This window comes from Salvelinus alpinus, chromosome 11 (genome assembly GCF_045679555.1).
Source record: "Salvelinus alpinus chromosome 11, SLU_Salpinus.1, whole genome shotgun sequence".
Lineage (NCBI taxonomy): Eukaryota > Metazoa > Chordata > Actinopteri > Salmoniformes > Salmonidae > Salvelinus > Salvelinus alpinus.
Window position 1 is genome coordinate 2,102,063 of NC_092096.1, and position 138,777 is coordinate 2,240,839.

The 138,777-nt window shown below is 46.9% G+C and overlaps 2 protein-coding genes across 7 annotated transcripts in view; both read right to left on the reverse strand.

The window, feature by feature from the left end:
• Positions 1–54,870: 54,870 nt before the first annotated feature.
• braf (B-Raf proto-oncogene, serine/threonine kinase) lies at positions 54,871–117,646 on the reverse strand. 5 transcript variants are annotated; one of them, XR_011666758.1, is made up of 20 exons: positions 117,447–117,646; positions 110,445–110,546; positions 108,570–108,848; positions 100,098–100,201; positions 98,338–98,440; positions 96,523–96,671; positions 92,468–92,587; positions 92,004–92,163; positions 83,273–83,312; positions 82,538–82,666; positions 77,827–77,963; positions 77,292–77,494; positions 76,770–76,946; positions 68,528–68,574; positions 64,345–64,463; positions 63,033–63,164; positions 60,319–60,453; positions 59,405–59,555; positions 57,119–58,448; positions 54,871–56,758 (listed from the first exon to the last, which is right to left on the reverse strand). XR_011666758.1 is itself a non-coding variant. In XM_071331512.1 (19 exons), exons 1-19 carry the CDS (start codon positions 117,600–117,602, stop codon positions 58,426–58,428), a joined length of 2,466 nt encoding a protein of 821 aa, XP_071187613.1. In that variant the 5' UTR covers positions 117,603–117,646; the 3' UTR covers positions 54,871–58,425. The 5 variants fall into 5 exon arrangements, 4 of the variants coding, with proteins under 4 accessions (XP_071187613.1, XP_071187614.1, XP_071187616.1 ...); XM_071331512.1 differs by having other exon boundaries at positions 54,871–58,448; XM_071331513.1 differs by lacking the exon at positions 82,538–82,666 and having other exon boundaries at positions 54,871–58,448; positions 117,447–117,645.
• Positions 117,647–123,382: 5,736 nt separating this feature from the next.
• Positions 123,383–138,777, reverse strand: part of mrps33 (mitochondrial ribosomal protein S33) — a 16,482-nt gene continuing 1,087 nt past the window's right edge. For both annotated transcript variants that reach the window (XM_071331491.1, XM_071331492.1), the window contains exons 2-3: positions 126,914–127,134; positions 123,383–124,253 (exon numbers count right to left, since the gene is read on the reverse strand). In XM_071331491.1, the coding sequence (XP_071187592.1) occupies positions 124,148–124,253; positions 126,914–127,128 (321 nt within the window). In that variant the 5' untranslated portion in view covers positions 127,129–127,134 and the 3' untranslated portion in view covers positions 123,383–124,147. The remainder of the gene's footprint in view (positions 124,254–126,913; positions 127,135–138,777) is intronic.

Below are 138,777 nucleotides of genomic sequence, written 5' to 3' on the forward strand. Positions count from 1 at the left end.
AATGCACTTCAGCCCAGTTTAAACATGAAAGAGGGAATCAGTTGAAGTATCCTGGGGTTAAGGAAGGTTCTCTGGATATCTCTAGTAATCTCTAGTTCATGGCAAGTGGGAAACAGGGGGAGATACCGTCACGTCAACTACACATATTAACAGTAATCTGACAGGGATACCGTCACGTCAACTACACATATTAACAGTAATCTGACAGGGATACCGTCACGTCAACTACACATATTAACAGTAATCTGACAGGGATACTGTCACATCAACTACACATATTAACAGTAATCTGACAGGGATACCGTCACGTCATGTCACCTTGTCGTAATATAACAGCCCCCTCTACTGGTCACATGTAGACATGACAACCAGTTCACAGTGTTCCCACCTGAGGGTCTCCTAGTATTAGAGTGGTCAGCTTCGTTTACGGACTTTAACCATACGAAGAGCATTACTTGTGAAACGACCGAGGAATGAGAATCAACAGCTGAATCCAGGAAGAATCATAAGTGTTTGTGTCAGTGTGGAAAAGGATATTGATTACCGTGGACATGAGGACTTCTAGGAATGTGACGTTGTACCAACCTGTCACTTCAGTTGTCCGTTGTTCCCCCTGTGTTCCCATTCATCATTATAGCTTCATCTGTTCTCCGGACATTAGGAGTCTGTGACAGTCAACTCCTTCTATCTCTCAACCAAACACACTGACAGGAAGAGGCGCCACTGTAGCAGTAAGCACTTTCTCCCGTACAAGACACAGAGACTGGCCTGTCATACCAAACTCTGATACACAGAGACTGGCTTGTCATACCAGACTCTGATACACAGAGACTGGCTTGTCATACCAGACACTGATACACAGAGACTGGCCTGTCATACCAGACACAGAGACTGGCCTGACATACCAGACTCTGATACACAGAGACTGGCCAGTCATACCAGACTCTGATACACAGAGACTGGCTTGTCATACCAGACTCTGATACACAGAGACTGGCCTGACATACCAGACACTGATACACAGAGACTGGCCTGTCATACCAGACACAGAGACTGGCCTGACATACCAGACTCTGATACACAGAGACTGGCCAGTCATACCAGACTCTGATACACAGAGACTAGCCTGTCATACCAGACTATGATACACAGAGACTGGCCAGTCATACCAGACTCTGATACACAGAGACTGGCTTGTCATACCAGACTCTGATACACAGAGACTGGCCAGTCATACCAGACTCTGATACACAGAGACTGGCCTGTCATACCAGACTATGATACACAGAGACTGGCCAGTCATACCAGACTCTGATACACAGAGACTGGCTTGTCATACCAGACGCTGATACACAGAGACTGGCCTGTCATACCAGACACTGATACACAGAGACTGGCCAGTCATACCAGACACTGATACACAGAGACTGGCCTGTCATACCAGACACTGATACACAGAGACTGGCTTGTCATACCAGACACTGATACACAGAGACTGGCCTGTCATACCAGACACTGATACACAGAGACTGGCCTGTCATACCAGACACTGATACACAGAGACTGGCCTGTCATACCAGACACAGAGACTAGCCAGTCATACCAGACTCTGATACACAGAGACTGGCCTGTCATACCAGACAGAGACTGGCCTGTCATACCAGACACAGAGACTGGCCTGTCATACCAGACAGAGACTGGCCTGTCATACCAGACACAGAGACTGGCCTGTCATACCAGACACAGAGACTGGCCTGACATACCAGACACAGAGACTGGCCTGACATACCAGACACAGAGACTGGCCTGACATACCAGACACAGAGACTGGCCTGACATTCCAGACACAGAGCCTGGCCAGTCATACCAGACTCTGATACACAGAGACTGGCCAGTCATACCAGACTCTGATACACAGAGACTGGCTTGCCATACCAGACTCTGATACACAGAGACCGGCTTGTCATACCAGACTCTGATACACAGAGACTGGCCTGTCATACCAGACTCTGATACACAGAGACTGGCCTGTCATACCAGACTATGATACACAGAGACTGGCCAGTCATACCAGACTCTGATACACAGAGACTGGCTTGTCATACCAGACTCTGATACACAGAGACTGGCCTGTCATACCAGACACTGATACACAGAGACTGGCCTGTCATACCAGACTATGATACACAGAGACTGGCCAGTCATACCAGACTCTGATACACAGAGACTGGCTTGTCATACCAGACTCTGATACACAGAGACTGGCCTGTCATACCAGACACTGATACACAGAGACTGGCCTGTCATACCAGACACTGATACACAGAGACTGGCCTGACATACCAGACAGAGACGGCCTGACATACCAGACACAGAGACTGGCCTGACATACCAGACACAGAGACTGGCCTGTCATACCAGACAGAGACTGGCCTGTCATACCAGACACAGAGACTGGCCTGTCATACCAGACACAGAGACTGGCCTGACATACCAGACACAGAGACTGGCCTGACATACCAGACACAGAGACTGGCCTGACATACCAGACACAGAGACTGGCCTGACATTCCAGACACAGAGCCTGGCCAGTCATACCAGACTCTGATACACAGAGACTGGCCAGTCATACCAGACTCTGATACACAGAGACTGGCTTGTCATACCAGACTCTGATACACAGAGACTGGCCTGTCATACCAGACACTGATACACAGAGACTGGCCTGTCATACCAGACTATGATACACAGAGACTGGCTTGTCATACCAGACTCTGATACACAGAGACTGGCTTGTCATACCAGACTCTGATACACAGAGACTGGCCTGTCATACCAGACACTGATACACAGAGACTGGCCTGTCATACCAGACACTGATACACAGAGACTGGCCTGACATACCAGACAGAGACGGCCTGACATACCAGACACAGAGACTGGCCTGACATACCAGACACAGAGACTGGCCTGTCATACCAGACAGAGACTGGCCTGTCATACCAGACACAGAGACTGGCCTGTCATACCAGACACAGAGACTGGCCTGACATACCAGACACAGAGACTGGCCTGACATACCAGACACAGAGACTGGCCTGACATACCAGACACAGAGACTGGCCTGACATTCCAGACACAGAGCCTGGCCAGTCATACCAGACTCTGATACACAGAGACTGGCCAGTCATACCAGACTCTGATACACAGAGACTGGCCAGTCATACCAGACTCTGATACACAGAGACTGGCTTGTCATACCAGACTCTGATACACAGAGACTGGCCAGTCATACCAGACTCTGATACACAGAGACTGGCTTGTCATACCAGACTCTGATACACAGAGACTGGCTTGTCATACCAGACACTGATACACAGAGACTGGCCTGTCATACCAGACACAGAGACTGGCTTGTCATACCAGACTCTGATACACAGAGACTGGCCAGTCATACCAGACTCTGATACACAGAGACTAGCCTGTCATACAGACACAGTGAACCGGAGAGGACAGAGAGAGTGGCCTGGGAGAGCAGATCAGGGCTGTCTCCTCCATGGTGGATTGATCTGAGGAGAACAGACCTGCCTTCTCCATGGTGGATTGATCTGAGGAGAACAGACCTGCCTTCTCCATGGTGGATTGATCTGAGGAGAGCTGCCTTCTCCATGGTGGATTGATCTGAGGAGAGCTGCCTTCTCCATGGTGGATTGATCTGAGGAGAGCTGCCTTCTCCATGGTGGATTGATCTGAGGAGAACAGACCTGACTTTTCCATGGTGGATTGAGCTGAGGAGAGGAGAGCTGCTTTCTCCATGGTGGATTGATTTGAGGAGAGGAGAGCTGCCTTCTCCATGGTGGATTGATCTGAGGAGAGGAGAGCTGCCTTCTCCATGGTGGATTGATCTGAGGAGAACAGACCTGCCTTCTCCATGGTGGATTGATCTGAGGAGAGGAGAGCTGCCTTCTCCATGGTGGATTGATCTGAGGAGAACAGACCTGCCTTCTCCATGGTGGATTGATCTGAGGAGAGCTGCCTTCTCCATGGTGGATTGATCTGAGGAGAACAGACCTGACTTTTCCATGGTGGATTGAGCTGAGGAGAGGAGAGCTGCTTTCTCCATGGTGGATTGATCTGAGGAGAGGAGAGCTGCCTTCTCCATGGTGGATTGATCTGAGGAGGAGAGCTGCCTTCTCCATGGTGGATTGATCTGAGGAGAGGAGAGCTGCCTTCTCCATGGTGGATTGATCTGAGGAGAGGAGAGCTGCCTTCTCCATGGTGGATTGATCTGAGGAGAGGAGAGCTGCCTTCTCCATGGTGGATTGATCTGAGGAGAACAGAGCTGCCTTCTCCATTTGATACCCTCCCCAACCTGACTTGATACCCTCCCCAAGCTGACTTGATACCCTCCCCAACCTGACTTGATACCCTCCCCAAACTGACTTGATACCCTCCCCAACCTGACTTGATACCCTCCCCAGCCTGACTTGATACCCTCCCCAAACTGACTTGATACCCTCCCCAACCTGACTTGATACCCTCCCCAACCTGACTTGATACCCTCCCCAAGCTGACTTGATACCCTCCCCAAGCTGACTTGATACCCTCCCCAAGCTGACTTGATACCCTCCCCCAACCTGACTTGATACCCTCCCCAACCTGACTTGATACCCTCCCCAAGCTGACTTGATACCCTCCCCAACCTGACTTGATACCCTCCCCAACCTGACTTGATACCCTCCCCAACCTGACTAGATACCCTCCCCAAGCTGACTTGATACCCTCCCCAAACTGACTTGATACCCTCCCCAAACTGACTTGATACCCTCCCCAACCTGACTTGATACCCTCCCCAAACTGACTTGATACCCTCCCCAACCTGACTTGATACCCTCCCCAAACTGACTTGATACCCTCCCCAAGCCCAAATATAAAGTGTGCAGCGCATCAACTCTTCATTTAATGGATTACAGTTTGAATCGGACAGCAGCCAATCAAATTGATTGGAACGTCGGTGGGTGAATTTAGATGGAGCCCTTGGAAAGATGATACCCCAAATTATTATTTTCGGATATAAAGACGACGCTGTATCAACAAACAAAAAAACGGATTGCAACTTGCAAAACATGGGGGAAGAAAATTACAGACGGAGGCGCAACAATTTCCAACTTTGTTTGACATTTTGAAGCTGCCCAAAGAATGGTAAGTCGTGGCTAATATAGCCGACCGCTATCCGTCACACGAGCTTGTGTGTTTACGAGTGTGTGTGTGTAACTTGTTTCATGAGTTTCTTTTTGCCTGGCTTGTGATGTCTGGAGCCTGTATTGTTATGAGCGCTCCTCACTGCTTGCCGAGATTAGACTTGCAGATTGACTCGCCGCAGCGCTGCTTGGATCTGGAAAATATCAAATGAGCACATTTGTGGCAGAGCGCCTCCGAGAATGGTTGCGTACTCTTCCTAACCTGTTGATTACGGCGGGTGCTTGAACCTCTGATTGTGTTTATGCTTCACACGAATCCCACCCTCCCCCCTCTCTCTGCTGTCCTCCGCAGTTTCTCCGTTGATAATGAAGGAAGAACGGCGGCTTATTTCATCTGAGGCACCGCATTCAGATACAGTTTTCCCAAGATAGAAATACAATATATAGATCTGTTGTCACGCTCGTCGTAAAGATGAGACCAAGGCGCAGCGTGCATAGAGTTCCACATACTTTTAATAAACAAAAACAATAAAGAACAACGAAACGAAACGTGAAGCTATACGAATAGTGCAGACAGGCAATAAATAAACATAGAACAAGAGCCTCACACACTGACAATGGGGAAAATGGCTACCTAAATATGATCCCCAATCAGAGACAACGATAAACAGCTGTCTCTGATTGGGAACCATATCAGGCCAACATAAACATACAAAAAACCCTAAACATACAAAAACGAGAGTACCCACACTAGTCACACCCTGACCACACCAAAATATATAGAAAAACAGAGATATCTACAGTGAGGGAAAAAAGTATTTGATCCCCTGCTGATTTTGTACGTTTGCCCACTGACAAAGAAATGATCAGTCTATAATTTTAATGGTAGGTTTATTTGAACAGTGAGAGACAGAATATCAACAAAAAAATCCAGAAAAACGCATGTCAAAAATGTTATGAATTGATTTGCATTTTAATGAGGGAAATAAGTATTTGACCCCTCTGCAAAACATGACTTAGTACTTGGTGGCAAAACCCTTGTTGGCAATCACAGAGGTCAGACGTTTCTTGTAGTTGGCCACCAGGTTTGCACACATCTCAGGAGGGATTTTGTCCCACTCCTCTTTGCAGATCTTCTTCAAGTCATTAAGGTTTCGAGGCTGACGTTTGGCAACTCGAACCTTCAGCTCCCTCCACAGATTTTCTATGGGATTAAGGTCTGGAGACTGGCTAGGCCACTCCAGGACCTTAATGTGCTTCTTCTTGAGCCACTCCTTTGTTGCCTTGGCCGTGTGTTTTGGGTCATTGTCATGCTGGAATACCCATCCACGACCCATTTTCAATACCCTGGCTGAGGGAAGGAGGTTTTCACCCAAGATTTGACGGTACATGGCCCCGTCCATCGTCCCTTTGATGCGGTGAAGTTGTCCTGTCCCTTTAGCAGAAAAACACCCCCAAAGCATAATGTTTGACGGTGGGGATGGTTTCTTGGGGTCATAGGCAGCATTCCTCCTCCTCCAAACACGGCAAGTTGGGTTGATGCCAAAGAACTCCATTTTGGTCTCATCTGACCACAACACGTTCACCCAGTTGTCCTCTGAATCATTCAGATGTTCATTGGCAAACTTCAGACGGGCATGTATATGTGCTTTCTTGAGCAGGGGGACCTTGCGGGCGCTGCAGGATTTCAGTCCTTCACGGCATAGTGTGTTACCAATTGTTTTCTTGATGACTATGGTCCCAGCTGCCTTGAGATCATTGACAAGATCCTCCTGTGTAGTTCTGGGCTGATTCCTCACCGTTCTCATGATCATTGCAACTCCACGAGGTGAGATCTTGCATGGAGCCCCAGGCTGAGGGAGATTGACAGTTCTTTTGTGTTTCTTCCATTTGCGAATAATCACAGAAACTGTTGTCACCTTCTCACCAAGCTGCTTGGCGATGGTCTTGTAGCCCATTCCAGCCTTGTGTAGATCTACAATCTTGTCCCTGACATCCTTGGAGAGCTCTTTGGTCTTGGCCATGGTGGATAGTTTGGAATCTGATTGATTGATTGCTTCTGTGGACAGGTATCTTTTATACAGGTAAGAAACTGAGATTAGGAGCACTCCCTTTAAGAGTGTGCTCCTAATCTCCGTTCGTTACCTGTATGAAAGACACCTGGGAGCCAGAAATCTTTTTGATTGAGAAGGGGTCAAATACTTATTTCCCTCATTAAAATGCAAATCAATTTATAACATTTTTGACATGCATTTTTCTGGATATTTTTGTTGTTATTCTGTCTCTCACTGTTCAAATAAACCTACCATTAAAATTATAGACTGATAATTTCTTTGTCAGTGGGCAAACGTACAAAATCAGCAGGGGATCAAATACTTTTTTCCCTCACTGTAAGGTCAGGGCGTGATATCTGTACTCGATTCTCTATTCTACACGGCAAAGGCTGTTGTAGGTGATGTATTTCTATGCAACCACCCCACACGACCCGACCCAGCCTACCAGGCCTCTCCCGCTGTCACAGAGAGAGAGAGAGGGGGGTTGGTCTTTCTCATGGATACCCATGTATTTCCATTGAAATATAACGTATATTTGGAAAGTAATAAATATATAGATATTTTTTAAAAGCATTCATGATTTACGTAAATGTAATATACTAACTATTACTCTTGTTAAAAATATTAAATGGTATTACATTTGGTGAAGACCACATTATGACTTGTTTAGGACTCGAAACTCAAAGTTTAGGACTTGAGACTTGACTTGATATTTGCCTGTCTTGACTTGAGACTTGCCTCGGACTTGCCTGTCTTGACTTGGGACTTGAGTGCTAAGACTTGAGACTACCTTGTGACTTGTAAAACAGTGGCTTGGTCCTACCTCTGTGATTAACTGTTCAGCAGTCTAATGGCTTGGGGGTAGAAGCTGTTCAGGTGCCTTTTGGTCACAGACTTGGCACTCCGGTACCGCTTGCCTAGATGGACCTGGAGGACTGAAGAGTGAGTGGTTTGGTTCTGAACCCCCTCTGTTCTGTTCTCTCTATCTATCTGTATGGTTCTGAACCCCCTCTGTTCTGTTCTCTCTATCTGTATGGTTCTAAACCCCCTCTGTTCTGTTCTCTCTATCTGTATGGTTCTGAACCCCCTCTGTTCTGTTCTCTATCTATCTGTATAGTTCTGAACCCCCTCTGTTCTGTTCTCTATCTATCTGTATGGTTCTGAACCCCCTCTGTTCTGTTCTCTCTCTCTATCTGTATGGTTCTGAACCCCCTCTGTTCTGTTCTCTCTATCTGTATGGTTCTGAACCCCCTCTGTTCTGTTCTCTCTATCTATCTGTATGGTTCTGAACCCCCTCTGTTCTGTTCTCTCTATCTATCTGTATGGTTCTGAACCCCCTCTGTTCTGTTCTCTCTATCTGTATGGTTCTGAACCCCCTCTGTTCTGTTCTATCTATCTGTATGGTTCTGAACCCCCTCTGTTCTGTTCTATCTATCTGTATGGTTCTGAACCCCCTCTGTTCTGTTCTCTCTATCTGTATGGTTCTAAACCCCCTCTGTTCTGTTCTCTATCTATCTGTATAGTTCTGAACCCCCTCTGTTCTGTTCTATCTATCTGTATGGTTCTGAACCCCCTCTGTTCTGTTCTCTCTATCTGTATGGTTCTAAACCCCCTCTGTTCTGTTCTCTATCTATCTGTATGGTTCTGAACCCCCTCTGTTCTGTTCTCTCTCTCTATCTGTATGGTTCTGAACCCCCTCTGTTCTGTTCTCTCTATCTGTATGGTTCTGAACCCCCTCTGTTCTGTTCTCTCTATCTATCTGTATGGTTCTGAACCCCCTCTGTTCTGTTCTCTCTATCTATCTGTATGGTTCTGAACCTCCTCTGTTCTGTTCTCTATCTATCTGTATGGTTCTGAACCCCCTCTGTTCTGTTCTCTATCTATCTGTATGGTTCTGAACCCCCTCTGTTCTGTTCTATCTATCTGTATGGTTCTGAACCCCCTCTGTTCTGTTCTCTCTATCTGTATGGTTCTGAACCCCCTCTGTTCTGTTCTGTATCTATCTGTATGGTTCTGAACCCCCTCTGTTCTGTTCTCTATCTATCTGTATGGTTCTGAACCCCCTCTGTTCTGTTCTCTCTATCTATCTGTATGGTTCTGAACCCCCTCTGTTCTGTTCTCTATCTATCTGTATGGTTCTGAACCCCCTCTGTTCTGTTCTCTCTATCTATCTGTATGGTTCTGAACCCCCTCTGTTCTGTTCTATATCTATCTGTATGGTTCTGAACCCCCTCTGTTCTGTTCTCTCTATCTGTATGGTTCTGAACCTCCTCTGTTCTGTTCTCTCTATCTATCTGTATGGTTCTGAACCCCCTCTGTTCTGTTCTCTCTATCTGTATGGTTCTGAACCCCCTCTGTTCTGTTCTCTCTCTATCTGTATGGTTCTGAACCCCCTCTGTTCTGTTCTCTATCTATCTGTATAGTTCTGAACCCCCTCTGTTCTGTTCTCTCTATCTGTGTGGTTCTGAACCCCCTCTACTCTGTTCTCTCTATCTGTATGGTTCTGAACCCCTCTGTTCTGTTCTCTCTATCTGTATGGTTCTGAACCCCCTCTGTTCTGTTCTCTCTATCTGTATGGTTCTGAACCCCTCTGTTCTGTTCTCTATCTATCTGTATAGTTCTGAACCCCCTCTGTTCTGTTCTTTCTATCTGTATGGTTCTGAACCTCCTCTGTTCTGTTCTCTATCTCTATCTGTATGGTTCTGAACCCACTCTGTTCTGTTCTCTATCTATCTGTATGGTTCTGAACCCCCTCTGTTCTGTTCTGTTCTCTCTATCTGTATGGTTCTGAACCCCCTCTGTTCTGTTCTCTCTATCTGTATGGTTCTGAACCCCCTCTGTTCTGTTCTCTCTATCTATCTGTATGGTTCTGAACCCCCTCTGTTCTGTTCTCTCTATCTGTATGGTTCTGAACCCCCTCTGTTCTGTTCTCTATCTATCTGTATGGTTCTGAATCCCCTCTGTTCTGTTCTCTATCTATCTGTATAGTTCTGAACTCCCTCTGTTCTGTTCTGTATCTATCTGTATGGTTCTGAACCCCCTCTGTTCTGTTCTCTCTATCTGTATGGTTCTGAACCCCCTCTGTTCTGTTCTCTATCTATCTGTATGGTTCTGAACCCCCTCTGTTCTGTTCTATCTATCTGTATGGTTCTGAACCCCCTCTGTTCTGTTCTCTCTATCTGTATGGTTCTGAACCCCCTCTGTTCTGTTCTCTATCTATCTGTATGGTTCTGAACCCCCTCTGTTCTGTTCTCTCTATCTGTATGGTTCTGAACCCCCTCTGTTCTGTTCTCTCTATCTGTATGGTTCTGAACCCCCTCTGTTCTGTTCTGTATCTATCTGTATGGTTCTGAACCCCCTCTGTTCTGTTCTCTCTATCTGTATGGTTCTGAACCCCCTCTGTTCTGTTCTCTATCTATCTGTATGGTTCTGAACCCCCTCTGTTCTGTTCTCTCTATCTGTATGGTTCTGAACCCCCTCTGTTCTGTTCTCTCTATCTGTATGGCTCTGAACCCCCTCTGTTCTGTTCTCTATCTATCTGTATGGTTCTGAACCCCCTCTGTTCTGTTCTCTATCTATCTGTATGGTTCTGAACCCCCTCTGTTCTGTTCTCTATCTATCTGTATGGTTCTGAACTCCCTCTGTTCTGTTCTCTATCTATCTGTATGGTTCTGAACCCCCTCTGTTCTGTTCTCTATCTATCTGTATGGTTCTGAACCCCCTCTGTTCTGTTCTCTATCTATCTGTATGGTTCTGAACCCCCTCTGTTCTGTTCTCTCTATCTGACTGTATAGTTCTGAACCCCCTCTGTTCTGTTCTCTCTATCTATCTGTATGGTTCTGAACCCCCTCTGTTCTGTTCTCTCTATCTGTATGGTTCTGAACCCCCTCTGTTCTGTTCTCTATCTATCTGTATGGTTCTGAACCCCCTCTGTTCTGTTCTCTCTATCTATCTGTATGGTTCTGAACCCCCTCTGTTCTGTTCTCTCTATCTATATGGTTCTGAACCCCCTCTGTTCTCTCTATCTATCTGTATGGTTCTGAACCCCCTCTGTTCTGTTCTCTCTATCTGTATGGTTCTGAACCCCCTCTGTTCTGTTCTCTATCTGTATGGTTCTGAACCCCCTCTGTTCTGTTCTCTATCTATCTGTATGGTTCTGAACCCCCTCTGTTCTGTTCTCTCTATCTGTATGGTTCTGAACCCCCTCTGTTCTGTTCTCTCTATCTGTATGGTTCTGAACCCCCTCTGTTCTGTTCTCTCTATCTGTATGGTTCTGAACCCCCTCTGTTCTGTTCTCTCTATCTATCTGTATGGTTCTAAACCCCCTCTGTTCTGCTCTCTCTATCTATCTGTATGGTTCTAAACCCCCTCTGTTCTGTTCTCTCTATCTATCTGTATGGTTCTGAACCCCCTCTGTTCTGTTCTCTATCTATCTGTATGGTTCTGAACCCCCTCTGTTCTGTTCTCTATCTATCTGTATGGTTCTGAACCTCCTCTGTTCTGTTCTCTCTATCTGTATGGTTCTGAACCTCCTCTGTTCTGTTCTCTATCTATCTGTATGGTTCTGAACCCCCTCTGTTCTGTTCTCTCTATCTGTATGGTTCTGAACCCCCTCTGTTCTGTTCTCTCTATCTGTATGGTTCTGAACCCCCTCTGTTCTGTTCTATCTATCTGTATGGTTCTGAACCCCCTCTGTTCTGTTCTATCTATCTGTATGGTTCTGAACCCCCTCTGTTCTGTTCTCTCTATCTGTATGGTCCTGAACCTCCTCTGTTCTGTTCTCTATCTATTTGTATGGTTCTGAACTCCCTCTGTTCTGTATCTATCTGTATGGTTCTGAACCTCCTCTGTTCTGTTCTCTATCTATCTGTATGGTTCTGAACCCCCTCTGTTCTGTTCTCTCTATCTGTATGGTTCTGAACTCCCTCTGTTCTGTTCTCTCTATCTATCTGTATGGTTCTGAACTCCCTCTGTTCTGTTCTCTCTATCTGTATGGTTCTGAACCTCCTCTGTTCTGTTCTCTATCTATCTGTATGGTTCTGAACCCCCTCTGTTCTGTTCTCTCTATCTGTATGGTTCTGAACCTCCTCTGTTCTGTTCTCTCTATCTGTATGGTTCTGAACCTCCTCTGTTCTGTTCTCTATCTATCTGTATGGTTCTAAACTCCCTCTGTTCTGTTCTCTATCTGTATGGTTCTAAACCCCCTCTGTTCTCTCTCTATCTGTATGGTTCTGAACCCCCTCTGTTCTGTTCTCTCTATCTGTATGGTTCTGAACCCCCTCTGTTCTGTTCTCTCTCTATCTGTATGGTTCTGAACCCCCTCTGTTCTGTTCTCTCTATCTGTATGGTTCTGAACCCCCTCTGTTCTGTTCTCTCTATCTGTATGGTTCTGAACCCCCTCTGTTCTGTTCTCTCTATCTGTATGGTTCTGAACCCCCTCTGTTCTGTTCTCTCTATCTGTATGGTTCTGAACCCCCTCTGTTCTGTTCTCTCTATCTGTATGGTTCTGAACCCCCTCTGTTCTGTTCTCTCTCTATCTGTATGGTTCTGAACCCCCTCTGTTCTGTTCTCTCTATCTATCTGTATGGTTCTGAACCCCCTCTGTTCTGTTCTCTATCTATCTGTATGGTTCTGAACCTCCTCTGTTCTGTTCTCTCTATCTGTATGGTTCTGAACCCCCTCTGTTCTGTTCTCTCTCTATCTGTATGGTTCTAAACCCCCTCTGTTCTGTTCTCTATCTATCTGTATGGTTCTGAACTCCCTCTGTTCTGTTCTCTATCTATCTGTATGGTTCTGAACCCCCTCTGTTCTGTTCTCTCTATCTGTATGGTTCTGAACCCCCTCTGTTCTGTTCTCTCTCTATCTGTATGGTTCTGAACCCCCTCTGTTCTGTTCTCTATCTATCTGTATGGTTCTGAACCTCCTCTGTTCTGTTCTCTATCTATCTGTATGGTTCTGAACCCCCTCTGTTCTGTTCTCTATCTATCTGTATGGTTCTGAACCCCCTCTGTTCTGTTCTCTATCTATCTGTATGGTTCTGAACCCCCTCTGTTCTGTTCTCTATCTATCTGTATGGTTCTGAACCCCCTCTGTTCTGTTCTCTATCTATCTGTATGGTTCTGAACCCCCTCTGTTCTGTTCTCTATCTATCTGTATGGTTCTGAACCCCCTCTGTTCTGTTCTCTATCTATCTGTATGGTTCTGAACCCCCTCTGTTCTGTTCTCTCTATCTATCTGTATGGTTCTGAACCCCCTCTGTTCTGTTCTCTCTATCTGTATGGTTCTGAACCCCCTCTGTTCTGTTCTCTATCTATCTGTATGGTTCTGAACCCCCTCTGTTCTGTTCTCTATCTATCTGTATGGTTCTGAACCTCCTCTGTTCTGTTCTCTATCTATCTGTATGGTTCTGAACTCCCTCTTTTCTGTTCTCTATCTATCTGTATGGTTCTGAACCCCCTCTGTTCTGTTCTCTATCTATCTGTATGGTTCTGAACCCCCTCTGTTCTGTTCTCTATCTATCTGTATGGTTCTGAACCTCCTCTGTTCTGTTCTCTCTATCTGTATGGTTCTGAACCTCCTCTGTTCTGTTCTCTCTATCTGTATGGTTCTGAACTCCCTCTGTTCTGTTCTCTATCTATCTGTATGGTTCTGAACCTCCTCTGTTCTGTTCTCTCTATCTGTATGGTTCTGAACCTCCCCTGTTCTGTTCTCTCTATCTGTATGGTTCTGAACCTCCTCTGTTCTGTTCTCTATCTATCTGTATGGTTCTGAACCTCCTCTGTTCTGTTCTCTCTATCTGTATGGTTCTGAACCTCCTCTGTCCTGTTCTCTCTATCTGTATGGTTCTGAACCTCTGTTCTGTTCTCTATCTATCTGTATGGTTCTGAACCTCCTCTGTTCTGTTCTCTATCTATCTGTATGGTTCTGAACCCCCTCTGTTCTGTTCTCTATCTATCTGTATGGTTCTGAACCCCCTCTGTTCTGTTCTCTCTATCTGTATGGTTCTGAACCTCCTCTGTTCTCTCTATCTATCTGTATGGTTCTGAACCCCCTCTGTTCTGTTCTCTCTATCTGTATGGTTCTGAACCCCCTCTGTTCTGTTCTCTATCTATCTGTATGGTTCTGAACCCCCTCTGTTCTGTTCTCTATCTATCTGTATGGTTCTGAACCCCCTCTGTTGTGTTATCTATCTATCTGTATGGTTCTGAACCCCTCTCTGTTCTGTTCTCTATCTATCTGTATGGTTCTGAACCCCCTCTGTTCTGTTCTCTCTATCTATCTGTATGGTTCTGAACCCCCTCTGTTCTGTTCTCTCTCTCTATCTGTATGGTTCTGAACCCCCTCTGTTCTGTTCTCTCTATCTGTATGGTTCTGAACCCCCTCTGTTCTGTTCTCTCTATCAATCTGTATAGTTCTGAACCCCCTCTGTTCTGTTCTCTATCTATCTGTATGGTTCTGAACCCCCTCTGTTCTCTATCAATCTGTATGGTTCTGAACCCCCTCTGTTCTGTTCTCTATCTATCTGTATGGTTCTGAACCCCCTCTGTTCTGTTCTCTCTATCTGTATGGTTCTGAACCTCCTCTGTTCTCTCTATCTATCTGTATGGTTCTGAACCCCCTCTGTTCTGTTCTCTCTATCTGTATGGTTCTGAACCCCCTCTGTTCTGTTCTCTATCTATCTGTATGGTTCTGAACCCCCTCTGTTCTGTTCTCTATCTATCTGTATGGTTCTGAACCCCCTCTGTTGTGTTATCTATCTATCTGTATGGTTCTGAACCCCTCTCTGTTCTGTTCTCTATCTATCTGTATGGTTCTGAACCCCCTCTGTTCTGTTCTCTCTATCTATCTGTATGGTTCTGAACCCCCTCTGTTCTGTTCTCTCTCTCTATCTGTATGGTTCTGAACCCCCTCTGTTCTGTTCTCTCTATCTGTATGGTTCTGAACCCCCTCTGTTCTGTTCTCTCTATCAATCTGTATAGTTCTGAACCCCCTCTGTTCTGTTCTCTATCTATCTGTATGGTTCTGAACCCCCTCTGTTCTCTATCAATCTGTATGGTTCTGAACCCCCTCTGTTCTGTTCTCTATCTATCTGTATAGTTCTGAACCCCCTCTGTTCTGTTCTCTCTATCTATCTGTATGGTTCTGAACCTCCTCTGTTCTGTTCTCTCTATCTGTATGGTTCTGAACCCCCTCTGTTCTGTTCTCTATCTATCTGTATGGTTCTGAACCCCCTCTGTTCTGTTCTCTCTATCTATCTGTATGGTTCTGAACCTCCTCTGTTCTGTTCTCTCTATCTATCTGTATGGTTCTGAACCCCCTCTGTTCTGTTCTCTCTATCTGTATGGTTCTGAACCCCCTCTGTTCTGTTCTATCTATCTGTATGGTTCTGAACCCCCTCTGTTCTGTTCTCTCTATCAATCTGTATAGTTCTGAACCCCCTCTGTTCTGTTCTCTATCAATCTGTATAGTTCTGAACCCCCTCTGTTCTGTTTTCTCTATCTGTATGGTTCAGAACCCCCTCTATTCTGTTCTCTATCTATCTGTATGGTTCTGAACCTCCTCTGTTCTGTTCTCTATCTATCTGTATGGTTCTGAACCCCCTCTGTTCTGTTCTGTATCTATCTGTATGGTTCTGAACCCCCTCTGTTCTGTTCTCTATCTATCTGTATGGTTCTGAACCTCCTCTGTTCTGCTCTCTCTATCTATCTGTATGGTTCTGAACCCCCTCTGTTCTGTTCTCTCTATCTATCTGTATGGTTCTGAACCCCCTCTGTTCTGTTCTCTCTATCTGTATGGTTCTGAACCCCCTCTGTTCTGTTCTCTCTATCTATCTGTATGGTTCTGAACCCCCTCTGTTCTGTTCTCTCTATCTATCTGTATGGTTCTGAACCCCCTCTGTTCTGTTCTCTCTATCTGTATGGTTCTGAACCCCCTCTGTTCTGTTCTCTCTATCTGTATGGTTCTGAACCTCCTCTGTTCTGTTCTCTCTATCTATCTGTATGGTTCTGAACCCCCTCTGTTCTGTTCTCTCTATCTATCTGTATGGTTCTGAACCCCCTCTGTTCTGTTCTCTCTATCTATCTGTATGGTCCTGAACCCCCTCTGTTCTGTTCTCTCTATCTATCTGTATGGTTCTGAACCCCCTCTGTTCTGTTCTCTCTATCTATCTGTATGGTTCTGAACCCCCTCTGTTCTGTTCTCTCTATCTATCTGTATGGTTCTGAACCCCCTCTGTTCTGTTCTCTCTATCTGTATGGTTCTGAACCTCCTCTGTTCTGTTCTATCTATCAATCTGTATGGTTCTGAACCCCCTCTGTTCTGTTCTCTCTATCTGTATGGTTCTGAACCTCCTCTGTTCTGTTCTATCTATCAATCTGTATGGTTCTGAACCCCCTCTGTTCTGTTCTCTCTATCTGTATGGTTCTGAACCTCCTCTCTTCTAGTCTCTCTCTATCTGTATGGTTCTGAACCTCCTCTGTTCTGTTCTCTCTATCTATCTGTATGGTTCTGAACCTCCTCTGTTCTAGTCTCTCTCAATCTGTATGGTTCTGAACCCCCTCTGTTCTGTTCTCTATCTATCTGTATGGTTCTGAACCCCCTCTGTTCTGTTCTCTCTATCTATCTGTATGGTTCTGAACCCCCTCTGTTCTGTTCTCTATCTATCTGTATGGTTCTGAACCCCCTCTGTTCTGTTCTCTCTATCTATCTGTATGGTTCTGAACCCCCTCTGTTCTGTTCTCTCTATCTGTATGGTTCTGAACCTCCTCTGTTCTGTTCTATCTATCTGTATGGTTCTGAACCTCCTCTGTTCTGTTCTCTATCTATCTGTATGGTTCTGAACCCCCTCTGTTCTGTTCTCTCTATCTATCTGTATGGTTCTAAACCCCCTCTGTTCTGTTCTCTCTATCTATCTGTATGGTTCTGAACCTCCTCTGTTCTGTTCTCTCTATCTGTATGGTTCTGAACCTCCTCTGTTCTGTTCTCTCTATCTGTATGGTTCTGAACCTCCTCTGTTCTGTTCTATCTATCTGTATAGTTCTGAACCCCCTCTGTTCTGTTCTCTCTCTCTATCTGTATGGTTCTGAACCCCCTCTGTTCTGTTCTCTATCTATCTGTATGGTTCTGAACCCCCTCTGTTCTGTTCTCTATCTATCTGTATGGTTCTGAACCCCCTCTGTTCTGTTCTCTCTATCTATCTGTATGGTTCTGAACCCCCTCTGTTCTGTTCTCTCTATCTATCTGTATGGTTCTGAACCCCCTCTGTTCTGTTCTCTCTATCTATCTGTATAGTTCTGAACCCCCTCTGTTCTGTTCTCTCTATCTATCTGTATAGTTCTGAACCCCCTCTGCTCTGTTCTCTCTATCTATCTGTAAAAGCGGTTATGGGAAGTAATTCATATCAGTCTTCAGGGTAACTGAGGGGTTTAGGAAAGTTAAACAGATTGATTATGTGCATAATGTAATGTAATGTAGCATAGAGGATGAGGGTCCGGGGAGACAAGCAGACAGAGGAGAATAGGATGAAGGGCAGACAGACAGACAGACAGAGGAGAATAGGGTGGAGGGCAGCAGACAGACAGACAGACAGATGAGAATAGGGTGGAGGGCAGCAGGCAGATAGACAGACAGACAGACAGAGGAGAATAGGGTGGAGGGCAGCAGACAGACAGACAGACAGATGAGAATAGGGTGGAGGGCAGCAGGCAGATAGACAGACAGACAGACAGACAGACAGACAGACAGACAGACAGACAGACAGACAGAGGAGAATAGGGTGGAGGGCAGCAGACAGACAGACAGACAGATGAGAATAGGGTGGAGGGCAGCAGACAGACAGACAGACAGATGAGAATAGGGTGGAGGGCAGCAGGCAGGAAGGAAGGCAGCTATCATCTAGACCACTAGACTGAGTTCCTAGTGGCACCCTTTCCCTTTACAGTGCACTACTATTGACCAGAGTCCATGTACAGTAGTGCACTATAAAGGGAATAGGGTGCCATTTGTTATACAGTGGGGAGAACAAGTATTTGATACACTGCTGATTTTGCAGGTTTTCCTACTTACAAAGCATGTAGAGGTCTGTCATTTTTATCATAGGTACACTTCAACTGTGAGAGACGGAATCTAAAACAAAAATCCAGAAAATCACATTGTATGATTTTTAAGTAATTAATTAGCATTTTATTGCATGACATAAGTATTTGATACATCAGAAAAGCAGAACTTAATATTTAGTACAGAAACCTTTGTTTGCAATTACAGAGATCATACGTTTCCTGTAGTTCTTGACCAGGTTTGCACACACTGCAGCAGGGATTTTGGCCCACTCCTCCATACAGACCTTCTCCAGATCCTTCAGGTTTCGGGGCTGTCGCTGGGCAATACGGACTTTCAGCTCCCTCCAAAGATTTTCTATTGGGTTCAGGTCTGGAGACTGGCTAGGCCACTCCGGGACCTTGAGATGCTTCTTACGGAGCCACTCCTTAGTTGCCCTGGCTGTGTGTTGCGGGTCGTTGTCATGCTGGAAGACCCAGCCACGACCCATCTTCAATGCTCTTACTGAGGGAAGGAGGTTGTTGGCCAAGATCTCGCGATACATGGCCCCATCCATCCTCCCCTCAATACGGTGCAGTCGTCCTGTCCCCTTTGCAGAAAAGCATCCCCAAAGAATGATGTTTCCACCTCCATGCTTCACGATTGGGATGGTGTTCTTGGGGCTGTACTCATCCTTCTTCTTCCTCCAAACACGGCAAGTGGAGTTTAGACCAAAAAGCTCTATTTTTGTCTCATCAGACCACATGACCTTCTCCCATTCCTCCTCTGGATCATCCAGATGGTCATTGGCAAACTTCAGACGGGCCTGGACATGCGCTGGCTTGAGCAGGGGGACCTTGCGTGCGCTGCAGTATTTTAATCCATGACGGCGTAATGTGTTACTAATGGTTTTCTTTGAGACTGTGGTCCCAGCTCTCTTCAGGTCATTGACCAGGTCCTGTCGTGTAGTTCTGGGCTGATCCCTCACGTTCCTCATGATCATTGATGCCCCACGAGGTGAGATCTTGCATGGAGCCCCAGACCGAGGGTGATTGACCGTCATCTTGAACTTCTTCCATTTTCTAATAATTGCGCCAACAGTTGTTGCCTTCTCACCAAGCTGCTTGCCTATTGTCCTGTAGCCCATCCCAGCCTTGTGCAGGTCTACAATTTTATCCCTGATGTCCTTACACAGCTTTCTGGTCTTGGCCATTGTGGAGAGGTTGGAGTCTGTTTGATTGAGTGTGTGGACAGGTGTCTTTTATACAGGTAATGAGTTCAAACAGGTGCAGTTAATACAGGTAATGAGTGGAGAACAGGAGGGCTTCTTAAAGTAAAACTAACAGGTCTGTGAGAGCCGGAATTCTTACTGGTTGGTAGGTGATCAAATACTTATGTCATGCAATAAAATGCAAATTAATTACTTAAAAATCATACAATGTGATTTTCTGGATTTTTGTTTTAGATTCCGCCTCTCACAGTTGAAGTGTACCTATGATAAAAATTACAGACCTCTACATGCTTTGTAAGTAGGAAAACCTGCAAAATCGGCAGTGTATCAAATACTTGTTCTCCCCACTGTATATAATATATATACAGTGGGGAGAACAAGTATTTGATACACTGCCGATTTTGCAGGTTTTCCTACTTACAAAGCATGTAGAGGTCTGTAATTTTTATCATAGGTACACTTCAACTGTGAGAGACGGAATCTAAAACAAAAATCCAGAAAATCACATTGTATGATTTTTAAGTAATTAATTTGCATTTTATTGCATGACATTTTTAAGAGGCATTGCTTTAGTTCTAGGATTTAACACCATGTCTATGAAACCGCTCTTAGTGTAGTCATTGTTCAGTCGTCTTCCGTCTCCCTTCCTTCTTCTGTTATGTTGGACGTATTAGATTACACTTAAACAAGGGCACAAACCCTTAATAGAAGCGTTTAAACCCGTATTGCTGTAATGAATTTAGTGGCTGTTGCGTGTGTCGCTCCAGTCACTTCTGTTTGCTGGTCGCGACACATGTTGAGTGATTTTTTTTTTTTGTCTAATCATTTGCTTTTTTATAAAACCCCACGTAGGTTGTACTGAAAACCCTCTGAGCCAGTATCAATGACACAACATCAACTGTACAGTTGCATTACTATTCCAGTCTGCACACTATTCCCAGATGGGAACACCAGTCGTCCCACCTGTGCACAGCAGCACAGAGGCCTAGCAGCAGTGGCATAAACCGAGAACTACGGTATGTTCTAATAGCTATACCACATATCAACATCGTTTGGTTATAATCACATCGTAGTGCTAATAAATGATTTAATGAAAGCTTTAAATCGTCTCATGATTAGATTTAGAATAGTGACCTTGTACTGTCTTTTTACAGGGTCTGCAACCTGGGCCCAGAGGCAAAACGACCATCACCAAGTCCACCAAAAAGCACATGGCAGAAGGAGGGATTAGGTGAGTATTCCCTAATAGTATTCCCTAATACTATTCCCTAATAGTATTCCCTAACAGTATTCCCTAATAGTATTCCCTAATAGGATTCCCTAATAATATTCCCTAATAGTATTCCCTAATAGTATTCCGTAATAGTATTCCCTAATAGTATTCCCTAATAATATTCCCTAATAGTATTCCGTAATAGTATTCCCTAATAGTATTCCGTAATAGTATTCCCTAATAGTATTCCGTAATAGTATTCCCTAATAGTATTCCGTAATAGTATTCCCTAATAGTATTCCCTAATAGTATTCCCTAATAATATTCCGTAATAGTATTCCGTAATAGTATTCCCTAATAGGATTCCCTAATAATATTCCCTAATAGTATTCCGTAATAGTATTCCCTAATAGTATTCCCTAATAGGATTCCCTAATAATATTCCCTAATAGTATTCCGTAATAGTATTCCCTAATAGTATTCCGTAATAGTATTCCCTAATAGGATTCCCTAATAATATTCCCTAATAGTATTCCGTAATAGTATTCCGTAATAGTATTCCCTAATAGGATTCCCTAATAATATTCCCTAATAGTATTCCGTAATAGTATTCCGTAATAGGATTCCCTAATAGGATTCCCTAACAGTATTCCCTAATAGTATTCCCTAACAGTATTCCCTAATAGCCAGTATAGTAGAGTAGTAGCTGGTCAAGTCCTATTACACTTTAATTATACAAAAATGATTTAATTTCAGGTGGTTTCAAGTACATTGTTTAGATTGGCTAACCACAGCGGCTGCTCTGCTTTGCAGAAGTACACTCTCCAGCGCCCTTCTTGGACCTGTCAGTCCTCCAGATAGAAGAGAGAAGCAGACAAGAACTCTGGCCCTCTATCCAAGCCATTGATATGCAGCATGGGGATGTTTGCTGAAAAAGCTTTTAGTCGACTCCCCTCTTTGGTAAAGGTGGGGAACCTCCTGTCTTACCAGCAGCCTCCAATCACAAACGAGACACATTGTTCACCATAAGGAGATTCACCACCATTCCCTTCACAGCCCCTGGATGGCTACAGACTGGAGAGCAACTTTCAAGGCTGCACATTAGTGCTCGGTGAAGAAGTCCAGCTTCACATAGTCTCTTCAGGTGAGAGAATACATAGAGACCCAGGTGGTGTTCTCCCTAATTAGAGAGAAGGGTGACTGGTACTATTTATATATGTGTACATGCACAAGTTCTTAGGCAGGAAAGACTTAATAACTACGGACAGGCTCCTTTTAATCTTTCAATTCATGAACGAGAAACAAACCAACAAATCTGTCTGTGCAATTAATTTAATAAATCATAAAAAAAAATAATGAAGTTACATTATTTTCTGTTCTCTGGTCACTGTAAATAAAAAACTCTTTACAACATGTTGTGTTTGGAGTATAAAGCTGTGGTGTTTTAATGATCAATAAATGGACTACAGGGTGTTAGACAATGTGGATGATCACAGCAACAACCAACAACCAAAAAGGAAAGATTGCATTGCAGTAGTAGCTCATTGCTCATTGGCCCATGTCTTCACAAGAGGTTCCACACTGGTCGATTCTTTGTGAGAAGGCAACAGCCACAGCCCAGATTCAGTTGACGCTTCGCATCAGTGACATGAGGGTCTCTTGGACATGGTAGTTACTCCACTGGAATAGCAAAGGAACTGCTCCCTTCTTCAAACGTCGAAGGTCGAAGGTTGAATCAATCAAATGTATTTATATAGCCCTTCCTTACATCAGCTGATATCTCAAAGAGCTGTACAGAAACCCAGCCTAAAACCCCCCAAACAGCAAGCAATACAGGTGTAGAAGCATGGTGGCTAGGAAAAACTCCCTAGAAAGGCCAGAACCTAGGAAGAAACCTAGAGAGGAACCAGGCTATGAGGGGTGGCCAGTCCTCTTCTGGCTGTGCCGGGTGGAGATTATAACAGATCAATTACATCTTATTAATTTCCTAACTTTCAAATAATAACGTTAACGTCGTTAGCGCTAACATTAGCTACGTACTGGTAGCTAACAATTGCTAGCTAAAGAGATAAAGACAACACAATAATCAAATTACTAAAAATCACTAACTGAACAGATAAACAGAATTTTCAACAAGAATGATAAAAAAAAACGCTATAGAAATATGATTATATTAATATACTTAGTTAATGACAATCAAGGCGACTTCAAGGCTAGTATAGCTACAATCAGGATGACAGGACGTGATTGGAACAGGAAGCTATGTATCGGGTAGGAAGTTGAGCGGAAGTGGGCGTTGCTACGTTGTGCAAAAGGGCCATTGAGCCTGCTCTGTAAATCAGAGGATACGTGTCTGGAGAGCAGTGTGTTATTGAGCCTGCTCTGTAAATCAGAGGATACGTGTCTGGAGAGCAGTGTGTTATTGAGCCTGCTCTGTAAATCAGAGGATACGTGTCTGGAGAGCAGTGTGTTATTGAGCCTGCTCTGTAAATCAGAGGATACGTGTCTGGAGAGCAGTGTGTTATTGAGCCTGCTCTGTAAATCAGAGGATACGAGTCTGGAGAGCAGTGTGTTATTGAGCCTGCTCTGTAAATCAGAGGATACGTGTCTGGAGAGCAGTGTGTTATTGAGCCTGCTCTGTAAATCAGAGGATACGTGTCTGGAGAGCAGTGTGTTATTGAGCCTGCTCTGTAAATCAGAGGATACATGTCTGGAGAGCAGTGTGTTATTGAGCCTGCTCTGTAAATCAGAGGATACATGTCTGGAGAGCAGTGTGTTATTGAGCCTGCTCTGTAAATCAGAGGATACGTGTCTGGAGAGCAGTGTGTTATTGAGCCTGCTCTGTAAATCAGAGGATAAGAGTCTGGAGAGCAGTGTGTTATTGAGCCTGCTCTGTAAATCAGAGGATACATGTCTGGAGAGCAGTGTGTTATTGAGCCTGCTCTGTAAATCAGAGGATAAGAGTCTGGAGAGCAGTGTGTTATTGAGCCTGCTCTGTAAATCAGAGGATACGTGTCTGGAGAGCAGTGTGTCATTGAGCCTGCTCTGTAAATCAGAGGATACGTGTCTGGAGAGCAGTGTGTTATTGAGCCTGCTCTGTAAATCAGAGGATACGTGTCTGGAGAGCAGTGTGTCATTGAGCCTGCTCTGTAAATCAGAGGATACGTGTCTGGAGAGCAGTGTGTTATTGAGCCTGCTCTGTAAATCAGAGGATACGTGTCTGGAGAGCAGTGTGTTATTGAGCCTGCTCTGTAAATCAGAGGATACATGTCTGGAGAGCAGTGTGTTATTGAGCCTGCTCTGTAAATCAGAGGATACGTGTCTGGAGAGCAGTGTGTTATTGAGCCTGCTCTGTAAATCAGAGGATACGTGTCTGGAGAGCAGTGTGTTATTGAGCCTGCTCTGTAAATCTGAGGATACGTGTCTGGAGAGCAGTGTGTTATTGAGCCTGCTCTGTAAATCAGAGGATACGTGTCTGGAGAGCAGTGTGTTATTGAGCCTGCTCTGTAAATCAGAGGATAAGAGTCTGGAGAGCAGTGTGTTATTGAGCCTGCTCTGTAAATCTGAGGATACGTGTCTGGAGAGCAGTGTGTTATTGAGCCTGCTCTGTAAATCAGAGGATAAGAGTCTGGAGAGCAGTGTGTCATTGAGCCTGCTCTGTAAATCAGAGGATAAGAGTCTGGAGAGCAGTGTGTCATTGAGCCTGCTCTGTAAATCAGAGGATAAGAGTCTGGAGAGCAGTGTGTTATTGAGCCTGCTCTGTAAATCAGAGGATACGTGTCTGGAGAGCAGTGTGTTATTGAGCCTGCTCTGTAAATCAGAGGATACATGTCTGGAGAGCAGTGTGTCATTGAGCCTGCTCTGTAAATCAGAGGATACGTGTCTGGAGAGCAGTGTGTTATTGAGCCTGCTCTGTAAATCAGAGGATACGTGTCTGGAGAGCAGTGTGTTATTGAGCCTGCTCTGTAAATCAGAGGATAAGAGTCTGGAGAGCAGTGTGTTATTGAGCCTGCTCTGTAAATCTGAGGATACGTGTCTGGAGAGCAGTGTGTCATTGAGCCTGCTCTGTAAATCAGAGGATACGTGTCTGGAGAGCAGTGTGTTATTGAGCCTGCTCTGTAAATCAGAGGATAAGAGTCTGGAGAGCAGTGTGTTATTGAGCCTGCTCTGTAAATCTGAGGATACGTGTCTGGAGAGCAGTGTGTTATTGAGCCTGCTCTGTAAATCAGAGGATAAGAGTCTGGAGAGCAGTGTGTCATTGAGCCTGCTCTGTAAATCAGAGGATAAGAGTCTGGAGAGCAGTGTGTTATTGAGCCTGCTCTGTAAATCTGAGGATACGTGTCTGGAGAGCAGTGTGTTATTGAGCCTGCTCTGTAAATCAGAGGATACGTGTCTGGAGAGCAGTGTGTTATTGAGCCTGCTCTGTAAATCAGAGGATAAGAGTCTGGAGAGCAGTGTGTTATTGAGCCTGCTCTGTAAATCTGAGGATACGTGTCTGGAGAGCAGTGTGTTATTGATCCTGCTCTGTAAATCAGAGGATACGTGTCTGGAGAGCAGTGTGTTATTGAGCCTTCTGTCTCCTCTCTGTCTCCTCTCCTCTCTCTTGGTAGTGGCACCTGACTGATCCTGTCTAGAGTCCAACAGAACAAACCAGTCCAGTGATTCAGCCTAGTGCAACACTCCAGCTGCTCTCCAAGGCTCTTCTTTTCGGTGTGTTTCTGATCCATGTGTCAAGCCACAGAGAAAGAGACATTAAAAGGGCCTGCAATCTCTCTCCGGATAGACAGTTTGCTGTTTTACAGAACCAAAGTGGTCATGTCCAGGCAGCTCCATCCACAGTCAGACAGCTCCATCCACAGTCAGACAGCTCCATCCACAGTCAGATAGCTCCATCCACAGTCAGACAGCTCCATCCACAGTCAGACAGCTCCATCCACAGTCAGACAGCTCCATCCACAGTCAGACAGCTCCATCCACTGTCAGGCAGCTCCATCCACTGTCAGACAGCTCCATCCACTGTCAGATAGCTCCATCCACAGTCAGACAGCTCCATCCACAGTCAGACAGCTCCATCCACAGTCAGACAGCTCCATCCACTGTCAGACAGCTCCATCCACTGTCAGGCAGCTCCATCCACTATCAGGCAGCTCCATCCACTGTCAGATAGCTCCATCCACAGTCAGACAGCTCCATCCACTGTCAGGCAGCTCCATCCACAGTCAGATAGCTCCATCCACTGTCAGACAGCTCCATCCACTATCAGGCAGCTCCATCCACAGTCAGATAGCTCCATCCACAGTCAGGCAGCTCCATCCACAGTCAGACAGCTCCATCCACAGTCAGACAGCTCCATCCAGTCAGACAGCTCCATCCACAGTCAGACAGCTCCATCCACAGTCAGACAGCTCCATCCACAGTCAGACAGCTCCATCCACAGTCAGACAGCTCCATCCACAGTCAGACAGCTCCATCCACTGTCAGACAGCTCCATCCACAGTCAGACAGCTCCATCCACAGTCAGACAGCTCCATCCACTGTCAGACAGCTCCATCCACTAGTCAGACAGCTCCATCCACAGTCAGACAGCTCCATCCACTATCAGGCAGCTCCATCCACTGTCAGATAGCTCCATCCACAGTCAGACAGCTCCATCCACAGTCAGACAGCTCCATCCACTGTCAGACAGCTCCATCCACTGTCAGGCAGCTCCATCCACTGTCAGATAGCTCCATCCACAGTCAGACAGCTCCATCCACTGTCAGGCAGCTCCATCCACAGTCAGATAGCTCCATCCACAGTTAGACAGCTCCATCCACTGTCAGACAGCTCCATCCAGTCAGGCAGCTGCATCCACAGTCAGACAGCTCCATCCAGTCAGACAGATTGAAATGGAGACATGGTCCTCTCCCTGCATTCAGTGAATCTATTCCCCATAGTTTGGTCATCACATCACCAGATGACGGCTTGTCTCTAACAGACTCCCTGACAGAACAGAGACAGACGGACCTGATGTTTATTTTCTGTAGCGTATAGACAGTTTCCTGAATAATAATGTTTCTGGATGAGACTGCTGATACTGTAACTGAGCTAGTTGACACATGACAAGTTTAGAAAGTGGCTTGATACAATAGTGAGCTCTCTTCAAGTCTATCAGATAACTCTCTTTCCATCAGTAGTCAGAGTTTCTAATGTGTGTCTGTTTCTCCTCCCCCTCCTCCCCTCCTCCCCCATTCCTCTTCTCCCTCCTTCCCCCTCTCCTCTCCTCCCCCTCCGTTCCCCCACTCCTCTCCCTCTCCTCCCCTGCCCCTCCTTCCCCCTCTCCTCTCCTCCCCCTACCTCTGCCCCTCCTCTTCTCCCTCCTTCCCCCTCTCATTTCCTCCCCCCTCCAGGTTTCTGGTGCTGCTGATACAGATGAATGATGACACACTTACACTCACACAAACGCACTCCCCCCCCCACCCCCCCCCTCCCTACACACACACACACACACCACACTATAGTTCTGACCTTCAGTATCAGTGAATATATTGCAGGTTAGCGTTTTTTGGTAATGAATATTGTTCTGGAGGCATCTCTAAAGAGTGGTCACTAGCTGGTTTTAACCATAACCTTATCCACACTGCTAACCCTAATGCCTAACCTTATCCACACTGCTAACCCTAATGCCTAACCTTAACCACACTGCTAAACCTAATGACTAACCTTAACCACACTGCTAACCCTAACCTTAACCACACTGCTATCCCTAATGCCTAACCTTAACCTTATCCACACTGCTAACCCTAATGCCTAACCTTATCCACACTGCTAACCCTAATGCCTAACCTTAACCACACTGCTAAACCTAATGACTAACCTTAACCACACTGCTAACCCTAACCTTAACCACACTGCTATCCCTAATGCCTAACCTTAACCTTAACCACACTGCTATCCCTAATGCCTAACCTTAACCTTATCCACACTGCTAACCCTAATGCCTAACCTTAACCTTAACCACACTGCTATCCCTAATGCCTAACCTTAACCTTATCCACACTGCTAACCATAATGCCTAACCTTATCCACACTGCTAACCCTAATGCCTAACCTTAACCACACTGCTACCCTAATGCCTAACCTTAAAATTAACCACACTGCTTACCCTAATGCCTAACCTTAACCACACTGCTACCCTAATGCCTAACCTTAAAATTAACCACACTGCTTACCCTAATGCCTAACCTTAACCACACTGCTAACCCTAATGCCTAACCTTAACCTTATCCACACTGCTAACCCTAATGCCTAACCTTAACCTTATCCACACTGCTAAACCTAATGCCTAACCTTAACCACACTGCTAACCCTAATGCCTAACCTTAACCACACTGCTAACCCTAATGCCTAACCTTAACCTTAAATTAAGACCAAAAAGCAATTTTTTGTTTTTGTGAATTTTTACAATAGAGGCCAATTTTGACTTTGTAGCTGACCCATCTAGCGGAAATCTTTCAGTTCTGCCTTCAGTACAAGACTCATCCCAATAAACATCCCCCTCCGAATACATTACCAGTGGCGGAGGGGAACAACGATTAATCTCCTTACCCTTTAATGCCACCCTGTAGATAGGAGATAAAACTCCAAATGAATCAGATCTGTCTTAGGAGAGTATTGAGCTCTGGGGGTATTGAGTACCTTAGTTTCACACACCCCTTTACTCTTAAGATGGTAGTCCCCTGAAAGGACATATTACATAGGTGGAGAAAAAACCCACTTACACTATATACTATACTGACATCCCAAGTCATTGAGCCAGGTGCTGTGAAGTCTGTGAGGTGATCTATAGCATCAGTCAATATCATCAGTCTTCTACAGCACATTGATCTATAGCACGTTGCTCTCAGGTTCAACGCTCCCATTACAGACCAATACATCACATTGTTAGTGGGGTGTCGGCCTGGAGACAGAGGAGGAACCTGTGAGGGTGAACAGGCATCACACCGAGCCTCTGTAATTAAAATGGCGTTGGATGAAATATGATGAGGGGTCCACCTATAAACTGTGAGAGGGTGGTGGGGGAATCCAGGTCCCAGGTGTCCACGTACCTACAATGGGGGTTCATAAATCTCACAGGACCCCCCATACCTTCTCTATCATCTCATCTCTCGCTTTCTCTTTCATACCACCTCTCTCTCTCTGTCTCTCGCTCTCTCTATCCTCCCCCTTCTTTCTCTTTCATCCCACCTCTCTCTCTCTTTCTCTATCACCTCTCTCTCTGCTGAAGTATGACCCACTTACAGCCCAGCTAATCTTCTTCCTATGTGTGTGAAGTTGTGTGCAATTAAGTGTCAGGCAATAGTAGACACGCAGGCCTGCAAGGAGCAGAGTTGTCTATCCCTGGATTACAAGAGTGTCACCCAAGTCTCATGATGACAGAGGATCGCCTTGTCCTTCCTAGTCTATGCTGCTGTCTGAGTGGGTGTCTGAGTGGGTGGGTGTCTGAGTGGGTGACTGTCTGAGTGGGTGACTGTCTGAGTGGGTGGGTGTCTGAGTGGGTGGGTGTCTGAGTGGGTGACTGTCTGAGTGGGTGGGTGTCTGAGTGAGTGGCTAAGTGGAGTGGTTGGGTGTCTGAGTTGGTGTCTGAGTGGGTGTCTGATGTATTACTGGGGTAATGATGATCGGAGCCTGATGGGAGCTTGGTATAAACTTGGTCATAACTTCAGGTCACAGTGAAGTAAAGTTCAGCTGACATGTTGACTTTGTGACTTCATCTGATACTAATTTGTTTTTTCTCTCGTCATCTCTCCGTCGATCTCTTTATCTCTCTCTCTCTCTCTCTCCATCTATAAATATCTCTCCCCTTTTCTCTCTCTTCCTCTACCCATCACTCTCTCATTCCCTCTCCCTCTCTCTCTCCTCTCAATTTCGATTTCTGTCTCTCCCTCTCTCCTCCTCATCCCCTATTCCGTACACGTAGCGCTCTGTTTGCTGATACTGCCCTAGGCGTTGCCTCTCTTGAGTGATTAATTGTCTTTCAAGGCTGCTTCTGCTCTCTCTGCACTCCTGTCCCAACTCACACCCTCCTCCTGCTGATTAATGTGAGAGAGGAGAACTTCCACTGGGACAGACAGCGTTACAGTTTGAGAGGAGAACTTTCAGTGGGACAGACAACATTACAGTTTGAGAGGAGAACTTCCAGTGGGACAGACAACATTACAGTTTGAGAGGAGAACTTCCACTGGGACAGACAGCGTTACAGTTTGAGAGGAGAACTTTCAGTGGGACAGACAACATTACAGTTTGAGAGGAGAACTTCCAGTGGGACAGACAACATTACAGTTTGAGAGGAGAACTTCCAGTGGGACAGACAGCATTACAGTTTGAGAGGAGAACTTTCAGTGGGACAGACAACATTACAGTTTGAGAGGAGAACTTCCAGTGGGACAGACAACATTACAGTTTGAGAGGAAAACTTCCAGTGGGACAGACAGCATTACAGTTTGAGAGGAGAACTTCTAGTGGGACAGACACCATTACAGTTTGAGAGGAGAACTTCCAGTGGGACAGACACCATTACAGTTTCAGAGGAAAACTTCCAGTGGGACAGACAACATTAGTCTGAGAGGAGAACTTCCAGTGGGACAGACAGCATTACAGTTTGAGAGGAGAACTTCCAGTGGGACAGACAGCATTACAGTTTGAGAGGAGAACTTCCAGTGGGACAGACACCATTACAGTTTCAGAGGAGAACTTCCAGTGGGACAGACAGCATTACAGTTTGAGAGGAGAACTTCCAGTGGAACAGACAGCATTACAGTTTGATAGGAGAACTTCTAGTGGGACAGACAGCATTACAGTTTGAGAGGAGAACTTCCAGTGGGACAGACAGCATTACAGTTTGAGAGGAGAACTTCCAGTGGGACAGACAGCATTACAGTTTGAGAGGAGAACTTCCAGTGGGACAGACAGCATTACAGTTTGATAGGAGAACTTCTAGTGGGACAGACAACATTACAGTTTGAGAGGAGAACTTCCACTGGGACAGACAGCATTACAGTTTGATAGGAGAACTTCTAGTGGGACAGACAACATTACAGTTTGAGAGGAGAACTTCCACTGGGACAGACAGCATTACACAGTTTGCAGAGTTACTGGAAGATAAACAGGACATAACGTTCAACATTCCTTTTAGCCATTTTAAATTAAAATCTATTTTGCACAGATTTTGTCTCATAACAACCCAATTAGGAGAGGAGCGTACCAACAAGACACCAGAGAGACGCCTATAACCATGGAGGAAAATGGAGCCTCAGAATGCATCGCAAATAGCCCTCTGTTTCCCATTATAAGGGCTCAGGACCTAAGGGTTCTGGTCAACAGTAGTGGACTAAGAAGGTAATAAGTTGCCATTTGAGACCAAACTCAGAGATGCTAAATACAGAAATTCCCAGTGCCGACTGCAACCTTGGATGCGTTCCTTGTCACACGTTGGAACACTTTGCTCAGCAACTCACATCGTTAAAAAAATCAACATCAATTTATGTGATATGCCCGTTAGCAACATGCTGGCTAGTGTCTCAAGAGAGAGATAGTCTGTCTATTATCATGCTAACCGTGGCTAGCATTAGCAGCACAGGGGGACTCTGAACTCAGAAAGTCAAAGTCAAAAACAATGTAATTATAATATGAAGTACTAGCTGGTAGGACCTACCGTATATATGCAGTGAAAAACCTGGGGAATTGACTAAAGTCAAAAACAATGTCATTATAATATGTCATGCTATGTTGTTGTCTTAGGTCTCTCTTTGTGTAGTGTTGTGTTGTCTCTCTTGTCATGATGTGTGTTTTGTCCTATATTTTTATTTAATTATTTTTATTTTTAATTACAGGCCCGATCTCCGCAGGAGACCTTTTGCCTTCTGGTAGGCCGTCATTGTAAATAAGAATTTGTTCTTAGCTGACTTGCCTAGTTAAAATTAAGGTTAAATAAAAATCAAAAAGTACTAGCTGGTAGCCTTATATATGATGCAGTGATACACCTGGGGATTTGATTAAAGTAAAAAACAGAAACTCACGTGGTAACAGTATCCATATTAGGACAGCCTCAGTCAGACTTCCCTCAGTCTCGGATACCTGACAGAGCCACAGAAATATACACTTTGACTTATTCACAGGCCGAGTTTGGGAAACCCTGCCGATAGAGGACAGACAGAATGCCAATAGAGGCAGTCAGTCTTTCCACGCCGTGACTCTGTCCAATTATAAGTCGTGGTGTTGGAAAACAGAGAGTTTCTTTTGTAATCACACGGTCCACCATAACACTAGTCCTCGACCCCCTTGTACACAAACACAGAGGCTCGTGTGAGAATGGATTCTCCTGTTAATTCCTCATTCTGTGGCTCAAAGGGAACTACACAACATATAAAGGGCACTACTTTAGACCAGGGCCCATAGGGACCAGGGAGACATTTGGGCCTCGCCTTGTGTCATCTCCCTGGCAAAGAAAGCCCCCCTGTCTTACCTGAACACTAAACACTCCCTGTGTCATCTCCCTGGCAAAGAAAGCCCCCCTGTCTTACCTGAACACTAAACACTCACTGTGTCATCTCCCTGGCAAAGAAAGCCCCCCTGTCTTAACTGAACACTAAACACTCCCTGTGTCATCTCCCTGGCAACGAAAGCCCCCCTGTCTTAACTGAACACTCTCTGTGTCATCTCCCTGGCAACGAAAGCCCCCCTGTCTTACCTGAACACTAAACACTCCCTGTGTCATCTTCCTGGCAACGAAAGCCCCCCTGTCTTACCTGAACACTAAACACTCTCTGTGTCATCTCCCTGGCAACGAAAGCCCCCCTGTCTTACCTGAACACTAAACACTCCCTGTGTCATCTCCCTGGCAAAGAAAGCCCCCCTGTCTTACCTGAACACTAAACACTCCCTGTGTCATCTCCCTGGCAAAGAAAGCCCCCCTGTCTTACCTGAACACTAAACACTCACTGTGTCATCTCCCTGGCAACGAAAGCCCCCCTGTCTTACCTGAACACTAAACACTCTCTGTGTCATCTCCCTGGCAACGAAAGCCCCCCTGTCTTACCTGAACACTAAACACTCCCTGTGTCATCTCCCTGGCAACGAAAGCCCCCCTATCTTAACTGAACACTAAACACTCCGTGTGTCATCTCCCTGGCAACGAAAGCCCCCCTGTCTTACCTGAACACTAAACACTCCCTGTGTCATCTCCCTGGCAACGAAAGCCCCCCTATCTTAACTGAACACTAAACACTCTCTGTGTCATCTCCCTGGCAACGAAAGCCCCCCTGTCTTACCTGAACACTAAACACTCCCTGTGTCATCTCCCTGGCAACGAAAGCCCCCCTGTCTTAACTGAACACTAAACACTCTCTGTGTCATCTCCCTGGCAACGAAAGCCCCCCTGTCTTAACTGAACACTAAACACTCCCTGTGTCATCTCCCTGGCAACGAAAGCCCCCCTGTCTTACCTGAACACTAAACACTCCCTGTGTCATCTCCCTGGCAACGAAAGCCCCCCTGTCTTACCTGAACACTAAACACTCCCTGTGTCATCTCCCTGGCAACGAAAGCCCCCCTGTCTTAACTGAACACTAAACACTCTCTGTGTCATCTCCCTGGCAACGAAAGCCCCCCTGTCTTAACTGAACACTAAACACTCCCTGTGTCATCTCCCTGGCAACGAAAGCCCCCCTGTCTTACCTGAACACTAAACACTCCCTGTGTCATCTCCCTGGCAACGAAAGCCCCCCTGTCTTAACTGAACACTAAACACTCCCTGTGTCATCTCCCTGGCAAAGAAAGCCCCCCTGTCTTACCTGAACACTAAACACTCCGTGTGTCATCTCCCTGGCAACGAAAGCCCCCCTGTCTTAACTGAACACTAAACACTCCCTGTGTCATCTCCCTGGCAAAGAAAGCCCCCCTATCTTAACTGAACACTAAACACTCCGTGTGTCATCTCCCTGGCAACGAAAGCCCCCCTGTCTTAACTGAACACTAAACACTCCCTGTGTCATCTCCCTGGCAACGAAAGCCCCCCTGTCTTAACTGAACACTAAACACTCCCTGTGTCATCTCCCTGGCAAAGAAAGCCCCCCTGTCTTACCTGAACACTAAACACTCTGTGTGTCATCTCCCTGGCAACGAAAGCCCCCCTGTCTTAACTGAACACTAAACACTCCCTGTGTCATCTCCCTGGCAAAGAAAGCCCCCCTATCTTAACTGAACACTAAACACTCCGTGTGTCATCTCCCTGGCAACGAAAGCCCCCCTGTCTTAACTGAACACTAAACACTCTCTGTGTCATCTCCCTGGCAACGAAAGCCCCCCTGTCTTAACTGAACACTAAACACTCCCTGTGTCATCTCCCTGGCAAAGAAAGCACCCCTGTCTTAACTGAACACTAAACACTCCGTGTCATCTCCCTGGCAAAGAAAGCACCCCTGTCTTAACTGAACACTAAACACTCCCTGTGTCATCTCCCTGGCAAAGAAAGCCCCCCTATCTTAACTGAACACTAAACACTCCGTGTGTCATCTCCCTGGCAACGAAAGCCCCCCTGTCTTAACTGAACACTAAACACTCCCTGTGTCATCTCCCTGGCAAAGAAAGCACCCCTGTCTTAACTGAACACTAAACACTCCGTGTCATCTCCCTGGCAAAGAAAGCACCCCTGTCTTAACTGAACACTAAACACTCCGTGTCATCTCCCTGGCAAAGAAAGCCCCCCTGTCTTAACTGAACACTAAACACTCCCTGTGTCATCTCCCTGGCAACGAAAGCCCCCCTGTCTTAACTGAACACTAAACACTCCGTGTCAAGGCTCAGGAAGAGACCCAGATGAAGACAGTTTCGAAGTAACAAAAGTTTATTACAAAAACAAGGGGGACAGGCAAACGACAGGTCAAGGACAGGCAGAGGTCAGTAATCCAGAGCAGAGTCCAAAACGTACAGAACGGCAGGCAGGCTCAGGGTCAGGGCAGGCAGGCTCAGGGTCAGGGCAGGCAGGCTCAGGGTCAGGGCAGGCAGGCTCAGGGTCAGGGCAGGCAGTGGTGTAAAGTAAAAATACTTTAAAGTACTATTTAAGTAGTTTTTGGGGTATCTGTACTTTACTTTACTATATATCACTTTTACTTTTACTTCACTACATTCCTAAATAAAATACTGTACATTTTACTCCATACATTTTCCCTGGCACCCAAAAGTACTCGTTACATTTTGACAGGAAAATGGTCCAATTCACACACTCATCAAGAGAACATCCCTGGTCATCCCTACTGCCTCTGATCTGGTGGACTCACTAAACAGAGAACATCCCTGGTCATCCCTACTGCCTCTGATCTGGTGGACTCACTAAACAGAGAACATCCCTGGTCATCCCTACTGCCTCTGATCTGGAGGACTCAGTAAACAGAGAACATCCCTGGTCATCCCTACTGCCTCTGATCTGGAGGACTCAGTAAACAGAGAACATCCCTGGTCATCCCTACTAACTCTGATCTGGTGGACTCACTAAACAGAGAACATCCCTGGTCATCCCTACTGCCTCTGATCTGGAGGACTCAGTAAACAGAGAACATCCCTGGTCATCCCTACTGCCTCTGATCTGGCAGACTCATTAAACACAAAATGATTTGTTTGTAAATTATGTCTGAGTGTTGTAGTGTGCCCCTGGCTGTTTGTAAATTATGTCTGAGTGTTGGAGTGTGCCCCTGGCTATCTGTAATGATGTCTGAGTGTTGGAGTGTGCCCCTGACTATCTGTAAATGATGTCTGAGTGTTGTAGTGTGCCCCTGGCTATCTGTAATGATGTCTGAGTGTTGGAGTGTGCCCCTGGCTATCTGTAATGATGTCTGAGTGTTGGAGTGTGCCCCTGGCTATCTGTAATGATGTCTGAGTGTTGGAGTGTGCCCCTGGCTATCTGTAAATGATGTCTGAGTGTTGGAGTGTTGGAGTGTGCCCCTGACTATCTGTAAATGATGTCTGAGTGTTGTAGTGTGCCCCTGGCTATCTGTAATGATGTCTGAGTGTTGGAGTGTTCCCCTGGCTATCTGTAATGATGTCTGAGTGTTGGAGTGTGCCCCTGGCTATCTGTAATGATGTCTGAGTGTTGGAGTGTGCCCCTGGCTATCTGTAATGATGTCTGAGTGTTGGAGTGTGCCCCTGGCTATCTGTAATGATGTCTGAGTGTTGGAGTGTGCCCCTGGCTATCTGTAATGATGTCTGAGTGTTGGAGTGTGCCCCTGGCTATCTGTAAATGATGTCTGAGTGTTGGAGTGTTCCCCTGGCTATCTGTAATGATGTCTGAGTGTTGGAGTGTGCCCCTGGCTATCTGTAATGATGTCTGAGTGTTGGAGTGTGCCCCTGGCTATCTGTAATGATGTCTGAGTGTTGGAGTGTGCCCCTGGCTATCTGTAATGATGTCTGAGTGTTGGAGTGTGCCCCTGGCTATCTGTAAATGATGTCTGAGTGTTGGAGTGTTCCCCTGGCTATCTGTAATGATGTCTGAGTGTTGGAGTGTGCCCCTGGCTATCTGTAATGATGTCTGAGTGTTGGAGTGTGCCCCTGGCTATCTGTAATGATGTCTGAGTGTTGGAGTGTGCCCCTGGCTATCTGTAATGATGTCTGAGTGTTGGAGTGTGCCCCTGGCTATCTGTAATGATGTCTGAGTGTTGGAGTGTTCCCCTGGCTATCTGTAATGATGTCTGAGTGTTGGAGTGTGCCCCTGGCTATCTGTAATGATGTCTGAGTGTTGGAGTGTTCCCCTGGCTATCTGTAATGATGTCTGAGTGTTGGAGTGTGCCCCTGGCTATCTGTAATGATGTCTGAGTGTTGGAGTGTGCCCCTGGCTATCTGTAATGATGTCTGAGTGTTGGAGTGTTGGAGTGTCTGAGTGTTGGAGTGTTGGAGTGTTCCCCTGGCTATCTGTAATGATGTCTGAGTGTTGGAGTGTTGGAGTGTTCCCCTGGCTATCTGTAATGATGTCTGAGTGTTGGAGTGTTGGAGTGTTCCCCTGGCTATCTGTAATGATGTCTGAGTGTTGGAGTGTGCCCCTGGCTATCTGTAATGATGTCTGAGTGTTGGAGTGTTCCCCTGGCTATCTGTAATGATGTCTGAGTGTTGGAGTGTGCCCCTGGCTATCTGTAATGATGTCTGAGTGTTGGAGTGTTCCCCTGGCTATCTGTAATGATGTCTGAGTGTTGGAGTGTGCCCCTGGCTATCTGTAATGATGTCTGAGTGTTGGAGTGTGCCCCTGGCTATCTGTAAATGATGTCTGAGTGTTGTAGTGTACCCCTGGCTATCTGTAAAGAAAAAAGAAACAAAATGGTGCCGTCTGCTTTGCTTAATATAAGGATTTTGAAATGATTCATACTTTTACTTTTGATACTTAAAGTATATTTAAAAGCAAATACCTTTTGACTTTTACTCAAGTAGTAATTTACTGAATAACTTTCACTTTTACTTGAGTCATTTTCTATTAATTTATCTTTACTTTTACTCAAGTATAACAATTGGGTACTTTTTCCACCACTGAAAACTGGGAAAACAGGAAATAGAGAAAGACAGGAGCATGGGGAAAAAACGCAGGTAGGCTTGACGGAACAAAACGAACTGGAAACAGACCAAACAGAGAACACTGGTATAAATACACCGGGGATAATGGGGAAGATGGCCGACACCTGAAGGGGGGTGGAGACAAGCACAAAGACAGACAACACAGATCAAGGTGACACTGTTAACTGCCCTGGCTAGGGAAAACACTTATGATAATGTCTCGAATGGGTCCCTACTCCCTATATAATGCACTACTTTAGACCAGAGCCCTATTCCCTATATAGTACACTACTTTAGACCAGGGCCCTATTCCCTATACAGTGCACTACTTTAGACCAGAGCCCTATTCCCTATATAGTGCACTACTTTAGACCAGAGCCCTATTCCCTATATAGTGCACTACTTTAGACCAGAGCCCTATTCCCTATATAGTGCACTACTTTATACCAGAGCCCTACTCCCTATGTAGTGCACTACTTTATACCAGAGCCCTACTCCCTATATAGTGCACTACTTTAGACCTATAGGGAATGCCATTTGGGATGTGAGCTAAACGTTGTTTAATCTGCCAACCCGAGGGAAACGTTCGTGTCAGACAGAGAGGAGCTCCAATCCTCCTTAATTTCCTCATTAAAATAACAACAGAGGATATTGACAGTGTTGCGTTAACCGCCCTGCAGCACAGTTTTCAATCCACACATTGATTACTTCATTAATCTTTGGCTCCCGTGAATAGCTTTCCACTCCGGTTTAAGAGTCGCTTTAATTTTGTGTATTTGTCTCTGTCTGCGTGTGTCTCTCGTTGTGCGTGTGTGTGTGTCTGTTTGTGTGTGTCTGCGTGTGTGAGTGTGTCTATGTGTGTGTGTATCTGTGTGTGTGTGTGTCTGCGTGTGTGTGTGTCTGCGTGTGTGAGTGTGTGTCTGTTGTGATGACAACACTGCACCTCAAAGCAAAATAACTTGATATCAATAAATCAATAGGTGGATGAAGACATTGTAACAACGTTGTGGTATGTCATCAATCAGACCAAGATGTGTGTGCCTCTTTATGCCCCAACATCCACTATATATACAGCAGTATGAGGACACCCCTTCATCCACTATATATACAGCAGTATGAGGACACCCCTTATTACACTATATATACAGCAGTATGAGGACACCCCTTCATCCACTATATATACAGCAGTATGTGGACACCCCTTATTATACTATATATACAGCAGTATGAGGACACCCCTTATTATACTATATATACAGCAGTATGAGGACACCCCTTATTACACTATATATACAGCAGTATGTGGACACCCCTTATTATACTATATATACAGCAGTATGTGGACACCCCTTATTATACTATATATACAGCAGTATGAGGACACCCCTTCATCCACTATATATACAGCAGTATGTGGACACCCCTTATTATACTATATATACAGCAGTATGAGGACACCCCTTCATACACTATATATACAGCAGTATGAGGACACCCCTTATTATACTATATATACAGCAGTATGAGGACACCCCTTATTATACTATATATACAGCAGTATGTGGACACCCCTTATTATACTATATATACAGCAGTATGAGGACACCCCTTCATCCACTATATATACAGCAGTATGTGGACACCCCTTATTATACTATATATACAGCAGTATGAGGACACCCCTTCATACACTATATATACAGCAGTATGAGGACACCCCTTATTATACTATATATACAGCAGTATGAGGACACCCCTTATTACACTATATATACAGCAGTATGAGGACACCCCTTCATACACTATATATACAGCAGTATGAGGACACCCCTTATTACACTATATATACAGCAGTATGAGGACACCCCTTATTATACTATATATACAGCAGTATGAGGACACCCCTTATTACACTATATATACAGCAGTATGAGGACACCCCTTCATACACTATATATACAGCAGTATGAGGACACCCCTTATTATACTATATATACAGCAGTATGAGGACACCCCTTATTACACTATATATACAGCAGTATGAGGACACCCCTTATTACACTATATATACAGCAGTATGAGGACACCCCTTATTACACTATATATACAGCAGTATGTGGACACCCCTTATTACACTATATATACAGCAGTATGAGGACACCCCTTCATACACTATATATACAGCAGTATGAGGACACCCCTTATTATACTATATATACAGCAGTAAGAGGACACCCCTTATTACACTATATATACAGCAGTATGAGGACACCCCTTATTACACTATATATACAGCAGTATGAGGACACCCCTTATTACACTATATATACAGCAGTATGTGGACACCCCTTATTACACTATATATACAGCAGTATGAGGACACCCCTTCATCCACTATATATACAGCAGTATGAGGACACCCCTTCATCCACTATATATACAGCAGTATGAGGACACCCCTTCATCCACTATATATACAGCAGTATGAGGACACCCCTTCATACACTATATATACAGCAGTATGAGGACACCCCTTATTATACTATATATACAGCAGTATGAGGACACCCCTTATTACACTATATATACAGCAGTATGAGGACACCCCTTATTACACTATATATACAGCAGTATGAGGACACCCCTTCATACACTATATATACAGCAGTATGAGGACACCCCTTATTATACTATATATACAGCAGTATGAGGACACCCCTTATTACACTATATATACAGCAGTATGAGGACACCCCTTATTACACTATATATACAGCAGTATGAGGACACCCCTTATTACACTATATATACAGCAGTATGTGGACACCCCTTATTACACTATATATACAGCAGTATGAGGACACCCCTTCATACACTATATATACAGCAGTATGAGGACACCCCTTCATACACTATATATACAGCAGTATGAGGACACCCCTTATTACACTATATATACAGCAGTATGAGGACACCCCTTATTACACTATATATACAGCAGTATGAGGACACCCCTTATTACACTATATATACAGCAGTATGAGGACACCCCTTCATACACTATATATACAGCAGTATGAGGACACCCCTTCATACACTATATATACAGCAGTATGAGGACACCCCTTATTACACTATATATACAGCAGTATGAGGACACCCCTTATTACACTATATATACAGCAGTATGAGGACACCCCTTATTACACTATATATACAGCAGTATGAGGACACCCCTTATTACACTATATATACAGCAGTATGAGGACACCCCTTATTACACTATATATACAGCAGTATGAGGACACCCCTTATTACACTATATATACAGCAGTATGAGGACACCCCTTATTACACTATATATACAGCAGTATGAGGACACCCCTTCATACACTATATATACAGCAGTATGAGGACACCCCTTCATACACTATATATACAGCAGTATGTGGACACCCCTTATTACACTATATACACAGCAGTATGAGGACACCCCTTCATACACTATATATACAGCAGTATGTGGACACCCCTTATTATACTATATATACAGCAGTATGAGGACACCCCTTCATACACTATATATACAGCAGTATGAGGACACCCCTTCATATACTATATATACAGCAGTATGAGGACACCCCTTATTATACTATATATACAGCAGTATGTGGACACCCCTTATTACACTATATATACAGCAGTATGTGGACACCCCTTCATACACTATATATACAGCAGTATGAGGACACCCCTTATTACACTATATATACAGCAGTATGTGGACACCCCTTCATACACTATATATACAGCAGTATGTGGACACCCCTTCAAATTAGTGGATTCTGCTGTTTCAGCCACTCCCTTTGCTGACAGGTGTATAAAACCGAGCACACCGCCATGCAATCTCCATAGACAAACATTGGCAGTAGAATGGCCTTACTGAAGAGCTCAGTGACTTTCAACGTGGCACCGTCATAGGATGCCACCTTTCCAACAAGTTAGTTTGTCACATTTCTGCCCTGCTTGAGCTGCCACGGTAAACTGTAAGTGCTGTTATTGTGAAGTGGACACATCCCTAAGAGCAACAAAGGCTCAGCTGTGAAGTGGTAGGCCACACAAGCTCACAGAACGGGACCACAGAGTGCTGAAGCGTGTAAAGAAATGGTATGTCACACTCATTACCGAGTTCCCAACTGCCTCTGGAAGAAACGTCAGCACCAGAACTGTTCGTTGGGAGCTTCATGAAATGGGTTTCCATGGCCCAGCAGCCGCACACAAGCCCAAGATCACCATGCGCATTGCCAAGCGTCAGCTGGAGTGGGGTAAAGGTCGCCGCCATTGGACTCTGGAGCAGTGGAAACGCGTTCTCTGGAGTGATGAATCACGCTTCACCATCTGGCATTCGGATGAACGAATCTAGGTTTGGCGGATACCAGGAGAGCGCTACCTGCCTCAATGCATAGTGCCAACTGTAAAGGTGGAGGAGGAATAATGGTGTGGGCCTGTTTTTCATGGTTCGGGCCCCTTAGTTCCAGTGAAGGGAAATCTTAACGCTACAGAATACAATGACATTCTAGACAATTCTGTGCTTCCAACTTTGTGGCTACAGTTTGGGGAAGGCCCTTTCCTGTTTTAACATGACAATGCCCCCAGTGCACAAAACGAGGTCCATACAGAAATTGTTTGTCCAGATCGGTGTGGAAGAACTTGACTGGCCTGCACAGAGCCCTGACCTCAACCCCATCGAACACCTTTGGGACGAATTGGAACGCCAACTGAGAGCCAGGCCCAAATGTACTAAAGCCATATCATCATCAAACACATGGCCTGGGGCCATCTGTCTCTCTGTGTACCCTGAACTGCTTCAGAAAACAGCAGAACCCGTTTTAGGAGATAGCAGGGATGCAAACTGGTGAGGGCCCAAAAAAGGTGACACTGAAACATGCAACAACAAAAATCCCTGTTCGGGGGAAAATGCAGGTTTTAACTAATTAAACAAAGAATATGATCTATATGATCAGGCTCTGTGTGTAAAATAAAAAAGTGGTTCATGTGAACCTAATTCACAGTGTAACGGCTTTCGTTGGTGGAAGGAGAGGAGGACCAAAATGCAGCGTGGTACGTATCCATAATATCATTTAATCGAGAATGAATACAAAATAACAAGAGAACAAGAGAATAAATGAAAACCGAAACAGTCCCGTATGGTACTAACACAGGAAACAATCACCCACAAAACACAAAGGAAAACAGGCTACCTAAATATGGCTCCCAATCAGAGACAACGACTGACACCTGCCTCTGATTGAGAACCATACTAGGCCAAACACCATAGAAATATAAATACAGAACAAAACATAGAAAAACAACATAGAATGCCCACCCCAACTCACGCCCTGACCAACTAAAATAAAGACATAAAAAAGGAACTAAGGTCAGAACATGACACACAGCTAACAATATGTAAAGAAAGTAATCCAATGTTATTTGTTGCCTAGACTTTACAGTAAATGACACTCAAGTCTTGAGACAAAACAATACACTAATATTGCAGTTAGCCATGACAGCCTTTATAATAGAATGCTTGTTACCATGACAGCCTTTATAATAGAACGCTTGTTACCATGACAGCCTTTACAATAGAATGCTTGTTACCATGACAGCCTTTACAATAGAATGCTTGTTACCATGACAGCCTTTATAATAGAACGCTTGTTACCATGACAGCCTTTATAATAGAATGCTTGTTACCATGACAGCCTTTATAATAGAACGCTTGTTACCATGACAGCCTTTATAATAGAATGCTTGTGACCATGACAGCCTTTATAATAGAACGCTTGTTACCATGACAGCCTTTATAATAGAACGCTTGTTACCACGACAACCTTTATAATAGAGCGCTTGTTACCACGACAGCCTTTATAATAGAATGCTTGTGAGCATGACAGCCTTTATAATAGAACGCGTGTTACCATGACAGCCTTTATAATAGAACGCTTGTTACCATGACAGCCTTTATAATAGAATGCTTGTTACCATGACAGCCTTTATAATAGAACGCTTGTGACCATGACAGCCTTTATAATAGAACGCTTGTGACCATGACAGCCTTTATAATAGAACGCTTGTTACCATGACAGCCTTTATAATAGAACGCTTGTTACCATGACAGCCTTTATAATAGAACGCTTGTGACCATGACAGCCTTTATAATAGAACGCTTGTTACCATGACAGCCTTTATAATAGAATGCTTGTTACCATGACAGCCTTTATAATAGAAGGCTTGTGACCACACACACACCTAAATATTGCACTTGGGAGAAAAACATCTTAAAAGTAGAAATAGAATGAAACAAACAGGCATTCTATTTTTGCTCTATTATAGTGGCCAATATACTAAACATTACCTAGTCAAATAAAATACCATCTAATTTTATTTGGTCACATACACATGGTTAGCAGATGTTATTGGTCACATACACATGGTTAGCAGATGTTAATGCGAGAGTAGTGAAATGCTTGTGCTTCTAGTTCCGACCATGCAGTAATATCTAACAAGTTATCTAACAATTTCACAACAACTACCTTATACACACAAGTGTAAAGGAATGAATAAGAATATGTACATATAAATATATGGATGAGCGATGGCCGAACGGCATAGGCAAGATGCAGTAGATGATATAGAGTACAGTATATACATATGAGATGACTAATGTAGGGTATGTAAACATTATATAAAATGGCATTGTTTAAAGTGGCTAGTGATACATTTATTACATCCAATTTTAATTATTAAAGTGGCTAGAGCTTTGAGTCAGTATGTTGGCAGCAGCCACTCAATGTTAGTGATGGCTGTTTAACAGTCTGATGGCCTTGAGATAGAAGCTGTTTTTCAGTCTCTCGGTCCCTGCTTTGATGCACCTGTACTGACCTCGCCTTCTGGATGATAGCGGGGTGAACAGGTTGTTGTCCTTGATGATTTTTTTGGCCTTCCTGTAACATCGGGTGGTGTAGGTGTCCTGGAGGGCAGGTAGTTTGCCCCCGATGATGCGTTGCACAAGGCTACATGTGTGGAAAAATAACATTCACTGAGTAAAACATGTAATAATCCCCCCTCACTCACACACAAGTGTTAGTGTCAAGTTCAACACAACAAAAGCAATATCTTTGGGCTACACTGCACATTATCACATTGTACACTTTCTTCCTGTGGACATCTGTTCTATAATGTGCCAGCAGAGCATGATACCCTTTGTTGGCATAATTGATCTCTTTCAGGCAGAGAGTACACCTGACATACCTCTTTGTATCCACTGTATTGAAAAAGTGAGAAAGAGGGACAGTGTGTGGTGTTCCTTTCACCTCTATAGCGGCATCTAGCTTAAACCAGGCCCAGCTCCAGCTACACTTGATCCCTGAATCCACTTGTTTAACAAGCAACGCCTCATTTTCACTTAATTCTCTCATTCTGAAAATTAAAACCACATAACGTTACTATAGAGGGAAAACATCAGTTCCCAGATAGTAGTTAAGTTAGCTAGTTAGCTAGTTAACATTTCACACAGATTGTCAGGGTCCAGTAAGCAAATAACACGTTATAACTTGAGGAACGTCAAGGAGTTGTATACCAGTTAATACTAACGTTATAGCGAATTGGTTAGGTTACTAATGTTCGATCCAGCTAGCAACCTAACAATACTTGTTCCCCCACACTTTCTCTCTCACCTCAAACTTTCCAAATGCCAGTTGTTTTTTGTTTACAGCTCACGATGTAATGTACGTTTCATCACCTTCTCACCCCCGGTCTCCGTGGTCAGGCTTCTCACCTACCTCTCCGTTACCGTTCAGGAGACTCGCTGCTGTGAGTTAACTGGTAAACTGCCTTTCCATTCTCCCGCTCTTTCCAGAGCGCGCGATGATGCTGTAACTAGAACATTGGCTGTCTCTTCTCTCTTCCGTCGCGTGCTGCGTTCTGTTGTTATGTGAACGATTGGCTGAGCCTTGGATACAGACAGTATTGTGCTGCGTTCTGTTGTTATGTGAACGATTGGCTGAGCCTTGGATACAGACAGTATTGTGCTGCGTTCTGTTGTTATGTGAACGATTGGCTGAGCCTTGAATACAGACAGTATTGTGCTGCGTTCTGTTGTTATGTGAACGATTGGCTGAGCCTTGGATACAGACAGTATTGTGCTGCGTTCTGTTGTTATGTGAACGATTGGCTGAGCCTTGGATACAGACAGTATTGTGCTGCGTTCTGTTGTTATGTGAACGATTGGCTGAGCCTTGGATACAGACAGTATTGTGCTGCGTTCTGTTGTTATGTGAACGATTGGCTGAGCCTTGGATACAGACAGTATTGTGCTGCGTTCTGTTGTTATGGGAACGATTGGCTGAGCCTTGGATACAGACAGTATTGTGCTGCGTTCTGTTGTTATGTGAACGATTGGCTGAGCCTTGGATACAGACAGTATTGTGCTGCGTTCTGTTGTCGTGTGAACGATTGGCTGAGCCTTGGATACAGACAGTATTGTGCCGCGTTCTGTTGTCGTGTGAACGATTGGCTGAGCCTTGGATACAGACAGTATTGTGCCGCGTTCTGTTGTCGTGTGAACGATTGGCTGAGCCTTGGATACAGACAGTATTGTGTTGCGTTCTGTTGTCGTGTGAACGATTGGCTGAGCCTTGGATACAGACAGTATTGTGTTGCGTTCTGTTGTCGTGTGAACGATTGGCTGAGCCTTGGATACAGACAGTATTGTGCCGCGTTCTGTTGTCGTGTGAACGATTGCCTGAGCCTTGGATACAGACAGTATTGTGCCGCGTTCTGTTGTCGTGTGAACGATTGGCTGAGCCTTGGATACAGACAGTATTGTGCCGCGTTCTGTTGTCGTGTGAACGATTGGCTGAGCCTTGGATACAGACAGTATTGTGCCGCGTTCTGTTGTCGTGTGAACGATTGGCTGAGCCTTGGATACAGACAGTATTGTGCTGCGTTCTGTTGTTATGGGAACGATTGGCTGAGCCTTGGATACAGACAGTATTGTGTTGCGTTCTGTTGTTATGGGAACGATTGGCTGAGCCTTGGATACAGACAGTATTGTGCTGTGTTCTGTTGTTATGTGAACGATTGGCTGAGCCTTGGATACAGACAGTATTGGTCCAAACACGCATCACTCGTTCGTTTACAGCCAGTAGTGATCCAAAGCCCCCCTCCCCAACACCGTCCAAACCTTTCTCATAGGATCTACACCAATCACGTAGGTCACCTATTTTGGAATCAAAACAGGTGAATTTCGCAGGAAAGTTGACTAGTTTGTATCCCTGAGATAGACAAGCGGGGCTCACTAGACAGACAGACAGGTCTACAGCTGCTAGACAGCTAATACTGGTGGGCAGGCTCTACTCTCTGAGGGGTTCACGTTCAGTTAACCCCTCTGTCTGTCTCTCAGTGACAGGGTCATGGCAGGCGGTTGCAGGGGGAGGGAGAGGAGGGAAGTAGGGAGACACACAGCCTTTCTGCTGACAGGTTCCATAGCAACGCAGGCAAACTTAAATTAGTTTTATCTCATTTCTACCAGCATGTCACATGTGCAACCAGAGGGGGGGAAAAACTCCAGACCACCTTTACTCCACACACAGAGATGAATACAAAGCTCTCCCTCACCCTCCATGTGGCAAATCTGACCATAATTTTATCCTCCTGATTTCTGCTTAAAAGTAAAAATTAAAGCAGGAAGCACCAGTGACTCGGTCTATAAAAAAGTTGGTCAGATGAAGCAGATGCTAAACTACAGGACTGTTTTGCTATCACAGAATGGAACGTGTTCCGGGATTCTTCCGATGGCATCGAGGAGTACATCACATCAGTCACTGGCTTTATCAATAAGTGCTTCGAGGACGTCGTCCCCACAGTGACTGTACGTACATACTCCAACCAGAAGCCATGGATTACAGGCAACATTCGCACTGAGCTAAAGGGTAGAGCTGCCGCTTTCAAGGTGCGGGACTCTAACCCGGAAGCTTATAAGAAATCCAGCTATGCCCTGCGACGAACCATCAAACAGACAAAGCGTCAATACAGGGCTAAGATTGAGTCGTACTACACCGGCTCCGACGCTCGTCTTATGTGGCAGGGCCTGCAAACCATTACAGACTACAAAGGGAAGCACAGTTGCGAGCTGCCCAGTGACACGAGCCTACCAGACGAGCTAAATCACTTTAATGCTCGCTTCGAGGCAAGTAACACTGAGGCACTGGGCCAGACGGATTACCAGGACGTGTGCTTCGGGCATGTGCTGACTAACTGGCAAGTGTCTTCACTGACATTTTCAACATGTCCCTGTCTTAGTCTGTAATACCAACATGTTTCAAGCAGACCACCATAGTCCCTGTGCCCAAGAACACAAAGGCAACCTGCCTAAATGACTACAGACCCGTAGCACTCACGTCCGTAGCCATGAAGTGCTTTGAAAGGCTGATAATGGCTCACATCAACACCATTATCCCAGAAACCCTAGACCCACTCCAATATGCATACCGCCCAAACAGATCCACAGATGATGCAATCTCTATTGCACTCCACACTGCCCTTTCCCACCTGGACTAAAGGAACACCTATGTGAGAATGCTATTCATTGACTACAGCTCAGCGTTCAACACTATAGTGCCCTCAAAGCTCATCACTAAGCTAAGGATCCTGGGACTAAACACCTCCCTCTGCAACTGGATCCTGGACTTCCTGACGGGCCGCCCCCAGGTGGTGAGGGTAGGTAGCAACACATCTGCAACGCTGATCCTCAACACTGGAGCCCCTCAGGGGTGCGTGCTCAGTCCCCTCCTGTACTCCCTGTTCACCCACGACTGCATGGCCAGGCACGACTCCAACACCATCATTAAGTTTGCAGACGACACAACAGTGGTAGGCCTGATCACCGACAACGACGAGACAGCCTAAAGGGAGGAGGTCAGAGACCTGGCCGTGTGGTGCCAGAATAACAACCTCTCCCTCAACGTAACCAAGACTAAGGAGATGATTGTGGACTACAGGAAAAGGAGGACCGAGCACGCCCCCATTCTCATCGACGGGGCTGTAGGGGAGCAGGTTGAGAGCTTCAAGTTCCTTGATGTCCACATCAACAACAAACTACAATGGTCCAAACACACCAAGACAGTCGTGAAGAGGGCACGACAAAGGCTTTTCCCCCTCAGGAAACTAAAAAGATTTGGCATGGGTCCTCAGATCCTCAAAAGGTTCTACAGCTGCAACATCGAGAGCATCCTGACTGGTTGCATCACCGCCTGGTATGGCAATTGCTCGGCCTCCGACCGCAAGGCACTACAGAGGGTAGTGCGTATGGCCTAGTACATCACTGGGGCTAAGCTGCCTGCCATCCAGGACCTCTACACCAGGTGGTGTCACAGGAAGGCCCTAAAAATTGTCAAAGACCCCAGCCACCCCAGTCATAGACTGTTCTCTCTACTACCACATGGCAAGCAGTACCGGAGTGCCAAGTCTAGGACAAAAAGGCCTCTCAACAGTTTTTACCCCCAAGACATAAGAGTCCTGAACAGGTAACCAAATGGTTACCCAGACTATTTGCAGTGTGTCCCGCCACCCGCCAACCCATTTTACACTACTGCTACTCTCTGTTCATCATATATGCATAGTCACTTTAACCATATCTACATGTACATACTACCTCAATCAGCCTGACTAACCGGTGTCTGTATGTATGTAGCCTCGCTACTGTTATTTTTTACAGTATTTTTACTGTTGTTTTTATTTCTTTACCTACCTATTGTTCACCTAATACCTTTTTTGCACTGTTGGTTAGAGCCTGTAAGTAAGCATTTCACTGTAAGGTTGTATGGGCCCTGGTCACCTGTTGTATTCAGCACACATGACAAATAAACTTTGATTTGATCCCTTGTATGACACTCTTAAAACAATTCCACACGTTAGCTTAGTAGAACCCCATCCCCCATTTGAGAATGATACAATATGATGCTGAATAGCCATTATATTCTCACTAAAAGATCACACAACAACCCTGGATCGTTTTCATGCACTTCTTTAATATATCTGTTTTTCATATTCACAACAAATACATTAAGCTCTTTCATCTTTTTTTTAATATAATACAGTTCTTAAATTATTTTAATTTTTTTACACAACATTTTTTTCTCAGAATGTCATTCTATCAAAATGTATTTTTAACCCTTTATTTCTTCATTTTAATCATTTTATATATCTCATTCCATGTTGAGAGTCACCATGCCTCCTATTTAAAACGGCCAGTATCTCCTTTATACAGCTATATACAGATGACAACAATCACCTCCCAGAAGGATGAAGGTCTCAGTTGGAGGGGGCTTGTGGGATACGTCGGCTTAAGGTGCAGGCAAGGACAGATGGGGGGGTTAAAGCAAATAAAAAGAACAGCGAGAAGGTTAGAAACATCTTACAGTAAAGTGATAAAAATAGAAGTAAACCATAACACGGAACAAAGCTTTGATGGAGAGAGGACAACTCAACAGGTTATCAGTAGAGTCCCATAGCTTTGATGGAGAGAGGACAACTCAACAGGTTATCAGTAGAGTCCCATAGCTTTGATGGAGAGAGGACAACTCAACAGGTTATCAGTAGAGTCCCATAGCTTTGATGGACAGAGGACAACTCAACAGGTTATCAGTAGAAGACAACTCAACAGGTTATCAGTAGAAGACAACTCAACAGGTTATCAGTAGAAGACAACTCAACAGGTTATCAGTAGAGTCCCATAGCTTTGATGGACAGAGGACAACTCAACAGGTTATCAGTAGAAGACAACTCAACAGGTTATCAGTAGAAGACAACTCAACAGGTTATCAGTAGAGTCCCATAGCTTTGATGGAGAGAGGACAACTCAACAGGTTATCAGTAGAAGACAACTCAACAGGTTATCAGTAGAGTCCCATAGCTTTGATGGAGAGAGGACAACTCAACAGGTTATCAGTAGAGTCCCATAGCTTTGATGGAGAGAGGACAACTCAACCGGTTATCAGTAGAGGACAACTCAACCGGTTGTCAGTAGAGGACAACTCAACCGGTTGTCAGTAGAGGACAACTCAACCGGTTGTCAGTAGAGGACAACTCAACAGGTTATCAGTAGAGTCCCATAGCTTTGATGAGGAGAGGACAACTCAACCGGTTATCAGTAGAGTCCCATAGCTTTGATGGAGAGAGGACAACTCAACCGGTTATCAGTAGAGTCCCATAGCTTTGATGGAGAGAGGACAACTCAACCGGTTATCAGTAGAGTCCCATAGCTTTGATGGAGAGAGGACAACTCAACCGGTTATCAGTAGAGTCCCATAGCTTTGATGGAGAGAGGACAACTCAACCGGTTATCAGTAGAGTCCCATAGCTTTGATGGAGAGAGGACAACTCAACAGGTTATCAGTAGAGTCCCATAGCTTTGATGGAGAGAGGACAACTCAACAGGTTATCAGTAGAGTCCCATAGCTTTGATGGAGAGAGGACAACTCAACAGGTTATCAGTAGAGTCCCATAGCTTTGATGGAGAGAGGACAACTCAACAGGTTATCAGTAGAGTCCCATAGCTTTGATGGAGAGAGGACAACTCAACAGGTTATCAGTAGAGTCCCATAGCTTTGATGGAGAGAGGACAACTCAACCGGTTATCAGTAGAGTCCCATAGCTTTGATGGACAGAGGACAACTCAACCGGTTGTCAGTAGAGGACAACTCAACAGGTTATCAGTAGAGTCCCATAGCTTTGATGAGGAGAGGACAACTCAACAGGTTATCAGTAGAGTCCCATAGCTTTGATGGACAGAGGACAACTCAACAGGTTATCAGTAGAGTCCCATAGCTTTGATGGACAGAGGACAACTCAACAGGTTATCAGTAGAGTCCCATAGCTTTGATGGAGAGAGGACAACTCAACAGGTTATCAGTAGAGTCCCATAGCTTTGATGGACAGAGGACAACTCAACAGGTTATCAGTAGAGTCCCATAGCTTTGATGAGGAGAGGACAACTCAACAGGTTATCAGTAGAGTCCCATAGCTTTGATGGACAGAGGACAACTCAACAGGTTATCAGTAGAGTCCCATAGCTTTGATGGACAGAGGACAACTCAACAGGTTATCAGTAGAGTCCCATAGCTTTGATGGAGAGAGGACAACTCAACAGGTTATCAGTAGAGTCCCATAGCTTTGATGGAGAGAGGACAACTCAACAGGTTATCAGTAGAGTCCCATAGCTTTGATGGACAGAGGACAACTCAACAGGTTATCAGTAGAGTCCCATAGCTTTGATGGAGAGAGGACAACTCAACAGGTTATCAGTAGAGTCCCATAGCTTTGATGGAGAGAGGACAACTCAACAGGTTATCAGTAGAGTCTCATAGATTTGATGGAGAGAGGACAACTCAACCGGTTATCAGTAGAGTCCCATAGCTTTGATGAGGAGAGGACAACTCAACCGGTTATCAGTAGAGTCCCATAGCTTTGATGGAGAGAGGACAACTCAACAGGATGTCCCATAGCTTTGACAGACCAATGCTTGTGAAGACATCCACCTTTTGCTGCAACAGTATATATATATATCGTAACATAAAGAACATGGCTGTGTGCGTTCCAAATGGCACCCTATTCCCTACATAGAGCCCTGTGGGCCCTGGTCAAAGGGGGGGAACCCTATTCCCTACATAGAGCCCTGTGGGCCCTGGTCAAAGGGGGGGGGAACCCTATTCCCTACATAGAGCCCTGTGGGCCCTGGTCAAAGGGGGGGGGAACCCTATTCCCTACATAGAGCCCTGTGGGCCCTGGTCAAAGGGGGGGAACCCTATTCCCTACATAGAGCCCTGTGGGCCCTGGTCAAAGGGGGGGGAACCCTATTCCCTACATAGAGCCCTGTGGGCCCTGGTCAAAGGGGGGGAACCCTATTCCCTACATAGAGCCCTGTGGGCCCTGGTCAAAGGGGGGGGAACCCTATTCCCTACATAGAGCCCTGTGGGCCCTGGTCAAAGGGGGGGCACCCTATTCCCTACATAGAGCCCTGTGGGCCCTGGTCAAAGGGGGGGCACCCTATTCCCTACATAGAGCCCTGTGGGCCCTGGTCAAAGGGGGGGCACCCTATTCCCTACATAGAGCCCTGTGGGCCCTGGTCAAAGGGGGGGGAACCCTATTCCCTACATAGAGCCCTGTGGGCCCTGGTCAAAGGGGGGGCACCCTATTCCCTACATAGAGCCCTGTGGGCCCTGGTCAAAGGGGGGGCACCCTATTCCCTACATAGAGCCCTGTGGGCCCTGGTCAAAAGGGGGGGCACCCTATTCCCTACATAGAGCCCTGTGGGCCCTGGTCAAAAGGGGGGGGCACCCTATTCCCTACATAGAGCCCTGTGGGCCCTGGTCAAAGGGGGGGCACCCTATTCCCTACATAGAGCCCTGTGGGCCCTGGTCAAAAGGGGGGGCACCCTATTCCCTACATAGAGCCCTGTGGGCCCTGGTCAAAGGGGGGGGGAGGGGGGGCACTATAAAGGGAATAGGGTGCCATTTTGGGATGCCTGTCAATCTGTAAAATAATAAAGGGCACTCGTAACAACTCCTTCCTGCCGTTAGCTCCCCGGGGTCATATTGATTTAATCCTTTATTTAAAATGAGGCAAGTTAGTTAAGGACAAATTCTTATTTACAAATGATGGCCTACCTCGGCCCAAACCCGGACGACGCTGGGCCAATTGTGCGCCGTCCCTATGGGACTCCCAATCACGGACGGTTGTGATACAGCCTGGAATCGAACCAGGGTCTGTAATGATGCCTCTAGCACTGAGAAGCAGTGCCTTAGACTGCTGCGCCACTCGGGAAACCCCTTTATTTGACAGATTTCTGCTGTTTAGTTCCTCGGGGGGGTCATATCCGCTGTTAGTTCCTCGGGGGGGGTCATATCCGCTGTTAGTTCCTCGGGGGGGGGGGGGTCATATCCGCTGTTAGTTCCTCGGGGGGGTCATATCCGCTGTTAGTTCCTCGGGGGGGGGGGTCATATCCGCTGTTAGTTCCCCGGGGGGGGGGGTCATATCCGCTGTTAGTTCCTCGGGGGGGGGGGGGTCATATCCACTGTTAGTTCCTCGGGGGGGGGGGGGGGGGTCATATCCGCTGTTAGTTCCTCGGGGGGGGGGGGGGGGGGGGGTCATATCCGCTGTTAGTTCCTCGGGGGGGGGGGGGGGGGGGGTCATATCCGCTGTTAGTTCCTCGGGGGGGGGGGGGGTCATATCCGCTGTTAGTTCCTCGGGGGGAGGGGGTCATATACGCTGTTAGTTCCTCGGGGGGGGTCATATCCGCTGTTAGTTCCTCGGGGGGGGTCATATCCGCTGTTAGTTCCTCGGGGGGGGGTCATATCCGCTGTTAGTTCCTCGGGGGGGGTCATATCCGCTGTTAGTTCCTCGGGGGGGGTCATATCCGCTGTTAGTTCCTCGGGGGGGGTCATATCCGCTGTTAGTTCCTCGGGGGGGGGGTCATATCCGCTGTTGGTTCCTCGGGGGGGGGGGGGGGGGGGTCATATCCGCTGTTAGTTCCTCGGGGGGGGGGGTCATATCCGCTGTTAGTTCCTCGGGGGGGGGGGGTCATATCCGCTGTTAGTTCCCTATGGGACTCCCAATCACGGCCGGTTGTGATACAGCTTGGAATCGAACCAGGGTCTGTAATGATGCCTCTAGTACTGAGAAGCAGTGCCTTAGACTGCTGCGCCACTCGGAAAACCCCTTAATTTGACAGATTTCTGCTGTTTAGTTCCTCGGGGGGGTCATATCCGCTGTTAGTTCCTCGGGGGGGGTCATACCCGCTGTTAGTTCCTCGGGGGGGTCATATCCGCTGTTAGTTCCTCGGGGGGGGGTCATATCCGCTGTTAGTTCCTCGGGGGGGGGTCATATCCGCTGTTAGTTCCTCGGGGGGGTCATATCCGCTGTTAGTTCCTCGGGGGGGGGGTCATATCCGCTGTTAGTTCCTCGGGGGGGGTCATATCCACTGTTAGTTCCTCGGGGGGGGGGGGGGGGGGGGGGGGGTCATATCCGCTGTTAGTTCCTCGGGGGGGGGGGGGGGGGGGTCATATCCGCTGTTAGTTCCTCGGGGGGGGGGGGGGGGTCATCTCTAATCCGCTGTTAGTTCCTCGGGGGGGGGGGGGGGTCATATCCGCTGTTAGTTCCTCGGGGGGGGGTCATATTCGCTGTTAGTTCCTCGGGGGGGGGGGGGGTCATATCCGCTGTTAGTTCCTCGGGGGGGGGGGGGGGTCATATCCGCTGTTAGTTCCTCGGGGGGGGGGGGGGGGGGGGGGTCATATCCGCTGTTAGTTCCTCGGGGGGGGGGGGGGGGTCATATTCGCTGTTAGTTCCTCGGGGGGGGGGGGGGGGGTCATATCCGCTGTTAGTTCCTCGGGGGGGGGGGGGGGGGTCATATCCGCTGTTAGTTCCTCGGGGGGGTCATATCCGCTGTTAGTTCCTCGGGGGGGTCATATCCGCTGTTAGTTCCTCGGGGGGGTCATATCCGCTGTTAGTTCCTCGGGGGGGGGGGGGGGGTCATATCCGCTGTTAGTTCCTCGGGGGGGGTCATATCCGCTGTTAGTTCCTCGGGGGGGTCATATCCCCTGTTAGTTCCTCGGGGGGGTCATATCCCCTGTTAGGTCCTCGGGGGGGGTCATATCTTGGGTTGTGTCACAGTGAACTGAAGACAATGACCCAGTGTAATGGGAACGATTTCCTTCAGTCAAATCCATGACATTATGCATCTCATGGCAGAAGTCTACGTCTCTAATCTGGTTCATCTCCAGTATTAGGATTTGCTCTCCTGGGCCTAATCTATGGGCCAGTTTCCCAGACACAGTTTAAGCATAGTCTTGAACTAATAAATGTCAAATGGTAGATTCTCCATTGAAAGTTCTTCTACAGCTGAGAAACCATATCCAAATGGTAGATTCTCCATTGAAAGTTCTTCTACAGCTGAGAAACCATATCCGTTCAGCGGTTCATAGGAGGTCCTTATCAAGTGTTTAATTCTTCACGTGACGACCGTGTCTTCGTCCCAAATGGAGCCCCTATTCCTTTTCCGGAACACTACCCGAGCCCCAAGTGCACCGTAAAAGGGAATAGGGAACCGTTTGGGACGTAGCCAATGCCCATCTTACACAGCTTGTGGCTTCCCCAGGAGAACATCAACTCTGTTCCTTACAGATGGAACATGATGCGTTTGGAAATTGAGTTTAGGGTGTTAAGTCATCAACTTAACAGTCATGTTGTGACGGGATTTATTGGTTAATAAACAAATTTTAAAAATAAAAAATAAATGAAAAGGGAAGTCGCTATTTTTGCTTCTTGGAAACATCTCTCTCAAAGACACAAGGAGTTAAAACAAGACAGATGGCTTTAAAATAAAATAAAAAGCTCTCTCCCGGTCTCAATAAAGACAATTCATAAAATGTCATTAACAAATCAGTCAATATTTTTGCAGGCCTGCCTGTCAACAAAATAAAAAAAATGCAAAACGACATCAATAAAAGATAAGTAAAAACAGCTCCTTCGACCTTTCGACAAACTGGAATGACAAATACAGCTGCATGACGATAGAAAGGACAGGCATAAAAATCAGACACAGATTCCATTTCAATCCCCCACTCAAAAACACAGCTTCGGAGTGAAGTCTCCCCTTGGTACAGGTCTAGGATCAGCTTCCCCTACACCAATCAGAACCTTAACCAATGGTGAGGGAAATTCAAAAGTGACCCAGGAACACCGTCCAGGGGCAACTTTACCCAACACCCCCCCTCCCCCCCAAAAACACATCTATTAAAATCACACTAGTCTCTCAGCAGGCAGGTAGGTGATAGCAGCCATCTTGTTTACAGGTGCAACAGGTGAATTGAGCTTCTGCGTCCTCGGTCTGTGATAAAAGCAATAATTTAAAAAGTCCACGACAAGAAGAGAGAAAGTCTCATTGGTAGGTCATCACATGCACTGCCCAGATAGCGATTCACCAATAGAATCAGAGATGTGTGTGGGAGGGGAGGGGGTTTGATTGGACAGTGTTCTGTGAATATAGCCAAGCTGAGAGGAGAAGCCGTGTCTCGTTGAGGGAGAACAGCCAAACTTGTAACAACAACACAATGCAAATGTAAAACCTCAAGACTATAGCAGTTTTCTATCCAACATATAGACTAAAGCAGAACCCTATTCAATCATTTACTTCTGACCGGGAATATTGGGACGTCTGGTTCTCCCTTCCTGTAGAGACTTCACTCTGACCTTCAGCTAGGAGGGAGTACCATTGTACGGTTGTTCTTGTAGCTTCCATCTTTCCTCGTACAAACTCACTAGAAAAAGTCCCCCCCCTCCTCCAAAATAAAATGGTGAAACGTGTGGCGTGTCGGTCAGAGAGACTCTCCGTCCTCCACACCTCTGTAGACTCTCCGTCCTCCACACCTCTGTAGACTCTCCGTCCTCCACACCTCTGTAGACTCTCCGTCCTCCACACCTCTGTAGACTCTCCGTCCTTCACCCCTGTAGACTCTCCGTCCTCCACACCCCTGTAGACTCTCCGTCCTCCACACCCCTGTAGACTCTCCGTCCTCCACACCCCTGTAGACTCTCCGTCCTCCACACCTCTGTAGACTCTCCGTCCTTCACCCCTGTAGACTCTCCGTCCTCCACACCCCTGTAGACTCTCCGTCCTCCACACCCCTGTAGACTCTCCGTCCTCCACACCCCTGTAGACTCTCCGTCCTCCACACCCCTGTAGACTCTCCGTCCTCCACACCCCTGTAGACTCCGTAATAGAGGATTGTGATCGGGCTCTTTTTTCCCCCTCAAACACCAAGTCTGAAGAGGCACTGGCAGCCATCTTAGATTCACAGTTTCTTTCTAACAGACCTGTTGATTAAAAAAACGGTGTGCCATCCTCTTCAAAACAACAATCCTCGACTGATTTAAAAAAACAAAAGTTTTTTATGACGCTAACGTAGCGAGCGGAGTTCCCCACTTCTGGTGGAAGTTAGGTTGAACATACTGTATCCCTGGAAAGCGGATGTTAGCGTTTTTTCCGGTCGACTACCACATAAGCTATCAAATGACCCAAACAGGGGTTAACGTGGAGTTTTGCTGAGGCAAATGACAAGGCGAGATCCCGGAGTCTGGCAAAATGTGGAGAAGCATCCTTCATTGGAAAATGGACAGATGTGTGAGAGCGCTGAGGGAAAGTCTCAGAATCGCTGTCCTTTCAGTGAAGCGTGAGTCGAGTGTATTCGTGTGTGTGGCCTATCACCGGGTAGGAATGCTTTGTAGCGACAGTAAAAACATGAACGATCTCGTCAAAAAGAAAAGCTCAGAACAGCACCCCCCCACATATCCTTAAAATCCCAAAACAAACAAGAACTGGGGATTTTTTTTCTTCAATAAATGAATCTTTCAAGTCCTCTTCCCACAGGGTCGACTCCACCCCCGTGAGATCCAGCTTATCAGCGATTGGCTTAGACCTGGCCCCTTCATCTCAGGTAACCAATGAGCAGCCAGGAAAGAACGTGTGGTTTCCTGTGCCTGTAGCTCCGCCCTCTTCGCCAGGGAGGGGAGTGAGAAAGGGGGTGTGCTGCCCAAACCCCCGACCTCTAACCTCTCTCGACCCCTAACCCCAATCCTGTCCTTGTGCTCTCAACAGTTACACTCCTCCTTCATCAGTCCTACAATCAAGAAGTGCTGTTCTCTCCATTTACAGTATTTCCCTTCTTCCTCTGGTTTGGTTGAACATTTCTTCAGTGTGTCTTCCTTCATTTGTGTATCTGGTTGTGTGTCATTCAACTTGACCTTTTTATTTAAATCAGATTTTGGTCGTGTTTTTCTTCCGATGTGGTGATTCCCCAGCGGAGACGTCACCTGTAGAACTCCTGAGACGCGGAGCAGAGAGAGGAAGAGGCCGTCTCGTCTCTTCACGGTGTGGAAAGTAGAAAACAGCACGTTCTTTTGAGACTAGCATGTTGGTTTTTGGTTAATGGATGAAGTAAATCCACCGCAGGAACACAAGACTTGTTGAAGAGTGACGAGGGATGGACTGGCGGGATCTGGATCAGCTGCTTATTTAAATGCTGAAAACTCCCCTGGAATGAAGAGATGAGAAATATGATCAGTGTGGAAGGGAGAGAGACAGCAGTACAGAGTGGAAGGGAGAGAGAAGAGAGACAGCAGTACAGAGTGGAAGGGAGAGAGGAGAGAGGAGAGAGACAGCAGTACAGAGTGGAAGGGGAGAGGAGAGAGAGAGACAGCAGTACAGAGTGGAAGGGAGAGAGAAGAGAGACAGCAGTACAGAGTGGAAGGGAGAGAGGAGAGAGGAGAGAGGAGAGAGACAGCAGTACAGAGTGGAAGGGAGAGAGGAGAGAGGAGAGAGACAGCAGTACAGAGTGGAAGGGAGAGAGGAGAGACAGCAGTACAGAGTGGAAGGGAGAGAGGAGAGAGACAGCAGTACAGAGTGGAAGGGAGAGAGAAGAGAGACAGCAGTACAGAGTGGAAGGGAGAGAGGAGAGAGACAGCAGTACAGAGTGGAAGGGAGAGAGGAGAGAGACAGCAGTACAGAGTGGAAGGGAGAGAGGAGAGACAGCAGTACAGTGTGGAAGGGAGAGAGGAGAGACAGCAGTACAGAGTGGAAGGGAGAGAGGAGAGACAGCAGTACAGAGTGGAAGGGAGAGAGGAGAGACAGCAGTACAGAGTGGAAGGGAGAGAGGAGAGACAGCAGTACAGAGTGGAAGGGAGAGAGGAGAGAGACAGCAGTACAGAGTGGAAGGGAGAGAGGAGAGAGACAGCAGTACAGAGTGGAAGGGAGAGAGGAGAGAGACAGCAGTACAGAGTGGAAGGGAGAGAGGAGAGAGACAGCAGTACAGTTCTGTTCTGATGTGATAAACGAGCCTTATTCATTGTGTCGATGTTACAATCTTATCTATTATTTCAACAGGCCAAATCATTGATCACATAATGTCATGTGAGCACATTTAAAAATGGCAGTGACACTCTGTACATGGAGAACTGACGGGACCCCCAGCGTGTGTGTGTGGCCCCTCACCGTATCCCCCCTGGATAGGGGTTTTGGGGGAGGCACAGGCGTACAGGCTGAAGTCCTCCGTCTGGAACCCGGCTCGGTTCAGTGAGGGTTCCGACGCGGAGCGGTGGATCTTGGGTAAAGAACGCGCCAGAAGCTCAATGGACGCCAGGATCTGACAGAGGAGGTCAGAGGTTAAACAAAATCAGGAGAAAACACAGGAGGTTAAATAGGTCATCACTAGCCAATCACCTATCTCGAATCACTCGTCTCAAATAGGGACAAAGCTGACAGCAAGTCAGAGAATCTCTGATTCAGGCTGTCGGCAGAACCTCCGCTGGGCTTTCCAGCAGCTTTAAAAACACAGTGAGACGTTAGTGTGAATTTATAGTACTCTGAGGCCACCTAGTGGTGGATATAACACATTCTCCTTCACACATACAAGTAAAACAACTCCAAAGAGCGCTGGCTCAGTCCCCACACAGGTTACCAGCCTTAACCACATGAGCAGGAAGAGGTTTCTGGTGAGGTGAATATCTTGGTGAGGTGAATATCTTGGTCATTTTAAACATTCAGCTCAACCCCTGGCATGTACAGTAAAGAGGTCTCCGGCGTTACCCGAGGGAACAGGGTCCCGTCTCCGGCGTTACCCGAGGGAACAGGGTCCCGTCTCCGGCGTTACCCGAGGGAACAGGGTCCCGTCTCCAGGGTTACCCGAGGGAACAGGGTCCCGTCTCCAGCGTTACCCGAGGGAACAGGGTCCCGTCTCCAGCGTTACCCGAGGGAACAGGGTCCCGTCTCCAGCGTTACCCGAGGGAACAGGGTCCCGTTTCCAGCGTTACCCGAGGGAACAGGGTCCCGTCTCCAGCGTTACCCGAGGGAACAGGGTCCCGTCTCCAGCGTTACCTGAGGGAACAGGGTCCCATCTCCAGCGTTACCTGAGGGAATAGGGGTCGTTCCTCTCTCTTCTTCTTCATACAGTCAGCCATCAGCCTCCTCATGGCTTTAGGACAGTTGGAGCGCACCTTACTGAGGTCAGGATACAGGTAGCCCCGACCCACCATGAAGATTATCTAGAGGAGAGAGGTAGAGGGTCAGAGGTCAGGTAGCCCCGACCCACCATGAAGATTATCTAGAGGAGAGAGGTAGAGGGTCAGGAGACAGGTAGCCCCGACCCACCATGAAGATTATCTAGAGGAGAGAGGTAGAGGGTCAGGGGTCAGGTAGCCCCGACCCACCATGAAGATTATCTAGAGGAGAGAGGTAGAGGGTCAGAGGTCAGGAGACAGGTAGCCCCGACCCACCATGAAGATTATCTAGAGGAGAGAGGTAGAGGGTCAGAGGTCAGGGGTCAGGAGACAGGTAGCCCCGACCCACCATGAAGATTATCTAAAGGAGAGAGGTAGAGGGTCAGAGGTCAGGTAGCCCCGACCCACCATGAAAATTATCTAGAGGAGAGAGGTAGAGGGTCAGAGGTCAGGTAGCCCCGACCCACCATGAAGATTATCTAGAGGAGAGAGGTAGAGGGTCAGGGGTCAGGAGACAGGAAGCCCCGACCCACCATGAAGATTATCTAGAGGAGAGAGGTAGAGGGTCAGAGGTCAGGTAGCCCCGACCCACCATGAAGATTATCTAGAGGAGAGAGGTAGAGGGTCAGAGGTCAGGTAGCCCCGACCCACCATGAAGATTATCTAGAGGAGAGAGGTAGAGGGTCAGAGGTCAGGGGTCAGGAGACAGGAAGCCCCGACCCACCATGAAGATTATCTAGAGGAGAGAGGTAGAGGGTCAGAGGTCAGGTAGCCCCGACCCACCATGAGGATTATCTAGAGGAGAGAGGTAGAGGGTCAGGGGTCAGGAGACAGGAAGCCCTGACCCACCATGAAGATTATCTAGAGGAGAGAGGTAGAGGGTCAGAGGTCAGGAGACAGGAAGCCCTGACCCACCATGAAGATTATCTAGAGGAGAGAGGTAGAGGGTCAGGGGTCAGGAGACAGGTAGCCCCGACCCACCATGAAGATTATCTAGAGGAGAGAGGTAGAGGGTCAGAGGTCAGGGGTCAGGAGACAGGAAGCCCTGACCCACCATGAAGATTATCTAGAGGAGAGAGGTAGAGGGTCAGGGGTCAGGAGACAGGAAGCCCTGACCCACCATGAAGATTATCTAGAGGAGAGAGGTAGAGGGTCAGGGGTCAGGAGACAGGTAGCCCCGACCCACCATGAAGATTATCTAGAGGAGAGAGGTAGAGGGTCAGGGGTCAGGAAGCCCCGACCCACCATGAAGATTATCTAGAGGAGAGAGGTAGAGGGTCAGAGGTCAGGTAGCCCCGACCCACCATGAAGATTATCTAGAGGAGAGAGGTAGAGGGTTAGAGGTCAGGTAGCCCCGACCCACCATGAAGATTATCTAGAGGAGAGAGGTAGAGGGTCAGGGGTCAGGAGACAGGTAGCCCCGACCCACCATGAAGATTATCTAGAGGAGAGAGGTAGAGGGTTAGAGGTCAGGGGTCAGGTAGCCCCGACCCACCATGAAAATTATCTAGAGGAGAGAGGTAGAGGGTCAGGGGTCAGGAGACAGGAAGCCCCGACCCACCATGAAGATTATCTAGAGGAGAGAGGTAGAGGGTCAGGGGTCAGGAGACAGGTAGCCCCGACCCACCATGAAGATTATCTAGAGGAGAGAGGTAGAGGGTCAGAGGTCAGGGGTCAGGTAGCCCCGACCCACCATGAAGATTATCTAGAGGAGAGAGGTAGAGGGTCAGGGGTCAGGAGACAGGTAGCCCCGACCCACCATGAAGATTATCTAGAGGAGAGAGGTAGAGGGTCAGAGGTCAGGTAGCCCCGACCCACCATGAAGATTATCTAGAGGAGAGAGGTAGAGGGTCAGAGGTCAGGGGTCAGGTAGCCCCGACCCACCATGAAGATTATCTAGAGGAGAGAGGTAGAGGGTCAGAGGTCAGGTAGCCCCGACCCACCATGAAGATTATCTAGAGGAGAGAGGTAGAGGGTCAGAGGTCAGGGGTCAGGTAGCCCCGACCCACCATGAAGATTATCTAGAGGAGAGAGGTAGAGGGTCAGAGGTCAGGTAGCCCCGACCCACCATGAAGATTATCTAGAGGAGAGAGTTAGAGGGTCAGAGGTCAGGGGTCAGGTAGCCCAGACCCACCATGAAGATTATCTAGAGGAGAGAGGTAGAGGGTTAGAGGTCAGGAAGCCCCGACCCACCATGAAGATTATCTAGAGGAGAGAGGTAGAGGGTCAGAGGTCAGGTAGCCCCGACCCACCATGAAGATTATCTAGAGGAGAGAGGTAGAGGGTTAGAGGTCAGGAAGCCCCGACCCACCATGAAGATTATCTAGAGGAGAGAGGTAGAGGGTCAGGAGACAGGAAGCCCCGACCCACCATGAAGATTATCTAGAGGAGAGAGGTAGAGGGTTAGGGGTCAGGTAGCCCCGACCCACCATGAAGATTATCTAGAGGAGAGAGGTAGAGGGTCAGAGGTCAGGTAGCCCCGACCCACCATGAAGATTATCTAGAGGAGAGAGGTAGAGGGTCAGAGGTCAGGGGTCAGGAGACCTTGCTCAGGTAGGACAGGACCCCAGACATCAACTCATAGAGAACATTATAAATGTATATATAACAGTAGAGATAAGTACCTGGTCTCTGTTATTGATGTTGGAGTAGGGCAAGGCCCCAGACATCAACTCATAGAGAACGATCCCGAAGGCGTAAACGTCCGACTGGAAGCTGTAAGGGTTCTTATCCTGCAGACGGATCACTTCTGGGGCCTACAGGCAGACAGGGGGCAGCAGAGTCACACAGTTCACCAGATATACAGCCACATTGGCAGGGTTGGGCTCAAATCCAGTCAAGTCAGGAAGTACACTGACCAATTCCAATTCTCTTCAATGGAGGAACATTTGGAATTAGAATTTTTTGGTTTACTTCCTGAATTGACTGGAATTGACCTGAACCCCGGGTCTCAAAAGTATTGTCCTTGCGCCTTCCATCATCGCCTCCCTCTCAAACCGCACTGGAGGATAAGATTTGAGGTACCTCCCCCCACCAGACCCTCTCCTCCAATGAGTTTTGAGATGGAGGCCAGAAGAGAGGCGGTAAGGAACTGAGGAAAGACTAATTGCGTCCGAGCTCATGTCACATCTAGACTGATGCATTTATTGACTGTGTTCTGATATCTGATCCTTTCAGAGCAGCTCTGATAACGTCGATTAAACTCTGATAACGTAGAATAACGTGGTTAGAGCGTTGGGCCAGTAACCGAAAGGTTGCTGGATCGAATTCCCGAGCTGACAAGGTAGAAATCTGTCGTTCTGCCCCTGAGCAAGGCAGTTAACCCACTGTTCCCCCGGGCCCTGAGCAAGGCAGTTAACCCACTGTTCCCCGGGCGCTGAGCAAGGCAGTTAACCCACTGTTCCCCGGGCCTTGAGCAAGGCAGTTAACCCACTGTTCCCCGGGCCCTGAGCAAGGCAGTTAACCCACTGTTCCCCGGGCCCTGAGCAAGGCAGTTAACCCACTGTTCCCCCGGGCCCTGAGCAAGGCAGTTAACCCACTGTTCCCCGGGCGCTGAGCAAGGCAGTTAACCCACTGTTCCCCGGGCCTTGAGCAAGGCAGTTAACCCACTGTTCCCTGAGCAAGGCAGTTAACCCACTGTTCCCCGGGCCTTGAGCAAGGCAGTTAACCCACTGTTCCCCCGGGCCCTGAGCAAGGCAGTTAACCCACTGTTCCCCGGGCGCTGAAGACGCGGATGTTGACTAAGGCAGCCCTCCGCACCTCTCTGATTCAGAGGGGTTTGTGGGTTAAATGCGGAAGACACATTTCAGTTGGACAACTGATTAGGTATCCCCCTTTGCCTTTCCCTAGATTTAATTCTAACAATATAGATTGAATTATCTTGCTGGTTGTTTAGTCTATTCAGGTTCTCCTCTTTTTCCCTGCAGTATCACTCACCATCCACAGGATGGAGCCAGAGAGCTGTTCAAACTGGTGGGATCCGCTCCAGCGTGACTTCACTGTGGCCAGGCCAAAGTCTCCTATCTTCACGGTCAGGTCCTCGTGTAAGAAGATGTCTGGGAGGAGAGGGGTTAAGGAAAATAAATCTAAGGGAGCTCAGTCTGGGGGGAGAGGGGAGGCTCAGTCTGGGGGGAGAGGGGAGGCTCAGTCTGGGGGGAGAGGGGAGGCTCAGTCCGGGGGGAGAGGGGAGGCTCAGTCTGGGGGGAGAGGGGGAGCTCAGTCTGGGGGGAGAGGGGGAGCTCAGTCCGGGGAGAGGGGGAGCTCAGTCCGGGGAGAGAGGGGAGGCTCAGTCTGGGGGGAGAGGGGGAGCTCAGTCTGGGGGGAGAGGGGAGGCTCAGTCTGGGGGGAGAGGGGAGGCTCAGTCTGGGGGGAGAGGGGGAGCTCAGTCCGGGGAGAGGGGAGGCTCAGTCTGGGGGGAGAGGGGAGGCTCAGTCCGGGGAGAGGGGAGGCTCAGTCCGGGGAGAGAGGGGAGGCTCAGTCCGGGGAGAGAGGGGAGGCTCAGTCTGGGGGGAGGGGAGCTCTGTCCGGGGAAAGGGGGAGCTCAGTCTGGGGGGAGAGGGGAGGCTCAGTCTGGGGGGAGAGGGGGAGCTCAGTCCGGGGAGAGGGGAGGCTCAGTCTGGGGGGAGAGGGGAGGCTCAGTCTGGGGGGAGAGGGGAGGCTCAGTCTGGGGGGAGAGGGGAGGCTCAGTCTGGGGGGAGAGGGGAGGCTCAGTCTGGGGGGAGAGGGGGAGCTCAGTCCGGGGAGAGGGGGAGCTCAGTCTGGGGGGAGAGGGGAGGCTCAGTCTGGGGGGAGAGGGGGAGCTCAGTCCGGGGAGAGGGGGAGCTCAGTCTGGGGGGAGAGGGGAGGCTCAGTCTGGGGGGAGAGGGGGAGCTCAGTCCGGGGAGAGGGGAGGCTCAGTCTGGGGGGAGAGGGGAGGCTCAGTCTGGGGGGAGAGGGGGAGCTCAGTCCGGGGAGAGGGGGAGCTCAGTCTGGGGGGAGAGGGGAGGCTCAGTCTGGGGGGAGAGGGGGAGCTCAGTCCGGGGAGAGGGGGAGCTCAGTCTGGGGGGAGAGGGGAGGCTCAGTCTGGGGGGAGAGGGGGAGCTCAGTCCGGGGAGAGGGGAGGCTCAGTCTGGGGGGAGAGGGGAGGCTCAGTCTGGGGGGAGAGGGGAGGCTCAGTCTGGGGGGAGAGGGGGAGCTCAGTCCGGGGAGAGGGGGAGCTCAGTCTGGGGGGAGAGGGGAGGCTCAGTCTGGGGGGAGAGGGGGAGCTCAGTCCGGGGAGAGGGGGAGCTCAGTCTGGGGGGAGAGGGGAGGCTCAGTCTGGGGGGAGAGGGGGAGCTCAGTCCGGGGAGAGGGGAGGCTCAGTCTGGGGGGAGAGGGGAGGCTCAGTCTGGGGGGAGAGGGGAGGCTCAGTCTGGGGGGAGAGGGGAGGCTCAGTCTGGGGGGAGAGGGGAGGCTCAGTCTGGGGGGAGAGGGGAGGCTCAGTCTGGGGGGAGAGGGGGAGCTCAGTCTGGGGGGAGAGGGGGAGCTCAGTCTGGGGGGAGAGGGGAGGCTCAGTCTGGGGGGAGAGGGGAGGCTCAGTCTGGGGGGAGAGGGGGAGCTCAGTCCGGGGAGAGGGGAGGCTCAGTCTGGGGGGAGAGGGGAGGCTCAGTCTGGGGGGAGAGGGGGAGCTCAGTCCGGGGAGAGGGGGAGCTCAGTCCGGGGAGAGGGGGAGCTCAGTCCGGGGAGAGGGGGAGCTCAGTCCGGGGAGAGGGGGAGCTCAGTCCGGGGAGAGGGGGAGCTCAGTCTGGGGGGAGAGGGGAGGCTCAGTCTGGGGGGAGAGGGGAGGCTCAGTCTGGGGGGAGAGGAGGCTCAGTCTGGGGGGAGAGGGGAGGCTCAGTCTGGGGGGAGAGGGGAGGCTCAGTCTGGGGGGAGAGGGGAGGCTCAGTCTGGGGGGAGAGGGGGAGCTCAGTCCGGGGAGAGGGGGAGCTCAGTCTGGGGGGAGAGGGGAGGCTCAGTCTGGGGGGAGAGGGGGAGCTCAGTCCGGGGAGAGGGGGAGCTCAGTCTGGGGGGAGAGGGGAGGCTCAGTCTGGGGGGAGAGGGGGAGCTCAGTCCGGGGAGAGGGGAGGCTCAGTCTGGGGGGAGAGGGGAGGCTCAGTCTGGGGGGAGAGGGGAGGCTCAGTCTGGGGGGAGAGGGGAGGCTCAGTCTGGGGGGAGAGGGGAGGCTCAGTCTGGGGGGAGAGGGGGAGCTCAGTCTGGGGGGAGAGGGGGAGCTCAGTCTGGGGGGAGAGGGGAGGCTCAGTCTGGGGGGAGAGGGGAGGCTCAGTCTGGGGGGAGAGGGGGAGCTCAGTCCGGGGAGAGGGGAGGCTCAGTCTGGGGGGAGAGGGGAGGCTCAGTCTGGGGGGAGAGGGGGAGCTCAGTCCGGGGAGAGGGGAGGCTCAGTCCGGGGGGAGAGGGGAGGCTCAGTCTGGGGGGAGAGGGGAGGCTCAGTCTGGGGGGAGAGGGGAGGCTCAGTCTGGGGGGAGAGGGGGAGCTCAGTCCGGGGGGAGAGGGGGAGCTCAGTCCGGGGGGAGAGGGGAGGCTCAGTCCGGGGGGAGAGGGGAGGCTCAGTCCGGGGAGAGGGGAGGCTCAGTCCGGGGAGAGGGGAGGCTCAGTCCGGGGAGAGGGGAGGCTCAGTCCGGGGAGAGGGGAGGCTCAGTCCGGGGGGAGAGGGGAGGCTCAGTCCGGGGGGAGAGGGGAGGCTCAGTCCGGGGGGAGAGGGGAGGCTCAGTCCGGGGAGGGAGGGGAGGCTCAGTCCGGGGGGGGAGGGGAGGCTCAGTCCGGGGGGGGAGGGGAGGCTCAGTCCGGGGGGGGAGGGGAGGCTCAGTCCGGGGGGGGAGGGGAGGCTCAGTCCGGGGGGGGAGGGGAGGCTCAGTCCGGGGGGGAGGGGAGGCTCAGTCCGGGGAGAGGGGAGGCTCAGTCCGGGGAGAGGGGAGGCTCAGTCCGGGGAGAGGGGAGGCTCAGTCCGGGGAGAGGGGAGGCTCAGTCCGGGGAGAGGGGAGGCTCAGTCCGGGGAGAGGGGAGGCTCAGTCCGGGGAGAGGGGAGGCTCAGTCCGGGGAGAGGGGAGCTCAGTCCGGGGAGAGGGGAGCTCAGTCCGGGGAGAGGGGAGCTCAGTCCGGGGAGAGGGGAGCTCAGTCCGGGGAGAGGGGAGCTCAGTCCGGGGAGAGGGGAGCTCAGTCCGGGGAGAGGGGAGCTCAGTCCGGGGAGAGGGGAGCTCAGTCCGGGGAGAGGGGAGCTCAGTCCGGGGAGAGGGGAGCTCAGTCCGGGGAGAGGGGAGCTCAGTCCGGGGAGAGGGGAGCTCAGTCCGGGGAGAGGGGAGCTCAGTCCGGGGAGAGGGGAGCTCAGTCCGGGGAGAGGGGAGCTCAGTCCGGGGAGAGGGGAGCTCAGTCCGGGGAGAGGGGAGCTCAGTCCGGGGAGAGGGGAGCTCAGTCCGGGGAGAGGGGAGCTCAGTCCGGGGAGAGGGGAGCTCAGTCCGGGGAGAGGGGAGCTCAGTCCGGGGAGAGGGGAGCTCAGTCCGGGGAGAGGGGAGCTCAGTCCGGGGAGAGGGGAGCTCAGTCCGGGGAGAGGGGAGCTCTGTCCGGGGAGAGGGGAGCTCTGTCCGGGGAGAGGGGAGCTCAGTCTGGGGAGAGGGGAGCTCAGTCTGGGGAGAGGGGAGCTCAGTCTGGGGAGAGGGGAGCTCAGTCTGGGGAGAGGGGAGCTCAGTCTGGGGAGAGGGGAGCTCAGTCTGGGGAGAGGGGAGCTCAGTCTGGGAGACTCCTGTAGGACCAAACAGCTTTAAAAACAGAGAACCACAGATGTATCCGCTGGTATCTGTCCATGTCAATTCAACAACTAACACCCTTGCCTTTCTTGCACCAACACTTTGTCTCTGTCTTTGTCTCACCTAGTTGACCTGAAGACAGATGCACTAACTGGAAGTCCCACTGGGTAACAGCGTCCTGCTAAATGACTACAACGTAAAACAGATCTGAACACAAGACTATATCCTATCAATGACTTTTGATTAGGTGACACAGCAGAGAGAGCTGATTATGACTGTCTCCCTTATAGGTGGGTCAAAGGTCAGACAGACTGTGAAAGGTGCTTGTTGGGAACAGGTGAAAGGTCAAAGGTCAGAGAGGATACTGTTGCTCTTCAGGTCTCTATGGATGATGGATTTGGCGTGCAGATAACTAGGGAGGAAAACCACAACAATCCCAGGTTAGTGATCAATAAACACTACACATGTTTACAGTCCCAGGTTAGTAATCAATAAACACTACACATGTTTACAGTCCCAGGTTAGTAATCAATAAACACTAGACATGTTTACAGTCCCAGGTTAGTTAGTAATCAATAAACACTACACATGTTTACAGTCCCAGGTTAGTGATCAATAAACACTACACATGTTTACAGTCCCAGGTTAGTGATCAATAAACACTAGACATGTTTACAGTCCCAGGTTAGTTAGTAATCAATAAACACTAGACATGTTTACAGTCCCAGGTTAGTTAGTAATCAATAAACACTAGACATATTTACAGTCCCAGGTTAGTGATCAATAAACACTAGACATGTTTACAGTCCCAGGTTAGTTAGTAATCAATAAACACTAGACATGTTTACAGTCCCAGGTTAGTGATCAATAAACACTAGACATGTTTACAGTCCCAGGTTAGTGATCAATAAACACTAGACATGTTTACAGTCCCAGGTTAGTTAGTAATCAATAAACACTAGACATGTTTACAGTCCCAGGTTAGTTAGTAATCAATAAACACTAGACATGTTTACAGTCCCGGGTTAGTTAGTAATCAATAAACACTAGACATGTTTACAGTCCCAGGTTAGTTAGTAATCAATAAACACTAGACATGTTTACAGTCCCGGGTTAGTTAGTAATCAATAAACACTAGACATGTTTACAGTCCCGGGTTAGTTAGTAATCAATAAACACTAGACATGTTTACAGTCCCGGGTTAGTTAGTAATCAATAAACACTAGACATATTTACAGTCCCAGGTTAGTTAGTAATCAATAAACACTAGACATGTTTACAGTCCCAGGTTAGTTAGTGATCAATAAACACTACACATGTTTACAGTCCCAGGTTAGTTAGTAATCAATAAACACTAGACATGTTTACAGTCCCAGGTTAGTTAGTAATCAATAAACACTAGACATGTTTACAGTCCCAGGTTAGTTAGTAATCAATAAACACTAGACATATTTACAGTCCCAGGTTAGTTAGTAATCAATAAACACTGGGACACAAGTCTGTCCATGTTAAGACTCTCCTAACCTCCACTGTACCAGTCTGTCCATGTTAAGACTCTCCTAACCTCCACTGTACCAGTCTGTCCATGTTAAGACTCTCCTAACCTCCACTGTACCAGTCAGTCCATGTTAAGACTCTCCTAACCTCCACTGTACCAGTCAGTCCATGTTAAGACTCTCCTAACCTCCACTGTACCAATCAGTCCATGTTAAGACTCTCCTAACCTCCACTGTACCAGTCTGTCCATGTTAAGACTCTCCTAACCTCCACTATAGCAGTCTGTCCATGTTAAGACTCTCCTAACCTCCACTGTACCAGTCTGTCCATGTTAAGACTCTCCTAACCTCCACTGTACCAGTCAGTCCATGTTAAGACTCTCCTAACCTCCACTGTACCAGTCAGTCCATGTTAAGACTCTCCTAACCTCCACTGTACCAGTCAGTCCATGTTAAGACTCTCCTAACCTCCACTGTACCAGTCTGTCCACGTTAAGACTCTCCTAACCTCCACTGTAGCAGTCAGTCCATGTTAAGACTCTCCTAACCTCCACTGTAGCAGTCAGTCCATGTTAAGACTCTCCTAACCTCCACTGTACCAGTCAGTCCATGTTAAGACTCTCCTAACCTCCACTGTAGCAGTCAGTCCATGTTAAGACTCTCCTAACCTCCACTGTACCAGTCAGTCCATGTTAAGACTCTCCTAACCTCCACTGTACCAGTCAGTCCATGTTAAGACTCTCCTAACCTCCACTGTAGCAGTCAGTCCATGTTAAGACTCTCCTAACCTCCACTGTAGCAGTCTGTCCATGTTAAGACTCTCCTAACCTCTACTGTACCAGTCTGTCCATGTTAAGACTCTCCTAACCTCCACTGTAGCAGTCAGTCCATGTTAAGACTCTCCTAACCTCCACTGTAGCAGTCAGTCCATGTTAAGACTCTCCTAACCTCCACTGTACCAGTCAGTCCATGTTAAGACTCTCCTAGCCTCCACTGTACCAGTCAGTCCATGTTAAGACTCTCCTAACCTCCACTGTACCAGTCAGTCCACGTTAAGACTCTCCTAACCTCCACTGTACCAGTCAGTCCACGTTAAGACTCTCCTAACCTCCACTGTACCAGTCAGTCCACGTTAAGACTCTCCTAACCTCCACTGTACCAGTCAGTCCACGTTAAGACTCTCCTAACCTCCACTGTACCAGTCTGTCCATGTTAAGACTCTCCTAACCTCCACTGTAGCAGTCAGTCCATGTTAAGACTCTCCTAACCTCCACTGTACCAGTCTGTCCATGTTAAGACTCTCCTAACCTCCACTGTACCAGTCTGTCCATGTTAAGACTCTCCTAACCTCCACTGTACCAGTCTGTCCATGTTAAGACTCTCCTAACCTCCACTGTACCAGTCTGTCCATGTTAAGACTCTCCTACCCTCTACTTTACCAGTCAGTCCATGTTAAGACTCTCCTAACCTCCACTGTAGCAGTCAGTCCATGTTAAGACTCTCCTAACCTCCACTGTAGCAGTCTGTCCATGTTAAGACTCTCCTAACCTCCACTGTAGCAGTCAGTCCATGTTAAGACTCTCCTAACCTCCACTGTACCAGTCAGTCCATGTTAAGACTCTCCTAGCCTCCACTGTACCAGTCAGTCCATGTTAAGACTCTCCTAGCCTCCACTGTACCAGTCAGTCCATGTTAAGACTCTCCTAGCCTCCACTGTACCAGTCAGTCCATGTTAAGACTCTCCTAACCTCCACTGTACCAGTCAGTCCATGTTAAGACTCTCCTAACCTCCACTGTACCAGTCAGTCCATGTTAAGACTCTCCTAACCTCCACTGTACCAGTCAGTCCACGTTAAGACTCTCCTAACCTCCACTGTACCAGTCAGTCCACGTTAAGACTCTCCTAACCTCCACTGTACCAGTCTGTCCATGTTAAGACTCTCCTAACCTCCACTGTACCAGTCTGTCCATGTTAAGACTCTCCTAACCTCCACTGTAGCAGTCAGTCCATGTTAAGACTCTCCTAACCTCCACTGTACCAGTCTGTCCATGTTAAGACTCTCCTAACCTCCACTGTACCAGTCTGTCCATGTTAAGACTCTCCTAACCTCCACTGTACCAGTCTGTCCATGTTAAGACTCTCCTAACCTCCACTGTACCAGTCTGTCCATGTTAAGACTCTCCTAACCTCTACTTTACCAGTCAGTCCATGTTAAGACTCTCCTAACCTCCACTGTACCAGTCAGTCCATGTTAAGACTCTCCTAACCTCCACTGTACCAGTCAGTCCATGTTAAGACTCTCCTAACCTCCACTGTAGCAGTCTGTCCATGTTAAGACTCTCCTAACCTCCACTGTAGCAGTCTGTCCATGTTAAGACTCTCCTAACCTCCACTGTACCAGTCAGTCCATGTTAAGACTCTCCTAACCTCCACTGTACCAGTCTGTCCATGTTAAGACTCTCCTAACCTCCACTGTACCAGTCTGTCCATGTTAAGACTCTCCTAACCTCCACTGTACCAGTCTGTCCATGATAAGACTCTCCTAACCTCCACTGTACCAGTCTGTCCGTGTTAAGACTCTCCTAACCTCCACTGTACCAGTCTGTCCGTGTTAAGACTCTCCTAACCTTCACTGTACCAGTCTGTCCGTGTTAAGACTCTCCTAACCTCCACTGTAGCAGTCTGTCCATGTTAAGACTCTCCTAACCTCCACTGTACCAGTCTGTCCATGTTAAGACTCTCCTAGCCTCCACTGTACCAGTCAGTCCATGTTAAGACTCTCCTAACCTCCACTGTACCAGTCAGTCCATGTTAAGACTCTCCTAACCTCCACTGTACCAGTCTGTCCATGTTAAGACTCTCCTAACCTCCACTGTAGCAGTCAGTCCATGTTAAGACTCTCCTAACCTCCACTGTACCAGTCTGTCCATGTTAAGACTCTCCTAACCTCCACTGTACCAGTCAGTCCATGTTAAGACTCTCCTAACCTCCACTGTAGCAGTCTGTCCATGTTAAGACTCTCCTAACCTCCACTGTAGCAGTCAGTCCATGTTAAGACTCTCCTAACCTCCACTGTACCAGTCAGTCCATGTTAAGACTCTCCTAACCTCCACTGTACCAGTCAGTCCATGTTAAGACTCTCCTAACCTCCACTGTAGCAGTCAGTCCATGTTAAGACTCTCCTAACCTCCACTGTACCAGTCAGTCCATGTTAAGACTCTCCTAACCTCCACTGTAGCAGTCTGTCCATGTTAAGACTCTCCTAACCTCCACTGTACCAGTCTGTCCATGTTAAGACTCTCCTAACCTCCACTGTAGCAGTCAGTCCATGTTAAGACTCTCCTAACCTCCACTGTACCAGTCAGTCCATGTTAAGACTCTCCTAACCTCCACTGTACCAGTCAGTCCACGTTAAGACTCTCCTAACCTCCACTGTACCAGTCTGTCCATGTTAAGACTCTCCTAACCTCCACTGTACCAGTCTGTCCATGTTAAGACTCTCCTAACCTCCACTGTAGCAGTCAGTCCATGTTAAGACTCTCCTAACCTCCACTGTACCAGTCTGTCCATGTTAAGACTCTCCTAACCTCCACTGTACCAGTCTGTCCATGTTAAGACTCTCCTAACCTCCACTGTACCAGTCTGTCCATGATAAGACTCTCCTAACCTCCACTGTACCAGTCTGTCCATGTTAAGACTCTCCTAACCTCCACTGTACCAGTCTGTCCGTGTTAAGACTCTCCTAACCTCCACTGTAGCAGTCTGTCCGTGTTAAGACTCTCCTAACCTCCACTGTACCAGTCTGTCCATGTTAAGACTCTCCTAGCCTCCACTGTACCAGTCAGTCCATGTTAAGACTCTCCTAACCTCCACTGTACCAGTCAGTCCATGTTAAGACTCTCCTAACCTCCACTGTACCAGTCTGTCCATGTTAAGACTCTCCTAACCTCCACTGTACCAGTCAGTCCATGTTAAGACTCTCCTAACCTCCATTGTACCAGTCTGTCCATGTTAAGACTCTCCTAACCTCCACTGTAGCAGTCAGTCCATGTTAAGACTCTCCTAACCTCCACTGTACCAGTCTGTCCATGTTAAGACTCTCCTAACCTCCACTGTACCAGTCAGTCCATGTTAAGACTCTCCTAACCTCCACTGTACCAGTCTGTCCATGATAAGACTCTCCTAACCTCCACTGTACCAGTCTGTCCATGTTAAGACTCTCCTAACCTCCACTGTACCAGTCTGTCCATGATAAGACTCTCCTAACCTCCACTGTACCAGTCTGTCCATGATAAGACTCTCCTAACCTCCACTGTACCAGTCCATGTTAAGACTCTCCTAACCTCCACTGTACCAGTCCATGTTAAGACTCTCCTAACCTCCACTGTACCAGTCTGTCCATGATAAGACTCTCCTAACCTCCACTGTACCAGTCCATGTTAAGACTCTCCTAACCTCCACTGTACCAGTCCATGATAAGACTCTCCTAACCTCCACTGTAGCAGAGTTGTGAGTTCTGCAGGTACCTACAGTAGTTCAGAGGCCGACTCATTTAAATGCAGCTCTATCTGCTGTGTTGTGTTGGCCAGAGATTGAGCACATCAATGCCTTATGAGACAGACAATGGAAAGTAGGAGAGTCAGCGTAGGGGACGAGCGTGTGAACCAGGAGAGTCAGCGTAGGGGACGAGCGTGTGAACCAGGAGAGTCAGCGTAGGGGACGAGCGTGTGAACCAGGAGAGTCAGCGTAGGGGACGAGCGTGTGAACCAGGAGAGTCAGCGTAGGGGACGAGCGTGTGAACCAGGAGAGTCAGCGTAGGGGACGAGCGTGTGAAACAGGAGAGTCAGCGTAGGGGACGAGCGTGTGAACCAGGAGAGTCAGCGTAGGGGACGAGCGTGTGAACCAGGAGAGTCAGCGTAGGGGACGAGCGTGTGAACCAGGAGAGTCAGCGTAGGGGACGAGCGTGTGAACCAGGAGAGTCAGCGTAGGGGACGAGCGTGTGAACCAGGAGAGTCAGCGTAGGGGACGAGCGTGTGAACCAGGAGAGTCAGCGTAGGGGACGAGCGTGTGAACCAGGAGAGTCAGCGTAGGGGACGAGCGTGTGAACCAGGAGAGTCAGCGTAGGGGACGAGCGTGTGAACCAGGAGAGTCAGCGTAGGGGACGAGCGTGTGAACCAGGAGAGTCAGCGTAGGGGACGAGCGTGTGACCCAGGAGAGTCAGCGTAGGGGACGAGCGTGTGAACCAGGAGTCTGCGTAGGGGACGAGCGTGTGAACCAGGAGAGTCAGCGTAGGGGACGAGCGTGTGAACCAGGAGAGTCAGCGTAGGGGACGAGCGTGTGAACCAGGAGAGTCAGCGTAGGGGACGAGCGTGTGAAACAGGAGAGTCAGCGTAGGGGACGAGCGTGTGAACCAGGAGAGTCAGCGTAGGGGACGAGCGTGTGAAACAGGAGAGTCAGCGTAGGGGACGAGCGTGTGAACCAGGAGAGTCAGCGTAGGGGACGAGCGTGTGAACCAGGAGAGTCAGCGTAGGGGACGAGCGTGTGAAACAGGAGAGTCTGCGTAGGGGACGAGCGTGTGAACCAGGAGAGTCAGCGTAGGGGACGAGCGTGTGAACCAGGAGAGTCAGCGTAGGGGACGAGCGTGTGAACCAGGAGAGTCAGCGTAGGGGACGAGCGTGTGACCCAGGAGAGTCAGCGTAGGGGACGAGCGTGTGACCCAGGAGAGTCAGCGTAGGGGACGAGCGTGTGAACCAGGAGTCTGCGTAGGGGACGAGCGTGTGAACCAGGAGAGTCAGCGTAGGGGACGAGCGTGTAAACCAGGAGAGTCTGCGTAGGGGACGAGCGTGTGAACCAGGAGAGTCAGCGTAGGGGACGAGCGTGTGAAACAGGAGAGTCAGCGTGGGGGACGAGCGTGTGAACCAGGAGAGTCAGCGTAGGGGACGAGCGTGTGAACCAGGAGAGTCAGCGTAGGGGACGAGCGTGTGAACCAGGAGAGTCAGCGTAGGGGACGAGCGTGTGAACCAGGAGAGTCAGCGTAGGGGACGAGCGTGTGAACCAGGAGAGTCAGCGTAGGGGACGAGCGTGTGAACCAGGAGAGTCAGCGTAGGGGACGAGCGTGTGAAACAGGAGAGTCTGCGTAGGGGACGAGCGTGTGAACCAGGAGAGTCAGCGTAGGGGACGAGCGTGTGAACCAGGAGAGTCAGCGTAGGGGACGAGCGTGTGAACCAGGAGAGTCAGCGTAGGGGACGAGCGTGTGAACCAGGAGAGTCAGCGTAGGGGACGAGCGTGTGAACCAGGAGAGTCAGCGTAGGGGACGAGCGTGTGAACCAGGAGAGTCAGCGTAGGGGACGAGCGTGTGACCCAGGAGAGTCAGCGTAGGGGACGAGCGTGTGAACCAGGAGAGTCTGCGTAGGGGACGAGCGTGTGAACCAGGAGAGTCAGCGTAGGGGACGAGCGTGTGAACCAGGAGAGTCTGCGTAGGGGACGAGCGTGTGAACCAGGAGAGTCAGCGTAGGGGACGAGCGTGTGAAACAGGAGAGTCAGCGTAGGGGACGAGCGTGTGAACCAGGAGAGTCAGCGTAGGGGACGAGCGTGTGAACCAGGAGAGTCAGCGTAGGGGACGAGCGTGTGAACCAGGAGAGTCAGCGTAGGGGACGAGCGTGTGAACCAGGAGAGTCTGCGTAGGGGACGAGCGTGTGAACCAGGAGAGTCAGCGTAGGGGACGAGCGTGTGAACCAGGAGAGTCTGCGTAGGGGACGAGCGTGTGAACCAGGAGAGTCAGCGTAGGGGACGAGCGTGTGAACCAGGAGAGTCAGCGTAGGGGACGAGCGTGTGAACCAGGAGAGTCAGCGTAGGGGACGAGCGTGTGAACCAGGAGAGTCTGCGTAGGGGACGAGCGTGTGAACCAGGAGAGTCAGCGTAGGGGACGAGCGTGTGAACCAGGAGAGTCAGCGTAGGGGACGAGCGTGTGAACCAGGAGAGTCAGCGTAGGGGACGAGCGTGTGAACCAGGGGATGCATCCCAAATAGCAGCCTATTCCCTATGTCTGGGACTAGTTCTGGGAACAAGGTGCTATTCGGGGTACATCCCGTGCGTTGTGGATTAACTCACTCCATGCCCTGTGCGGTCTGCCGGGCGATGTCTATGAGCTTGATCATCTCAAACTTGGTCTCTATGATGTGCAGATGGTGGTAGAGGGAGGAGCCCTCACACCACTGGGTCACGATGGCCAGCTGAGGCTTGGTGGTGTAACCCATGAACAGCAGGATGTTGACGTGACGCGTCTTCCTGTTAGGGAGCAGAGGGAGGATATCAAAACCACTGAGGAGGAGATTTCAGCTATTTATCCAGAATGCTATTTATGACAAAACAGAAGTCGTGTTATTTCATGACAAAAAACAGAAGCCCTGTGATTTCATGACAAAAAACAGAAGCCCTGTTATTTCATGACAAAACAGAAGCCCTGTGATTTCATGACAAAAAACAGAAGCCCTGTGATTTCATGACAAAAAACAGAATCCCTGGAAGGTAGCAGTTAATTAACCTCAACACCTGCAGTAAAACTAGTCGTCTACCACTGTGTATATGCCAAGCTTTTTATACACGACTTAAGCGGTTAAAAGGTGTCCTTACCGGAGGACTCCCACTTCGTTCTTAAAGGCCTGTAGCTGCTGTGGGGTGGGAGCTGTGACGTTTAACATCTTCACCGCCACGTCGCCGTGCCACTTGCCCTTGAAGACCGTTCCAAAGGATCCAGATCCTATCCTCTGACCCAGGGTGATCTGACCTTCTGGGATCTCCCAGTCGTCACTCGAGTCCCGTCTGCCCAGGGTTTTCTACAGGGGAGGGGGGGGGGGGGGGGGGGGCACAGATGGCTTTACTTCCTGCTTTACAACAGGGCCGGTGCAGTCTTAAAGTGGCAGCGCACGGTGAAGGGCTCTGTGCATTTCGCCACCATGTGTGTTTTACTAGGTCTTTCTCCATCTGAATACCTGGGTCATTTCTAGCCATTTTGCCAACTCCTATAGTCATTGTTTGGCATCTCCATCTTATTGTAAACGTATTGATCCTGCTTTGTGATACCACCAATCAGCTCTAAGAAGGTCTGTGTTACTGATACACCAATCAGCTCTAAGAAGGTCTGTGTTTTGTAGCGGTTGTGTCTCACCATCTTATTGCGGTCGTCAGACGAGGACGATGACTTCCTCTCTCTCTGTGGACACGGAGACTTCTGAGGAGCCTTCACATTGGTCAATGAGCCAGGCAGCGAGGCTGGGGGCGTGGCCGACAGCCCTGCAGTCGACCCTAATTGGAAGTAGGAGAGGGAGGGAGGGGGGTTAGGGAGGGAGGGGGGTAGGGTGGAGGAGGAAAACAAAAGAAAAGATGAGGATGAGAAGAAACGGAGGGCAAACAGAAGGCGGTAGGAGGAGGAAGAGGAGGAAGACAGGGATTGAGTGACAGAGAGAAGGGATATGTCCAGTCCCAAACTGACCCCTAGACCCTGTGCCCTAGGATCGACCCCTAGACCCTGTGCCCTAGGATCGACCCCTAGACCCTGTGCCCTAGGATCGACCCCTAGACCCTGTGCCCTAGGATCGACCCCTAGACCCTGTGCCCTAGGATCGACCCCTAGACCCTATGAAATGATTTGACGGATATAAAACAAAATAGTGAAACTTCCACCTAGCCTATCAGAGGGCAAGTTGGAACAATTACCATATTGCTTACACCTGTCAAAAACATCTCTGATCTCCACAAGTGCATGGGGTCGATCATAGGGGCTAGGGGTCGATCATAGGGTCTAGGGGTCGATCATAGGGTCTAGGGGTCGATCATAGGGTCTAGGGGTCGATCATAGGGTCTAGGGGTCGATCATAGGGTCTAGGGGTCGATCATAGGGTCCAGGGGTCAATCATAGGGTCTAGGGGTCAATCATAGGGTCTAGGGGTCGATCATAGGGTCTAGGGGTCGATCATAGGGTCTAGGGGTCGATCATAGGGTCTAGGGGTCGATCATAGGGTCTAGGGGTCGATCATAGGGTCTAGGGGTCGATCATAGGGTCTAGGGGTCGATCATAGGGTCTAGGGGTCGATCATAGGGTCTAGGGGTCGATCATAGGGTCTAGGGGTCGATCATAGGGTCTAGGGGTCGATCATAGGGTCTAGGGGTCGATCATAGGGGCTAGGGGTCGATCATAGGGGCTAGGGGTCGATCATAGGGGCTAGGGGTCGATCATAGGGGCTAGGGGTCGATCATAGGGGCTAGGGGTCGATCATAGGGTCTAGGGGTCGATCATAGGGTCTAGGGGTCGATCATAGGGTCTAGGGGTCGATCATAGGGTCTAGGGGTCGATCATAGGGTCTAGGGGTCGATGCTAGGGGTCGATCATAGGGGCTAGGGGTCGATCATAGGGTCTAGGGGTCGATCATAGGGCAGGGTTCCCCAATGGGCGGTCTGCGGGCGATTTTATTTGGCCCCCAAAATTGTCAGATCTAAAATATTTTATTAATAATTTTTCATTAATTAAACAAAGAGACTGTAAAATCATCAGAAAATGAGCTCAGTGATTTTAAATTTAGGAAATCTGTCCAACTATTCCAAAGCATAAAGAGACTGACGTGATCGTATCCCAATGTAATCAAGGTTTGAAATGATTCTGTTTTTCCTCAAATAGTATATATATATATATCTGTTTGGGATACTTGCGGTCAATTTACAGCGATACAAATGATTTAGAACTATGTTCCAGCAACCCCTTACCATCCGCTCAAGGATGAAGAAAAACAATTGGACCCACGGCTGAATGTAATTGGGGATCCTTGGCGTAGGGTCTAGGGGTATATTTGGGATTGGGCCATAGAGTGGTGTTTCAGAGAACAGGAGGGTTGAGGGGAGTGTTGGAGGTAGGGGTGTATTTGGGATTGGGCCATAGAGTGGGTTTCAGAGAACAGGAGGGTTGAGGGGAGTGTCCTGGGGGTGTTGGAGGTAGGGGTGATGTCACAGTGGGAGGTGGTACTGATGGTTTAACAGAACTGATGGCTTCTACTCTTGTGACTAGAGCCACAGCACGCTTCACCTAACCTGACCCTGATTCTCCCTAACCTGTCCAATTCTCCTAACCCGCCAGGTCCAATTCTCCTAACCCGCCAGGTCCAATTCTCCTAACCCGCCAGGTCCAATTCTCCTAACCCGCCAGGTCCAATTCTCCTAACCCGCCAGGTCCAATTCTCCTAACCCGCCAGGTCCAATTCTCCTAACCCGCCAGGTCCAATTCTCCTAACCCGCTAGGTCCAATTCTCCTAACCTGCCAGGTCCAATTCTCCTAACCTGCCAGGTCCCATTCTCCTAACCCGCTAGGTCCAATTCTCCTAACCCGCTAGGTCCAATTCTCCTAACCTGCCAGGTCCAATTCTCCTAACCCGCCAGGTCCAATTCTCCTAACCTGCTAGGTCCAATTCTCCATCTAGCCACAACCGTAGAAGCCATCAGTTCAGAGGAAACCATCAGTGTCACTGGTGTGTGAAGGGGAGGGTGTTGCTGGGATGGGGGGGGGGGGGGGGGGGTGCCTGGTGCAGTAGGGAACTCTGGGTAATGTAGTATTTAACTGCATCCTCTACTTTATAACCAATACATCTCAATATGGCTTCCAACATTACATTAAAAAGACAACAACCTACTCACACTGGAAGGTAGGGAATACAGTACACCGTCACCTACAGTCAGTCAATACATTACACCGTCAACTACAGTCAGTCAATACATTACACCGTCAACTAGTCAGTCAGTCAATACATTACACCGTCAACTACAGTCAGCCAATACATTACACTGTCAACTACAGTCAGTCAATACAGTACACTGTCAAGTGCAGTCAGTCAGTCAATACAGTACACCGTCAACTACAGTCAGCCAATACATTACACCGTCACCTACAGTCAGTCAATACATTACACCGTCAACTACAGTCAGTCAATACATTACACCGTCAACTAGTCAGTCAGTCAATACATTACACCGTCAACTACAGTCAGCCAATACATTACACTGTCAACTACAGTCAGTCAATACAGTACACTGTCAAGTGCAGTCAGTCAGTCAATACAGTACACCGTCAACTACAGTCAGCCAATACATTACACCGTCACCTACAGTCAGTCAATACATTACACCGTCAACTACAGTCAGTCAATACATTACACCGTCAACTAGTCAGTCAGTCAATACATTACACCGTCAACTACAGTCAGCCAATACATTACACTGTCAACTACAGTCAGTCAATACAGTACACTGTCAAGTGCAGTCAGTCAGTCAATACATTACACTGTCAACTACAGTCAGCCAATACATTACAATGTCAGGTGCAGTCAGTCAGTCAATACATCACACTGTCAACTACAGTCAGTCAGTCAATAGATTACGCTGTCAACTACAGTCAGTCAGTCAATACATTACGCTGTCAACTACAGTCAGTCAGTCAATACATTACACTGTCAACTACAGTCAGTCAGTCAATACATTACACTGTCAACTGCAGTCAGTCAGTCAATACATTACACTGTCAACGGCAGTCAGTCAGTCAGTCAACACATACACTGTCAACTAGTCAGTCAATACATACACTGTCAACTACAGTCAGCCAATACATTATACTGTCAACTACAGTCAGTCAGTCAATACATTACACCGCCAACTACAGTCAGTCAGTCAATGTATTACACTGTCAACACATTACACCGTCAACTACAGTCAGTCAATACATTACACCATCAACTACAGTCAGTCAGTCAATACATTACACCGTCAACTACAGTCAATATAGTACATCGTCAACTACAGTCAGCCAATACATTACACCGTCAACAACAGTCAGCCAATACATTACACCGTCAACAACAGTCAGTCAATACATTACACTGTCAACGGCAGTCAGTCAGTCAATACATTACACTGTCAACTACAGTCAGTCAGTCAATACATTACACTGTCAACGGCAGTCAGTCAGTCAATACATACACATACTGTCAACTACAGTCAGCCAATACATTTCACTGTCAACTACAGTCAGCCAATACATTTCACTGTCAACTACAGTCAGTCAATACAGTACACCGTCAACTACAGTCAGTCAATACAGTACACCGTCAACTACAGCCAGTCAATACATTACACCGTCAACTACAGTCAGCCAATACATTACACCGTCAACTACAGTCAGCCAATACATTACACCGTCAACTACAGCCAGTCAATACATTACACCATCAACTACAGTCAGTCAGTCATTACATTACACCGTCAACTACAGTCAATATAGTACACCGTCAACTACAGTCAGTCAATACAGTACACCGTCAACTACAGTCAGTCAATACATTACACCGTCAACTACAGTCAATATAGTACATCGTCAACTACAGTCAGTCAATACAGTACTGTCAACTGGCATGTCAGTTCTGAGGACATTTATAAAATGTTCTATACATGTATAGTGTACTTTCCTATTTCCTCTCAGAGTAGTATCTGTTCTCCCTTCTAGATCATAATGAATCAGAATATACGGACAGATCCTAGATCCGCAGTCCTACTCAGAGATGCTTTGTGGACACAGAAACCCCTCCCATATGAGAGTTTTGGAAGCAGAGGGGGGGGCGGTCGGTAGTGACAGTGTGAGGGATCATGGTAGTGAGAGAAAACGTAAGGATAGAGAGTGATGAGCGAAACAAAGACAGACAGTGCGAGGGCCAAAACACAGGTGGGAGGTGAGGACACACACATCACCACAATACACACACATCACCACAATACACACACATCACCACAATACACACACATCACCACAATACACACACAGAGGCACGCCACAGTGGCCTAGCTACCTCGGAACACAGGCTCGGACTCAAAATCAAAGACTATGTCATTGGGGTAGGAGTATAGGAGGGGGCTTGAGGTCCGTGTTCGGTGCTTCCTCAAGCAGCGGGCGGGTGGGTGGGTCTGCAAGGGGGGGGCTGCAGGGGGGGGGAAGAGAGACAGAAACAGCAGGATCACTGGTTCCTGAAGACCAGCTACTGGGCCCACCTGACCCCAATTCTCTATGGTACCTACTGTAGGCTCGATCCAAAATGGACGCCTAGTCACTGTACTGTGCTCTACTTCTGGCCAGAGCCCAATGACTGCCAATGAGGGGAATGCATGAATCTGGCTCCATGGACCAGTAGAAAGTTAGGGAGTTTTCCAACACATTATCACTGGCCAAAAGTAGTGCACTAGATAGGGAATAGGGTACCACTTGAGACTGGCTCCATAGTAAGTAGTCTACACTCTTTCAGAGGGAGCATGGATGGGCAGTGGAAATCAGAGAATGTTAGGGGAATAAAAAAAGGGTAGATGGCTCTCTTAAAGGGGAAGTCTCCTTAAAAAAGGGACAGAGTTTTAACAGTCTAAGGACAAATATTCTGAATATGCATCAACAAGATTTGTAGAAATTAAATTCTGACTGGACAAAATGAGTTTCAAGGGCCTTGTAAAAACAAGAGAGAAAGAGAACACAGATGCAGGATGTGGTGGGGGGGGGGACTTGTTGATTAAATCACTGATGATGATCGCTTCCTTACCTCCTTCTGACCTCTGTAAACCTTGGTCTCGAATCAAGTCCTGAAAGAGAGAGAGAGAGAGGAAATAACAGAGAATCACAATACTGTGAAGACTGCTAGTCAATCTAGACTCCAGACAATCGCTACAGGTCGGGTTATATCTTGGTAGCTGGTATAGTGGAACTGACAACGTTTTAACTACTTTGCAGATATGAAAACAGACTAATTATATTAGTCCAAAAAAATAATCACATTTCCCAGTTTATGCTACAAAAAAACAACTTTATAAAAAGAGGTTTTAAAAAGAAGTTATATTTGACTCAAAATGTTATGACGTACACTAAAAGGCATTGTTGGCAGAATAGATGGATGTAGTTCAACGCGTGATTAATATAATTCACCAAGACATTATTTAGTGGTCCAAAAACATATTGCTATCAGGTTGTAAAGGAGGGCCTGGTACCATTCGGAATGCACCGTCTCTGTTGTAAATCACAGCGGGCCTGGTACCATTCGGAATGCACCGTCTCTGTTGTAAATCACAGCGGGCCTGGTACCATACGGAATGCACCGTCTCTGTTGTAAATCACAGCGGGCCTGGTACCATACGGAATGCACCGTCTCTGTTGTAAATCACAGCGGGCCTGGTACCATACGGAATGCACCGTCTCTGTTGTAAATCACAGCGGGCCTGGTACCATACGGAATGCACCGTCTCTGTTGTAAATCACAGCGGGCCTGGTACCATACGGAATGCACCGTCTCTGTTGTAAATCACAGCGGGCCTGGTACCATACGGAATGCACCGTCTCTGTTGTAAATCACAGCGGGCCTGGTACCATACGGAATGCACCGTCTCTGTTGTAAATCACAGCGGGCCTGGTACCATACGGAATGCACCGTCTCTGTTGTAAATCACAGCGGGCCTGGTACCATACGGAATGCACCGTCTCTGTTGTAAATCACAGCGGGCCTGGTACCATACGGAATGCACCGTCTCTGTTGTAAATCACAGCTGGCCTGGTACCATTCGGAATGCACCGTCTCTGTTGTAAATCACAGCGGGCCTGGTACCATACGGAATGCACCGTCTCTGTTGTAAATCACAGCGGGCCTGGTACCATACGGAATGCACCGTCTCTGTTGTAAATCACAGCGGGCCTGGTACCATACGGAATGCACCGTCTCTGTTGTAAATCACAGCGGGCCTGGTACCATACGGAATGCACCGTCTCTGTTGTAAATCACAGCTGGCCTGGTACCATTCGGAATGCACCGTCTCTGTTGTAAATCACAGCGGGCCTGGTACCATACGGAATGCACCGTCTCTGTTGTAAATCACAGCGGGCCTGGTACCATACGGAATGCACCGTCTCTGTTGTAAATCACAGCGGGCCTGGTACCATACGGAATGCACCGTCTCTGTTGTAAATCACAGCGGGCCTGGTACCATACGGAATGCACCGTCTCTGTTGTAAATCACAGCGGGCCTGGTACCATACGGAATGCACCGTCTCTGTTGTAAATCACAGCGGGCCTGGTACCATACGGAATGCACCGTCTCTGTTGTAAATCACAGCGGGCCTGGTACCATACGGAATGCACCGTCTCTGTTGTAAATCACAGCGGGCCTGGTGCCATACGGAATGCACCGTCTCTGTTGTAAATCACAGCGGGCCTGGTGCCATACGGAATGCACCGTCTCTGTTGTAAATCACAGCGGGCCTGGTGCCATACGGAATGCACCGTCTCTGTTGTAAATCACAGCGGGCCTGGTACCATACGGAATGCACCGTCTCTGTTGTAAATCACAGCGGGCCTGGTACCATACGGAATGCACCGTCTCTGTTGTAAATCACAGCGGGCCTGGTACCATACGGAATGCACCGTCTCTGTTGTAAATCACAGCGGGCCTGGTACCATTCGGAATGCACCGTCTCTGTTGTAAATCACAGCGGGCCTGGTGCCATACGGAATGCACCGTCTCTGTTGTAAATCACAGCGGGCCTGGTGCCATACGGAATGCACCGTCTCTGTTGTAAATCACAGCGGGCCTGGTGCCATACGGAATGCACCGTCTCTGTTGTAAATCACAGCGGGCCTGGTGCCATACGGAATGCACCGTCTCTGTTGTAAATCACAGCGGGCCTGGTGCCATACGGAATGCACCGTCTCTGTTGTAAATCACAGCGGGCCTGGTGCCATACGGAATGCACCGTCTCTGTTGTAAATCACAGCGGGCCTGGTGCCATACGGAATGCACCGTCTCTGTTGTAAATCACAGCGGGCCTGGTGCCATACGGAATGCACCGTCTCTGTTGTAAATCACAGCGGGCCTGGTACCATACGGAATGCACCGTCTCTGTTGTAAATCACAGCGGGCCTGGTACCATACGGAATGCACCGTCTCTGTTGTAAATCACAGCGGGCCTGGTACCATACGGAATGCACCGTCTCTGTTGTAAATCACAGCGGGCCTGGTACCATACGGAATGCACCGTCTCTGTTGTAAATCACAGCGGGCCTGGTACCATACGGAATGCACCGTCTCTGTTGTAAATCACAGCGGGCCTGGTACCATACGGAATGCACCGTCTCTGTTGTAAATCACAGCGGGCCTGGTACCATTCGGAATGCACCGTCTCTGTTGTAAATCACAGCGGGCCTGGTACCATTCGGAATGCACCGTCTCTGTTGTAAATCACAGCGGGCCTGGTACCATTCGGAATGCACCGTCTCTGTTGTAAATCACAGCGGGCCTGGTACCATTCGGAATGCACCGTCTCTGTTGTAAATCACAGCGGGCCTGGTACCATTCGGAATGCACCGTCTCTGTTGTAAATCACAGCGGGCCTGGTACCATTCGGAATGCACCGTCTCTGTTGTAAATCACAGCGGGCCTGGTACCATTCGGAATGCACCGTCTCTGTTGTAAATCACAGCGGGCCTGGTACCATTCGGAATGCACCGTCTCTGTTGTAAATCACAGCGGGCCTGGTACCATTCGGAATGCACCGTCTCTGTTGTAAATCACAGCGGGCCTGGTACCATTCGGAATGCACCGTCTCTGTTGTAAATCACAGCGGGCCTGGTACCATTCGGAATGCACCGTCTCTGTTGTAAATCACAGCGGGCCTGGTACCATTCGGAATGCACCGTCTCTGTTGTAAATCACAGCGGGCCTGGTACCATTCGGAATGCACCGTCTCTGTTGTAAATCACAGCGGGCCTGGTACCATTCGGAATGCACCGTCTCTGTTGTAAATCACAGCGGGCCTGGTACCATACGGAATGCACCGTCTCTGTTGTAAATCACAGCGGGCCTGGTACCATTCGGAATGCACCGTCTCTGTTGTAAATCACAGCGGGCCTGGTACCATTCGGAATGCACCGTCTCTGTTGTAAATCACAGCGGGCCTGGTACCATTCGGAATGCACCGTCTCTGTTGTAAATCACAGCGGGCCTGGTACCATTCGGAATGCACTGTCTCAGTTTCAATGGCTCAATATTTTTGGGAAAAAACTTGACGAATGTAACTAAGGCTGTAACTAAGGCTGTCACTAAAGCTGTCACTAAGGCTGTCACTAAGGCTGTAACTAAGGCTGTAACTAAGGCTGTAACTAAGGCTGTAACTAAGGCTGTAACTAAGGCTGTAACTAAGGCTGGGAATGACAATACAATCAAACTAGTAAGGCCAATGATCACAAGTCAGCAATAACGTAGCTAATAGGTTAGCGTATCTATCTATGTAGCGAGCTAAAAACACAGACTAACGTTAGCTAGCGAGCTAGCTGCTAGGAGGATGTCATGTCATTGGAGGAGGAGGTTAGTGACAGACTTTTCCCGTCAAGATTGTTTTTTTCGTTGGCTATACACAGCTAGAGATGCAGGTGTCATTGGGTAAAGCTAGCAAGAACTAGAACGGCTTATCCAGTTAGCATATCTCTCGCATTCGTAAATTCAGAGCGCAGAATAACTGATGAACTTAACACGAAACACCTGCTGAATATAACCGGGGTCAGTAAACGTAGGCAAAGTAAGTAATAGTTCAGTCAAGAACGCTCTAGATAACATGTAAACAGCTCTGCTAGGTGGGGTCAAATTGTCAGAGTAAGGTGTTACTAATTTGGGTCGGGAAGTAGCTAGGTAGCTAGCCAACTTTAGCCAGTTGGCTTGTGTGCTTGGTTGGGACAAGCATACATTGTTGGCAGGCAAGCTGCAGAAAGACGAGGAGGCTACAATTCCCCATCGTTTATCAGTGCAATTTTAACAGCCAATTAGGTGAAAAAGTTTTAGAGGGTTTTTTAATGTTACTTCGGTAGATGTTAAGCTCATCTTTCTCTGGCTAGCATTAGCTGTTGATCTTGTTGATGTTTATAACTGAGGGAGAGAGACTGCCTCGTCATGGTTGTTTGATCAACAGAACTGTGAAGTTCCCAAATATAAGAGGACTCCTGTGGTATTTACATATTTACAGAAATCCATTCAGGTGTATTTTGTGGCTTTTGGCAAATGCTTTCTTATGATCTAAAGTCGTGCTGTTGCTACTTCCTGTAAACACACAGTCCAGTTCAAAGTGAATGATGGTAGGACCTACTTCCTGTAAACACAGTCCAGTTCATAGTGAATGATGACAGGCCCTACTTCCTGTAAACACACAGTCCAGTTCATAGTGAATGATGACAGGCCCTACTTCCTGTAAACACACAGTCCAGTTCATAGTGAATGATGACAGGTCCTACTGCCTGTTAACACACAGTCCAGTTCATAGTGAATGATGACAGGCCCTACTTCCTGTAAACACACAGTCCAGTTCATAGTGAATGATGACAGGCCCTACTGCCTGTAAACACACAGTCCAGTTCATAGTGAATGATGACAGGCCCTACTTCCTGTAAACACAGTCCAGTTCATAGTGAATGATGGCAGGCCCTACTTCCTGTAAACACACAGTCCAGTTCATAGTGACTGATGGCAGGTCCTACTGCCTGTTAACACACAGTCCAGTTCATAGTGAATGATGACAGGCCCTACTTCCTGTAAACACACAGTCCAGTTCATAGTGAATGATGACAGGCCCTACTGCCTGTAAACACACAGTCCAGTTCATAGTGAATGGTGTCAGGCCCTACTTCCTGTAAACACACAGTCCAGTTCATAGTGAATGATGACAGGCCCTACTTCCTGTAAACACAGTCCAGTTCATAGTGAATGATGACAGGCCCTACTGCCTGTAAACACACAGTCCAGTTCATAGTGAATGATGACAGGCCCTACTTCCTGTAAACACACAGTCCAGTTCAAAGTGAATGATGGCAGGCCCTACTGCCTGTAAACACACAGTCCAGTTCATAGTGAATGATGACAGGCCCTACTGCCTGTAAACACACAGTCCAGTTCATAGTGAATGATGACAGGCCCTACTGCCTGTAAACACACAGTCCAGTTCATAGTGAATGATGACAGGCCCTACTGCCTGTAAACACACAGTCCAGTTCATAGTGAATGATGACAGGCCCTACTGCCTGTAAACACACAGTCCAGTTCATAGTGAATGATGACAGGCCCTACTTCCTGTTAACACACAGTCCAGTTCAAAGTGAATGATGACAGGCCCTACTGCCTGTAAACACACAGTCCAGTTCATAGTGAATGATGACAGGCCCTACTTCCTGTTAACACACAGTCCAGTTCAAAGTGAATGATGACAGGCCCTACTTCCTGTAAACACACAGTCCTGTTCAAAGTGAATGATGGCAGGCCCTACTGCCTGTAAACACACAGTCCAGTTCATAGTGAATGATGACAGGCCCTACTTCCTGTAAACACACAGTCCAGTTCAAAGTGAATGATGACAGGCCCTACTTCCTGTAAACACACAGTCCAGTTCATAGTGAATGATGGCAGGGCCTACTTCCTGTAAACACACAGTCCAGTTCATAGTGAATGATGACAGGTCCTACTGCCTGTTAACACACAGTCCAGTTCAAAGTGAATGATGACAGGCCCTACTTCCTGTAAACACACAGTCCTGTTCAAAGTGAATGATGGCAGGCCCTACTGCCTGTAAACACACAGTCCAGTTCATAGTGAATGATGACAGGCCCTACTTCCTGTAAACACACAGTCCAGTTCAAAGTGAATGATGACAGGCCCTACTTCCTGTAAACACACAGTCCAGTTCATAGTGAATGATGGCAGGGCCTACTTCCTGTAAACACACAGTCCAGTTCATAGTGAATGATGACAGGTCCTACTGCCTGTTAACACACAGTCCAGTTCAAAGTGAATGATGACAGGCCCTACTTCCTGTAAACACACAGTCCTGTTCAAAGTGAATGATGACAGGCCCTACTTCCTGTAAACACACAGTCCTGTTCAAAGTGAATGATGACAGGCCCTACTGTCTGTAAACACACAGTCCAGTTCATAGTGAATGATGACAGGCCCTACTTCCTGTAAACACACAGTCTAGTTCATAGTGAATGATGACAGGCCCTACTGCCTGGAAACACACAGTCCAGTTCATAGTGAATGATGACAGGCCCTACTTCCTGTAAACACACAGTCCAGTTCATAGTGAATGATGACAGGCCCTACTTCCTGTAAACACACAGTCCAGTTCATAGTGAATGATGACAGGCCCTACTGCCTGTTAACACACAGTCCAGTTCATAGTGAATGATGGCAGGTCCTACTTCCTGTAAACACACAGTCCAGTTCATAGTGAATGATGACAGGCCCTACTTCCTGTAAACACACAGTCCAGTTCATAGTGAATGATGACAGGCCCTACTTCCTGTAAACACACAGTCCAGTTCATAGTGAATGATGACAGGCCTTACTTCCTGTAAACACACAGTCCAGTTCATAGTGAATGATGACAGGTCCTACTGCCTGTAAACACACAGCCCAGTTCATAGTGAATGATGACAGGTCCTACTGCCTGTAAACACACAGTCCAGTTCATAGTGAATGATGACAGGCCCTACTTCCTGTAAACACACAGTCCAGTTCATAGTGAATGATGACAGGTCCTACTGCCTGTAAACACACAGCCCAGTTCATAGTGAATGATGACAGGTCCTACTGCCTGTAAACACACAGTCCAGTTCATAGTGAATGATGACAGGCCCTACTGCCTGTAAACACACAGTCCAGTTCATAGTGAATGATGACAGGCCTCTGTGCAAATGGCTTGTTTGTATAAAGGCCTACTGTGGCTCTGATTGGCTACTGCTGCACCGGTCTGTGTAAACTCTGGTCCTGGATGAAACAGATGTTTTATTTACTGCAGTGTCTATTAATTGTCCAAACGCACGGCCACTTTCCCACTCTAGATTGCGATAGATTTTTCACAAATGCCCCAACATTCTATGAATTTATGAAAATGTGAAATGCCCATATCTAAGTGTTCGCTTTTTAAAAAGGGTCATATTCTTCCTGGGGTATATATGAAAAGATTTTAAGATTTCACATTGCTAAAAACGCTGTCAGTTCCTCTTTAAGTATCTCTTTAAGGGGCTCCAGAGTGGCGCAGCGGTCTAAGGCACTACATCTCAGTGCTAGAAGCATCATTACAGACCCTAGTTCGATTCCAGGCTGTATCACAACCGTCCGTGATCGGGAGTCCCATAGGGCGGCGCACAATCGGCCCAGCGTCGTCCGGGTTTGGCCCGATGTAGGCCGTCATTGTAAATAAGAATTTGTTCTTAACTGACTTGCCTAGTTAAATAAAGGTTAAATAAATAAAAGTATGATTACTATGTGGTATTTGGCCAAGCATTACAGTACATGACTTGACCCAGACGAGCACCCTCTTCACTAGAAGCCTTTCACTAGTGCTGGCACATACACATTCTACATTAGCAGTACTACTTGTCTCCAGCAGGGGGACTGTCTGAGCTAATCACACACACAGACTACATTAGCAGTACTACTTGTCTCCAGCAGGGGGACTGTCTGAGCTAATCACACACACAGACTACATTAGCAGTACTACTTGTCTCCAGCAGGGGGACTGTCTGAGCTAATCACACACACAGACTACATTAGCAGTACTACTTGTCTCCAGCAGGGGGACTGTCTGAGCTAATCACACACACAGACTACATTAGCAGTACTACTTGTCTCCAGCAGGGGGACTGTCTGAGCTAATCACACACACAGACTACATTAGCAGTACTACTTGTCTCCAGCAGGGGGACTGTCTGAGCTAATCACACACACAGACTACATTAGCAGTACTACTTGTCTCCAGCAGGGGGACTGTCTGAGTTAATCACACACACAGACTACATTAGCAGTACTACTTGTCTCCAGCAGGGGGACTGTCTGAGCTAATCACACACACAGACTACATTAGCAGTACTACTTGTCTCCAGCAGGGGGACTGTCTGAGCTAATCACACACACAGACTACATTAGCAGTACTACTTGTCTCCAGCAGGGGGACTGTCTGAGCTAATCACACACACAGACTACATTAGCAGTACTACTTGTCTCCAGCAGGGGGACTGTCTGAGCTAATCACACACACAGACTACATTAGCAGTACTACTTGTCTCCAGCAGGGGGACTGTCTGAGCTAATCACACACACAGACTACATTAGCAGTACTACTTGTCTCCAGCAGGGGGACTGTCTGAGCTAATCACACACACATTCTACATTAGCAGTACTACTTGTCTCCAGCAGGGGGACTGTCTTAACTTATCACACACACAGACTAAAGGGGGATGTTGGACTTACGTCTATGTTGACGGGTTCGATGGTGTTGATGTGGACGTTGGGAGCGGAGGACGAGCGATCTCTCTGTCCAAACTGGGTCCTGTGGTCCTCTTCTCCGGGCCTGAAATTCTGGGGGATGGGGATGGACTTGGACGGGGACACACTGGCGTGGCACAGGGACCTGGGGGTCAGAGAGAGGTTAGTGGTCAGGGAGGATGGGGGTTGAAACTCTGGGGGGGATGGATGGACGGGGACAGGAACCTGGCTTCAGATAGCGGTTAAGAGGGGAGGACAGGGTGGTTCATCTCACTGGGGACATGTGGCAAAGCACTAGCAGAGATTCCAGTCTACATTGAATCTAGCAAGGAGATAGCAGATGATCAAGTCTGTGTTTCAGTAGTCTTAAAAAATGACTTCCTCTCCTCGTCTCCTTTCCTTCAACTGCGCCGAGGAGAGAACGGGATCAGGACAGCTGTGAGACTCACCCGGTGGAGTCGGACGGGGGCAGTGACGGGTAGGCCTCGGACACGGGGGTGGTGCCCTCTGATGACACCTCCTCCTGGGTGATGGGGTGGTGCTCAAAGAACTTGGACACCAGCAACAAACTGCAGGAGAGACCCAACATACAGGTTAGACCTGGGACACCTGTAGAGACCCAACATACAGGTTAGACCTGGGACACCAGTAGAGACCCAACATACAGGTTAGAACTGGGACACCAGTAGAGACCCAACGTACAGGTTAGACCTGGGACACCTGTAGAGACCCAACATACAGGTTAGAACTGGGACACCTGTAGAGATCAGGTCAAGCTAACGTCCGTCTCGGGGACAGGTCACGCTAACGTCCGTCTCGGGGACAGGTCACGCTAACGTCCGTCTCGGGGACAGGTCACGCTAACGTCCGTCTCGGCGACAGGTCACGCTAACGTCCGTCTCGGGGACAGGTCAAGCTAACGTCCGTCTCGGGGACAGGTCACGCTAACGTCCGTCTCGGGGACAGGTCACGCTAACGTCCGTCTCGGGGACAGGTCACGCTAACGTCCGTCTCGGCGACAGGTCACGCTAACGTCCGTCTCGGGGACAGGTCAAGCTAACGTCCGTCTCGGGGACAGGTCAAGCTAACGTCCGTCTCGGGGACAGGTCACGCTAACGTCCGTCTCGGGGACAGGTCAACCTAACGTCCGTCTCGGGGACAGGTCAGGCTAACGTCCGTCTCGGCGACAGGTCAAGCTAACGTCCGTCTCGGCGACAGGTCACGCTAACGTCCGTCTCGACGACAGGTCAAGCTAACGTCCGTCTCGGGGACAGGTCAAGCTAACGTCCGTCTCGGGGACAGGTCACGCTAACGTCCGTCTCGGGGACAGGTCACGCTAACGTCCGTCTCGGGGACAGGTCAAGCTAACGTCCGTCTCGGGGACAGGTCAAGCTAACGTCCGTCTCGGGGACAGGTCACGCTAACGTCCGTCTCGGGGACAGGTCAAGCTAACGTCCGTCTCGGCGGTCAAGCTAACGTCCGTCTCGGCGACAGGTCAAGCTAACGTCCGTCTCAAACAAGGAAAAACAACACTTGCGTGCAAACCAACAGAATGACATTACACATCAAGTTAAACTTTCCATCCCCTTTCCCCAATCAGTTGAATTGATTAATTTGATCGATCGTTAACTCACTCTAGCTGGTCGTAGTTGACACACATGAGAACGCTGGTGAATTGATTAATTTGATTGATCGATAACTCACTCTAGCTGGTCGTAGTTGACACACATGAGAACGTTGGTGAATTGATTAATTTGATTGATCGTTAACTCACTCTAGCTGGTCGTAGTTGACACACATGAGAACGCTGGTGAATTGATTAATTTGATTGATGGTTAACTCACTCTAGCTGGTCGTAGTTGACACACATGAGAACGCTGGTGAATTGATTAATTTGATCGATCGTTAACTCACTCTAGCTGGTCGTAGTTGACACACATGAGAACGCTGGTGAATTGATTAATTTGATTGATCGTTAACTCACTCTAGCTGGTCGTAGTTGACACACATGAGAACGCTGGTGAATTGATTAATTTGATCGATCGTTAACTCACTCTAGCTGGTCGTAGTTGACACACATGAGAACGCTGGTGAATTGATTAATTTGATTGATGGTTAACTCACTCTAGCTGGTCGTAGTTGACACACATGAGAACGCTGGTGAATTGATTAATTTGATCGATCGTTAACTCACTCTAGCTGGTCGTAGTTGACACACATGAGAACGCTGGTGAATTGATTAATTTGATCGATCGATAACTCACTCTAGCTGGTCGTAGTTGACACACATGAGAACGCTGGTGAATTGATTAATTTGATCGATCGATAACTCACTCTAGCTGGTCGTAGTCGACACACATGAGAACGCTGGTGAATTGATTAATTTGATTGATCGTTAACTCACTCTAGCTGGTCGTAGTTGACACACATGAGAACGCTGGTGAATTGATTAATTTGATCGATCGATAACTCACTCTAGCTGGTCGTAGTTGACACACATGAGAACGCTGGTGAATTGATTAATTTGATTGATCGTTAACTCACTCTAGCTGGTCGTAGTTGACACACATGAGAACGCTGGTGAATTGATTAATTTGATTGATCGTTAACTCACTCTAGCTGGTCGTAGTTGACACACATGAGAACGCTGGTGAATTGATTAATTTGATTGATCGTTAACTCACTCTAGCTGGTCGTAGTTGACACACATGAGAACGCTGGTGAATTGATTAATTTGATTGATGGTTAACTCACTCTAGCTGGTCGTAGTTGACACACATGAGAACGCTGGTGAATTGATTAATTTGATCGATCGATAACTCACTCTAGCTGGTCGTAGTTGACACACATGAGAACGCTGGTGAATTGATTAATTTGATCGATCGATAACTCACTCTAGCTGGTCGTAGTTGACACACATGAGAACGCTGGTGAATTGATTAATTTGATCGGTCGATAACTCACTCTAGCTGGTCGTAGTTGACACACATGAGAACGCTGGTGAATTGATTAATTTGATTGGTCGATAACTCACTCTAGCTGGTCGTAGTTGACACACATGAGAACGCTGGTGAATTGATTAATTTGATTGGTCGATAACTCACTCTAGCTGGTCGTAGTTGACACACATGAGAACGCTGGTGAATTGATTAATTTGATTGGTCGATAACTCACTCTAGCTGGTCGTAGTTGACACACATGAGAACGCTGGTGAATTGATTAATTTGATTGGTCGATAACTCACTCTAGCTGGTCGTAGTTGACACACATGAGAACGCTGGTGAATTGATTAATTTGATTGGTCGATAACTCACTCTAGCTGGTCGTAGTTGACACACATGAGAACGCTGGTGAATTGATTAATTTGATTGGTCGATAACTCACTCTAGCTGGTCGTAGTTGACACACATGAGAACGCTGGTGAATTGATTAATTTGATTGGTCGATAACTCACTCTAGCTGGTCGTAGTTGACACACATGAGAACGCTGGTGAATTGATTAATTTGATTGATCGTTAACTCACTCTAGCTGGTCGTAGTTGACACACATGAGAACGCTGGTGAATTGATTAATTTGATCGATCGTTAACTCACTCTAGCTGGTCGTAGTTGACACACATGAGAACGCTGGTGAATTGATTAATTTGATTGGTCGATAACTCACTCTAGCTGGTCGTAGTTGACACACATGAGAACGCTGGTGAATTGATTAATTTGATTGATCGTTAACTCACTCTAGCTGGTCGTAGTTGACACACATGAGAACGCTGGTGAATTGATTAATTTGATTGGTCGATAACTCACTCTAGCTGGTCGTAGTTGACACACATGAGAACGCTGGTGAATTGATTAATTTGATTGGTCGATAACTCACTCTAGCTGGTCGTAGTTGACACACATGAGAACGCTGGTGAATTGATTAATTTGATTGGTCGATAACTCACTCTAGCTGGTCGTAGTTGACACACATGAGAACGCTGGTGAATTGATTAATTTGATTGGTCGATAACTCACTCTAGCTGGTCGTAGTTGACACACATGAGAACGCTGGTGAATTGATTAATTTGATTGGTCGATAACTCACTCTAGCTGGTCGTAGTTGACACACATGAGAACGCTGGTGAATTGATTAATTTGATTGGTCGATAACTCACTCTAGCTGGTCGTAGTTGACACACATGAGAACGCTGGTGAATTGATTAATTTGATTGGTCGATAACTCACTCTAGCTGGTCGTAGTTGACACACATGAGAACGCTGGTGAATTGATTAATTTGATTGGTCGATAACTCACTCTAGCTGGTCGTAGTTGACACACATGAGAACGCTGGTGAATTGATTAATTTGATTGATCGTTAACTCACTCTAGCTGGTCGTAGTTGACACACATGAGAACGCTGGTGAATTGATTAATTTGATTGATCGTTAACTCACTCTAGCTGGTCGTAGTTGACACACATGAGAACGCTGGTGAATTGATTAATTTGATTGATGGTTAACTCACTCTAGCTGGTCGTAGTTGACACACATGAGCGGCACCTCTGTGCTGCAACGCTGGTGGAACTTATATCCACACGTCTGACATCGGAACCCCTGGAACAGAAGCTTCCGGCAAAAATCGCAGAAGGCCAACGTAAAAAACGTCTTCCTCACCTGGGGAACAGACAGAAACAGAGAGAGAGACAGAGAGACAGTTAGAAAATAGAGAAGGAACGTTAGGGAGCAAGTGGGTTGTACCTTCTGTCCCATCTACGGAGATTGTAGTAACCTGGTATATTTATGTTGACCAATAGATGGCAGTGTTGACTCAAGACGGGGGTTTGCTTCCCTCTATCCGTAGCTATTTCCTATGTCTGCCTATTTAACTAGGATTAAGAAAGATTCAGGTCGTTTAAGCCAGGTGCATTAGAGAATGTAAATATAAGTTACAATTAAACACTAAACCGTACTTAAGTCTCATGAGTCGTAACTCTAAGAAGCCTTTAAGGATACTACAGAGATATACAAAAGATGAATGGTCTTTCTATGTGCCATTGAGGCCATCTCCATTTTTAAGTAGTCCATGTTTCTTCTTCTATTGTATTTGGAAAAAAAAAGTGTAAAGCTAACATGGATTATTTACCGCCACCTGCTGGACTCCTGAACCAAATCTCGTCATAAAATGTATTGTGGCCACTAGATGGCAGTGATATAGCTTAAAAGACATTTATAAAAACCAAAAAGGCAATCCAATTTGAAGAAGGCAATGCTCCGATCATATGGGAATCCAACCCATTGGATTCACAACTCAGTTGACTAATTTTAAAAAATGGTGGAAGCCCTCATAGGCGATGTCCCATGCTAAAACAAGATCTTTCCATCTAGGAGCTCTCTTTCTGCCCCTCTTTCTGCCCCTCCTCTTTCTGCCCCTCCTCTTTCTGCCTCTGTGTAACATACAGTAAATGCATTGTGAATGCAGGTGTTCCAATCATTGAGGCCATTGGATGTATATAGTTGCTCTTTTCTTCAGTGAATGAACTCGCTCTGATCTAACAAACAGTTTATTTGCCCGGCCTACACGCACGGCCAGAAACAAACACGAGGGTCAACTCAACAATGGACTGAACCTTGCACTGTTTGGACAGTTTGCCCTCCTAGTTAGTCTTTCCAGTGGCTTTTCCCAGTAACATCCCATCCCAGTCTCAACTGGTTCCATAATTCTAGTTCCATAGTTCTACACTGAACAAAAACATAAAAATGCAACATTTAATAAAAGTGTTGGTCCCATGTTTCATGAGCTGAAATAAATCATCCCAGAAATGTTCCATACTCACAAAAAGCTTATTTCCTTTCAAATGTTGTGCAAAAAAATCTGTTTACATCCCTATTAGTGAGCATCTCTCCTTTGCCAAGATAATACATCCATCTGACAGGTGTGGCATATCAAGAAGCTGATTAAACAACATGATCATTACACAGGTGCACCTTGTGCCGGGGACAATAAAAGGCCACTTTTATTGTGTGAGAAAATTGCACTTCTCTCACACAGCACAATGTCACAGATGTCTCAAGTTTGAAGGAGCGTGCAATTGACATTCTAACTGCAGGATTGTCCACCAAAGCTGTTGCCAGAGAATGTAATGTTAATTTATCTACCATAAGCATGAGGGGTATTTTTGTCTGTAATAAAGCCCTTTTGTGAGGAAAAACTCATTCTGATTGGCTGGGCCTGACTCCCAAGTGGGTGGGCCCATGCCCTCCCAGGCCCACCCATGGCTGCACCCCTGCCCAGTCATATACGAAAATCTAGTACCAATTCCATAGTTCCTGTCATACTCACAAAGTTGTGTGTGGTCAGAGGAACGTTCTCCAGCACTTCCACGTGTAGCTCCTCCCCTGTCAGCCAGGAGATGTCTGTGTCCCAGCCAAGAGGCTTCTTCTCTCTGAGACAGGAGACAGGAAGAGGAGTTCACTGGGTTGTGGTGGAGTCTAGTACACATGTGGGTTGTTGTTGTTACAGGAGACAGGAAGTGGAGTTCACTGGGTTGTGGTGGAGTCTAGTACACATGTGGATTGTTGTTGTTACAGGAGACAGGAAGTGGAGTTCACTGGGTTGTGGTGGAGTCTAGTACACATGTGGATTGCTGTTGTTACAGGAGACAGGAAGAGGAGTTCACTGGGTTGTGGTGGAGTCTAGTACACATGTGGATTGTTGTTGTTGTTACAGGAGACAGGAAGTGGAGTTCACTGGGTTGTGGTGGAGTCTAGTACACATGTGGATTGTTGTTGTTGTTACAGGAGACAGGAAGAGGAGTTCACTGGGTTGTGGTGGAGTCTAGTACACATGTGGATTGTTGTTGTTACAGGAGACAGGAAGAGGAGTTCACTGGGTTGTGGTGGAGTCTAGTACACATGTGGATTGTTGTTGTTACAGGAGACAGGAAGTGGAGTTCACTGGGTTGTGGTGGAGTCTAGTACACATGTGGGTTGTTGTTGTTACAGGAGACAGGAAGAGGAGTTCACTGGGTTGTGGTGGAGTCTAGTACACATGTGGATTGTTGTTGTTACAGGAGACAGGAAGTGGAGTTCACTGGGTTGTGGTGGAGTCTAGTACACATGTGGGTTGTTGTTGTTACAGGAGACAGGAAGTGGAGTTCACTGGGTTGTGGTGGAGTCTAGTACACATGTGGATTGTTGTTGTTACAGGAGACAGGAAGTGGAGTTCACTGGGTTGTGGTGGAGTCTAGTACACATGTGGATTGTTGTTGTTACAGGAGACAGGAAGTGGAGTTCACTGGGTTGTGGTGGAGTCTAGTACACATGTGGGTTGTTGTTGTTACAGGAGACAGGAAGTGGAGTTCACTGGGTTGTGGTGGAGTCTAGTACACATGTGGATTGTTGTTGTTGTTACAGGAGACAGGAAGAGGAGTTCACTGGGTTGTGGTGGAGTCTAGTACACATGTGGGTTGTTGTTGTTACAGGAGACAGGAAGTGGAGTTCACTGGGTTGTGGTGGAGTCTAGTACACATGTGGATTGTTGTTGTTACAGGAGACAGGAAGTGGAGTTCACTGGGTTGTGGTGGAGTCTAGTACACATGTGGATTGTTGTTGTTACAGGAGACAGGAAGTGGAGTTCACTGGGTTGTGGTGGAGTCTAGTACACATGTGGGTTGTTGTTGTTACAGGAGACAGGAAGAGGAGTTCACTGGGTTGTGGTGGAGTCTAGTACACATGTGGATTGTTGTTGTAAAAGAGAATGTGTTCTCAATGATTTACCTTGTTCAACAAAGTACAATAAAATAAACAGAATTGTGCAAGTGTGTGACTGTACATTGACCCCTTACGGTGTGACTGTACATTGACCCCTTAGTGTGTACCTGTACATTGACCCCTTACAGTGTGACTGTACATTGACCCCTTAGTGTGTACCTGTACAATGACCTATAACTGGTCTCCACTGTGCTGAAACGATTACAAAGTTGTACAGGAGCATCAATTGACAGAATGTGGAATATAAAATAAATGTTATCATTTGGCCAAGGTATACGTGTGTGTGTATGTGTGTGTGTGTGTATATGTGTGTGTGTGTGTGTGTCTTACCCATCCTGTATCCTGTAGACAGCACAGCACTCAGGGATTAGTCCCCTCATCATTAAAGCCTTCTTCAGAGAGTCTCTGACTGTCATGCCACAGCGGGCTGGGACCTGGGACAGACAGAGAGGGACCATACAGTTCGTTTCAGGGACTGAACAGCAGGTATAGACCACATACAGTTGAAGTCAGAAGTTTACATACACCTTAACCAAATATATTTTAAACTCAGTTTCTCACAATTCCTGACATTTAATCAGAGTAAAAATTCCCTGTCTTAGGTCAGTTAGGATCAGGACTTTATTTTAAGAATGTGAAATGTCAGAATAGTAGTAGAGAGAATGATTTATTTCAGCTTTTATTTCCTTCATCACATTCCCAGTGGGTCAGAAGATTACATACACTCAATTAGTATTTGGTAGTATTGCATTTAAATGGTTTAACTTGGGGTCAAAAAGTGTTGGGTAGCCTTTCACAAGCTTCCCACAATAAGTTGGGTGAATTTTGGCCCATTCTTCCTGACACAGCTGGTGTAACTGAGTCAGGTTTGTAGGCCTCCTTGCTCGCACACGCTTTTCAGTTCTGCCTACAAATGTTCTATAGGATTGAGGTCAGGGCTTTGTGATGGCCACTCCAATACCTTGACTTTGTCCTTAAGCCATTTTGCCACAACTTTGGAAGTATGCTTGGGGACATTGTCCATTTGGAAGACCCATTTGCGACCAAGCTGTAACTTCCTGACTGATGTCTTGAGATGTTGCTTCAATATATCCACATAATTTTCCTGCCTCATGATGCCACCTATTTTGTGAAGTGCACCAGTCCCTCCTGCAGCAAAGCACCCCCACAACATGATGCTGCCACCCCCGTGCTTCACGGTTGGGATGGTGTTCTTCGGCTTGCAAGCCTCCCCCTTTTTCCTCCAAACATAACGATGGTCATTATGGCCAAACAGTTCCGTTTTTGTTTCATCAGACCAGAGGACATTTCTCCAAAAAGTACAATATTTTCCTCCATGTGCAGCCTGACTTTTTTTATGGCGGTTTTGGAGCGGTGGCTTCTTCCTTGCTGAGCGGCCTTTCAGATTATGTCGATATAGGACTCATTTTACTGTGGATATAGATACATTTCTACCCGTTTCCTCCAGCATCTTCACAAGGTCCTTTGCTGTTGTTCTGGGATTGATTTGCACTTTTCGCACCAAAGTACGTTCATCTCTAGGAGACAGAACGCGTGTCCTTCCTGAGCGGTATGACAGTTGCGTGGTCCCATGGTGTTTATACTTGCGTACTATTGTTTGTACGGATGAACGTGGTACCTTCAGGCGTTTGGCAATTGCTCCCAAGGTCTGAACAATTGTTGGAAAAATTACTTGGGACATCTACTTTGTGCATGACACAACTGAATTGCCAAAACTATAGTTTGTTAACAAGAAATTTGTGGAGTGGTTGAAAAACGAGTTTTAATGACTCCAACCTAAGTGTATGTAAACTTCAACTGTACATAGTCTATATGCATGGTCCAATACGTTCAAATCATTTGACCAATATCCCGCAACGGCCAAAACTGGTTGAATCAACAATGTTTCCACGGGCCTCCCGGGTGGCGCAGTGGTCTAGGGCACTGCATCGCAGTGCTATGCTGCGCCACCAGAGTCTGGGTTCGCGCCCAGGCTCTGTCGCAGCCGGCCGCGACCGGGAGGTCCGTGGGGCGACGCACAATTGGCTTAGCGTCGTCCGGGTTAGGGAGGGTTTGGCCGGTAGGGATATCCTTGTCTCATCGCGCTCCAGCGACTCCTGTGGCGGGCCGGGCGCAGTGCGCGCTAACTGAGGGGGGCGGGTGCACGGTGTTTCCTCCGACACATTGGTGCGGCTGGCTTCCGGGTTGGAGGCGCGCTGTGTTAAGAAGCAGTGCGGCTGGTTGGGTTGTGCTTCGGAGGACGCATGACTTTCGACCTTCGTCTCTCCCGAGCCCGTACGGGAGTTGTAGCGATGAGACAAGATAGTAATTACTAGCGATTGGATACCACGAAAAATTGGGGAGAAAAGGGGATAAAATTAAAAAAAAAACAAAAAAAAAAAAAAAAACGTTTCCACGTTATTTCAACACCCAAAAATCTAATGTGATGATGTTGCCTGAACATGGAAAACTGATTGGATTTGTAAAATGCTGTCCAAGAAATGTCTTCTTTCCCCCCCACTTAACTTTTAAATTAAAATGACTTTAAAACATTTTTTATTTCACATTGAATTCACGTCAGTTGACAACTCAACCAGAAGTAAATCCAAACTAGACGTTGAACTGACGTCTTTGCTCCGTGCGATGTGATTCGGCTCATTTCTGAAGGTGGAAAGTATATTTCCGATGGTGTAGAGATGTTGAAACCGTCCAGAGAGGCTGGAACACTTTACAATGCAAGAACATACCACTGGTCCTAAACAGAAGATACCGCCGGTCCTAAACGGAAGACACCACTGGTCCTAAACGGAAGACACCACTGGTCCTAAACAGAACGTACCACTGGTCCTAAACGGAAGACACCACTGGTCCTAAACGGAAGACACCACTGGTCCTAAACAGAAGATACCGCCGGTCCTAAACAGAAGACACCACTGGTCCTAAACGGAAGGTACCACTGGTCCTAAACAGAAGACCCCACTGGTCCTAAACAGAAGACCCCACTGGTCCTAAACAGAACGTACCACTGGTCCTAAACGGAAGACACCACTGGTCCTAAACGGAAGACACCACTGGTCCTAAACAGAACGTACCACTGGTCCCAAACGGAAGACACCACTGGTCCTAAACAGAAGATACCACTGGTCCTAAACGGAAGACACCACTGGTCCTAAACGGAAGACACCACTGGTCCTAAACAGAAGACACCACTGGTCCTAAACGGAAGACCCCACTGGTCCTAAACGGAAGACCCCACTGGTCCTAAACGGAAGACACCACTGGTCCTAAACAGAAGACCCCACTGGTCCTAAACAGAAGACCCCACTGGTCCTAAACGGAAGACACCACTGGTCCTAAACAGAACGTACCACTGGTCCTAAACGGAAGACACCACTGGTCCTAAACAGAAGACACCACTGGTCCTAAACGGAAGACACCACTGGTCCTAAACAGAACGTACCACTGGTCCCAAACGGAAGACACCACTGGTCCTAAACAGAAGATACCACTGGTCCTAAACGGAAGACACCACTGGTCCTAAACGGAAGACACCACTGGTCCTAAACAGAAGACACCACTGGTCCTAAACGGAAGACACCACTGGTCCTAAACGGAAGACCCCACTGGTCCTAAACGGAAGACACCACTGGTCCTAAACAGAAGACCCCACTGGTCCTAAACGGAAGACACCACTGGTCCTAAACAGAACGTACCACTGGTCCTAAACAGAAGACACCACTGGTCCTAAACGGAAGACACCACTGGTCCTAAACAGAACGTACCACTGGTCCCAAACGGAAGACACCACTGGTCCTAAACAGAAGATACCACTGGTCCTAAACGGAAGACACCACTGGTCCTAAACAGAAGACCCCACTGGTCCTAAACGGAAGACACCACTGGTCCTAAACAGAAGACACCACTGGTCCTAAACAGAAGACCCCACTGGTCCTAAACGGAAGACCCCACTGGTCCTAAACGGAAGACCCCACTGGTCCTAAACGGAAGACACCACTGGTCCTAAACAGAAGACCCCACTGGTCCTAAACGGAAGAGACCACTGGTCCTAAACAGAACGTACCACTGGTCCTAAACGGAAGACACCACTGGTCCTAAACGGAAGACACCACTGGTCCTAAACAGAACGTACCACTGGTCCTAAACGGAAGACACCACTGGTCCTAAACAGAAGACACCACTGGTCCTAAACGGAAGACACCACTGGTCCTAAACAGAACGTACCACTGGGCCCAAACGGAAGACACCACTGGTCCTAAACAGAAGATACCACTGGTCCTAAACGGAAGACACCACTGGTCCTAAACAGAAGACCCCACCGGTCCTAAACGGAAGATACCACCGGTCCTAAACGGAAGATACCACCGGTCCTAAACGGAAGACACCACCGGTCCTAAACAGAAGATACCACTGGTCCTAAACGGAAGACACCACTGGTCCTAAACGGAAGACCCCACCGGTCCTAAACGGAAGACACCACCGGTCCCAAACGGAAGACCCCACCGGTCCTAAACGGAAGACACCACCGGTCCCAAACGGAAGACACCACCGGTCCTAAACGGAAGACACCACCGGTCCTAAACGGAAGATACCACCGGTCCTAAACGGAAGATACCACCGGTCCTAAACGGAAGATACCACCGGTCCTAAACGGAAGATACCACCGGTCCTAAACGGAAGATACCACCGGTCCTAAACGGAAGATACCACCGGTCCTAAACGGAAGATACCACCGGTCCTAAACGGAAGATACCACCGGTCCTAAACGGAAGATACCACCGGTCCTAAACGGAAGATACCACCGGTCCTAAACGGAAGATACCACCGGTCCTAAACGGAAGATACCACCGGTCCTAAACGGAAGATACCACCGGTCCTAAACGGAAGATACCACCGGTCCTAAACGGAAGATACCACCGGTCCTAAACGGAAGATACCACCGGTCCTAAACGGAAGACACCACCGGTCCTAAACGGAAGACACCACCGGTCCTAAACGGAAGACGCCACTGGTCCTAAACAGAAGACGCCACTGGTCCTGAACAGAAGATACCACTGGTCCTGAACAGAAGATACCACTGGTCCTAAACGGAAGACACCACTGGTCCTAAACGGAAGATACCACTGGTCCTGAACAGAAGATACCACTGGTCCTAAACAGAAGATACCACTGGTCCTGAACGGAAGATACCACTGGTCCTGAACGGAAGATACCACTGGTCCTGAACAGAAGATACCACTGGTCCAAAACAGAACGTACCACTGGTCCCAAACGGAAGACACCACTGGACCTAAACGGAAGATACCACTGGTCCTGAACAGAAGATACCACTGGTCCTGAACAGAAGATACCACTGGTCCTGAACGGAAGATACCACTGGTCCTAAACGGAAGATACCACTGGTCCTAAACGGAAGATACCACTGGTCCTAAACGGAAGATACCACTGGTCCTAAACGGAAGATACCACTGGTCCTAAACGGAAGATACCACTGGTCCTAAACGGAAGATACCACTGGTCCTAAACGGAAGACACCACTGGTCCTAAACGGAAGATACCACTGGTCCTAAACGGAAGATACCACTGGTCCTAAACGGAAGATACCACTGGTCCTAAACGGAAGATACCACTGGTCCTAAACGGAAGATACCACTGGTCCTAAACGGAAGATACCACTGGTCCTGAACAGAAGATACCACTGGTCCTGAACAGAAGATACCACTGGTCCTGAACAGAAGATACCACTGGTCCTGAACAGAAGATACCACTGGTCCTGAACAGAAGATACCACTGGTCCTGAACAGAAGATACCACTGGTCCCAAACGGAAGACACCACTGGTCCTAAACGGAAGATACCACTGGTCCTAAACGGAAGGTACCACCGGTCCTAAACGGAAGATACCACCGGTCCTAAACGGAAGACACCACTGGTCCTAAACGGAAGACACCACTGGTCCTAAACAGAAGATACCACTGGTCCTAAACAGAAGATACCACTGGTCCTGAACGGAAGATACCACTGGTCCTGAACGGAAGATACCACTGGTCCTGAACAGAAGATACCACTGGTCCTAAACAGAACGTACCACTGGTCCCAAACGGAAGACACCACTGGTCCTAAACGGAAGATACCACTGGTCCTGAACAGAAGATACCACTGGTCCTGAACAGAAGATACCACTGGTCCTAAACAGAACGTACCACTGGTCCCAAACGGAAGACACCACTGGTCCTAAACGGAAGATACCACTGGTCCTGAACAGAAGATACCACTGGTCCTGAACAGAAGATACCACTGGTCCTGAACGGAAGATACCACTGGTCCTAAACGGAAGATACCACTGGTCCTAAACGGAAGATACCACTGGTCCTAAACGGAAGATACCACTGGTCCTAAACGGAAGATACCACTGGTCCTAAACGGAAGATACCACTGGTCCTAAACGGAAGATACCACTGGTCCTAAACGGAAGATACCACTGGTCCTAAACGGAAGACACCACTGGTCCTAAACGGAAGATACCACTGGTCCTAAACGGAAGATACCACTGGTCCTAAACGGAAGATACCACTGGTCCTAAACGGAAGATACCACTGGTCCTAAACAGAAGATACCACTGGTCCTGAACAGAAGATACCACTGGTCCTGAACAGAAGATACCACTGGTCCTGAACAGAAGATACCACTGGTCCTGAACAGAAGATACCACTGGTCCTGAACAGAAGATACCACTGGTCCCAAACGGAAGACACCACTGGTCCTAAACGGAAGATACCACTGGTCCTAAACGGAAGATACCACCGGTCCTAAACGGAAGGTACCACCGGTCCTAAACGGAAGGTACCACCGGTCCTAAACGGAAGGTACCACCGGTCCTAAACGGAAGATACCACTGGTCCTAAACGGAAGATACCACTGGTCCTAAACGGAAGATACCACTGGTCCTAAACGGAAGATACCACTGGTCCTAAACAGAAGATACCACTGGTCCTAAACAGAAGGGTTTGTTGGTTAGCTGTATATGAAATCAGCTATAAACAAGCTGAATAACTCAATACATGTCACACTCCTATTGAATAATATGCATTCACCTGTACTGTGAATAAGACCCGGTCGACATCTTGATTTACCCAGTTTTTAAAACATCTATAAAGTTTTACCGTTCAAATACAACATTCTGATACAGTGACAACACTACTCTGCATTAGTTCAATGTCATGTTGAAGTGTGAATGGCGATAGAGGAGTAGGCCACAGCACTACGGTAGAGAACCAAGCGTACTTCTACCAAGACACAGACTGGGCTCCCAATCACACTGATGTCAACAGAGCTATGCTTATTACTGTCAATGAGCAAATAGCATCGCAACCCTAAGTCCTGTAGCTAATAGCCTAGCATCACAACCCTAAGTCCTGTAGCTAATAGCCTAGCATCACAACCCTAAGTCCTGTAGCTAATAGCCTAGCATCACAACCCTAAGTCCTGTAGCTAATAGCCTAGCATCACAACCCTAAGTCCTGTAGCTAATAGCCTAGCATCGCAACCCTAAGTCCTGTAGCTAATAGCCTAGCATCGCAACCCTAAGTCATGTAGCTAATAGCCTAGCATCACAACCCTAAGTCCTGTAGCTAATAGCCTAGCATCACAACCCTAAGTCCTGTAGCTAATAGCCTAGCATCACAACCCTAAGTCCTGTAGCTAATAGCCTAGCATCGCAACCCTAAGTCCTGTAGCTAATAGCCTAGCATCACAACCCTAAGTCCTGTAGCTTATAGCCTAGCATCACAACCCTAAGTCCTGTAGCTAATAGCCTAGCATCACAACCCTAAGTCCTGTAGCTAATAGCCTAGCATCACAACCCTAAGTCCTGTAGCTAATAGCCTAGCATCACAACCCTAAGTCCTGTAGCTAATAGCCTAGCATCACAACCCTAAGTCCTGTAGCTTATAGCCTAGCATCACAACCCTAAGTCCTGTAGCTTATAGCCTAGCATCACAACCAAGTCCTGTAGCTGAGTCATCTGTCCTTTAAGCTAAACCCCCATTGTGTAGCATAACACTAATGAAGACTTGACCTTCCAGTAAAAAAACAGAACAGGAAACTAAATGTATAATTACAACACCGACCTCCCCGGTGTTGGAATTATGGCAAAAGACTGTGGTTTTTAAACTGACGTTCCATACGATGAAGAAATGCATCAACGCAATGAAGAGTGAAACAATTACAGCGGTAGAGAGTATGCTGCCACCTGCACAGCAGAGGCCTAGGACATCGCTCCCTAACTATTGTCTAATATCACCAATACAGGACAACTCTCCTTAACCCTTCCCATAGCCACCCTAAACCATAACATCTTCCATAGTCACCCTAACCCCTCCCATAGCCACCCGAACCCCTCCCATAGCCACCCGAACCCCTCCCACAGCCACCCTAACCCTCCCACAGCCACCCTAACCCTCCCACAGCCACCCTAACCCCTCCCACAGCCACCCTAACCCCTCCCACAGCCACCCTAACCCCTCCCACAGCCACCCTAACCCCTCCCACAGCCACCCTAACCCCTCCCACAGCCACCCTAACCCCTCCCATAGCCACCCTAACCCCTCCCATAGCCACCCTAACTCCTCCCATAGCCACCCTAACTCCTCCCATAGCCACCCTAACTCCTCCCACAGCCACCCTAACTCCTCCCACAGCCACCCTAACCCCTCCCATAGCCACCCTAACCCCTCCCATAGCCTACGCCAAGTGGTATATGCATTATAACCACCCCGTTACTCACCACGGTCCGCTGTTTGTTGGGCAGGAACACCCTGACGATGGGTTTCTGAGGGGAGCGGGGATTGGCCCGTCCGTCTGTAGGGGTCTGGAGGACAGCCAGGGTGTTGGGGGCGGAGGGGAGAAGGAACTGGGTGCCCCCAGAACAGCTCAAACCCCCATCCAGAAGGGAGGGGGGCGTAGGAGAGGAGGAGTAGAAGTCTGTCCCGTTTCCCATAGCCTCCAGGAGCTGCTGCTCCCTCTGCTGCAGAGCATCCAGTTTACTGGTGTACTCCTCATAGGCCTACAGAGACAATACACACATTATTTAAAACATCCAGCCACACAGAACCAGTCAAAAGTTTGGACACACCTACTCATTCCAGGTTTTTTCCCCTCTTTTTTTTGACTATTTTCTACATTGTAGATTAATAGTGAAGACATCAAAACTATGAAATAACACGTATGGAACCCTCCAGAAAAGTGAAAATCACAATATATTTTAGATTTGAGATTCTTCAAAGTAGCCACACTTTGCCATGATGACATATACCCAGAAACTTACGTTCTCAAACATAAAATATATTTGGATTTGTTTAACACTATTTTGGTTACTACATGATTCCATATGTGTTATTTCATAGTTTTGATGTCTTCACTATTATTCTACAATGTAAAAAATTGTAAAAATAAAGAAAAACCATGGAATGAGTATGTGTGTCCCAACTTGACTGGTACTGAATCTATATATACACACACACACATACATATCTATATCCATCTATCTATATACACACATGTACACACATGTACACACATGTACACACATGTACACACATGTACACACATGTACACACACCTCCCTCTGCTGCAGAGCATCCAGCTTACTGGTGTACTCATCACACAGTGTAACTCACCTCCAGATATATAGAGGGTTACATTCTCCTCAGGGTAACTCACCTCCAGATATATGGACGGAGGGTTACATTCTCCTCAGTGTAACTCACCTCCAGATATATGGACGGAGGGTTACATTCTCCTCAGGGTAACTCACCTCCAGATATATGGACGGAGGGTTACATTCTCCTCAGGGTAACTCACCTCCAGATATATGGACGGAGGGTTACATTCTCCTCAGGGTAACTCACCTCCAGATATATGGACGGAGGGTTACATTCTCCTCAGGGTAACTCACCTCCAGATATATGGACGGAGGGTTACATTCTCCTCAGGGTAACTCACCTCCAGATATATGGACGGAGGGTTACATTCTCCTCAGGGTAACTCACCTCCAGATATATAGACGGAGGGTTACATTCTCCTCAGGGTAACTCACCTCCAGATATATGGACGGAGGGTTACATTCTCCTCAGGGTAACTCACCTCCAGATATATGGACGGAGGGTTACATTCTCCTCAGGGTAACTCACCTCCAGATATATGGACGGAGGGTTACATTCTCCTCAGGGTAACTCACCTCCAGATATATGGACGGAGGGTTACATTCTCCTCAGGGTAACTCACCTCCAGATATATGGACGGAGGGTTACATTCTCCTCAGGGTAACTCACCTCCAGATATATAGACGGAGGGTTACATTCTCCTCAGGGTAACTCACCTCCAGATATATGGACGGAGGGTTACATTCTCCTCAGGGTAACTCACCTCCAGATATATGGACGGAGGGTTACATTCTCCTCAGGGTAACTCACCTCCAGATATATGGACGGAGGGTTACATTCTCCTCAGGGTAACTCACCTCCAGATATATGGACGGAGGGTTACATTCTCCTCAGGGTAACTCACCTCCAGATATATGGACGGAGGGTTACATTCTCCTCAGGGTAACTCACCTCCAGATATATGGACGGAGGGTTACATTCTCCTCAGGGTAACTCACCTCCAGATATATAGACGGAGGGTTACATTCTCCTCCAAACTTGTCCAGTAGTGCCTCTAAGTGCTCCTGTGTCAGCTTGATCATCTGTTTGATATTCCAGATCTAGGGACACACACACACACACACACACTTTAATTATAAACATCACATCATACCGTTATATAGCCTAATTGCGTTGAATGAGATGGTGACTATAGACATTGCAGAGGCATAGCATATTTCTGTTCCAAATGGAGCCCTATTCCGTATATATTTTTTAGACCAGAGCCCCATTCCCTACATAGGGCTCTTGTCTAAAGTAGTGCACTATGGGTCGTGGTCAAAAGTAGAGCACTAGGCTAAAAAAAGGGACTAGGGTGCCGTTTTGGCAGCAGCCATTAGACACTAGTAGAGGAAGACTAAGCTACTTGTTGTTACTCTTGGCTGTGTCCCCGACTTCACAACCGACTGTCAACATTAAAATACAAATCATTACACAACTGACTGTCAAAATGAAATCACAACCGACTGTCAACATTAAAATACAAATCATGACACAACTGACTGTTAAAATGAAATCACAAACGACTGTCAACATTAAAATACAAATCATTACACAACTGACTGTTAAAATGAAATCACAAACGACTGTCAACATTAAAATACAAATCATTACACAACTGACTGTCAAAATGAAATCACAACCGACTGTCAACATTAAAATACAAATCATTACACAACTGACTGTTAAAATGAAATCACAACCGACTGTCAACATTAAAATACAAATCATGACACAACTGACTGTCAAAATGAAATCACAAACGACTGTCAACATTAAAATACAAATCATTACACAACTGACTGTCAAAATGAAATCACAACCGACTGTCAACATTAAAATACAAATCATTACACAACTGACTGTTAAAATGAAATCACAACCGACTGTCAACATTAAAATACAAATCATGACACAACTGACTGTCAAGATGAAATCACAAACGACTGTCAACATTAAAATACAAATCATTACACAACTGACTGTTAAAATGAAATCACAAACGACTGTCAACATTAAAATACAAATCATTACACAACTGACTGTTAAAATGAAATCACAAACGACTGTCAACATTAAAATACAAATCATTACACAACTGACTGTCAAAATGAAATCACAACCGACTGTCAACATTAAAATACAAATCATGACACAACTGACTGTCAAAATGAAATCACAAACGACTGTCAACATTAAAATACAAATCATGACACAACTGACTGTTAAAATGAAATCACAAACGACTGTCAACATTAAAATACAAATCATTACACAACTGACTGTCAAAATGAAATCACAACCGACTGTCAACATTAAAATACAAATCATTACACAACTGACTGTTAAAATGAAATCACAAACGACTGTCAACATTAAAATACAAATCATTACACAACTGACTGTCAAAATGAAATCACAACCGACTGTCAACATTAAAATACAAATCATTACACAACTGACTGTTAAAATGAAATCACAAACGACTGTCAACATTAAAATACAAATCATTACACAACTGACTGTTAAAAGGAAATCACAACTGACTGTCAAAAGAGTGGGGTCATGGCCAGGGTCAGTCTCCTCTCCGCCCTGGGGGGGGGGGGGGGGGGTCAGTCTCCTCTCCGCCCTAGGGGGGGGGGGGTCAGTCTCCTCTCCGCCCTGGGGGGGGGGGTCAGTCTCCTCTCCACCCTGGGAGAGAGCGGGGGTCAGTCTCCTCTCCGCCCTGGGAGAGAGAAGGGGGGGGTCAGTCTCCTCTCCACCCTGGGAGAGAGAAGGGGGGGGTCAGTCTCCTCTCCACCCTGGGAGAGAGCGGGGGTCAGTCTCCTCTCCGCCCTGGGAGAGAGAAGGGGGGGGTCAGTCTCCTCTCCACCCTGGGAGAGAGCGGGGGTCAGTCGCCTCTCCGCCCTGGGAGTGCGGGGGGGGGGGTCAGTCTCCTCTCCGCCCTGGGGGGGGGTCAGTCTCCTCTCCGCCCTGGGAGAGAGTGGGGGTCAGTCTCCTCTCCACCCTGTGAGAGAGTGGGGGTCAGTCTCCTCTCCACCCTGTGAGAGAGTGGGGGTCAGTCTCCTCTCCACCTTGGGAGAGAGTGGGCGTCAGTCTCCTCTCCACCTTGGGAGAGAGCTGGGGTCAGTCTCCTCTCCACACAGAGAGTGGGGGTCAGTCTCCTCTCCACCTTGGGAGAGAGCTGGGGTCAGTCTCCTCTCCACACAGAGAGTGGGGGTCAGTCTCCTCTCCACACTGAGAGAGCGGGGGTCAGTCTCCTCTCCACCTTGGGAGCGGGGGTCAGTCTCCTCTCCACCTTGGGAGAGAGCGGGGGTCAGTCTCCTCTCCACACTGAGAGAGTGGGGGTCAGTCTCCTCTCCACACTGAGAGAGTGGGGGTCAGTCTCCTCTCCACACAGAGAGAGCGGGGGTCAGTCTCCTCTCCGCCCTGGGAGAGAGCGGGGGGGGTCAGTCTCCTCTCCGCCCTGGGAGAGAGCGGGGGTCAGCCTCCTCTCCGCCCTGGGAGAGAGCGGGGGTCAGCCTCCTCTCTGCCCTCAGCCATGTCTTCCACACAACAACCACCAGACAAAATGCCTATGCATGCAACACTCGTCTTTGTATAGACAGTAATATCACCACAACAAACCAATTCCTCTTCAGGGCCTTCAGGTAATAAACGTGTTCAATGTGAGAAAATGCTTCATAAACCAGTGTCTCTACCGTGGGCCCTGGATCCTGAAATAACCAGTCACACCAACCTTCCCCGTCACTGGTTAAATGCATGGAAGCGTCTGTACATCCAGAGAGTAGGCCTAGAACTAAGACAAGGCCCTCCGTTGCCCTCAGATACTCAGAACATGACTTGATTTGACATTAGGGGAAAAGCCAAAAACCAAATCCTTTCTAGCATTTTAGAGGTGTCATTGAAGAGGATCAAAAGGATTGTAAGCTACGTATGAGTTTGATACTCTGATCAATCTTGAATGGTTTGAGTACCGTACACATTCTTTAAGAGCACAAATTAATTTATATATATATGTAAAGTGACTTCGGGAAAGTACTAGGACACCTTGAATTTTCCCACAATTTGTTACGTTACAGCCGTATTCTAAAATCGATTAAAATAAATAAAATACTCAGCAATCTACACACAATACCCCATAATGACATCACAATACCCCATAATGACATCACAATACCCCATAATGACATCACAATACCCCATAATGACATCACAATACCCCATAATGACAAAGCCAAAACAGGTTTTTAGAAATGTATTCAAAACAAAACAGAAATAACTTATTAACATAAGTATTCAGACCCTTTGCTATGAGACTTGAAAATGAGCTCAGGTGCATCCTGTTTCCATTGATCATCCTTGAGATGTTTCTACAACTTGGAGTCCACCTGAGGTAAATTCTATTGATTGGACATGATTTGAAAGGGAACATAACTGTCTATATAAGGTCCCACATTTGACAGTGCATGTCAGACAATAACCAAGCCATGAGGACGAAGGAATTGTCCGTAGAGCTCTGAGACAGGATTGTGTCGAGGTACAGATCTGGGGAAGGGTACCAAAAAATGTCTGCAGCATTGAAGGTCCCCAAGTGCCCTCCATCATTCTTAAAATGGAAGAAGTTTGGAACCACCAAGACTCTTCATAGAGCTGGCTGCCCGGCCAAACTGAGCAATCGGGGTAGAAGGACATTGGTCAGGGAGGTGACCAAGAACCCAATGGTCACTGGGTTCTTGGTCACATTTGTTTATTCAATAAGAAGAAACTAAATCAATTCATAATCACAGAATGGGACTACATTTCGTAATAGGTTGTATTAATTAATGTCAAATGGGTTACTGTTGTCATCAGTAACAGAAGAGACTGGAATGTTAAACAAACTGGACAGAAACGTTTATACGAAAACGGCCTTCCTCTAGAAGAGCTCCAGAGTTCCTCTGAGGAGATGGGAGAACCTTCCAGAAGAACAACCATCTCTACAGCACTCCACCAATCAGGCCTTTATGGTAGAGTGGCCAGACGGAAGAACCTTCTCAGTAAATGGCACATGACAGCCCGCTCGGAGTTTGCCAAACAGGCACTTGAAGGACTCTCAGACTATGAGAAACAAGATTCTCTGGTCTGATGAAACCAAGATTGAACTCTTTGGCCTGTATGCCAAGCGTCACGACTGGAGGAGACCTGGCACCATCCCTACGGTGAAGCACTGTGGTGGCAGCATCATGTTGTGGGGATGTTTTTCAGCGGCAGGTACTGGGAGACTAGTCAGGATCGAGGGAAAGATGAACGGAGCAAAGTACATAGATATCCTTGATGAAGAGCGCTCAGGATGCTCAGACTGGTGCAAAGGTTCACCTTCCAACAGGGCAACGACCCTAAGCACACAGACAAGACAACGCAGGAGTGGCTTCGGGACAAGTCTCTAAATGTCCTTGAGTGGCCCAGCCAGAGTCCGGACTTGAACCCCATCAAACATCTCTGGAGAGACCTGAAAATAGCTGTGCAGTGATGCTACCCATCCAACCTGACAGAGCTTGAGAGGATCTGCAGAGAAGAATGGGAGAAACTCCCACGTTTAATACGGTATGACCACTCGCATAAAAACCGTGGATAGAAACGTGAGACCGCAGAGTACCATTTCATGAAAATAATTCCAAGTGCGCACATCATGTGCTTATCTGGGGCAGGTGGATGTGAGACCTCTGGACTCTTAATGCTGTTTGGCCTCAGTCTGGACAATGTTTTTACTGTTTTGGTTGCAATATGACTTGTGATCAAAAATTATAGAATTCAAATTCAATGACATTCTCTGATTCTATGACCATTAAAAAGAGATTCTCCGGGACTTTTCAAATTCAATGACATTCTCTGAATCTATGACCATTAAAGAGATTCTCCGGTACTCTTTAGGCAGTAGTTCTGAAAGTAACGCTCACTAGCCAATAGTGGTTCTGGAGAAAATAGCGTCCTACGTCACATCGGAACAGATATGTGCACCACGTCATTCCTCTCTCCACTCCGCATCTTGATTCGTTGTCACTCAAATGGCGAGGGGCTGAAGCTCATTGGCTAGAAATCAAATTGCTTGGGGGCTAGCTGACGTGGGGGGGGGGGGGGGGGGGCGACACAGGTTCCAGAAATACTGTCGCTTTCAAACTCGGGATTCCGTGACTAATTGAGGTAAGACAGTAATTTTTGTGCGTGGATTATGCACGTATGAACTACACATGGACACATCCTGCCCCAAGCTGGAGGTTTCAAAAAATACTTAGACAGTCTCTAGAACTTTGGCTAATACTAACTGTTCTATTTGAATTCTGTTTGATTCTATGTGCATTCTATTTGAATTCTATTTGGATTCTGTTTGATTCTATGTGCATTCTATTTGAATTCTGTTTGATTATGTGCATTCTATTTGAATTCTGTTTGATTCTATGTGCATTCTATTTGAATTCTGTTTGATTATGTGCATTCTATTTGAATTCTGTTTGATTCTATGTGCATTCTATTTGGATTATGTTTGATTCTATTTGCATTCTATTTGAATTCTGTTTGATTCTATTTGCATTCTATTTGAATTCTGTTTGATTCTATGTGCATTCTATTTGAATTCTGTTTGATTCTATTGACTGCTGAATGGGGGACAACATTATTCACTCAGCTTGGAAGATATCCTGAAGATTTGCAGATATCACGCGCAGACAAAATGTCAACAAAGATATTGCATTTATTGAGAAGGCATACAATAACATCAGTCAAGCACTTTTGGGAAGGAGAAAATTGAGCTACCTGAGTATACCTTTAAAAAAAATCTGACTAATTAGGCCTACTAATTGATCTAATTACCTGGATTCCAGGTGAATTGGTTTATGAGTTCTACTGTAACCAGAGAAACCACTAGTATCAACAGCAGGTTAGTCAAGGTCCCAAAGTAAAGCTGCCAGGGAATTGATTGAGGATTTTGGTTTGGCCCTTTGCACAATTTACAGCTTTTTCTATTTGACTAATAGATACAATATGATGCAATTGTGATGTTGGCATCATTTTATTTTATGGTCCATTGGATAATCCTGATATGTTATTCACAAAATACCTTTTGACGGTTGCATGATGTTCTTTATTTTAATGTCTTCAATACAGGCCTAATTGCATTGAAAGCAAAAAATATTTTTGAAAATAGCTGTTGAAAAAGATGGTTTAACTTTACATAAATGTAACGTTAGCTAGGAGCATATCATTTTAGCCATGATGATAGAAGAGGCCTAGCTAGCGTATGATTATTACAATTCGTGCGCTAATAATTCCGCATGAACCTCCATATCAATGATTTATATTGTAAAATAATGTACATTTTATCAACCAAAACAAAGCCGATCTTTGCACCGACATATCAGCTCCCGTCGACAGCCCACGAAGGGGTTCTCTGCATCGGATTGACGAAAACCGATTGACGAAAATTGTTTATAAATATAAATAAGTTTGTCAGTTAGCTATATCGATATAAAACGAGGCATTATCAACCCGTACGAGGTAGATGGTTGAGGCCAGCCGGTGCCAGCTAGCGAACAGAGAGCTGGATGCAGCAGCCGCCGCAGAGAGAGAGAGAGAGAGAGAGAGAGAGAGAGAGACCTGCTGGAGAGAAAAAAAACTCGAAAAGCAAATGAAATATAGGCAGGCCTGAAATAAACATTGCCGTCAGCGGACTATAACACAAATATAACTTGATCAATGTAGTCTAACGCAAAATGCACCTTAAGGAATAACGGCAAATGCAAAGAGGACGAAGGACACGTTAGTGATGGAAATCATTTCCATTTTAGTGCATCATCTCGCCCCCTGCAATGCATCCCCACGATCCATATTACAGCCGGTGTTTCCTAAAGATCCCCATCCAGCAACCTCCACTCGGTACCCCCGTCTCGCCATGCCCAGCTTTACCCCCGTCCCCCGGTCCATACCTCCTCGTCCTGCGGACATTCCGGGATCCCCACCGAACAGGCTGGGTCCAGGCAGGCTCCCAGCTCCTCCAGTCCCCGCTCCCGCTCCGGGTCTCGGTCCATCGTGTCACCGTTGAAGACGGGCGGAGGGGACTCGGCGTTAGTCAACGCCGCCATTTTAAACTGCGAGCAACTGAGTGGAAAATAATCGAGGAGAGGAGACGGGAGGGGGAGACAGATTCAAGAAATGTAGCTGGCTAGTAAAGCACTGGGATGTGATGGTTTGGGGGTACACGAGGAAATTAGGGTACCACTTTCCTCCTTTCTGTGTCAGTGACTATTTATATTGTTTTAATATGTCAATAACGAGTATTTGTTTTGTTACAGTGACCGCATATGATTTTGCTTACTGATTAGTAGCTGGTCCAATTACAACTGCATCAAGTGCACCTGCGAAATAAAAAGCAAAAAATACAAACAACATTTACCACAAAAATGTATAGCACCAACCTTTGTAGGTCTACCAACATAAACAGACATGCAAACCAAACTCTAGCTGAGATTTGAACTTCAGTAGGTAAAATCTCAGCTCGACCAGAGCGGAAAAAGGCGAAACAAGAAGGGTAAAATTTGGCCCAAAATCTTTCTCCTCCAGCAGGTGGCGTTGTTTCGTCCACCAAGCGAGGAGTATTTATATGGAGACCAACGTAGCCACAGGAAAACCAGTGACGAACAAACACCATTGTAAATACAAACTATATTTATGTTTATTTTCCCTTTTTGTACTTTAACTATTTACACATTGGTACAACACTGTGTATATATACATAATATGACATTTGAAATGTATTTATTATTTATGAACTTTTGTGAGTGTAATGTTTACTGTAAATGTTTTATTGTTTATTTCACTTTTGTTTATTATCTATTTCACTTGCTTTGGCGATGTGAACATATGTTTACCATGCCAATAAAGCACCTTAAATTGAAATTGAATTGATTATCTCTACTCTGTCAGAGATACGATGCAGAGACAGATCCTTACCAAGTACAGGCTGAGTGACCACCGATTGGCAATAGAAACCGGCAGACATAAAAAAGACATGGCTACCCAAAGAGGAGCGTGTATGTGGTCACTGCCTGACAAGGGGAGGTAGAAACAGAGATGCACTTTCTCCTTTACTGGGAGAAATATAATCCTCACCAAGAGATTCATTATTCACAGAAATGACAACATTTATTCCACATTTGATCTTATTAAACCCAGAGGAAAACCAACAGACGCTCATAGGTGAAGGAGCAACGGCTCCTATTGCAGCCAAATATGTATCTACCTGCTCATAGGTGAAGGAGCAACGGCTCCTATTGCAGCCAAATATGTATCTGCCTGCTCATAGGTGAAGGAGCAACGGCTCCTATTGCAGCCAAATATGTATCTACCTGCTCATAGGTGAAGGAGCAACGGCTCCTATTGCAGCCAAATATGTATCTACCTGCTCATAGGTGAAGGAGCAACGGCTCCTATTGCAGCCAAATATGTATCTACCTGCTCATAGGTGAAGGAGCAACGGCTCCTATTGCAGCCAAATATGTATCTACCTGCTCATAGGTGAAGGAGCAACGGCTCCTATTGCAGCCAAATATGTATCTACCTGCTCATAGGGGAAGGAGCAACGGCTCCTATTGCAGCCAAATATGTATCTACCTGCTCATAGGGGAAGGAGCAACGGCTCCTATTGCAGCCAAATATGTATCTACCTGCTCATAGGTGAAGGAGCAACGGCTCCTATTGCAGCCAAATATGTATCTACCTGCTCATAGGTGAAGGAGCAACGGCTCCTATTGCAGCCAAATATGTATCTACCTGCTCATAGGTGAAGGAGCAACGGCTCCTATTGCAGCCAAATATGTATCTACCTGCTCATAGGTGAAGGAGCAACGGCTCCTATTGCAGCCAAATATGTATCTACCTGCTCATAGGTGAAGGAGCAACGGCTCCTATTGCAGCCAAATATGTATCTACCTGCTCATAGGTGAAGGAGCAACGGCTCCTATTGCAGCCAAATATGTATCTACCTGCTCATAGGTGAAGGAGCAACGGCTCCTATTGCAGCCAAATATGTATCTGCCTGCTCATAGGTGAAGGAGCAACGGCTCCTATTGCAGCCAAATATGTATCTGCCTGCTCATAGGTGAAGGAGCAACGGCTCCTATTGCAGCCAAATATGTATCTGCCTGCTCATAGGTGAAGGAGCAACGGCTCCTATTGCAGCCAAATATGTATCTGCCTGCTCATAGGTGAAGGAGCAACGGCTCCTATTGCAGCCAAATATGTATCTGCCTGCTCATAGGTGAAGGAGCAACGGCTCCTATTGCAGCCAAATATGTATCTACCTGCTCATAGGTGAAGGAGCAACGGCTCCTATTGCAGCCAAATATGTATCTACCTGCTCATAGGTGAAGGAGCAACGGCTCCTATTGCAGCCAAATATGTATCTACCTGCTCATAGGTGAAGGAGCAACGGCTCCTATTGCAGCCAAATATGTATCTACCTGCTCATAGGTGAAGGAGCAACGGCTCCTATTGCAGCCAAATATGTATCTACCTGCTCATAGGTGAAGGAGCAACGGCTCCTATTGCAGCCAAATATGTATCTACCTGCTCATAGGTGAAGGAGCAACGGCTCCTATTGCAGCCAAATATGTATCTACCTGCTCATAGGTGAAGGAGCAACGGCTCCTATTGCAGCCAAATATGTATCTACCTGCTCATAGGTGAAGGAGCAACGGCTCCTATTGCAGCCAAATATGTATCTACCTGCTGATAGGTGAAGGAGCAACGGCTCCTATTGCAGCCAAATATGTATCTACCTGCTCATAGGTGAAGGAGCAACGGCTCCTATTGCAGCCAAATATGTATCTACCTGCTCATAGGTGAAGGAGCAACGGCTCCTATTGCAGCCAAATATGTATCTGCCTGCTCATAGGTGAAGGAGCAACGGCTCCTATTGCAGCCAAATATGTATCTGCCTGCTCATAGGTGAAGGAGCAACGGCTCCTATTGCAGCCAAATATGTATCTACCTGCTCATAGGTGAAGGAGCAACGGCTCCTATTGCAGCCAAATATGTATCTGCCTGCCGTAGCCTGAGAGACACTGATTAATAACTTAATTATTATTATGGTTGTGATTATTATTCCAAATAGTAGTGGTACGGGAAGTAGGGGTGGTGGTAATGATATCAGTTTAATGATGGTTGTGGTAGTGGTGGTATAGTACTGTAGTAGTAATGATGATGGTTGTGGTGGTATAGTACTGTAGTAGTAATGATGATGGTTGTGGTGGTGGTATAGTACTGTAGTAGTAATGATGATGGTTGTGGTAGTGGTGGTATAGTACTGTAGTAGTAATGATGATGGTTGTGGTAGTGGTGGTAGTAGTACTGTAGTAGTAATGATGATGGTTGTGGTAGTGGTGGTATAGTACTGTAGTAGTAATGGTGATGCTAGTTGTAGTACTGATGTAATGGTGAGGATGACAGTTAGTTAGTTATAGTTTCATTTTTCATGTTTAGCCTTTTTTCGTCCCTATTATTTATTATTGTTCTACTATTAACTGTTACCATTTTATTATTTTTATTTGTATTATTTATTACCATTTTGAAATTATTATTCTGCATTATTTTATTACAATTTATATTGTATACATTGTTGCTTTGGCGATATTGACGCAATGTTTTTCATGTCAATAAAGCAGCTTGAATTTGATTTGAGTAACCTAACGTAGCAGGCGTAAAATAATGAGAATGAGTGTCGACTTTTGGTCAACAAAAAGTGTAATGGCTTATTTGATTGAATAGAAGATTTGTAATGTTTAGGTTGTTACGAGCGTGATGATATAAGTAGAACACGTGACATCCCGGCAACTTTGAGAAAAAAACACTTCATATCAGATTATCCCGGTTCTTGACAGTCCTGTATTCGCGAGGCGTCTCACTCTCCACGTAATACAGACAGGTGACGTCAACACCCCTCATAGAATATTCAACAAAATATTAAAATAAACTAGATGTGTCCACCAATCAAAAGAGAGGTAGGAGCGTGACAGGCTGTCTTTCCGCCCTATGGACAACAGTTTCCATTGTCAGGGTGGAGACATACAGTAGGTATCTCTTAATTTTATCTGAATCTCTGGGTAAATCAAACTGCAGGTTAATCTGTAGGCAAGTCAACTATTACAATTATACTGAACAAAAATATAAACGCAACATGCAACAATTTCAAATATTTTACTGAGTTGCAGTTTATGTAAGGAAATCAGTCAATTTAAATAAATAAATTAGGCCCCAAATCTATCAATTTCATGACTGAGAACACAGATATGCACCTGTTGGTCACAGAAACCTTTAAAAAAAAGGTAGGGGTGTGGATCAGAAAACCAGTCAGTCAGCCACCATTAGCCTCATGCAGCGCGACACATCTCCTTCACATAGAGTTGATCAGGCTGTTGATTGTGGCCTGTGGAATGTTGTTCCGCTCCTCTTCAATGGCTGTGTGAAATTACTTGATATTGGCAGGAACTCGAACACGATCCGGAGCATCCCAAACATGCTCAATGGGTGTCATGTCTGGTAAGTAGGCAGGCCATGTAAGAACTGGGACATTTTCAGCTTCCAGGAATTGTGTACAGATCCTAGCAACATGGGGCTGTGCATTATCATGCAGAAACATGAGGTGATGGAGGAGGATGAATGGCACAACAATGGGCCTCAGGATTTTGTCACAGAATCGCTGTGCATTTAAATTGGCATTGATAAAATGCAATTGTTTTCATGGTCCGTAGCTTATACCTACCCATACCATAACCCAACCCCCACCTTGGGGCACTCTGTTCACAACTACCCATACCATAACCCAACCCCCACCTTGGGGCACTCTGTTCACAACTACCCATACCATAACCCAACCCCCACCTTGGGGCACTCTGTTCACAACTACCCATACCATAACCCAACCCCCACCTTGGGGCACTCTGTTCACAACTACCCATACCATAACCCAACCCCCACCTTGGGGCACTCTGTTCACAACTACCCATACCATAACCCAACCCCCACCTTGGGGCACTCTGTTCACAACTACCCATACCATAACCCAACCCCCACCTTGGGGCACTCTGTTCACAACTACCCATACCATAACCCAACCCCCACCCTGGGGCACTCTGTTCACAACTACCCATACCATAACCCAACCCCCACCTTGGGGCACTCTGTTCACAACTACCCATACCATAACCCAACCCCCACCCTGGGGCACTCTGTTCACAACTACCCATACCATAACCCAACCCCCACCTTGGGGCACTCTGTTCACAACTACCCATACCATAACCCAACCCCCACCCTGGGGCACTCTGTTCACAACTACCCATACCATAACCCAACCCCCACCTTGGGGCACTCTGTTCACAACTACCCATACCATAACCCAACCCCCACCTTGGGGCACTCTGTTCACAACTACCCATACCATAACCCAACCCCCACCTTGGGGCACTCTGTTCACAACTACCCATACCATAACCCAACCCCCACCTTGGGGCACTCTGTTCACAACTACCCATACCATAACCCAACCCCCACCTTGGGGCACTCTGTTCACAACTACCCATACCATAACCCAACCCCCACCTTGGGGCACTCTGTTCACAACTACCCATACCATAACCCAACCCCCACCTTGGGGCACTCTGTTCACAACTACCCATACCATAACCCAACCCCCACCTTGGGGCACTCTGTTCACAACTACCCATACCATAACCCAACCCCCACCTTGGGGCACTCTGTTCACAACTACCCATACCATAACCCAACCCCCACCTTGGGGCACTCTGTTCACAACTACCCATACCATAACCCAACCCCCACCTTGGGGCACTCTGTTCACAACTGATCAGGTCAGAACAGGTTTTTAATGGGGTTTCCTGTAGTTACACTAAGTCGCTAGTAACAACATTGTACAACACACAGTATTTGCATGGCAATAAACCAGTCAGAAAAATGGAGAGAGTTCTCCTCCACATTTCATCAGATTTGTTTTCAGTATTTTATTCATGACACCTGGTGTTACTCAGAACAGATATAAAACACCAGCTTTGTCTGGGGTCAACAGGAACATACCAGCATCACAGTTCTATGTACTGATGCCGTCCGGTTCTCCTTCACACATTCACTGCACAGAGAGTATTAGAGCGGAGAGCTGTTAACAACGTGGATACAACTGAAACCTAATGAAACATCTTGTAAAACAATGAAAATAAATGCTTTATGTACCAAACACACAGCGGTCAAAGACCGGTCACTAGTCAGACAGGATCTTCTGTGATGGATATGAAAGGATCCTCTCAACACACAGCGGTCAAAGACTGGTCACTAGTCAGACAGGATCTTCTGTGATGGATATGAAAGGATCCTCTTAACACACAGCGGTCAAAGACTGGTCACTAGTCAGACAGGATCTTCTGTGATGGGGTAGGAAAGGATCCTCTCAACACACATCATCAGCTGTTCCAAGGATCCATTCATTATGAACATCCTGAGTGGGGTCACATGGTACCGTTGTGAACACAGTTAGGGAGGCCGTTCCTCTGGTGTCCCAGAGCAAACGAGGACTGTTGTGATTCCCCCATAGGTCCTATATGACAGGGCAAGGAAGTGCTTATTTCTTCTTGGTGGCTCTCTTTCCTTCGCCCTTCTTGGGTTTCCCCTTGCCTCTCAGTTTCCTCAGCCGACGCATCTCCTCCTTGAAGTCCTCGTGCTCATCTCTGGTGGGGAAACAGGGAGGAAATGGTGTTACTGATGTGGGATAAATTAGTACTACACTAAAGTAGGTGTACAGAACAACACAGACAAACAGGGTCTGGAAACCTGTCTGGTTAGAACACAGAGACAAACAGGGTCTAGAAACCTGTCTGGTTAGAACACAGAGACAAACAGGGTCTAGAAACCTGTCTGGTTAGAACACAGAGACAAACAGGGTCTAGAAACCTGTCTGGTTAGAACACAGAGACAAACAGGGTCTAGAAACCTGTCTGGTTAGAACACAGAGACAAACAGGGTCTAGAAACCTGTCTGGTTAGAACACAGAGACAAACAGGGTCTGGAAAACTGTCTGGTTAGAACACAGAGACAAACAGGGTCTAGAAACCTGTCTGGTTAGAACACAGAGACAAACAGGGTCTGGAAAACTGTCTGGTTAGAACACAGAGACAAACAGGGTCTAGAAAACTGTCTGGTTAGAACACAGAGACAAACAGGGTCTAGAAACCTGTCTGGTTAGAACACAGAGACAAACAGGGTCTAGAAACCTGTCTGGTTAGAACACAGAGACAAACAGGGTCTAGAAACCTGTCTGGTTAGAACACAGGGACAAACAGGGTCTAGAAACCTGTCTGGTTAGAACACAGAGACAAACAGGGTCTAGAAACCTGTCTGGTTAGAACACAGAGACAAACAGGGTCTAGAAACCTGTCTGGTTAGAACACAGAGACAAACAGGGTCTAGAAACCTGTCTGGTTAGAACACAGAGACAAACAGGGTCTAGAAACCTGTCTGGTTAGAACACAGAGACAAACAGGGTCTAGAAACCTGTCTGGTTAGAACACAGAGACAAACAGGGTCTAGAAACCTGTCTGGTTAGAACACAGAGACAAACAGGGTCTAGAAACCTGTCTGGTTAGAACACAGAGACAAACAGGGTCTAGAAACCTGTCTGGTTAGAACACAGAGACAAACAGGGTCTAGAAACCTGTCTGGTTAGAACACAGAGACAAACAGGGTCTAGAAACCTGTCTGGTTAGAACACAGAGACAAACAGGGTCTAGAAACCTGTCTGGTTAGAACACAGGGACAAACAGGGTCTAGAAACCTGTAATTTCACTGTCTGGTTAGAACACAGGGACAAACAGGGTCTAGAAACCTGTAATTTCACTGTCTGGTTAGAACACAGGGACAAACAGGGTCTAGAAACCTGTCTGGTTAGAACACAGAGACAAACAGGGTCTAGAAACCTGTCTGGTTAGAACACAGGGACAAACAGGGTCTAGAAACCTGTAATTTCACTGTCTGGTTAGAACACAGGGACAAACAGGGTCTAGAAACCTGTAATTTCACTGTCTGGTTAGAACACAGAGACAAACAGGGTCTAGAAACCTGTCTAGTTAGAACACAGAGACAAACAGGGTCTAGAAACCTGTCTGGTTAGAACACAGGGACAAACAGGGTCTAGAAACCTGTCTGGTTAGAACACAGAGACAAACAGGGTCTAGAAACCTGTCTGGTTAGAACACAGAGACAAACAGGGTCTAGAAAACTGTCTGGTTAGAACACAGGGACAAACAGGGTCTAGAAACCTGTAATTTCACTGTCTGGTTAGAACACAGGGACAAACAGGGTCTAGAAACCTGTAATTTCACTGTCTGGTTAGAACACAGAGACAAACAGGGTCTAGAAACCTGTCTGGTTAGAACACAGAGACAAACAGGGTCTAGAAAACTGTCTGGTTAGAACACAGAGACAAACAGGGTCTAGAAACCTGTCTGGTTAGAACACAGAGACAAACAGGGTCTAGAAACTTGTCTGGTTAGAACACAGAGACAAACAGGGTCTAGAAAACTGTAATTTCACTGTCTGGTTAGAACACAGAGACAAACAGGGTCTAGAAACCTGTCTGGTTAGAACACAGAGACAGACAGGGTCTAGAAAACTGTAATTTCACTGTCTGGTTAGAACACAGGGACAAACAGGGTCTAGAAACCTGTCTGGTTAGAACACAGAGACAGACAGGGTCTAGAAACCTGTCTGGTTAGAACACAGAGACAAACAGGGTCTAGAAACCTGTAATTTCACTGTCTGGTTAGCCCGATGAACCTTCTAAAGCCTCTAGCAGTGGTTCTGGCTCGAGTAGGGCTGTATACATTATTAAAGCCTCTAGCAGTGGTTCTGGCTCGAGTAGGGCTGTATACATTATTAAAGCCTCTAGCAGTGGTTCTGGCTCGAGTAGGGCTGTATACATTATTAAAGCCTCTAGCAGTGGTTCTGGCTCGAGTAGGGCTGTATACATTATTAAAGCCTCTAGCAGTGGTTCTGGCTCGAGTAGGGCTGTATACATTATTAAAGCCTCTAGCAGTGGTTCTGGCTCGAGTAGGGCTGTATACATTATTAAAGCCTCTAGCAGTGGTTCTGGCTCGAGTAGGGCTGTATACATTATTAAAGCCTCTAGCAGTGGTTCTGGCTCGAGTAGGGCTGTATACATTATTAAAGCCTCTAGCAGTGGTTCTGGCTCGAGTAGAGCTGTATACATTATTAAAGCCTCTAGCAGTGGTTCTGGCTCGAGTCGGGCTGTATACATTATTACACAATGCCTTAAGAACCCAGATCCCATGAATAGGACGATCTATTAAGCCCATCACCACGTCACGTCTACCTGAAGAGTCCCATGTATCGTAGCTTCTGTGTCAGGGCATAGTAGATCTTGTGTTGAGGGTACCAGTCATACACCTCCTTTTTCTGGGCCATGGGCGGCTCCTTGAACAGCCGGACCACCTTCATGGACTTGTCGTCCGTAGGACGCGCCACATCCCCGAAGATACGCGCGCTGAGACGCGCCATACGCACGGCGTAGCTGGACAGGCTGGTCATAGCTAGCTGAAATACAAGAGGAAAGAGAAGCAGGAAATATTGGTCAAATATGTCCTGAAAAAAAACTAAAAAAACATCTAGAGACGGGTTAGCAACGTCACACAACAAAATGACACGAGCTTCAAAATGAGGCAGAAGTCTGTTTTGTGATTCTGGATGGCAGATTCTTGTCATTGTTGCTATGTGGGGAATCGTAGGATGCTCGTTTCAGCTAGTTTCATCTCCTTCTTGATACCATGTCCTGTTCTGAGGTGTTTTAACTGATGTCTGGTCTAATATGGCTAAAATTCACACGCTACCTTGCCAAACAACTGTAACACTGTATTTGACTCAACAAGTGCTCATTGTGCACATGTATATGTTTTCAATAAACATCAGAGACGAAATATAGTTTACATGTTATTAACACTCTAAACTGAACAAGAATCTGGGTTTAGAGAAGACGTTGAATACAGTGATTGCCTTTGAAGCTCAGGAAGCAGCCATTTAACCGGCCATTAGAACAGCTTGTCGAGCTTAATAATGTCAAAATAAACATCAAATGACAGCAGGTCACATGGTCCTGTATATATCGTGTTTAGTCTTTAAAAATATATATTTCAGTCCCGTTTACAACTCTTGTTGCAAATCAAATTAAATCAACAAGTGACAGCAACATATACTTTTAATTACTCAAATAATTTCATATTTATTTCCCCCTCCTTGTAATGTTAAGAATGAGGTTACAATATCTGACATTCACTTAATTTGATTACATAAATGTCTATTATATGCTGAATTTATAATAATACCTTTTGCCATTTCTAATACATTTTCCAAATTATAAAACTGGATATATTCTCCAATTGCCATTCAAATGCGGAGCCGCCTTAAAGTTGATTTACTCTCTTGTTAACAAATGTTCCTCTTAAACTTTGTGTTGTAGATGTAGGAAGTTGGGGTAACTGTATATATGTGGAAAGACGGAAAGGGCGGAGGGACATTAAAGTTGTTTTTATTTGACCTTTCTGCACCTCCAAAAAAACATCACTTATTACTGCCACGCACTGATTGGCTGATCCAGCAGCTGGAAAAGTCATAGACTTTATCCAGAGAGGAACAGGCGGAGCGAGAGGATTCACTCTCGACAAAATCTATCCAAAATAAGCCCAATACGTTTCTACTGGCTAATTTTGGACCTAAGCTTGTCGACCTTTGTGACAACGACTCCCATTGTTAGAGCAGAGGCATGAGCATCTCCTAATTATAGAAGATCTCCGTTTTATCACCTACAACAGTGTTGGAACATAAAATATAAAATGGTTGTTTCACCTGCTCTACCCGGAACGTAATAATATTCCACCTGCTCTACCCGGAACGTAATGATATTCCACCTGCTCTACCCGGAACGTAATGATATTCCACCTGCTCTACCCGGAACGTAATGATATTCCACCTGCTCTACCCGGAACGTAATGATATTCCACCTGCTCTACCCGGAACGTAATGATATTCCACCTGCTCTACCCGGAACGTAATGATATTCCACCTGCTCTACCCGGAACGTAATAATACTCCACCTGCTCTACCCGGAACGTAATAATATTCCACCTGCTCTACCCGGAACGTAATAATATTCCACCTGCTCTACCCGGAACGTAATAATATTCCACCTGCTCTACCCGGAACGTAATAATATTCCACCTGCTCTACCCGGAACGTAATAATATTCCACCTGCTCTACCCGGAACGTAATAATATTCCACCTGCTCTACCAGAATGTAATAATATTCCACCTGCTCTACCCAGAATGTAATAATATTCCACCTGCTCTACCCAGAATGTAATAATATTCCACCTGCTCTACCCGGAATGTAATAATATTCCACCTGCTCTACCCGGAATGTAATAATATTCCACCTGCTCTACCCGGAATGTAATAATATTCCACCTGCTCTACCCGGAATGTAATAATATTCCACCTGCTCTACCCGGAATGTAATAATATTCCACCTGCTCTACCCGGAATGTAATAATATTCCACCTGCTCTACCAGAATGTAATAATATTCCACCTGCTCTACCAGAATGTAATAATATTCCACCTGCTCTACCCAGAATGTAATAATATTCCACCTGCTCTACCCGGAATGTAATAATATTCCACCTGCTCTACCCGGAATGTAATAATATTCCACCTGCTCTACCCGGAATGTAAAAATATTCCACCTGCTCTACCCGGAATGTAATAATATTCCACCTGCTCTACCCGGAATGTAATAATATTCCACCTGCTCTAACCAGAATGTAATAATATTCCACCTGCTCTACCCGGAATGTAATAATATTCCACCTGCTCTACCCGGAATGTAATAATATTCCACCTGCTCTACCCGGAATGTAATAATATTCCACCTGCTCTACCCGGAATGTAATAATATTCCACCTGCTCTACCCGGAATGTAATAATATTCCACCTGCTCTACCCAGAATGTAATAATATTCCACCTGCTCTACCCAGAATGTAATAATATTCCACCTGCTCTACCCAGAATGTAATAATATTCCACCTGCTCTACCCAGAATGTAATAATATTCCACCTGCTCTACCAGAATGTAATAATATTCCACCTGCTCTACCAGAACGTAATAATATTCCACCTGCTCTACCAGAACGTAATAATATTCCACCTGCTCTACCCGGAACGTAATAATATTCCACCTGCTCTACCCGGAACGTAATAATATTCCACCTGCTCTACCCGGAACGTAATAATATTCCACCTGCTCTACCCGGAACGTAATAATATTCCACCTGCTCTACCCGGATTGTAATAATATTCCACCTGCTCTACCCGGAACGTAATAATATTCCACCTGCTCTACCCGGAACGTAATAATATTCCACCTGCTCTACCCGGAACGTAATAATATTCCACCTGCTCTACCCGGAACGTAATAATATTCCACCTGCTCTACCCGGAACGTAATAATATTCCATTTGAGATACCCGGAACGTAAGAAGCTTCCACCTGCTCTACCCGGAACGTAATAATATTCCACCTGCTCTACCCGGAACGTAATAATATTCCACCTGCTCTACCCGGAACGTAATAATATTCCACCTGCTCTACCCGGAACGTAATAATATTCCACCTGCTCTACCCGGAACGTAATGATATTCCACCTGCTCTACCCGGAACGTAATGATATTCCACCTGCTCTACCCGGAACGTAATGATATTCCACCTGCTCTACCCGGAACGTAATGATATTCCACCTGCTCTACCCGGAACGTAATAATATTCCACCTGCTCTACCCGGAACGTAATGATATTCCACCTGCTCTACCCGGAATGTACCCAGAATGTAATACTATTCCACCTGCTCTACCCAGAATGTAATACTATTCCACCTGCTCTACCCGGAACGTAATACTATTCCACCTGCTCTACCCGGAACGTAATACTATTCCACCTGCTCTACCCAGAACGTAATACTATTCCACCTGCTCTACCCGGAACGTAATACTATTCCACCTGCTCTACCCGGAACGTAATACTATTCCACCTGCTCTACCCGGAACGTAATGATATTCCACCTGCTCTACCCAGAACGTAATGATATTCCACCTGCTCTACCCGGAATGTAATGATATTCCACCTGCTCTACCCGGAATGTAATAATATTCCACCTGCTCTACCCGGAATGTAATAATATTCCACCTGCTCTACCCGGAATGTAATAATATTCCACCTGCTCTACCCGGAATGTAATAATATTCCACCTGCTCTACCAGAATGTAATAATATTCCACCTGCTCTACCAGAATGTAATAATATTCCACCTGCTCTACCAGAATGTAATAATATTCCACCTGCTCTACCAGAATGTAATAATATTCCACCTGCTCTACCCAGAATGTAATAATATTCCACCTGCTCTACCAGAATGTAATAATATTCCACCTGCTCTAACCAGAATGTAATAATATTCCACCTGCTCTACCCGGAATGTAATAATATTCCACCTGCTCTACCCGGAATGTAATAATATTCCACCTGCTCTACCCGGAATGTAATAATATTCCACCTGCTCTACCCGGAATGTAATAATATTCCACCTGCTCTACCCGGAATGTAATAATATTCCACCTGCTCTACCCGGAATGTAATAATATTCCACCTGCTCTACCCAGAATGTAATAATATTCCACCTGCTCTACCCAGAATGTAATAATATTCCACCTGCTCTACCCAGAATGTAATAATATTCCACCTGCTCTACCCAGAATGTAATAATATTCCACCTGCTCTACCCAGAATGTAATAATATTCCACCTGCTCTACCCAGAATGTAATAATATTCCACCTGCTCTACCCAGAATGTAATAATATTCCACCTGCTCTACCCAGAATGTAATAATATTCCACCTGCTCTACCCGGAATGTAATAATATTCCACCTGCTCTACCCGGAATGTAATAATATTCCACCTGCTCTACCCGGAATGTAATAATATTCCACCTGCTCTACCCGGAATGTAATAATATTCCACCTGCTCTACCCGGAATGTAATAATATTCCACCTGCTCTACCCGGAATGTAATAATATTCCACCTGCTCTACCCGGAATGTAATAATATTCCACCTGCTCTACCAGAATGTAATAATATTCCACCTGCTCTACCCGGAATGTAATAATATTCCACCTGCTCTACCCGGAATGTAATAATATTCCACCTGCTCTACCCGGAATGTAATAATATTCCACCTGCTCCACCCGGAATGTAATAATATTCCACCTGCTCTACCCGGAATGTAATAATATTCCACCTGCTCTACCCGGAATGTAATAATATTCCACCTGCTCTACCCGAATGTAATAATATTCCACCTGCTCTACCCAGAATGTAATAATATTCCACCTGCTCTACCCAGAATGTAATAATATTCCACCTGCTCTACCCAGAATGTAATAATATTCCACCTGCTCTACCCAGAATGTAATAATATTCCACCTGCTCTACCCAGAATGTAATAATATTCCACCTGCTCTACCCAGAATGTAATAATATTCCACCTGCTCTACCCAGAATGTAATAATATTCCACCTGCTCTACCCAGAATGTAATGATATTCCACCTGCTCTACCAGAATGTAATAATATTCCACCTGCTCTACCAGAATGTAATAATATTCCACCTGCTCTACCAGAATGTAATAATATTCCACCTGCTCTACCAGAATGTAATAATATTCCACCTGCTCTACCCGGAATGTAATAATATTCCACCTGCTCTACCCGGAATGTAATAATATTCCACCTGCTCTACCCGGAATGTAATAATATTCCACCTGCTCTACCCGGAATGTAATATTATTCCACCTGCTCTACCCAGAATGTAATAATATTCCACCTGCTCTACCCAGAATGTAATAATATTCCACCTGCTCTACCAGAACGTAATAATATTCCACCTGCTCTACCAGAACGTAATAATATTCCACCTGCTCTACCAGAACGTAATAATATTCCACCTGCTCTACCCGGAACGTAATAATATTCCACCTGCTCTACCCGGAACGTAATAATATTCCACCTGCTCTACCCGGAACGTAATAATATTCCACCTGCTCTACCCGGAACGTAATAATATTCCACCTGCTCTACCCGGAACGTAATAATATTCCACCTGCTCTACCCGGAACGTAATAATATTCCACCTGCTCTACCCGGAACGTAATAATATTCCACCTGCTCTACCCGGAACGTAATAATATTCCACCTGCTCTACCCGGAACGTAATAATATTCCACCTGCTCTACCCGGAACGTAATGATATTCCACCTGCTCTACCCGGAACGTAATGATATTCCACCTGCTCTACCCGGAACGTAATGATATTCCACCTGCTCTACCCGGAACGTAATGATATTCCACCTGCTCTACCCGGAACGTAATGATATTCCACCTGCTCTACCCGGAACGTAATGATATTCCACCTGCTCTACCCGGAATGTACCCAGAATGTAATACTATTCCACCTGCTCTACCCAGAATGTAATACTATTCCACCTGCTCTACCCGGAATGTAATACTATTCCACCTGCTCTACCCGGAACGTAATACTATTCCACCTGCTCTACCCAGAACGTAATGATATTCCACCTGCTCTACCCAGAACGTAATGATATTCCACCTGCTCTACCCAGAATGTAATGATATTCCACCTGCTCTACCCAGAATGTAATAATATTCCACCTGCTCTACCCAGAATGTAATAATATTCCACCTGCTCTACCCAGAATGTAATAATATTCCACCTGCTCTACCCGGAATGTAATAATATTCCACCTGCTCTACCCGGAATGTAATAATATTCCACCTGCTCTACCAGAATGTAATAATATTCCACCTGCTCTACCAGAATGTAATAATATTCCACCTGCTCTACCAGAATGTAATAATATTCCACCTGCTCTACCAGAATGTAATAATATTCCACCTGCTCTACCAGAATGTAATAATATTCCACCTGCTCTACCCAGAATGTAATAATATTCCACCTGCTCTACCAGAATGTAATAATATTCCACCTGCTCTACCAGAATGTAATAATATTCCACCTGCTCTAACCAGAATGTAATAATATTCCACCTGCTCTACCCGGAATGTAATAATATTCCACCTGCTCTACCCGGAATGTAATAATATTCCACCTGCTCTACCCGGAATGTAATAATATTCCACCTGCTCTACCCGGAATGTAATAATATTCCACCTGCTCTACCCGGAATGTAATAATATTCCACCTGCTCTACCCGGAATGTAATAATATTCCACCTGCTCTACCCGGAATGTAATAATATTCCACCTGCTCTACCCGGAATGTAATAATATTCCACCTGCTCTACCCGGAATGTAATAATATTCCACCTGCTCTACCCGGAATGTAATAATATTCCACCTGCTCTACCCGGAATGTAATAATATTCCACCTGCTCTACCCAGAATGTAATAATATTCCACCTGCTCTACCCAGAATGTAATAATATTCCACCTGCTCTACCCAGAATGTAATAATATTCCACCTGCTCTACCCGGAATGTAATAATATTCCACCTGCTCTACCCAGAATGTAATAATATTCCACCTGCTCTACCCGGAATGTAATAATATTCCACCTGCTCTACCCGGAATGTAATAATATTCCACCTGCTCTACCCGGAATGTAATAATATTCCACCTGCTCTACCCGGAATGTAATAATATTCCACCTGCTCTACCCGGAATGTAATAATATTCCACCTGCTCTACCCGGAATGTAATAATATTCCACCTGCTCTACCCGGAATGTAATAATATTCCACCTGCTCTACCCGGAATGTAATAATATTCCACCTGCTCTACCCGGAATGTAATAATATTCCACCTGCTCTACCCGGAATGTAATAATATTCCACCTGCTCTACCAGAATGTAATAATACTCCACCTGCTCTACCCAGAATGTAATAATACTCCACCTGCTCTACCCAGAATGTAATAATATTCCACCTGCTCTACCCGGAATGTAATAATATTCCACCTGCTCTACCCGGAATGTAATAATATTCCACCTGCTCTACCCGGAATGTAATAATATTCCACCTGCTCTACCCGGAATGTAATAATATTCCACCTGCTCTACCAGAATGTAATAATATTCCACCTGCTCTACCCAGAATGTAATAATATTCCACCTGCTCTACCCAGAATGTAATAATATTCCACCTGCTCTACCCAGAATGTAATAATATTCCACCTGCTCTACCCAGAATGTAATAATATTCCACCTGCTCTACCCAGAATGTAATAATATTCCACCTGCTCTACCCAGAATGTAATAATATTCCACCTGCTCTACCCAGAATGTAATGATATTCCACCTGCTCTACCAGAATGTAATAATATTCCACCTGCTCTACCAGAATGTAATAATATTCCACCTGCTCTACCAGAATGTAATAATATTCCACCTGCTCTACCAGAATGTAATAATATTCCACCTGCTCTACCAGAATGTAATAATATTCCACCTGCTCTACCAGAATGTAATAATATTCCACCTGCTCTACCAGAATGTAATAATATTCCACCTGCTCTACCAGAATGTAATAATATTCCACCTGCTCTACCCGGAATGTAATAATATTCCACCTGCTCTACCAGAATGTAATAATATTCCACCTGCTCTACCAGAATGTAATAATATTCCACCTGCTCTACCAGAATGTAATAATATTCCACCTGCTCTACCAGAATGTAATAATATTCCACCTGCTCTACCAGAATGTAATAATATTCCACCTGCTCTACCCGGAATGTAATAATATTCCACCTGCTCTACCAGAATGTAATAATATTCCACCTGCTCTACCAGAATGTAATAATATTCCACCTGCTCTACCAGAATGTAATAATATTCCACCTGCTCTACCAGAATGTAATAATATTCCACCTGCTCTACCAGAATGTAGTACACGCTGACACGGTCGCCAGGTGTACGGTGTTTCCTCCGTCATATTGGTGCGGCTGGCTTCCGCGTTAAGCGGGCATTGTGCGCTACGGCTCTCGACCTTCGACTCTCCCGAGTCCGTACGGGAGTTGCAGCGATGGGACAAGACTGTAACTACCAATTGGATACCACGAAATCCGGGAGAAAAATGCATAAATACTAAAAAAAAAATGCACTGATAAGCAATGGAGAATTGTAGCTTCCTTGCCCTTCTGCAGCTTGCCTTCCAACAATGCATGCTTGTCCCAACCAAGCACACAAGCTAACTGGCTAAAGTTGGCTTGCTAGCTACGTCCTGACACTAATGAGAGAACACCTCACCTTCGAGTCCCCCTAGCAGAGCTGGTTAGGCTGTTTACATGTTATCTAGCATGTTTGTGACTAACTTACTTTTTTTGCCTACATTTACTGACACCGGTCATCTTTAGCAGGTGTTGCGCGTTGGTATTATCAGTTATTCTGCGCTCTGGCACACTCAGACGAGAGTGCTCTGAAATCGAAGTAGATAATCAGAGTGAATTTGCAAACGCAAGAGATATGCTAACTGGATAACAGTCGTTCAATTTCAGAATCGCAAAGCGATTCACATTTCTTGCTAGCTAACCAAATGACACCTACATCCCTAGCTCTGTAGCCACCGGAAAATTCAGTCACTCACCCACTCCTCCAATGACATCCTGCTAGCAGCTAGCTAATGTTAGTCTCTGTGTTTTTAGCTCGCTACATAAATAGATACGCTAGCCTATCAGCCACATTATAATTGACTTGTGATCATTGGCCTTGCTAGTTTGATTGAATCAAATTTTATTGGTCACATACACATGGTTAGCAGATGTCAATGCGAGTGTAGCGAATTGCATGTGCTTCTAGTTCCGACAGTGCAGTAATATCTAACAATTCCCCAACAAGTACCTAATACACACAAATCTAAAGGGGTGAATGAGAATATGAGTATAGGGATGAGCGATGGCCGAGCGGCATAGGCAAGGTGCAGTAGATGGTATAAAATACAGTATATACATGTGATATGAGTAATGTAAGATATGTAAACAATATTAAAAAGGGCCATTATTTAAAGTGGCATTGTTTAAAGTGACTAGTGGTCCATTTATTAAAGTGTCCAGTGATTGGGTCTCAGTGTAGGCAGAAGCCTCTCTGAGTTAGTGATTGCTGTTTAGCAAATCTGATGACCTTGAGATAGAAGCTGTTTTTCAATCTCTCGGGGATCGTGTTGACATTCCCAGCCTTAGTTACATTTGTCAGTTTTTGTCCAAAAATATTGAGCCATTGAAACAGAGACGGTGCATTCCGTATGGTACCAGGCCCGCTGTGATTTACAACATGATAGCAATATTTTCTGGAGTACCAAGAAATGTATTGGTTTAATATATAAATCATGTATTGAACTGCATCCATCTATTCTGACAACAATGCCTTTGTGTACGTCATGGAATGTTGAGTCAAATATAACCTATTCATAAAACCTCTTATAAAGTTGGTTTTGTAGCATAAACTGAGAATTTTATATTTTTGACTGATATTATGATTGTCTGTTTTCAGTGGTGTGAAGTACTTAAAGTAAAAAATACTTTAAAGTACTACTTAAGTCGTTTTTTGGGGTATCTGTACTTTACTATTTAAATTTTTGTCAACTTTTATTTTACTACATTCCTAAAGAAAACAAATGTACCTTCTACTCCATACATTTTCCCTGACACCCAAAAGTACTCGTTACATTTTGAATGCTTAGCAGGACAGGAAAATTATCTAATTCACGCACTTAAAGAGAAAATCCCTGGTCATCCCTACTGCCTCTGATCTGACAGACTCACTAAACACAAACACTTTGTTTGTAAATGATGTCTGAGTGTTGGAGTGTGCCCCTGGCTGTTTGTAAATGATGTCTGAGTGTTGGAGTGTGCCCCTGGCTGTTTGTAAATGATGTCTGAGTGTTGGAGTGTGCCCCTGGCTGTTTGTAAATGATGTCTGAGTGTTGGAGTGTGCCCCTGGCTGTTTGTAAATGATGTCTGAGTGTTGGAGTGTGCCCCTGGCTGTTTGTAAATGATGTCTGAGTGTTGGAGTGTGCCCCTGGCTGTTTGTAAATGATGTCTGAGTGTTGGAGTGTGCCCCTGGCTGTTTGTAAATGATGTCTGAGTGTTGGAGTGTGCCCCTGGCTGTTTGTAAATGATGTCTGAGTGTTGGAGTGTGCCCCTGGCTATCTGTAATGATGTCTGAGTGTTGGAGTGTTGGAGTGTCTGAGTGTTGGAGTGTTGGAGTGTGCCCCTGGCTATCTGTAATGATGTCTGAGTGTCTGAGTGTTGGAGTGTGCCCCTGGCTATCTGTAATGATGTCTGAGTGTCTGAGTGTCGGAGTGTCGGAGTGTCGGAGTGTCGGAGTGCTGGAGTGTCGGAGTGTTGGAGTGTCTGAGTGTTGGAGTGTGCCCCTGGCCAACAGTCAATAAAAAATAGTGTCGTCTGGTTTGCTTAACATAAGGAATTTGAAATGAGTTATACTTTAACCTTTGACACTTAAGTATATTTCAATCCAAACACTTTTACTCATGTAGTATTTTACTGGGTGACTTTCACTTGAGTCATTTTCTATAAAAAGGAATCTTTACTTTTACTCAAGTATAACAATTGGGTACTTTTTCCACCACTGTGTGTTTCATATCTGCAAAGTAGTTCCTCTTTAAATAGTCCAAGGGCCACCCACCAAAAATGTGCTTTTCCTTGACCCAGGTAACTAAACGTCAACAACGTCACTTAGATAATGTTATGAATGTATACAACGGGTGGGTCTAATCCTGAAAGCTGATTGGTTAAAAGCGCATTCCAGCCAGTGTCTATTCCCCAAATTACCACCGGCTAAATCTATGACTTAAAATTCAAATTTACTCGGTTCCATCTGACCACAATCCACTGTCTCATCAGCCCAGCCAGGCAATTTATAAACTTGATCTCCGCTATAAAAAGCATCTAGACATTATCTCACATTTAGACTAATATTTAGTTTTCAACAGCGGAGATTTGTATAAACCTTGCCGTCTCTCCATTGTATATATATGAATAAGAGGAGGGAGAGATATACACACACACAAATAAATTTCAATT

Bases quoted from the DNA above. Each gene is read 5' to 3' on its own strand.
- braf (XM_071331512.1), bottom strand. From the start codon at position 117,602: ATGGCGGCGTTGACTAACGCCGAGTCCCCTCCGCCCGTCTTCAACGGT. The intron at 108,849-110,444 runs GTGAGTTACCCT...TTGTCTCTGTAG, and splicing joins CTCCGTCTATATATCTGGAG to GCCTATGAGGAGTACACCAG. The intron at 59,556-60,318 runs GTAACGCTGGAG...CTCCTCTGTCAG, and splicing joins AACGACCCCTATTCCCTCAG to ATCCTGGCGTCCATTGAGCT.